The sequence below is a fragment of the Rosa chinensis genome, chromosome 7 (genome assembly GCF_002994745.2).
Source record: "Rosa chinensis cultivar Old Blush chromosome 7, RchiOBHm-V2, whole genome shotgun sequence".
Taxonomy (NCBI): domain Eukaryota; kingdom Viridiplantae; phylum Streptophyta; class Magnoliopsida; order Rosales; family Rosaceae; genus Rosa; species Rosa chinensis.
This window is the reverse complement of record NC_037094.1, coordinates 64,457,286-64,597,237: the sequence shown is the minus strand read 5'-3', so window position 1 is coordinate 64,597,237 and position 139,952 is coordinate 64,457,286. Positions and strand designations below refer to the sequence as shown.

General features: G+C 38.1%; 17 protein-coding genes and 3 long non-coding RNA genes across 26 annotated transcripts; 8 read left to right on the top strand and 12 right to left on the bottom strand.

Annotated features, from left to right (window-relative positions):
* Positions 1-6,954: 6,954 nt before the first annotated feature.
* LOC112178414 (MDIS1-interacting receptor like kinase 2) lies at positions 6,955-10,705 on the bottom strand. The gene is made up of 2 exons (XM_040511847.1): positions 7,536-10,705; positions 6,955-7,402 (listed from the first exon to the last, which is right to left on the bottom strand). The coding sequence occupies exons 1-2, from the start codon at positions 9,679-9,681 to the stop codon at positions 7,056-7,058; spliced, it is 2,493 nt and encodes an 830-aa protein (XP_040367781.1). The 5' UTR covers positions 9,682-10,705; the 3' UTR covers positions 6,955-7,055.
* Positions 10,706-12,725: 2,020 nt separating this feature from the next.
* On the top strand, positions 12,726-15,654 carry LOC121050762. The gene is made up of 2 exons (XM_040511848.1): positions 12,726-12,788; positions 13,075-15,654. The coding sequence occupies exon 2, from the start codon at positions 13,348-13,350 to the stop codon at positions 15,625-15,627; it is 2,280 nt and encodes a 759-aa protein (XP_040367782.1). The 5' UTR covers positions 12,726-12,788; positions 13,075-13,347; the 3' UTR covers positions 15,628-15,654.
* A 6,566-nt stretch (positions 15,655-22,220) lies between these two features.
* Positions 22,221-22,988, bottom strand: LOC121050694 (protein NSP-INTERACTING KINASE 3-like). Its single transcript, XM_040511562.1, has 2 exons — positions 22,713-22,988; positions 22,221-22,553 (listed from the first exon to the last, which is right to left on the bottom strand). Exons 1-2 carry the CDS (start codon positions 22,986-22,988, stop codon positions 22,221-22,223), a joined length of 609 nt encoding a protein of 202 aa, XP_040367496.1.
* Positions 22,989-25,531: 2,543 nt separating this feature from the next.
* Positions 25,532-29,094, bottom strand: LOC112177142 (MDIS1-interacting receptor like kinase 2). 2 transcript variants are annotated; one of them, XM_040511844.1, is made up of 3 exons: positions 28,547-29,090; positions 26,165-28,255; positions 25,532-26,035 (listed from the first exon to the last, which is right to left on the bottom strand). In XM_040511844.1, exons 1-3 carry the CDS (start codon positions 28,911-28,913, stop codon positions 25,689-25,691), a joined length of 2,805 nt encoding a protein of 934 aa, XP_040367778.1. In that variant the 5' UTR covers positions 28,914-29,090; the 3' UTR covers positions 25,532-25,688. The 2 variants fall into 2 exon arrangements, with proteins under 2 accessions (XP_040367778.1, XP_024171125.2); XM_024315357.2 differs by having other exon boundaries at positions 26,165-29,094.
* Positions 29,095-30,514: 1,420 nt separating this feature from the next.
* On the bottom strand, positions 30,515-34,082 carry LOC112179347 (serine/arginine-rich splicing factor SC35). Of its 3 annotated transcripts, XR_002927727.2 has the most exons (9): positions 33,906-34,082; positions 33,652-33,810; positions 33,498-33,564; positions 33,295-33,375; positions 32,000-32,197; positions 31,733-31,910; positions 31,466-31,631; positions 30,945-31,219; positions 30,515-30,855 (listed from the first exon to the last, which is right to left on the bottom strand). XR_002927727.2 is itself a non-coding variant. In XM_024317744.2 (7 exons), exons 1-7 carry the CDS (start codon positions 33,979-33,981, stop codon positions 31,626-31,628), a joined length of 765 nt encoding a protein of 254 aa, XP_024173512.1. In that variant the 5' UTR covers positions 33,982-34,082; the 3' UTR covers positions 31,322-31,625. The 3 variants fall into 3 exon arrangements, 2 of the variants coding, with proteins under 2 accessions (XP_024173512.1, XP_024173513.1); XM_024317744.2 differs by lacking the exons at positions 30,515-30,855; positions 30,945-31,219 and having other exon boundaries at positions 31,322-31,631; XM_024317745.2 differs by lacking the exons at positions 30,515-30,855; positions 30,945-31,219 and having other exon boundaries at positions 31,322-31,631; positions 33,295-33,369.
* A 1,348-nt stretch (positions 34,083-35,430) lies between these two features.
* LOC112175115 (sugar transport protein 5) lies at positions 35,431-40,205 on the top strand. 2 transcript variants are annotated; one of them, XM_024312781.2, is made up of 5 exons: positions 35,431-36,121; positions 37,415-37,631; positions 38,161-38,480; positions 38,809-39,441; positions 39,513-40,205. In XM_024312781.2, the coding sequence occupies exons 2-5, from the start codon at positions 37,493-37,495 to the stop codon at positions 39,927-39,929; spliced, it is 1,509 nt and encodes a 502-aa protein (XP_024168549.2). In that variant the 5' UTR covers positions 35,431-36,121; positions 37,415-37,492; the 3' UTR covers positions 39,930-40,205. The 2 variants fall into 2 exon arrangements, with proteins under 2 accessions (XP_024168549.2, XP_040366462.1); XM_040510528.1 differs by lacking the exon at positions 35,431-36,121 and adding an exon at positions 36,171-36,530.
* An 18,888-nt stretch (positions 40,206-59,093) lies between these two features.
* LOC112178803 (sugar transport protein 5) lies at positions 59,094-62,561 on the top strand. Its single transcript, XM_024317031.2, has 4 exons — positions 59,094-59,380; positions 60,518-60,837; positions 61,140-61,772; positions 61,856-62,561. The coding sequence occupies exons 1-4, from the start codon at positions 59,245-59,247 to the stop codon at positions 62,300-62,302; spliced, it is 1,536 nt and encodes a 511-aa protein (XP_024172799.1). The 5' UTR covers positions 59,094-59,244; the 3' UTR covers positions 62,303-62,561.
* Positions 62,562-72,900: 10,339 nt separating this feature from the next.
* LOC112179916 lies at positions 72,901-73,961 on the top strand. Its single transcript, XM_024318405.2, has 2 exons — positions 72,901-73,296; positions 73,444-73,961. The coding sequence occupies exons 1-2, from the start codon at positions 73,066-73,068 to the stop codon at positions 73,849-73,851; spliced, it is 639 nt and encodes a 212-aa protein (XP_024174173.1). The 5' UTR covers positions 72,901-73,065; the 3' UTR covers positions 73,852-73,961.
* Positions 73,962-75,359: 1,398 nt separating this feature from the next.
* On the bottom strand, positions 75,360-83,367 carry LOC112180992 (carbon catabolite repressor protein 4 homolog 1-like). The gene is made up of 11 exons (XM_024319597.2): positions 82,897-83,367; positions 80,954-81,656; positions 80,784-80,870; positions 79,102-79,185; positions 78,907-78,999; positions 78,643-78,723; positions 78,501-78,554; positions 78,325-78,413; positions 77,957-78,062; positions 77,617-77,758; positions 75,360-75,993 (listed from the first exon to the last, which is right to left on the bottom strand). Exons 1-11 carry the CDS (start codon positions 83,181-83,183, stop codon positions 75,815-75,817), a joined length of 1,905 nt encoding a protein of 634 aa, XP_024175365.2. The 5' UTR covers positions 83,184-83,367; the 3' UTR covers positions 75,360-75,814.
* Positions 83,368-86,736: 3,369 nt separating this feature from the next.
* LOC112179605 lies at positions 86,737-87,450 on the top strand. Its single transcript, XM_024318068.2, has 2 exons — positions 86,737-86,944; positions 87,028-87,450. Exons 1-2 carry the CDS (start codon positions 86,798-86,800, stop codon positions 87,223-87,225), a joined length of 345 nt encoding a protein of 114 aa, XP_024173836.1. The 5' UTR covers positions 86,737-86,797; the 3' UTR covers positions 87,226-87,450.
* A 901-nt stretch (positions 87,451-88,351) lies between these two features.
* On the bottom strand, positions 88,352-89,806 carry LOC112178410. Its single transcript, XM_024316560.1, has 3 exons — positions 89,693-89,806; positions 88,956-89,181; positions 88,352-88,866 (listed from the first exon to the last, which is right to left on the bottom strand). Exons 1-3 carry the CDS (start codon positions 89,804-89,806, stop codon positions 88,352-88,354), a joined length of 855 nt encoding a protein of 284 aa, XP_024172328.1.
* Positions 89,807-101,594: 11,788 nt separating this feature from the next.
* Positions 101,595-102,791, top strand: LOC112178408 (NAC domain-containing protein 71-like). Its single transcript, XM_024316558.1, has one exon. The coding sequence runs from the start codon at positions 101,595-101,597 to the stop codon at positions 102,789-102,791; it is 1,197 nt and encodes a 398-aa protein (XP_024172326.1).
* Positions 102,792-103,101: 310 nt separating this feature from the next.
* LOC112180435 (synaptonemal complex protein 1) lies at positions 103,102-110,105 on the bottom strand. The gene is made up of 19 exons (XM_024318994.2): positions 109,813-110,105; positions 109,669-109,718; positions 109,213-109,420; positions 109,007-109,132; positions 108,796-108,894; positions 107,306-107,982; positions 106,976-107,224; positions 106,771-106,899; positions 106,621-106,689; positions 106,427-106,537; positions 105,787-105,894; positions 105,592-105,702; positions 105,433-105,519; positions 104,927-105,010; positions 104,715-104,825; positions 104,408-104,488; positions 104,243-104,305; positions 103,758-103,860; positions 103,102-103,443 (listed from the first exon to the last, which is right to left on the bottom strand). Exons 1-18 carry the CDS (start codon positions 109,967-109,969, stop codon positions 103,759-103,761), a joined length of 2,622 nt encoding a protein of 873 aa, XP_024174762.1. The 5' UTR covers positions 109,970-110,105; the 3' UTR covers positions 103,102-103,443; position 103,758.
* Positions 110,106-111,114: 1,009 nt separating this feature from the next.
* Positions 111,115-115,647, top strand: LOC112179971 (probable mitochondrial adenine nucleotide transporter BTL3). 3 transcript variants are annotated; one of them, XM_040511759.1, is made up of 5 exons: positions 111,115-111,677; positions 112,022-112,325; positions 113,309-113,776; positions 114,807-114,877; positions 114,990-115,647. In XM_040511759.1, the coding sequence occupies exons 1-5, from the start codon at positions 111,265-111,267 to the stop codon at positions 115,036-115,038; spliced, it is 1,305 nt and encodes a 434-aa protein (XP_040367693.1). In that variant the 5' UTR covers positions 111,115-111,264; the 3' UTR covers positions 115,039-115,647. The 3 variants fall into 3 exon arrangements, with proteins under 3 accessions (XP_040367693.1, XP_040367692.1, XP_024174221.1); XM_040511758.1 differs by lacking the exons at positions 114,807-114,877; positions 114,990-115,647 and adding an exon at positions 114,177-114,404; XM_024318453.2 differs by lacking the exons at positions 114,807-114,877; positions 114,990-115,647 and adding an exon at positions 114,465-114,706 and having other exon boundaries at positions 111,116-111,677.
* A 529-nt stretch (positions 115,648-116,176) lies between these two features.
* On the top strand, positions 116,177-120,088 carry LOC112179261. Its single transcript, XM_024317628.2, is given in 9 exon segments — positions 116,177-116,610; positions 116,760-116,900; positions 117,015-117,242; positions 117,494-117,701; positions 117,852-117,988; positions 118,524-118,604; positions 119,351-119,417; positions 119,504-119,621; positions 119,624-120,088. Coding segments are annotated over 9 exon segments (1,437 nt in total). The 5' UTR covers positions 116,177-116,332; the 3' UTR covers positions 119,803-120,088.
* A 150-nt stretch (positions 120,089-120,238) lies between these two features.
* LOC112179262 (multifunctional methyltransferase subunit TRM112 homolog A) lies at positions 120,239-121,546 on the bottom strand. Its single transcript, XM_024317629.2, has 2 exons — positions 121,393-121,546; positions 120,239-120,813 (listed from the first exon to the last, which is right to left on the bottom strand). The coding sequence occupies exon 2, from the start codon at positions 120,739-120,741 to the stop codon at positions 120,373-120,375; it is 369 nt and encodes a 122-aa protein (XP_024173397.1). The 5' UTR covers positions 120,742-120,813; positions 121,393-121,546; the 3' UTR covers positions 120,239-120,372.
* Positions 121,547-122,576: 1,030 nt separating this feature from the next.
* On the bottom strand, positions 122,577-124,852 carry LOC112179688 (signal peptidase complex-like protein DTM1). Its single transcript, XM_024318147.2, has 2 exons — positions 124,338-124,852; positions 122,577-123,091 (listed from the first exon to the last, which is right to left on the bottom strand). The coding sequence occupies exons 1-2, from the start codon at positions 124,583-124,585 to the stop codon at positions 123,004-123,006; spliced, it is 336 nt and encodes a 111-aa protein (XP_024173915.1). The 5' UTR covers positions 124,586-124,852; the 3' UTR covers positions 122,577-123,003.
* Positions 124,853-128,805: 3,953 nt separating this feature from the next.
* On the bottom strand, positions 128,806-129,121 carry LOC121050550. Its single transcript, XR_005803335.1, has 2 exons — positions 128,937-129,121; positions 128,806-128,860 (listed from the first exon to the last, which is right to left on the bottom strand). It is a non-coding gene; the product is annotated as an uncharacterized LOC121050550 (long non-coding RNA).
* A 27-nt stretch (positions 129,122-129,148) lies between these two features.
* Positions 129,149-130,483, bottom strand: LOC112180423. The gene is made up of 3 exons (XR_002928287.2): positions 130,440-130,483; positions 130,243-130,334; positions 129,149-129,268 (listed from the first exon to the last, which is right to left on the bottom strand). It is a non-coding gene; the product is annotated as an uncharacterized LOC112180423 (long non-coding RNA).
* Positions 130,484-130,711: 228 nt separating this feature from the next.
* LOC112180424 lies at positions 130,712-132,869 on the bottom strand. The gene is made up of 3 exons (XR_002928288.2): positions 132,819-132,869; positions 132,599-132,686; positions 130,712-130,724 (listed from the first exon to the last, which is right to left on the bottom strand). It is a non-coding gene; the product is annotated as an uncharacterized LOC112180424 (long non-coding RNA).
* Between the last annotated feature and the right edge of the window lie 7,083 nt (positions 132,870-139,952).

The window sequence follows — 139,952 nt, the reverse complement described above, 5'->3', positions numbered from 1 at the left end:
ACCTTGATTTCTATCAAATCGTTAATAAGGAAAACAACTTGCACCTTGTCCCCTTAAAAACCGTTAACAAGGAAGCAACTCACACCTTGTTCCCTAAAAACACGTAATGTCATGAGTTATCAATAACCAATTCCCGTTACCCCATGAATTACCTATATGGCAGACAGATTAGAGCTCTAACTGAAACATAACCACTTGTCCGGCCAAAGACGTGATTACCTGATATTCTGCCTAAGGTTATAGACCTTCGTTCCTCAGGCCGCACAGTCCCTTGGAGCAAAACAATAAAGGAGTCACACTGGACCCAAAATGTTACACAAATTGCAACGCTTTTGAAAACAATCAAAATCAACATTTCCATAATCATTGTTTTCCGAAAAGCCATAACACAAAACAATAAAAAGCATCATTCCATGCATATTGTTTTCATACACAAATCTCAACGCTTTTCCCAAATCTCAACGCTTTTCAAAACAAATCGAAATCAATCATTTCCACAATCATTTGTTTTCCAAAAGCCACAACCCAAAACAATAAAAAGCATCATTCCATGCATATTGTTTTCATAAATCCACAAAACCCATAAATACATATATATTTCACGTAGATATATATATATATATATATATACGTAGTCATCCGCTCAGGAATGCTTACTAATACCAACTATAGTTTGCAGTTAAATCAATAACTCTCAAAACGATAAAGGTAATTCCGTTCATTAATGAACTTTGTGAGATTACTCACCTCGAAACTCCCGCTGCGTCTTCAATACAGAACAAAACAGCCTAACCACCAACTAACCGTCCAAGAATACTTCGTCAAGTATCTAAGGAAAGTACAGCTTTGATTCAGTCAATGAAACACAAGGAATAACATTCGAAACCCTAAATCGAACCAAAATTCCCAAAGTGACGCCAATTGAGGCGAAACCACATCCGAGACCTCCCAAGGTCTCTGGAACACTTCCACTATCGATGTGTCCAAACCACAAGTCGATCGGATGCTCAGATCCTCACGGATTGAATAAATCAACTGGTATGAAACCGTAAAAATCATAAGAAATCCATACGAACTCCAAAATTTGCATATTATATATCAAAACGCTCGTATCGACGAGTAGAAGATATATACTACTAGAAACAGTTTCTAACATGGCCGGAACGCTGCCACAGGCGGTGGCGCACCGCCGCCGGCCAAAACTCAATATTTCACAAAACTTCCAACATCAAAACTATTCAACTAAGCATGCTTGTGAATTTTCATAACTAGCTCGAAGTCAGAAAACAAGCATAAAGGATCGAAAACTACCTCACAACCCGTGGATTACTGTTCAATCCGAGTTGAACCAAGTTTCACGTGAATCGATCCAAACAACCACCACAGATCGATCAAGGAGGCTCCTCTGAACTCACCCAAGGAAACTTGAAGCCCCGCCGTCGTCGGAGATCGGAGAACCGATCGGGTCTGACTGCACCAAAGTTCGCTGCCTTGCTGCACCGTCGCCGTTGCGAATCGATGCTAGAGGACACCACAGAGAGGAGCGCACGGTGGAGACGATCTGATCTGGAGAGTTTCACTACCGAAGACCACCAAAGCTCGCTTGAAAAGCCGAGTCGGATCTCCGAGTTTGGGTCGAGTCAGACACGGGTGAGGAGAGAGAACAGAGAGTTTCTAAGTTTCCAGTTTTGGAAACTTCCGAAAATAAAAATGGAAATTTCCGAAAACAGAAACCCCTATATATAGAACTTTCCAAAATTTCAAATGCTTATAACTTTCTCATACAAACTCCGATTGATGCATTCCACATGTCCACGAACTCGTATCGACGCGCTCTACAACTTTCATGAAGGAAGTTTTCTGAGAATCCCAACAAATAAAAAGTCAACCTTTGTCAACCCCCCTAAAACCATATTCTTCAATTAATTATTTTCCGAAACACTTCCGCTCCATCCACGAGCCACGAAACCGTCCAATAACCACAATTTAGATTCTGGAAAATCCTCAGAAAATAAATATGAATTCCAGGGCATCACAAAAGAATATAGTCTAGGTTCATACTCTGTAGACATCAGACTATATTTAATAATCCATTTATGTCTTGTGACAGATTATGGTATATAATTTATAGGCTAAGAGACTTTTGAGAATGTAGTGGAAGTCACAATTTGTATACATCATGGGCCATTTAAGAATAATACTAAATGTTAATTGGCTTCAGCAACTTGATAACTTATAATTTCAAGAAAAATAAATGTATCCAACTTCTACCGTTAAGGCCATTGGTCAAAGTCTTTCAGTTATATCTCTTCTCAACATGCTCCAGCAATATATGAGCAATGAAGCATTCCATTTGTACAAAGGAAGAGATTTCTTATTTGTCACAGAACTGTGATCAAACTCTTTTATTGACAACCAATATGTTGCTCTAATGTCGTGATTAAAATATAAGTTTATGTTAGCACTACTGGACTCTTCTTCACTGCATTTGTACTTCATTTCAGGTGTGCTACTCATGGTGGGTTCTATCTAGTTTGATTATGATTGACAAAGTTCATTGGATCAATAAGGAAAAGCTTGCCGAATTCATTTTAGATTGTCAGGTTTTATGTAACCTATTTATACATTTGGAATATTCTTTAGGAGTTTCCAAAGTGAAATTCTGATTATGTGACTGAATTTATATGAGTTGTTGTGGTCAATTATTAAAAATTGTAGGACATTGAAAATGGAGGAAGACATGCCAGATGATGCCTGTGATGCTAACCATACATTGGTGTAGCAAGTATATAGTTGCTTTGGTTCTACCTTGTTTATTTTCAACATTTTGTTACTTAGCCTATAGAACCTTTCTGAATAATAACACTATAACAGTAGATGCCCAGTTGGAGCGTCTGCTTCTACATGAGAGGTCATATGCATGAAATGTTTACAGAAGAAGATTTAAATTGCACATGTACTTTTCCTTCTATAAGTATCTGTTGGCAAGATGAGATTGGATCTAAGCAAAAAAATAACTTCCCACATATATATATATATATATATATATAAGTTGTCAATGCCGTGTAGTATTTAACTATTTATCTTTGGTATTTGTTGTTTGTTTGCCGCAGTTTTCATCACAAAACTGAGGTTGGTGTTTTTTCATGCAGGGCTTTCCCTCCGTGAATATCCAGGGGTGAAACCCACATATCCAACTTATGCTTTGCCAGTTGATGTTGTAAATAGGATTATCTTAACAAGCATAAAGGAGTTAAGACTTAAAGCTGCTAGTGCATTGTTTTCACTTATTTGTGAGGTTTAGGCAGCGTTAATGCGCATCACATTTATGGACAAGTATAGGTTTATGGTTAGGGTTAATGTTGGGATGGAATGACTTTGTTGAATGTATCTGATCTTTACATAAATGAATTTGTTTTGAATGTGTTGTGGATTCCATATATGCAGAATGTAGGTCTTTTGAATGTCTCTTAGACCATTCTATTCCAGCTAAAAACTATTGTCTAATAATTAAACATCATAAAATGTCTAGCAAAAACTGTTGTGTGAGCTATCTAACTATAATACATTAAGGACTAAAAGAATGAGAAAGCCATTGTCGAGCAAAACAATAGACTACAGTTTTTCAAAGAAACCTATAGTATCAATAATGTATAGCCAATGGGATTTTCAGCTACATGTTGTCTGACCCAACCTTCAGACAACATCAAGCATATAAGCCGCTGATGTCTGACGCAGCCTTCAGACAACAGTAAGCATATAACCCACTATTGTTCTTTCTGGTATTTAGACAACAGTCATGTAAGCCACTGATGTTGTGTAAAATTTTCTCAGATGACAGTTACGTGCTATTATCTGATTAACCCATCAGATGGCATTGTCAGCAAAGGGCATTATCAGACGAGAGTGAAAAACTGTCGTTTGATTAATTTTTTGGCCTAGTGCCAGTATTCATGCATACAAGATGGCCTACAACAACATCCATATAATTAGAGTAATCAAAACATTACCTAATAAACTATGGGTTTTCGTGTAAGCATGTGACTACTAGTGTTAAGTTTGTGACAACTTCACCCAAAACTTTAGCCATGGGAGGTTTAAGGTGATCGTCCCACATATCTACAGACATGTTCCTTCCCTATTTGCAGTTGATATATAAGGGTAACCCAACTAGATTGCTAGGGTACTTCCCCAATTACTTCCCTTCAAGTGCTAACACGGTAAAGTTATACACATCACATTTCTTGGTCACTTTCATTGTGTAAGCTAGCTTTGCCGGAAAAGGGTAAACATAAGACCAAAGTACAAAAACATTTTCACACACAGAGAGAGATATGACATGTTCATGCACTATGTCTATGAAGAAATAGGAGAAAAGTTTATCAGAGAGATTGGTCACATGTATTCTAATTTAGAAGTGTAAGAGTTAAGTTCACCATTAGTGCCTCAACTCTTCTGCCCCAGTCAGTTTGATATCCAACAATTGAACACGATCAATGTGATACCTGATGTGAGGGTCCTTTTAGAATTAAGCATTGCTAGGCCAAAATCAACCCAATAATTTAATTAATGGAAGGACTTTGTGTGTGATTCAGATAATGAATAGAGGTTGACAGTGTGAAGCATGGTGTGAGAGAATTGGAGGGTTTTTGGATATGGGGTACCTGGAAACTAGGTTTAAAAAAGGTCTGGGAGAAAATGGCTAAGGGTTGGGTTTATGCAGGAAGGCTTGATTGCTTTAGGTGTTTCTCAGTCTTTCTAGGTTTTGCTCCCTGATCTTTTTACTGCAGGAGTTCCCTTTTATATGTTCCATTAGAGGAAGTTAGTTTTTGGGTAAAAGGAGATTACCTTCTTTTGGGTAAAAGGAGGTTCCTTCCTAAATTCAAGAAAGGAACAGCTTACTTGAATGACAATCACAATTATTGGCAGCGAGGCTTAGATGTTGAACGCTCCTTGCTACAGTGAAGTTCACTATAATGGATTAAGGCTGCGTATTACATTGGTGCAAGACACGCAAACAAATCAGAAGATTGAATAGGGATTTGGGGATGGTGTTTGGATAGAGAGAATCTTGTCTCCTTATGATAGTCAAATTTCCTTCTTAAACAAAATGGCAAGAAGAATCCCTAAATTGAAGGATATTATGCTTTGCTTGAGCGACTACGGTGAAGAAAAGTAGATTGCTTGTTTGGAACAAGGGTGAGAAAAGGAGGAAGAATAACTAGTAATAATAATTGTTTTGGGCTTTTTCTAAGATTGTCAAATTCTCTTGTTCACTTCCATTTTGAAAACTATTGGACTTGGATTTCAGGCCCAAAACCAAAACCACCAACAACTTTAAATCGAAGATGGGGATGATATGTTTCTGTTACCTTCCATATCGCACCCACTTCTATAAGCCCCAAGAGCATAATTGTGGCTTTGGTCCACATGCGTACCATGAAGGTTCAAGAATATATGTAATTTTTGTCTTTTCGAATGTGGTTTGTATGTATATTTCCTTATTGGGCTTAAAATGTGCGTACGACATGTCTTTTTTTTTTTTTAGCATCACCACCTAAATTCAAAAATTTGTATTAAAGTGATACTTCCATTAGTCCTCCGTTAGTTGGCGGTTAAGATGAAGCATGTATCATGCATGAACTTAATTTTCACGAGTAAGATTGTTTTCTTTGCATCAATTTGAAAAAAAAATAATAATAAAAAACAGAAGCCCTTCAAATATAAAACCCAAAATTTTTTTAGTCAAATTAAGAACCCAGATTTTTTTTACTTGGACAAAATGTCTAATAGAAGCCGAGTAGAAAACTGATTCTTGATGTCTAACAATAGAGAAGTTCATGTTCTTCACATATATTCAAATAGAACATCCTCTAAGAAAGATCTTTCGAGGTACTTTCATATCCTGCAAAAATGAAACCCATCTCAAGTTTCTTTTTCTTCTTCATACCCACATTGTTCCGATGTAAAAGTCTAAAATACTTGATGATTTTATCTTAGTTTTCTCATGTATGTACGGGTCCGAGCTCCGATTTTTCCATGCATGTACGGCTTGGTTTCTGAGATTTCATGGACCCAGATTCAGTTAGTTTGAATAGATCAGATCAGTGTTAGACATTTATGAAGAGCGTGGACGAGTACATGGGTGGGTTGGTGTCAACGAATCATATAATTGTTCTTGGCCTGGCATTAATTAGCTGCGTTTTGAACCATTCAATAGTAGAAAGGCTTGATCTTTCTCATCACAATAATTTGCGATCATGAAGTGATATGGAACATAACTCAAATTGCAAAATGTGGATTTTCTCAGTCAAGTTGGATGAAACTGATAAGCCGGCCAGCTAGCTCAGATCATGAACTAGTGGTAGAGGAGAAAGGTATCTCTGTGCAGTGAAACGATTTGGTTTTATAAGTCCCCTTCCCCTGACCAGGGATTGTGTGGTCACTTACCGTCTGATTTCAATCGGACGGTGGACATGTCTGATTTCAATCGGACGGTTGACAGCTAAGTGATGAGATCTGTGGTGAAAGCTGTCAACCGTCCGATTAAAATCGGAATCGGACGGTGAGTGACCACATAATCCCTGGTCAGCTGCTGACCAGAGGAACATTTTCGTTGGTTTATTTGTTTCAATGTTTTGGTTCTTGTCCTCTGCTTCTTCAGTTACTGCTTAAATTTGTAGGCAAGCCAATTTATTTCACCTTGTGATATTGTCTTTGTTGAAAAACCAAGATTAATAGACTTCCTACCAAATATCTTGCACTGAAAGGCCCTAGTGGCGTTTAATTATCTCATCATTTTGAAGGGGAGAAATCAAATAATGATAGTCCAAAACATATGGAGTCAACAATATAAGTCCAAGTGTACATATTAATAACAGCACCATTAACCAAAATTACATATCTACTAGATTTTGTTTGCATGTACAACAATATGCCAGTTGGTTCAATACAAGATTAATTGAGTCCAAACCAAGATAAATCTCACTTAATTGGTAGCTGCACATCTAGCCTATACAAAGAAGAACCAAGTTCAGATTCTGCTCACTAAATAATCAAACACAGATTGAGCCTTGTATTAGTCCAAGTCTGTCTGAGAGATCGATGTGCATTGTTATAACCTGAGAAACGTCAAACATGGTAGGCCTAAACTGTGGATTTGGATGTAAGCATGCGACTGCTAGCATTAAAACAGTAACAAGTTCTTCAAGAATTTTACCCGTGGGAGGTTCAAGCCGGTCATCCCACACATCTTCAGGCAAATTTCCTTCTCTGATTTCAGCTTGTGACAACAAAGACCTGATTAGATCACTCGGGTACTTCCCATTCATCACTTCGAGTGCCAATACTCCAAAGCTGTACACATCACATTTCTCAGTCACCTTCAATGTATAAGCATGCTCTGCCAAAAAGGGTAAACACTGCAAGTTATGAACTTATGATATACAGCTGAGAATGATTTAGACACATTGGGACATGTCATGTTACAAAATCATTGATAAATTCATATTTGACATTTGCGTGTGTTATGTTACCTGGTGCAACATATCCGAATGTGCCTACCACAGCAGTCCGGTTAGATGCACCGAGTTCTAGCAGCTTAGCAGTGCCAAAGTCCGAAATGCAAGCCTCATACTCGGCATCTAGCAAAATGTTCTTGCTGGTTATGTCTCGATGAACAATTGGTGGCGATACATCAGAGTGCATGTATGATAAGCCATGAGCCACACCTTTGATGATATTCACCCTCTTGCTCCAATCCAATTCCTTGGCTGCTTCTTCATTGCATAAGATTGAGAACAAGCTGCCCCTTTCAAGGTACTCATAAACCAAAAATGAGTGTCGTGAATGTGAACAGAAGCCATAAAGTTTCACTATGTTTCTGTGGCGTATCCCAGTCAATGCCATCACCTCGTTTAAGAACTCCTTTTCAAAGCTCCTCTCACCATCACAGTGAGTACTGTGGAGTTTCTTTACAGCCACCAAGTCATTAGATGGAAGCTTTGCCTTGTAAACGATTCCAGTGCCTCCCTTCCCAATGCAATAAGCATCCTCAAAATCCTCAGTTGCTTTTACAATTTCTTCATACAACAATTTTCCTTCAAAAATCGACATTGAACGAAGTTCAAATTCTTTAGGATGCATGTCCTCTTCATCTGATTTTTGACAGTTCTTTTTTCTTCTGTAAGTGATACAAATTCCACAGAAAACTAGTATAAGTACTCCTGCCACAGGTGGAACTACCAAGCACACGACTTTGTAACCAATGTTCGAGCTGTGCTTCTTTTTGGCAGGAGTCATAGTGCAGGGCTGTAGACCTGTAGCATTGCCACACAGACCTTGATTCCCTTGCAATGCTTCTATAGGAGCTTCTTGAAATGCTCTGTTTTCTGGAATCGGACCCCATAATCGATTGTATGATATGTCAACGAACTCCAAGCCACGAAGGTCAGCAAAAGTCTGGGGAACTACACCAGAGAGGTTATTGTGGCACAGATTCAGTGTCAACAAGCTTTCCAAATTACAAAACTCCGTTGGTATCTCTTGACTAAGAGAATTATGACTCAGATCTACCACAGACAGCTGCTTCAACTGACCCAACTTAATTGGGGTTCCTTGGCTCAACTTGTTGCTGCTCAAGTTCAGGTGGTGCATGTTCACTAGGTTCCCCAGACTACTAGGAATCGACTGGCTCAAGTTGTTTTTGGACAGGTCAAGAAACTCAAGGTCAGTCAGTGATCCAAGTTCTTGGGGTATGACACCAGAAAGTTGATTGTCATTCAGTATAAGCTTCACGAAAGAGGTCAACTCTCCTAGTACCATAGGGATTGTCCCTACTAAATGATTCCAAGAAAGATTAAGCAAATGTAGTTGAGTCAAATTACCAATCTCCGGTGGTATGGAACCTGTGATGTTGTTAGCTGCAATCTCAAGATTTTTTAGCCGCAGAGACTTGCCCCATTTCTCTGAAATTTCACCATAAAATTTATTGTCACTTAGATTTATGTAATCCAAGTTTGGATATTCACCAAAATCTTCGGATATATTTCCAGTGAATTGGTTCCCATCAAGACGGACTCTATACAAGGTAGTGCAGTTTCTCAAGCTTTCAGGCATTCGACCTACGAGACGATTTCCGTTAGCTGTAAAATTTGCAAGCACTCCACCTTTGCAGAGATTCTGTGGTAAATGACCAGTCAAATTGTTGCTGGCAACTCTCAGCACAGCCAAGTTCATAAGATCTCCTATCACTTGAGGAATGGAACCAGAGAGTTTGCTGTTGCGGATATATAGAACCTGTAACTTGCTCATGTTACCAATTGATATGGGAATAGGACCACTGAGTTGATTCTCACCGACATTTAGAACAAGAAGAGACTTCAAGCTTCCAATATTTTCCGGAATTGGGCCTGAAAGATTGTTCCGATACAGTTCCAGTAATGCAAGGTGTCTCAGATCACATATGGAATCCGGGAGACTGCCAGAAAAGTTGTTGGTGTGAAGGCTTAGATTGCTGAGAGATGCCAACTTTCCTATCTCCAGTGGAATGGAACCAACAAACATGTTCTCAAACATGTATAGTACTTTTAGCTTTCTTAAGTTCCCAAAAGTTTGTGGGATCTGACCTGTAAGTTTGTTGGTATTCAAGTAAAGCTCCACCAACTCTGAAAGATTGCCCATTTCTAAAGGAACTGAACTAGTAAGAATGTTCCTACCTATATTCAAGTAAGCAAGACTGCTAAGGTTTCCAAAAGAAGCAGGAACTGAACCATTTAATCTATTACCGGACAAATCAAGATACACTAGTTTAGAGAGTTGACTGATTTCAGGTGGAATGCATGGTACCAAAGATTGAGTTCATGCTGAGATCAAAGTGCTCAAGATTCGGGAAGGAGGAGAATGAAAATTCGTGAAGCGTACCTTGTAAACCCGACATGGTGAGGTTTATTGTGCTGACACTCTTGGCAGTGTTGCAAGAAATGGCAAACCAAGTGCAAGGACTTGTTTCATTTGGGAAGTGCTGAGCACTCCATGAAGTTAGGTGTGATTGAGTATCTTGAAGACTGGCTTTCCATCGGAGAAGAGCACCAACTTCATCAGTAGAAACAGTAGCTGAAGCAACACCTTTGGAAGACGAAACCAAAACAACAAACATGATGAGGAAAGACAGAGAGCCTAGTTTCTCAAAGATTGATCCTCCCATGGTGCTTGTAATGGTATGACACCTCACCAGAATTAGCTACATCTTCTGTTGAGTATGTTTCTCTAAGAATTTTATGAGGATTTGAGGAACCTGGAAAGTCTTCTCTGTAGTTTTATGAATTTCTTGTTACAAGCCCATTTTTGAGGATTATGGTAAAGTACACAAAATGATTTAGCAGCACAGGATCAGCACAATTGTCACATATTTAACCAAACTTTGCAAAGATTCAGCTGCAAGCGTTACATCAATGACAAGTTCAGGAGCACGTTATATTGAACAATTCATCAGCTTTGTGTCCTGACCAAGTTTATAATGCCTCTCTAATTCATTATGAACATTATGAACGTATGAAGGTGTGGAAGAGTCTATAGTTGGGAAATTGAAAACTTTAGGCAAAGTCTTCACCTTCTTATGACTTTTGAATGTAAACAATCATGTCCTTTTCTCATAATTATATCAAGGTACAATCTTTCTAGTTTCTAATGCTAGGCTGACTTCATTGAACGTTTTTTTTTAAGTTCAATTTTGGCGATTCTGCACTTGGCTGAGAAATTCTAGCAGAAAATGAGAAATTGTCATTTCTGGCCTTGAAGCAAATACTGATGTGTTGCGTTGTTGATTTTGTTATTTTTCAAAGTTAAGATGGAGTGGGCTGGACTGTACTATAGTATTGTGTTGTGTTCTGGCCTCATTTTTTAATTCTTTCCAATTCAATATAGAGTATCAGACTCCCCACTTCTCATATGGTTTTCCCCATTTTGGAGAAGTTGTAATTTGCTCAACTCACCAATCTGCCATGATATTCAGAGCACCAGAATTCATGAAGACCGGAATGAAAGACCCAACCTTTCAAACCAGAACCGGTAAGCTTTCTCTCCTTATACCCATTTTCAGATTCAATCATAATTTTTCGTGTAAATTTTTTACTTTCTAGTAGGTATTATTGGTAGAACTTTATAAAGATTGAGTCTTGGCAAGTTCTTACTTTCATTTTATGCTTTGTAATTGGAATTGTGATAGCACTACTTACCAGAATTGCATCTTTATATACTTGTAGAAGATGTTTATGATAAATATACAACAAAATGCAACTGGGTATTGAATACAAAGTTGAATTTTATATAATATAGATTTAAGTTGTGCAATTAATCATAAATTTGAGCTATGGAGGATTGGCATTTTTATATGTTAAAAGAGTAATGCTCATTGGAGTGTTCTAAACTATTCCCAAATTAACTAGATTAGGTCTAGAAACATCTTGTAATTGAGAAGTTGTAGAAAAATCTAGAAAGAAGTAGATATTTATGAGCTAAAGTCGGTGGAGTGGAGATAATCATGTGAATGTCGGTGAACTAGCAAAAATGTCGGCTAACCATCTCTATATATATGTGTCCTCTTGTAATTACATGAATTAATAATGAACCAAGTACTAGCTAAAGGCTTCTCTCCTCTGTTTTACAAACAACCTCCTCTGTTTTTAACTCCTCCCAAATTCTTGCTCCCAAAATTCAAGTCCTAAACACATTGTCCTAGCCCACTATTACTAAAGCTTCCGCACCAAATTCCAACAGTGGTATCACAGCCACAAATTCTAACATTATAATCTGGAAACTTCATACATGGTAGGCCTAAACTGTGTGTTTTCATGTAAGCATGCGATTGCTAGTGTTAAAATAGTGACAAGTTCATACAGATATCCCCCCACATTTTGGCTTCCCTGGTTGCAGGTGATAAGGGTAACTAGATTGCTAGGGTACTTCCCTTTAATGACTTCAAGTGCTAACACGCCGAAGTTATACACGTCACATTTCTCCGTCACTTTCATTTACCAGAAAAGGGTAAACTTAAGATCGAAGTATATAAAACATTTTTACACAGAGAGAGAGAGAGAGAGATATAACATGTTCATGCACTATTGTTTGTACCCATATTTGCATGGCCACTCGGACATAGCTAATGTGCATATAGTTATTGAGTGATTTCTAATTACAATGAGCCGCTCTACAAGTAATTTGGGCCGATAGATAGGGACGTTGGCCGATGAATAAGTGGACACTTTAGTTAGTCCAAGATGAGTCAGACGAAGCTAGGTTATTGGTTATCGGCCGGCTCGTAGTCATTGGTTTATTGTCTAAAAGTCCATTGGCCAATACTCTAATTGGTTTCCAATCTGGACTCAACTTAGAAAGATAATGGCTGATTGTCAGAGAGGCCGATAAGCGATAAAGACGAAATTCAATCAAGTAGTATTTCAATCGACTTGAAGTTGATGTCAGCCGATGAGGAGAGTTCAATCCAAGATAGCCGACTTCAAGATTAATTGCAGCCGTTGATGACGTCCATCAAAGCCAATCCGGATAGAGTCCAGCGTCAAGTCAGCCGACGATAAGTATTGAAGCCAAATCAAGATAGAGTCACTGAGCCAAGAGGAGGCCGAATTTCACTCAACTTCAAAGAGTCAAGAGATCAGTTCGAGTCACAAAGCAGCCGATATAAATAGAAGCATCGACAGAAGACAACACACACACAACTCCAGAAACTCAAGCCATCAAGCTTTTCTTATTTCGTTTTACCTTTTGCTTAGGTAGAATTTCCGTCTGTTACTTTAGTTTATTTGCTCTGCTAGTTACAATCTCAGTTACTTTATCTTTCTTGTAGCCTAGTATCGATTTTGAATTGTTCTCTTTGTTTTCTTTCAAACAACAGTTAATAATTTGCAGCCATTCTAGTTTTCAGTTTCGTTGCTATTATCTTTTATTTGCTCCTTATTGTCTTTATGCTTTACTTGTTTAATCTTGTTATTCATAGTAGCTATTAATCTTATATTTACTCATACTCTCACAACCACACCTAACTCACCCAACCTTCAGCCATCAAGTCCTTAATCTAGAGGCATCGAACCGCAGCCGAGAATAAGTTCCTTCCTCGGCTAACGATTGCTTGATAAGTCAGATCTACATCCACTACACCTACAGTTGCACACTTGGCCTTCTGGCCGTGTGCTGGCACGCTCCGCATCTATTCATCAAGAAGGACATTTGTTCCTTGATCCCTCGGCTGTATAGGCCGAGGTGATTTTCAGAGGCAACATCTTTTGGCACGCCCAGTGGGACCCAAGATTACTATTTTCTTAGTAAGGTTGAATGCAAGGGAAGGAGGTTAGTCAACAAAAACAAGACAACCCATACAGTGTAAACAGGGGAAAGAAGTGTCTTCGGTGTGGAGAGTCAGGACATAATTCAACTTTTTGTCCATCACGGCCGAAGCTCGATCTTACTCCAATCAGAATGTCACTTGAGTCAAGTGGGAATGGGACCTCAGACGCTTCGTCGGTAGAGCAATCAGCCGATGAACGTAGAGCTCAAGAAGCAGCAAAGACTGCAGCATCCGAACTAGCCGCAAGACAGGAGGCTACACAAGCAGAGGCAGCCGATGCCGCTGCAAGGCAAGAAGACATGAGACGAGCAACCGCTGACGCAGCCTTGGCCAGGCAATCTACTGAAAGTCCGTCTAGAGGCTTGCCACTTAATGCTTTTCAGAGTGCCTCGAATAGTGTAACCACTCCCGGTGCTATCATCCATGCAGCACGAGATGGTAGAGTTAGAGATACTGTGGAAGATGATTATTTAGGGCCGGCCGGAGTGTCAGCCGAGTATATGTACAAAGCATTGAATGAAGTTTTTAAATTGCAGACGAATGAACTCGCTACTCGAGGAGAAATCAACAATAGAACGTTGGTAGATCAGTTAGCTACTGTTTTGGGAGAGAATACTAACCGATCAATCGGAGGATTGCAAACATCTCTTGAGCAACTGAACCAAACAATGGCGGCTATGGTGAATGGTCAGAACACTTTGCAAACCTTGCTGATACAAAATCAACAAGGCCAACTCAACCAAGCACTTCAACCTCCATGGCAGCAAGCTCATGCTTATGTTCCACAGCCACTAGCTCAGTTTCCTATTGGTGGACAGCCGTTTCAAGCTCAACCCCAATTTGGAATGGCCAATAATTACGTGCAACAGCCGATAAATAACAACAACGGTTTAGGAGGACAAAATCCACCTAGGAATGGGTTAACAGTCGAAGAAATAAGGAGAATCTGTGAAGAAACTGTAGGGCCGGCTCCTAGAAGAACGGCCAGGCCAAGATACACCAAACCATATCCGGAAAGGGTTGAAAACAGAGACTATCCGAGGGGATTCAAATTTCCCGACTTTCTTTTATTCAGTGGAGATGATTACCAATCAACTATAGCACATATTTCCCGGTTCACCGCGCGATGTGCTGAGCATTCTAGAGATGACGATTTGAAGTTGAAGTGGTTTGAGAACTCACTGACCGGCCCTGCTCATGCTTGGTATGTCAACTTGGCTCCTAATTCTATTCAAAACTGGGCCGACATGGAAAGAGCTTTCCATGAGCAATTCTACAGAGCCGAACCAGAAGTCACAATCACTGATTTAGCAAAAATGTATCAAGCAGCACATGAGTCGGCCCAAGATTTCTTGGATAGATTTAAGGCTGCAAGAAACAAGTGCAGAGTTAACTTGGGGGAGCTAGAATTTGTCCGAATAGCTCAACAAGGTCTAAATTACGAGTTGCGCAAGAAATATGAGGGAGTTGATATTAGAGACATTTTTGAATTAACCACTAGCGTGGCTAGATATGAGGCAATCATTAGAGAAGAGACTCAAGCCAGATCAGCCTCAAAGGGAACTTATTATAAGAAGCCTACTGTTCATGCTGTGGAGGCCAATTTCCAAGGTTTGAAGGTCGAGGAAGAAGATTCGGCCGAGATCAATGCTGCCGAACTATTTGTAAACAAGCCAGTGGTTTGTAAAGCCCTTGCAAAGCCAACAAACCCAATCAAGGATAAACCTCAGCCGATAACATACCATACCAAAGATGGCACACCTTTAAGATTGACACCTACCCGCACTTACACTTTTGATATCACAAAGGCTGACATAATTTTTGATCAACTTCTTGCTGAGAAAGTAATTAAATTGCCAAACGGCCATGTTATACCTAAGGCCGATGAAACTAGAAATAAGTCTTATTGTAAATTTCACAATTCTTGGAAGCATTCTACTAACAATTGTGTGGTTTACCGTGATGCTTTGCAGGATCTCATCGAAAAAGGAAAGTTGAAGTTTCCAGAGACGAGCAAACCAGCTCAGCTTGTCGATACCGACCCTTTTCCAGTCAACATGGTATACGTCAACTTCCCAAGAGGCCACAGGAGGAATTGGCCAAATATGAACTTGTCTGATCCTAGGGCCCGAATGAGGTATATGTTTCGTGACCAGAGGAGGGAGCCAGTTTATAATAGTCAGGATGAGGATGCATACGATATGACAATGCCACCGGCTTTGAAGACCTCATCGTCATCTACTTCAAACCGCCGGCCAGTGCTGTGATTCTGTGCAGCCGTTGCAACTGTGAGGTAACCCTCAATAATCTTCTGCAAATCAAGAACCAAGAGTTAGCTACTGATCAACAGGTAAAGCCTGGGTTAAAAGCCTCAACTAATTGTGAAGAAAGTAAGAAGAAAGACTCAGGAGGGAAACATGTTGGCAATGAATTGGGGACTCCCACGGCCAATTTGGCCGAGGATGAAGTACTTAAGCTCTTTGGCCCTCACAGTCCCAAGGGATATTATCAGGGACAACAAACTTCCCAAAGTGTGTTTAAGAGAATAAAGGAATCTGAAAACGCCGAAAGAGGACGACTTTCGGTGAGGAGAAGGTTGACTTTTGAAGATGATGATCTTGAGGGAAATTTTGCTGATGGTTTCAATGGCCGACGACGATCAGGTTTTGACCAAGATGATCGATTTTATGACCAAGATTACTTTGCTAGAAATAGAGGCCGAAGACCTTATAGGACATATCGGCCACCAGTCACTCATGATAATAGGTGGTATGGCCGAGCGACCAGAGATCAGCCATTTTCCCCTTTGACAAAAACTCAAAAGAGGCGTATGCAAAGGGAAGTGGCTGCTGCAAGGCAGCAAGGGTCAGAAGGGCAGGAAGTCAGACGCTCTACTGAAGCAGATAACAAAGAAGCCCCTATAATAAGAGAGGACTTTCATAAGGATTCAGGAGAACCTATGGAACTTGAGACCATCGGTGACCATTTTGAAAATGTCCTTAGCTTCCCAAAGCTACCCCATCTGCGATTTACTGAAGGAGGGGTTAAGGTCTTCAAACATCTCAACCCTCCATTTAAGTTGGCTGAATTAGAAACAATGAGAAAGTTTCACCAGAAACATTCAGCCCTTGCAATTTATGGGCTTCCAAGGAGTCAAGACTATATTCTCAATACAATAGTAGCAAATTCTGATGCCGATCATGCTTTGATTCGGCAGGGTTTCCATAGCCGATTCATTACACCTGGTTTAAAAGCTTTGTATCAAGCACATCGCAAAGGAATCCAAAAGAAGGATATAGTCGCTCAAATTCCAGTTTCAGAAGCCGACCTTCATTTCCTTAGATGTTTTCATAGAAGCCACTCGGCTGAGGAAACTTATGGCATAACGCCAGAAGAGGTCCAGCTCGCAAGGGAACTTGATAATTATTTAGAAAAGAAAGACTTCGCAATTGAAGAGCAAGCGAAAGCCGATACCAAAGCTAAGGATATCGAACAACAGAAGGAAGTACAGAAGGCGGCTATGGATAAGACGCCAAATGGAAAAGTCCCTACCATAAGAGTACTGAGAGGACAGGATCCTCCATTCTCAAATTAAGATCTGGGGATGATGAAAAAATATCATAGGATGTATTCAGCATTGGCCACTTATGGCCTAACTGAGGAGGAAAGCGCGATGTTGAAAATGTTGGAAAAGGATCTGTCTTCAGAGTCATACCTCATCACTGAGGATTCTAGCATCGGCTTAAAAATCAGTTATCAGGCAATGATGGAGAATTGTAAGCTAGAAGCCAATACTGATAACTTACCTATTTCTGATGCTGACCTGACTTACCTCTGCACCTACCATAAACAACATCCAGCTGCTGAGATTTATGGATTCACATCGGCCGAGAGCAAATTACTAGATAATTTGTCCAAATACTTGCGGGCTCGTGCAATCGAGTGGCAAGCAGAGACAGAGAAGGCATCCACCAAGCTGACAACTGGGGCCATCGAAGAATTGAAGAAAGAACAAGCCAGTCTCAATCAGCAGTTGAAGGATGAAGAAATGGTAGAAAGTGTTGCCACGAACAATGGTAAGCAAGACGATTATGGAGACGAGGGTGATGAGGAAGTCGATTATGGGGAAGAAGAGGAACAAGGTGACTATGACAATGAGAATGGACTCGATTACGACATTGGGGATGACACAGCTTTTGACATAGAAACCTTATCTCCATTTTATAAGGGCGAGGCCGCCTTTGGAAAAGGAGAAGGTAACACAATGGACATCAACATGGTTTATGTCCTACCTTCAGAACTCAAAGCTCAACCAGGTCAGTCAAATGAACTGATCGGTGACTTTGTTGCCGATCGACAACCTCGATTTGAGATTGATGAAGTCGATGCCCAATTGAAGGATGAAGAAGGCCGTGTGGTACTCACAAAACCAACGGCCAAAATGGCTCAACATTTGAAGCCGTTATACATCACGGCTTACATAGAGGGATATCCAATAACGAAAGTTTTGGTGGACAATGGTGCAGCAGTTAATGTGTTACCTACAGCCTTCATGAAGAAATTACGCAGGACTGAATCCGATTTGCTCCCTTCAGACATTACAGTGAGCAACTTCTCTGGAGGTAAGAGTAGGCCAAGAGGTATCCTCCCCCTCAATGTCACAGTGGGGGAAAAGACAAACATGACGGCTTTCTTCGTGGTCGATTCATCTGCTCATTACAATGCATTGCTTGGCCGCGATTGGATTCACCAGAACATGGGTGTACCTTCTTCCCTGCATCAAGTTTTGATCTTCTGGCATGGCGACAAAATTGAGGTCATTCCAGCAGACAATAATCCATTTCAAGCATCCACCAATGTAGTAGAAGCAAGGTTTTATGAAGACGATATTGGTTATTTCACTTTCAGTGGAGGAGATAGCAAGGGCCGACCTACTCAAGTTACGGCCCAGAAAATTGTCAACCTAGGGAGTGAGGATGTTTTGCAAGATGCAGAGCGTCCAACCCTGGTTGACCTCTTCAAGGACAATATCAATGTCTAGAGACCCAAGGTCTCTAGAAAGAAAGGCCGCAGTCCGATCTATTTTAGGACGTTTGCTGGCCTATTGGGCCGACAGGACTACCAAGTCTAACTCGGCCATCAACTTAATGGAATATATTACAGAACAACAGGAAGAAGAACTGCGGTTGGAAGATATCGGCCCAGCCCAGGCCGAATTAGAAGATACTGAAGCCGAAACTCAAGATCCTGTAGACCAAATCAACTTGGGAGATGAAGATAACCCTCGGCTGATCTCTATCAGTAGACTTCTCGATCCAGAACTGCGAGCAGCGATGGAGGCTTTATTACGAGAATATAAGGATTGTTTTGCATGGGAGTACCATGAAATGCCCGGGCTCAATAGAAGCTTAGTAGAACATGTATTACCTCTTAGAGATGATTGTAAACCTTACAAACAAGCTCCTCGGCGATGTTCCGCCGAGGTGCAAATTGAAATGAAAGAGGAAATTGAACGATTATTACATGCTAAATTTATTAGACCTGCTAGATATGTGGAATGGGTTTCCAACGCTGTACCTGTAAGAAAGAAAAATGGCAAGATGAGAGTATGCGTTGACTTCAGAAACTTAAATTTAGCAACTCCAAAAGATGAGTATCCTATGCCAATGGCCGATCTCTTAATTGATGGAGCGGCCAAACATGAAATATTATCTTTCATGGATGGTCATGCCGGCTATAATCAAATATTTGTAGCCGAAGAAGATGTCCATAAAACCGCCTTCAGGTGCCCAGGCTTTGTTGGAACCTTTGAATGGGTAGTGATGCCTTTCGGCTTAAAGAATGCCGGAGCAACTTACCAGAGGGCCATGAATGCCATTTTTCACGATTTAATTGGCAAAACCGTAGAGGTGTACATAGATGACGTGGTTGTTAAATCAAAAACCCGATCAGGACATCTAGCCGATCTTGAGCAAACATTCAAACGTATGAGAAAACATAAACTTAAAATGAACCCCAAAAAGTGTGTTTTCGGAGTATCAGCGGGAAATTTTCTAGGTTTTCTCATTCACCAGCGGGGAATTGAGGTCGACAAGAATAAGGCTAAAGCCATTATCGATGCACCCGCTCCTTCTAACAAAAAACAACTACAATCATTCCTTGGTCAAGTTAATTTTCTCAGACGATTCATCTCTAACTTGGCCGGTAAACTTCGGCCTTTCTCTTCTCTACTTAAGTTGAAAATTGGAGATGAATACAAGTGGGAGCCAGAGCACCAACAAGCTTTTGACGAACTCAAGAAGTATTTAACACAACCCCCAGTGTTAGTACCTCCACAGAAAGGAAAGCCGCTGAAGCTCTACATAGCGGCCACAACTGAATCAATTGGGAGCATGTTGGCTCAAGACAATGATCAAGGAAAAGAGCAAGCCATCCATTATTTGAGCAGAATCCTCACACCCGTTGAGATAAGATATTCGCCAATTGAAAAACTATGCCTCGTGCTCTACTTTTCGGCGATTAAATTACGACATTATATGTTACCATCAGTTGTTCATATAATTTCACAAACGGATTTAATTAAATATATGTTGACTCGGCCGATCATCAAAGGCCGAATTGGAAAATGGACAATGGCGCTTTCTGAATTTACTTTCAAATACGTGGCCCAGAAGTCAGTCAAAGGCCAGGCATTGGCTCAATTTCTTGCCGACCACCCTTCTGTTGAAATTGAAGATATGGAGAACGTTGAAATAGATACTGCACAAGTCGGCTAGATGTATCATGAACCTTGGCTACTATATTTTGATGGCTCAAGCACCAGTGACTCAGCCGGGGCAGGAATAGTGATTGAATCTCCAACCGGCCAAAAGCATCAATATGCCTTCAAACTGGACTTTAACTGCACAAACAACCAGGCCGAATATGAAGCCTTAATAATTGGCCTGGAAGTATTAGAGGAACTTGGAGCAACAAGAATTAAGGTGTTTGGGGACTCACTATTAGTCATCAATCAAATGCTCCAGGTTTTTAGATGTTCCAATCTCTCGTTGGCCACTTATTATGCCGCCGCACAACAACTGCTTAGTTGTTTTCATGATGTGGAATTTCACCATCTTCCGCGAGAACTCAATCGTGAAGCGAATGAAATGGCTCAAATTGCTTCCGGCGTCAGCATTCCAGCAGGCCAAACTAACAAAATCATCATAATTGAGAGAAAATCGTTGCCATCTTTGGCTGAGAGAGGTATGCCGGCCGATGTCTTTGAGTTAGACGTGCCACTTGGTGATTGGAGATTTCACATAATCCAACACCTTTTGATGAAAACTGATGGCGGTGGGAGCCGAAAAATTAGAATGTTGTCTAGCAAGTTCACAATTAAAAATGGTGAACTGCTAAGGAAAAGTCCTGATGATGACCTTCTTCTTCGTTGCCTCGGCTCAGAAGAAGCCCAGCTAGTAATGGCTGAAGTTCATGAGGGTATTTGCGGAGCACACCAGGCTGGGATAAAAATGAGATGGTTAATTAGGAGACATGGCTACTACTGGCCAACTATTCTTAAAGACTGTATTGAGTATGCTCGAGGTTGTGCTCCTTGCCAACTTCACGGGTCCATTCAGAGAGTTCCTGCTTTCCCCATGAATCCAATAGTGAAGCCATGGCCTTTTCGGGGCTGGGCAATGGACATAATTGGCCAAATCTCTCCCCCATCTTCCAAACAGCACAGATGGATTCTGGTAGCCACAGATTACTTTACAAAATGGGTTGAAGCCGTTCCATTCACCTCCATAAGTAGTGCCGAAGTGATCAGATTCATTGAACAGCAAATCATTCATCGCTTCGGCATCCCAGAAACTATAACGACTGATCGAGGATCGGTGTTCATAGCAGAAGCCGTCATTGAACGAATGGCCGAGTATAAGATTACAATGCAGCAGTCAACACCCTATTATGCTCAGGCTAATGGACAGGCTGAGGCTACCAATAAGGTCCTCATCCAAATTGTGGAAAAGATGATTCAGGAAAATCCGCGTGATTGGCACAATCTTTTGTCAGAAACTTTATGGGCTTATCGGACTTCCAAACGCTCGGCCACAGGGACAACTCCTTTTGCTCTGACTTATGGACATGATGCAATGTTGCCAATGGAAATTACAGTCAGATCATTGAGAGTCGCAATGCAAAATAATCTAACGGCCGACGAATATAGTCAGGCAATGTTGCAAGAACTAGAGGATCTTGACCAGGCGCGGTTAGATGCATATGATCGGCTTCAAGCTCAAAAGAAGGTTGTCGCTCGTGCTTACAATAAAAAGACCAAATACAAGAGTTTTGGCGAAGGCGAGTTGGTTTGGAAAGCAGTGTTACCCATCGGCACAAAGGATCCCAGATTTGGAAAATGGTCACCAAATTGGGAGGGTCCGTTTATTATTGACAAAGTTCTTGGAAAAGGAGCATATCATTTGAGAGATAAAGATGGTGAACGACACGCAATGCCCATTAATGGCCAATACCTAAAGAAACATTATCCCACAATGTGGGAAGCGCGAGCTGCTGAATAATGGTGTAACCAAAAGATGGCCACTAGTTTATAATGTATATATGTTTAGGCCATCTTGATCCTGGCCGATGCAATTAAGCCGAAAAGATTATTTAAATCAGATTTCCAGTTTGTTTGCTTGACCATTATACTTCACTTGCATTTACTACTACAAGGTATTATCTATCCATGACCCAACGATGTTTATGATAATCTACCGGCAAGCAAATAATTAATTAAGTTTTTCATCGGCCCATAACTTTCAAATGTTTACAAAAACCGGCCAATGGCCGACAAAAGAGCCACATACATCAATCATCATTACTCGGCTAATAAAGCTTTAAGAGCTCCCAAGGTACAACTAGTATCCTGAAGGTCACTCTCAAGTTGCATACACCTAGGCTCGGAATTTTTCAATTCGGCCTCTATTTTTTTCAGTTGTCCTTGGCTTTGGAAACACTGCTTACTCCTTTGAAGGAGTTTTTCCCCCACTTCTTGTCTCTCTTGTTTCAAGGACGCCAATTGTCTTTCCAACTCATTTATCTTGCCTTCAAGAGACTCCACAACCCATTTTTGTTCCATACACCACCCAAACTCGGGAACCAAGGCTTTCTTCAGAACTCCAGAAACTCCAACTCCAGAAAAGCTTGATGGCTTGATTTTCAGAGGCAACAACTATGTCTATGAAGAATTAGGAGAATATTTCATCAGAGCATTGGTCACAGGTATTCTAATTTTAAAGTGTAATTGAGATGATAGCCTAACAACATAAGATGTCGGCCTGAGTAGTAAGAAATCAGTACTGTTGCATACATTACCTAGTGCTATGTATCCAACTGTGCCAGCAACGGCAGTCCGGTTAGATGAGTCATGCTCTAGAAGCTTAGCAGTGCCAAAGTCTGAGATGTGAACCTCATAGTCAGCGTCTAGCAAAATGTTCTTGCTGGATATGTCTCGATGAACGATTGGCGGGGACACATCATTCTGCATGTAGGATAAGGCTACACCTTTAATGATAGTCACCCTATTACTCCAATCCAATTTCTTAGCTTCTTCTTCATTGCACAAGACTGAAAACAAGCTACCCATTTCAAGGTACTCATAAACCAATACAGAGTTCCGGGTATGTGAACGGAAACCATAGAGCGTCACAATGTTTCGAGGCCGTATCTCCGTCCAGGCCCTTACCTCGCTTAAGAACTCTTTTTGAAAGCGGCCTTCCCCATCACATGCACTGTGGAGTTTCTTTACAGCTACCACTTCTTCTGATGGAAGCTTTGCTTAAGCTTTGTAAACGCTTCCAAACTGACGCAGTCGGATTGATAACTAGGTTTACCAGCAATAAACCTAAAACAAAGATTCTGGAGTCCACCAGAGATAAAAGAGAAAACTCTCAATTTTGATTGATAATATGATAAAAGATAGTTCTGCAGCCGTTTAAGGTTGCTTATATATGAGAAAAGAAACCCTAGGGCGACTAACAATGAAACCCTAAACCCCATGGATTAAAACAAAACAAATCCAAAATAAACTAGAAAACTTAAAATAAAAAGAATGTAAAACTAGCCTAAAAATATTAAATCACGAATCGGATAATTAAGACGATACATTTTGGCCTAGATCTGATAGGGCTCACTAAAATGAGTCTTGAAGATCTCATGCATCTCAAACGGACATTCTAGCCAAAAGTTAGTCAAATCTGATTCAAAATCAAAACCTGACTTTTCGCACGAGAAACCCGAAAAGTCCAAAACCAAATCTTCTTGAATATTCCAGCGGCTAGTAACCTGATTACGCGTGAGTTACCCAATTTCCAATCACTTTTCTTGATTCTATGCCGCTTCTTTACTTTTATGATTTTTCGGCAAAACTGGGTCCATTCTCGTCCTACATCACAAACCCTCCCTTCCCGATATAATAAGCAGCATCAAAATTCTTAGTTGCTTTTACAATTTCTTCAAACAATAATCTGCCGTCAAAAAGTGATACGGAACGCAATTCAAACTGTTGTAGGTACATGTGTTTTTGCCTTGTTTGTTGACATGTCTTTTTCCTTAGTAACATGAAATGGTACCAGTAATATTGTTGCCTCACCAAACTTTTCAAATTACTAAGCTCTGTTGGTATCTCTCGATCAAGACCATTGTGACTCAAATCTAGCACAGACAGCTGAGTTAAACTCCTGAATTGAAATGGAATTCTTTGGCTTAACTTCTTGTTGCTGGCATTGATATGGTGCAGCTTCAGAAAGTTACCTAGGCTACTTGGAATTGACTGGCTCAATTTGTTTGTGGACAGGTCAAGATACTCAAGTTCAGTCAGTGATCCAAGCTCTTGAGGTAAGCCACCAGAGAGTTGGTTGTCTTTCAGTATAAGCTTCCCTAACGAAGTGAGCCTTCCAAGTTCCACAGGGATGTTTCCCACCAAATGATTTGAAGAAAGATTAAGCAACTGCAGATGAGTCAAGTTTCCAATCTCAGGTGGAATGGTACCAGTAATATTGTTGCCTGCAATCTCAAGATTTGTTAGTTTCAGAGACCTACCCCATTTCGGTGAAAGTTCTCCGTAAAATTTATTGTCGCTTAGATTTATGTAATCCAAGTTTGGATATTCACCAAAATCTTCAGATATGTTTCCAGTGAGTTGGTTTCTATCAAGGTGGACTCTATATAAGGTTGTGCAGTTTTTCAGGCTTTTGGGAATTTTACCTGTCAGACGATTGCTATTTGCAGTGAAATGACGCCCACCTTGGCAGAGATTTGGACTTTTGGAGGCAATGACCAGTCAAATTGTTTCTGGAAACTCTTAGCACAACCAGATTCTTGAGATTCCCTATCACATGAGGAATGGAGCTGGAGACTTGGTTGTCCCGAATGTATAGAACCTCTAACTTGCTTAAATTACCAATTGACAACGGAAGAGGACCAGTGAGGCGATTTTCTATGAGACTAAGAACAAGAAGAGATTTAAGCTGACCTATTTCTTGAGGAATTGACCCATTCAACTGATTTTTATTGAGCTTTAGGGTATGAAGGTTTATCAGGAAACCAATTTCTTGTGGGATTCTCCCGGACAACTGATTATTGGAGAGATCAAGGTACATGAGTTTGGAGAGAGAACTGATTTGTGGGGGAATGACACCAAATAGCTTATTTATGCTGAGGTCAATGTGTTCTAGATTTGGCAAGGGCGAGAATGAAAATTCATGTAGTGTACCTTGTATACCAGAATCGGTAAGGTTTATTCTGCTGATACTTCCAGCAGCATTGCATGAAATACCGGTCCAAAAACACGGGATTGCATTTGCTTTTTGATCTCTGGAAGAATTAGTGGCAATGGGAAGGTAAGTCCATGAGGTCAGAATATGCGGTTGGGTTTGATTTTGAAAGCTGGCTTTCCATTTTAGAAGAGCATTGGTTTCTGCAGAAGCAGAAGCAAATTTTGGTGATGAAATCAAATGAACATACAGGGTAAGGCAAGCTACAGAGCATCCCTGAAAGGCACTAGTGGCGTTTATTTTTTACATTATTTTGAAGAGGACAAATCAAATAATGATACTCCAAAGCATTGGGAGTCAACAATATAAATCCAGTCTACATATTAATACTAGCACAGTCTACCAAAATTACATATCTAGAAACTTTACTACATTTGTGTTGCATGTACAACAATATGCCAGTTGGTTGAATACAAGATTAAGTCTATACCAAGATAAATCTCACTTAATTGGTAGCTGCACAACTAGCCTATACAAAGAAGAACCAAGTTCAGATTCTGCTCACTAAATAATCAAACACAGATTGAGCCTTGTATTAGTCCAACTCTGTCTGAGAGATCGATTTGCATTGTTATAAACTGAGAAACGTCATACATGGTAGGCCTGAACTGTGGATTTGGATGTAAGCATGCGACTGCTACCATTAAGACAGTAAGAAGTTCTTCCAGAATTTTACCCATGGGAGGTTCAAGGCGGTCGTCCCACACATCTTCTGGCAATTTTCCTTCCCTGATTGCAGCTTGTGACAACAAAGACCTGATTAGACCACTCGGGTACTTCCCGTTCATCACTTCAATTGCCAATACTCCGAAGCTGTACACATCACATTTCTCAGTCACCTTCAATGTATAAGCAAGCTCTGCCAAAAAGGGTAAACACTGGAAGTTATGAACTTATGATATACAGCGGACAATGATTTAGACACATTGGGACATATTATGTTATGAAATGATGGATTCATATTTGACATTTGGATGAATTATGTTACCTGGTGCTAAATATCCGAATGTGCCTGCGACAGCAGTCCAGTTAGTTGCACCGAGCTGTAGCAGCTTAGCACTTCCAAAGTCTGAAATGCAAGCCTCATACTCGGCATCTAGCAAAATGTTCTTGCTGGTTATGTCCCGATGAACAATTGGTGGCGATACATCAGAGTGCATGTATGATAAGCCATGAGCAACACCTTTGATGATATTCACCCTCTTGCTCCAATCCAATTCCTTGGCTGCTTCTTCATTGCACAAGATTGAGAACAAGCTACCCCTTTCTAGGTACTCATAAACCAAAAGTGAGTGTCGTGGATGTGAACAAGAGCCATAAAATTTCACAATGTTCCGGTGGCGTATCTCAGTCAATGCCATCACCTCGTTTAAGAACTCTTTTTCAAAGCACCTCTCACCATCACATTGAGTAGTATGGAGTTTCTTTACAGCAACCAAGTCATCAGATGGAAGCTTTGCCTTGTAAACGCTTCCAGTGCCTCCCTTCCCAATGCAATAAGCATCATCAAAATCCTCAGTTGCTTTTGCAATTTCTTCATACAACAATTTTCCTTCAAAAATCGACATTGAACGAAGTTCAAATTCTTTAGGGTGCAAGTCCTCTTCATCTGTTTTTTGACAATTCTTTTTTCTTCTGTAAGTGATATAAATTCCACAGAAAACAAGTATAAGTACTCCTACCACAGGTGGGATTACCAAGCACACGACTTTGTAACCAATGTTCGAGCTGTGCTTCTTTTTGCCAGGAGTCTTAGTGCAGGGCTGTAGACCTGTAGCATTGCCACACAGACTTGGATTCCCTTGCAATGCTTCTATAGGAGCTTCTTGAAATGCTTTGTTTTCTGGAATCGGACCCCATAATCGATTGTATGATATGTCAACAAACTCCAAGCCACGAAGGTCAGCAAAAGCCTGGGGAACAATACCAGAGAGGTTATTGTGGGACAGATTCAGTGTCAACAAGCTTTCCAAATTACAAAACTCCTTCGGTATCTCTTGACTAAGAAAGTTATGACTCAAATCTAGCACAGACAGCTGCTTCAACTGACCCAACTTGGTTGGGGTTCCATGGCTCAACTCGTTGTTGCTCAAGTTCAGGTGGTGCAGTTTCACTAGGTTCCCCAGACTACTAGGAATTGACTGGCTCAAGTTGTTTTTGGACAGGTCAAGAAACTCAAGGTCAGTCAGTGATCCAAGTTCTTGAGGTATAGTACCAGAAAGTTGATTGTCGTTCAGTATAAGCCTCTCCAAAAAGGTCAACTTTCCTAGTCCCAAAGGGATTTTCCCAACTAAATGATTTGAAGAAAGATTAAGCACATGTAGTTGAGTCAAATTACCAATCTCAGGTGGAATGGAACCTGTTATGTTGTTACCTGCAATCTCAAGATCTGTTAGCTGCAGAGACTTGCCCCATTTCTCCGAAATTTCACCATAAAAATTATTGTCACTTAGATTTATGTAATTCAAGTTTGGATATTCACCAAAATCTTCAGATATATTTCCAGTGAATTGGTTCCCATCAAGACGGACTCTATACAAGGTTGTGCAGTTTCTCAAGCTTTCAGGCATTCGACCTATGAGACGATTTCCATTAGCTGTAAACGATGCAAGCACTCCACATTTGCAGAGATTCTGTGGTAAATGACCAGTCAAATTGTTTCTAGCAACTCTTAGCACAGTCAAGTTCATAAGATCTCCTATCACTTGAGGAATGGAACCAGAGAGTTTGTTGTCGCGGATGTATAGAACCTTTAACCTGCTCAAGTTACCAATTGACATGGGAATAGGACCACTGAGTTGATTTTCACAGACATTTAGAACAAGAAGAGACTTCAAGCTTCCAATATTTTCCGGAATTGGGCCTGAAAGATTGTTCCGATGCAGTTTGAGTGCAGTAAGGTGTCTCAGGTCACATATGGAATCCGGGATACTTCCAGAAAAGTTGTTGGTGTGAAGGCTTAGATTGCTGAGAGATGCCAACTTCCCTATCTCCAAGGGAATGGAGCCAACAAATATGTTCTCAAACATGTATAGTACTTTTAGCTTTCTTAAGTTCCCGAAAGTTTGTGGGATCTGACCTGTAAGTTTGTTGGTATTCAAGTAAAGCTCCACCAACTCTGGAAAATTGCCCATTTCTAAAGGAACTGAACTAGTAAGAAAGTTCCTACCCAGATTCAAGTAAGCAAGACTGCTAAGGTTTCCGAAAGAAGCAGGAATTGAACCATTCAACATGTTATCAGATAAATCAAGATACACTAGTTTGGAGAGTTGATTGATTTCAGGTGGAATGGTACTAAAGATTGAGTTCATGCTGAGATCAAAGTGCTGAAGGTTCGGGAAGGAGGAAAATGAAAATTGGTGAAGCGTACCTTGTAAACCCGACTTAGTAAGGTTTATTGTGGTGACACTCTTGGCATTGTTGCAAGAAATGGCAAACCAAGTGCATGGACTTGTGTCATATGGGAAGTGCTGAGCACTCCATGAAGTTGGACTTGTTGCATTTGTTAAGTGCTGAGCACTCCATGAAGTTAGGAGTGATTGAGGGTCTTGAAGGCTGGTTTTCCATTGGAGAAGAGCATCAACTTCATCAGTAGAAACAGTAGCTGAAGCAACATATTTGGAAGACGAAACGAAAACAACAGACATGATGAGGAACGAAAGAAAGCCTAGTTTCTGAAAGATTGATGCTCCCATGGTGCTTGTAATGGTATAACACCTGACCAGAATTAGCAACATTCTTCCATTTTCTGTTAAGAGTATGTTTGTCTAAGAATTTTAAGAGGATTTGAGGAACCTGAAAAGTCTTCTGTTGTTGTTCTATGAATATCTTCTTACAAGTCCATGTTTGAGGGAGGTACCAGTCAGATTTCTTATCTCAAATATTTTTTCCCAATAGTTTTCTGCTCTACAAATAGAAAATCAAAACCTCTTTCTCGTGCAGAAAATCAAAGCATTTTATTTTCAGATCCTCTAGTAGAATCGTAATTACGCATAAAATAGAGACACCCATATATATATATATATATATATATATATATATATATATATATATATATATATATTCACGCAAGTATTGGATAAGCGGTCCACAAATGGCATGCTGCACGCGGGTAAAGATTTTACAAAATTATGGTTTCTCAAATACGGAGATTTGGATCGTCGCCTGGATTTTGATTTGGTATCAATTATCTAATTATTTGTTCTTGTTGGTTGGTTAGATGTCGATTACTCTTTGCTCCTTGCTTGGGTCTATGACATCACAGACCTGACTTATGCATTTTGGTGAACTTCGTCTTCTAAAAAAATAAAAAATTCGTCTTTTTTCTTATGTTTGAGCTCTTTATTTTCTAAAACTATATACTGAGAAAAAAAAAATCACCTTATATATAAGGATTAAATATAAAAAGGTGAAACACACACTTCTCATTTTATGATCCACTCTTTTTCTCTTTTAAAATGAATTTCACTCTCGAATGTTGTCTTTACAAAAAAAAAAAATTAATAATAATAAATTAATTAAGGTACTAAGAATGAAAATTTGAATCGTATAATAAAAAATTAGAAAGTGTAAACTTTACTCTCACAAGTTTTGTTGATCATAAGGGGAAAAGAGTGCCCTGACATTATTCTTTTAATAAAAAATATTCTTTTGTGAGATTGAAATAGGCAATCGAACTCTAACCTAATTGTCTTATTCTCTCTCAGCATCATAGCCAGGTCGCTTATCAAATCCAAATTTAGCTATGTGATCAAGAGTGTTAATAAAACTTCGGATGCCGATTTCCCCTAAACAGTGTGAACAAGAGAATAAGACATCCCATATGAGAAAGACCTTCTGGATGAAAGGTATTACAGTTAGCAAGTACACAATAATTTAGCAGCACAGGATCAGCAGAATTGTCACATATCTAACAAAATCTCACTGGGATTCAGCTGCAAGCGTTAGGTCAGTGACTACTTCAGCGGCACGTTTAGGTGAATAATTTATCAACTTTGTATCCTGACCAAGTCACTCTATCAATCAACCAAAGTTGATGATGATGACCAAGTCAATTCTATTTGACTCGGGGCATAAAATTCCAAGTGGAAAAGGCCGAGTAAGCCCTTCCAGAGGAGATGAATTTCTTTCAAACCAGACAATAAATGAGGCAACCCAGTGATTGATCTCCGAAAATCATGCACTCTCACATTTCATCAACTTCCTTTAATATCCAACAAGCTATATGGGCTATTACCAGCACTCATGCACGCAAGATGGGCTACAACATCCATATATCAAGAACCAAAAGAAGACCAATAAAGAGAAGAGAACTGGATTAAGGAAATGTACAGCTATATATTCAATAAATTATTATACATGGTTACCTTGCGGTATTAGAATAACTTTCACACAGCATAACACTTCATTTTGCAGCGTGCATTTGAAAAATTGTGCAGTATTTTTCTATGTATATAATCCTGCCCCATTCATGGCATGACTCGCAATTATAGACCAAACCTATAATTGCAGGGGCAGCCAGCCAGAGTTAGGCCCACTCCCCTAAAACCCACCCCTCTTTTCCAAAAATAAAACAAAAATGACATTTTCATATAAACTGCATCAGCTACATGCAATGGCACCTGAATTCCGACCAAGTTTAGGCAACCACAGCATCGAGAGTTCCTTTGCAGGATCAAACTTTTAAAATCAATAAAGCAAAAGAAGGGTGATCAGGGAAAAACCAAGAACCCATTGATATAAGCTGAAAATTGAGTTTTTACCCTTACCGAAAGAGTTTCATCAAAGCAAAACAGCTAAGACCAGACTGCAATCAGCATGAACATGAATTGACATCTACCATATCTGTGGCAAAATAGCACCACCAGCAATGTTCACTCCTCCCAAACATCACCAACCAGAGTTTCATCAAAGCAAAACAGGTAAGACCCGACTTCATTCAGCATCAACATGACACATTGACATCTACCATTTCCGTAGTTAAAATAGCACCAACAGCTAGCTAGTACAGCATCTCTTCAATCAGCAATGTTCACGAACATCACTAAATAAGGCCAGTATATGGACATCATGAGTATATGATAAAAGCACATAAAATCTCAATATTGGCACAAGCCACAAATTTAAAATAGGAGAAACCAAACCAAGCACACAAGCTAAAAAGTTACAATTTTAAATATTAATACGAAGACTCCCCAGTCATGAAAACTACAGCAAACACTTATAATGTACCAGCCGATAAAGCAGAATACAAAAGCTACCATCAAACTTAATGAGTTAAGAAACTCACTAGTCCAACAAAGAAATGTTTTAACCTTCAACAAAACTGCAGGGCAGTCAAATGCAAACATTCAACATGTTGATCGTACATGAAACTCAACTTTCCAAGGATGTAAACAGAAGGTCTCAAGACATGGATAGAACCCCAGGTCACATGATAAGCAAACCCATCATTCCTGCAGCACAAAAATTCCAAGTAAACAACTCATGCAGATACTGATTATTCAATAATAAGTTGCAAATTGACAAGGTTCATGTGCGTGGTTTATGAGCTCACATCAGCATCAGATTTACGAGGACTTAGAGAATCTTCACGCCGAGCCTGTGGTGAGACATCTTTGGGGGTAGGAGAGCGGTCATTACGATGGCGTGCATCAGGACTCTCACTCCTTGGAGGTGTCCTACGAGGAGAGAGGCTCCTTCGAGATTTAGAGCTAGGCCGAGCAGGTGAGACACTTGAAATAAAAATATTACAAATAACACATTAGTAAGGCACAATAGTTCGTAAAACAAGACTGCATTGGGGAGAGGCAGGATTCTGTACCTTCCATAGGACCGGCTCCGACTACGCCGCTCGTCATCATATTTGCTCCTTTTACGATTATCAGGACTTGCACTGCGGCTCCTGCTTCTGTAGCGATGCTCTCTTTCACTCCTATGGTGCCTGTCACGGTCATATCTGTCCCTACTTCGACTGCGACTTCTCCTCTTGTAATCCCTATCCTTATATTCATCTCGATACCTAAAAAGTAAAGAATCAGATGCTGTGCACTAGTTTCTACAAATAGACTATCGCAGATAATCAGCAATATTTGGACAATGCCATCTCACTACTACAGCCCTACAAGTTTTCACCAGGCACAGAAGATACTACAAAGACAGTAGCGATAGCAATGAAACTACATCTAATTCATATCATCTTAACAAGTAGATGGAAACCTGGGAACCATTGAGTATTATAAAAAAAATAATAATAATAATAATAATAAAAATAAAAAACTCAATACTGAAAAAACTCCAAGCGAAGACAGCTGTCCAGTTGAATAGTCGAAAGAAGGAAACCAAACACAGACATCATCGACATCATGCAGCATAAACATGAAAGTAGAACTCCTCATCCAGCCATTCAAAGAATGCAAAAATAAAAAATATGTTTGGGATCCAAGGAAGTAGGCATTCCAAATACTGGGGAAAAAAAAAATAATGAGACCAACTGAGCCCTGCTAAAGAGGCTTTTGATCCTCTTCCTTATGCTGGGGCACCATAACAACAAGACAACGGTAATTCATGCAACCAACACTAAGAAAAAGAAATGGGGACCCAAGATCTTGGTATAAGACCCTTGAAAAAACAAAATTACATAATCCTCCCAAACAAAAAGATAAGGATTAAATAAAAATAACAACAAAAAAACACGAATTTGATAATCTAAGCTGCTAGACCCTATGCTGTAGGTAAGCCACAACCATCAAACTGCTACATATGTACATCCACAACCATCAAGTAGTAAAAGAGTACTAATGCCCAAATGTACTATAACAAACAGTGGACTGGTCCACGATAAATTCTTCACTAACATATAACTTTATCAGGAGGTAACTCCAAGTAGAAGTGCAGTGATGCTAAAGAATCAGTAACTACAAATCAGATCAAAAGTCTGATACTTTCCTTTTTCTTTTTTCTTTTTTATTTATCAAATAAGCGCAGAAGATCAGCAATCCCAACCTACTACAGAAAACAGCAATGTGTTTCATTCTTTAGCATTCTTCAGCATGTTTACACAATGACAGACTACACCATTTTATGTCCACCCAAATTCAGCCCAAGAAAGAACCTCACCTTGGACGAGGGCTACGGCTTCTTGACCTGCTGCTTTTCAACTTGGAGGAAGATTCACTTATCTTTCCCTTGTGACTGGAGCTTGGAAACAGAACACAAACACTTCAAATTAATAAAAACAGCAACAATCCCAACCAAAATCCATAACCAAAATCGACACGAAACCCAGCACAAAATATCATAAGAGATATCGAAAAACTTACATCCTCTCAGCATTTGGACCATACTTAGCAAACTGAACCATAATCTCTCTCCCATCCACAACTCTCCCTGAAACCAAAAACACCTCAATTCATCAAAATCACAAAACCTTATCTTCTTCCACTCAAAACCTTTCGAGATCAGTAACCATCTCACCGTCGAGCTTATCCACGGCCTTGGCCGCCTCATCCTGATACTTATACCGCACAAAAGCGAAGCCGCGCGAATCGCCGGTCCTCCGGTCTCGGGGGATAAACACGTCGACGACCTTCCCGTACTTATCAAACAGCGGGAACAGATCGTCGGCGGTGGTTCCTGCAAAAGCCACATAGAAAGATCAGGTCATCGGACAAAAATTAGGGTTTTGACAAAAAGGAGTGGAATTTTAGGGATTAGGAGGGGGCAATTACGGAAAGTGATGTTGAGAACAAGGAGCGAGTAGGTGTCTCTGATGTCCGGCGGTCCAGATCGTCCGAAGTGCGACATGGCTGTGAGGGTCTGAGAGGGTTTGTGAGAATCTGCGGCGGAGGAAGCTTAGCGGGGCTAGGGTTTCGAATTTGAGGTGGGGATTAAGCGAAGTAGTAGTACAGTGGAGGCTGGAGGGCTTTAACATATTTGGCGCTATCTTGACGGATATGCCCCTGTGTGGTTTGTCTATTTACGGTGATGCTGCTTTGTTTTACTTTCCAGCCCCACCTGGTAAAGCGGTGTGGAAGTTTCGTCTGCTTTCCCGCCAATACGGAACTAGAAAAAGAAAATATTCGCGACAAATTTTATTCACACGTCTCTAAATAGTAAATAATTAAATATATATTCTTTTTTTCGTACATTGAATATCAGATTTTATAAGTATGTTAAATAGAGAGATTTGTATTAAAAATAATTAAAAAAAGTGTGAATATACTATGCTGTTTTAGAACTCCTCTACCTGAACGACATGAATGAATATGCAACTTTTTAACTTCTTCTCACACATTGATACACTTGAAAAATCCAAAATGGTGTAACGGCATGCGACAGATCAGGCTGAAATGCACAAATTACATATTCCATTTTCAAATTAACATTTCCCAGTATCACCGAATTGCAAGCTCTCTCGATAAACGACTTTAATTGCAACTTACAAGCCCTTACTAATAATTGTGAGAGCTGTCAACCGTCTGATCTCAATCGAACGGTGACTGACCAAATGATATTTGGTCAGTAGGTGACCATGTGAACGGGGCCGTATGCAATCAGTCATGATCACCTGGTCACCTACTGACCAAATAATACCTGGTCACCTACTGACCAAATATTATTTGGTCAGTCACCGTTCGATTGACATCGGACGGTTGACAGCTAAGTGATGAAATCTAAGATGAGAGCTGTCAACCGTCCGATGTCAATCGAACGGTGACTGACCAAATGATATTTGGTCAGTAGGTGACCAGGTGATCATGACTGTAATTGCATAACAACAGCAACCCCTTCCTCACTACTTTCACCATGTATATGTCTAAAAGTAGTAAACTTTACTGCTGATGTCCACACGTACTTTAGTAGTATAATCATATTTGTTTTGGAAATATCATATATAATTGCTCATAAAGTATTCGACAACAGTACAACACACACAAATAACCAATCGTGATTGGTAAAAAAAAATTTTTTTTTTTTTTTTTTGAAGATAGAAAGAAACTTTTATTCCTTAAATAAAAAATACAAGAATAAGACTGAGGTGTGAGCTCAGGAACTTCCAAGAACATAGGAAGGTGCGAGTTACTCATAGCCCTAGCATGATAATCGGTCAAAAGCTATATCGCTATCGATAATTGATATGAGACAAGGAGGTCCATCCTCTGACCATAAGATTCGCCCACTTTCCAGGCCTACATAATTAGCAATAGGGTGCAGCTTTATTCGATTCACACCGCGTATGACGGATGGAAGCGATATGAAAAAGAAGTATATACGCCACAATAACTTCCTTAGCCGCATAACATCTATCCTCCTCATTTACCAATTGCATTGCTTCAAGACAATCTGTCTCAACCTTCATTCTGACCAACCTCCTCTCCGCCCAAGCTCCAACCCCATTTTACTAGCCAAGAGCTCCGTCACCACCGATGAAAGTTGTTGCTGAAAGCGCTACCCTAATGCGGCTTTCATTACTCCAAAATCATCCAGAATAATGGCCCCAGCTTCCTAACACCAATACGAACACACGCAGCCCCATCACTTTTGAGCTTAAACTTCCCTGAATTAGGGGGAAACCATCTCTTCACAGTAGCTCTTCCACAATGCCTATTCCCAGCAACCCCACTTCCAGCTGTCCTCACCAAGCCTCATTGACTCCTTTTAAATAGTTCACCCAATTCTCAAAGATAACACAAGGTTGCACTTACAGTTCCCTTATGATAACAATTATTTCGTTCATGCCAATCCATCCATAATGGAATAGCTAAGAGCTCAAGCTCTTCCTCACATAAAGATTTCATAGCATGCTCAAGAAATTGAATAGAAGTTGGAAACTAACAGGATGAATTTAGAGAGAAAGCCTGCCCTTTCCAACACAGCAACACACCGACCACAACTCCAAGTTGCGTGTATAGGCGACTACATCCCTTGTTGACAGCAGAAGCAGGTACAATTGGGTGATACACTTCCATTGCAAATTCTCCATGCACCGGATTAACCCCATTCTAGAATGTTCACAAAAAATGAAGTATTTGTGGGGGGCACTTTAAGCTTCCATAGACGCTTCCAATAATTCCAAGAAGCTTGAACAAGATTAATTAATTAGCAGCTGCATCCCTAGCTTCTTGTCGAGCCAACCAATACCCACTCTGACCGCATATCTACCATAGGTATGTCAAATACACACATCCGGCCTTAGTGACAATAAACACAGTAGAAATTTTAAGGATCGCTTCTCGCTTCTCCTCAGTGAACATTTGCTCCATGGCCAACAAAGAAAAGTCCTGGCCACCTGCATCGATCAGTGATCAAATGAGATACTCTTTAAGTCCCACGGAATACCAACTCTCCGATTGGTAATCACTCCTTAAGGAATAGTTACTATCATTCTTTAGGAATGATTCCTTCATTAAATCGCTTGCAGGGTAAAAGTACAATTTTTCTAAAATTTTGAAGCTAGAAAATACAAAATTGATAATGCATGACTACTGTTTAGGCTGTTCTATTTAGGTTTTTTTCTCTCTTTTTTCCCTTAGGCATAAGGCGTGAGGTAAACTCGAAAGCTCTAAATTTGAAGCTTAGGCATTTGTAACAGTAGAATATGTGAGGTTTGAAGGCAATCAAATGAAAGACTTCACTTACAATTCGATGAGTATGAAAGGAGTGGCTTGGGGGAAAGCTTTGCTATTACCAGAAAAAGCTAGGGTTCCATTACATTTTCATAGGAATTCATTTCTGATCCAAACAATAGGACAAATTAAGATACAAGGGCATCATTATATAAGTGGGGAAATTTAAAACCAGAAACTTCTTACTGCTATTGGTATCCACTTGGTTTAGATTTTGCTTTATTGAGAATATGTGTATCTAAGAATTAGACCTCTGCATTATGCATAAATGCAGATGGATCTTTTTTTTTGCCCCACGTGCTTGCCACGTCATCATTATTTACGGAGCCGTCACAAAAAAAATACAGAAGTACATCGTAGATATCAAAATATGACTTCACGAATCTTGTAGGTAAGTCTAGATATCAAATTAGCCTCAACACTAAAGTTGAGGGGCTGATGGTGAATTTAACCCTTATTAGGTATATATATGTACATGCAGTCATGCACACATGTTAACTGTTATAGGAAGGTTTCCTTTTTTGGTATGCTTACACACACTAAATTGCAAGATGTGCAACGCTATTAACTCGTCTCCTTCATTGACCTCAACTTGACTACGCCAAATTCAGGTTCGTACGTAGACTTTTGGGTTCGGAGAAAAACTAGAAGAAAAAAGACCAGGAGATCAAGAGAACAGAGCGCTCGAAATGCCGGTGGAAGGCATTGCCGTTGACATCAAGCCAGTCACCGGCATCAACAATGGAAAGATAACGCTGTCAGTGGTGATTACCTGCATTGTGGCTGCGTCTTGCGGCCTCATATATGGCTACGACATCGGAATTTCAGGTGCGTTTCTGTTTTAAATGATTTAATCAGTGGGGTGGTTTTCTTTAATTCCAATGTTCGAATTGAATTAGCTGGGAGATGTCGTACGTAACTACTTGTAAAGTAGTAACGAACACCAAAATCCTAAAACTAACAATTAAACAAGAAAGGGGAAGAGGTGGTTCCATACTTCCATTTTTTACAGAAGCCAATAAATATTTCATAAATCATTGTCAAAGTTAAGCTGAAAGATCAAACTTTACCTATTAAGAAAAGAAGATGAGCATTGTCAGCTGTGGGTATCATATACTGCTCTAGCAGTCTAGTCTAATAGTCTAATGCATTATCTTTTGGTCAGCGCGCGGTCAGTTGTACGTTAAAAATTTGGAGATTTTCCTACTTATCGAGTATATATGACCTAATGTAATGATTTCTATCATTGAACTTTTACCAACAAAGAGATGCTACATTAGAAAATAAAAACCAAGAAAATAAATGACGTTGCTATTGATAGCTATGAGACTAACCATGATAATTGCAATCTTCACAGGAGGTGTGACCACAATGGTACCATTCCTTAGCAAATTCTTTCCGTCAGTGCTGAAGAAGGCATCAGAGACCAAACCAAACATATACTGCGTGTTTGATAGTCAGCTTTTGACATCATTCACATCCTCTCTCTACATAGCCGGTTTGGCCACATCGCTTGTGGCAAGCCGTCTCACCAAGATTCTAGGCCGAAGGAACATCATGCTCTTAGGTGGTTCTACCTTCCTTGTTGGGTCTGCTTTAAATGGTGGAGCTGTTAATGTTGCAATGCTCATCTTGGGTCGTATCATGCTAGGGTTTGGAGTTGGTTTCACGAACCAAGTAAGTCTAGCTACAAACCTAGCTACAGACTCTGTCATTATAAGGATATGCATGAACATAATCTACCGTACTCAATTAAACTCTCTGGCTCTCTGCACCATAACTTTTCATGGGTTACACCCAAACTATTTTCCCGCTAATCCATATTCTCACTCGCCCTCCATTTTTGCCCTTGAAAGTTGTATTACATGTTGTACATAAAATTTTAGATAACAATTAGATAGTAATTAAAATTAATGTAGATCAATAGAGATATTCTAATTGTATAATACAGATCAAACGAAGGTTGCTTTCTCCATTTAATTACTAATAATGCTACAATGTCCAGTCTGCTCCCATCTACCTCTCCGAAGTCGCACCACCAAAATGGCGCGGAGCCTTCAGCACCGGCTTCCAGTTCTTCATCGGAATCGGCGTCCTGGCCTCCAGCTGCATAAACTTCGCCGCCGCCAAGCACGAACACGGCTGGCGTTTCTCCCTCGGCCTCGCCGTAGTCCCCGCTGCCATAATGACCCTTGGCGCCATCTTCATTTCGGATTCCCCCTCGAGCCTAGTCGAACGCAACAAGCTCGAGCAAGCGAAGAAAGCCCTAATAAACATCCGAGGCAAAGACACAGACATCGAACCAGAGCTGGCGCTTCTCATTAAAAATAGTGAAATTGCCAAAGCTATCAACGAAGAGCCTTTTGTGACTATATTTCAGAGGCAGTACAGGCCTCAACTTGTGATCGGAATGATTGCCATTCCGTTTTTTCATCAAATGTCTGGGATCAACGCCGTTGCGTTTTACGCACCGGTGCTGTTTCAGTCTGTAGGGTTGGGAAACGATTCTGCTCTGATTGCGGCGATCATACTCGGAATGGTTAATATCCTTTCAATTCTTGTGTCTACTTATGCGGTTGATCGGTGTGGGAGGAGATTTTTGTTGATGGAAGCTGGTATCCAAATGATCATTACTGAGGTACGTAGGCAAATGTAATTTTCATTTCTAATTTTGAACCAGAATGTATAAATTGGTCTTTTCGTGTATAGGTTGCGGTGGCTATTGTTCTAGCACTAACAACAGGTACTGACGGCACCAAGCGTATCTCAAAGGGCTATGCCATACTAGTCCTGGTGTTGATGTGTTTCTATGCTGCTGCTTTTGCTTGGTCATGGGGTCCTTTGAACTGGCTCATACCAATTGAGATATTCCCCATGAAGATTCGACCCACAGGCCAGAGCATCGGGATTGCTGTGAACTTTGCAGCTACATTTTTGGTGTCCCAAACCTTCTTGTCAACGTTGTGCCATTTCAAATATGGCACATTCCTGTTCTATGGAGGTTGGATATTCATCATGACCATTTTTGTTGTACTATTCTTGCCGGAGACTAAAGGGATACCACTGGAGTCGATGCATACAGTGTGGGAGAAGCACTGGTATTGGCGTCGGTTTGTTCTGGGTTAACCCGTGGGCGCTATCAATCATGAATATTAGTACTGCGTTCTAGATCCGAACAGATGTGATAATGTACTTTTCTTAAGTTCCACTTCATTTGTCACATCATTTGCTTACTGAAATTGGTGACTCTAGAATTGTGGCAACATAGCCATTTTCAAGTAGATGTACATTGATGTCGCAGTTTTATAACAACTATTAACGTGGATGTATGACGTATATTCCAAATAACAGATTTTTGGTGGGATATATAACATAAATCAACGAAAGCAGCCATAGTAAAAGCCACATGCCAATTGGAGTTGACGATGTTTAAGGGAGTGTAAAAATGTCATGCATAAATAATAAATTGACATAATAAAGTGATATATTTATAATGGATGTGAGTAATTAAAGTGTGGAATGACTCTAAGTTTGAGTACTATTTACATGTTTGATTGTGATATTATTAAGCGGTACATATGTTCCAAGCTTACCGTCAATCCACTCAGATATTAATAACACTTCAAGTAGGACATCTATGTAAAGTATCGACTTATATGTACATTTGAGTCATGCACTCATGCATAAAGTCATAAAGATATATAAAGTGAAGCTGCATTATGGGATTCATGTGGGACTCATGTGGCTGGCCCCGAAATCTTGTCATAGTGACCAATGAAAATGTATGATGTACATTATGAGATTTTGTTTTCTATGAATAGTAGTGATTCTCTATGACCATCATATATATTAATCTTTTTTTTGTCTCACTGTTAGTCCAAGCTAAAGACTCCAATTGCATCATTTAAACCCTTGTTGCCACAAAACCTGTACAAGATGCCTCTATCTATACGATTTCTATTACGTTTTGCTAAGACAATGCGAGAAGAAAAACCATTGATGGTGACCATTGATTTTGGTGTCTTTGGATATGAACAAGACACTTATCTTAACAAAGATGACATCATTGAATTTTGTTCGATGGAACCACTCTCTACTGTTTGCATGACAATTTACATGAGGTTAGGCTAGAACCACGATTTTTAAGTATCTACTTCATTCGAAATTGTTAGTATTATCTATTAAGATGTTAATTGTTGGCTTTGTTTTGCTTAAGACATCTATATATGGTCATCATTAAAGAAAGATCATAAGGATAACTTGTATGGATTTGCAGATCCATCTTCCTTCTCTCATGATTTTGGTAAACGAGATGAAAGATCGTTTGCATTGTTAGTAAGATTAGAGAGCTTTAAGGAACAACAATTGATTTTTGCTCCTTACAATTTTGGGTAAGTTAATCTAAAATGTCCATGTTTAATTTCATTTATTGTTGTGTGTGACAATAAAGAGCTGTAGAATTAATTTGTTTCATGTAGGTTTCATTGAGTTATCGCTGTAATTGACGCAGTGAGATTGATAACTAGGTTTACTAGCAATAAACCTAACAAAAGGGTTCTGGAGTCCACCAGAGAGAAAAGAGAAAATTCTCTATTTTATTGATTAAAAGTTGAAAGATAGGTTTGCAGCCGTTTAAGGTTGCTTATATATGAGAAAAGAAACCCTAGGGCGACTAACAATGAAACCCTAAAGCCCACGGATTGAAACAAAACAAATCCAAAATAAACTAGAAAACCTAAAATAAAAAGAATGTAAAACTAGCCTAAAAATATTAAATCACAAATAGGATAATTAAGACGATACATTTTGGCCTAAATCTGATAGGGCTCACTAAAGTGAGTCTTGAAGATCTCGTCGTTCCCATTCTGGAAATGTATCATGCGTCTCAAACAGACATTCTAGCCAAAAGTTAGTCAAATCTGATTTAAAATCAAAACCTGACTTTTCACACGAGAAACCTCAAAAGTCCAAAACCAAATTTTCTTGGATATTGCAGCGGCTAGTAACCTCATTATGCGTGAATTACCTATTTTCCAATCACTCTTCTTAATTCCACGCCACTTCTTTATTTTTCTAATTTTCCGGCTAAACCAGGCTCATTCTCGTCCTACATCATTCTCCTCCACTATGAAAGAACTCGCCCTCGAGTTCCTCTTGAATAAAGGACAAGAATAGGTAGACAAAAGACTCGAGAAAAAATTAGACAATTGAACCTGGGGATTATTGGCCGGATCTTCTGCATATTTTGATGGCACAATCATGAACCCAACACCATAAATAAGTCTGTCATATGCATTTTGGCTTTCATAGGCAACCTCAGTAGATTTTTCTTGGCTCTCAAGGTTGCATTCTTGAATGACATCGGGTTCTGAATGATTTATTTCAGGATCCAAGACTTCATCAATACAAATAACCATGTCTTCATGAGCAATTTCAGCTTTAACATCTTCTTGATCATCATGGATGATTTCTTGTGGAGCTTCTTCCGTTAGAAAATTTTCTGGCTTTTCTTCAGATAAACTAATAATCTCAACGGACAAAGAAAACTCTTTGGACTTTAACTTCTTCTCAAAAATCGCAGGAGGGTAATTCTTGATCAAAAAATCTCTAGGCAGAAATTTTTCGCTAAGAAGACCTTTCATCTTCCGCCATGTCCGAACACGCTCTTTTCCTTGCCTCTGACGAGACCTCTGTAACTTATCCCACCAATAAGCAGCATCTTTCTTCAGCTTCTGAGAAACCATCTTAGCCTGCTTGTATTCTGGAACCTCCATGATCTCAAAGAATCTGTCCACCTGAAGCTGCCAATCCAAATAATCTTCTACACCCAAGTTGCCTGAAAAGAAAGGAATCTCAGCCTTGACTTTGTAATCCTGGTCAGCTTGTCCTTGGTGTTCATGTTGCACAATTTCTTCTTCAGACTCAGATTCTGAAGTATTAACAACAACTTCACCACGTGGAGCCCTAACTCGCTGGCCTCCTTCCCCGCCTCTATTCCGATTATTGTTGTTGTTGTTGTTGTTGTTACTCTCACCCAACAATCCACGAATTTCTCCAATCTGATTATTCATGGAATTGATGGCAGCGGTAAACGCTGTTGTAAGAGCTTCAATATCTGATTTCGTAACTTCACCCATTGCTACTAAGGAAAATAAAAGAGACAGGGAAGACCTGCTCTGATACCACCTGACGCAGTCGGATTGATAACTAGGTTTACCAGCAATAAACCTAACAAAAGGGTTCTGGAGTCCACCAAAGAGAAAAGAGAAAATTTTCTATTTTATTGATTAAAAGTTGAAAGATAGGTTTGCAGCCTTTTAAGGTTGCTTATATATGGGAAAAGAAACCCTAGGGCGACTAACAATGAAACCCTAGAGCCCACAGATTAAAACAAAACAAATCCAAAATAAACTAGAAAACCTAAAATAAAAAGAATGTAAAACTAGCCTTAAAATATTAAATTACGAATCGGATAATTAAGACGATACATTTTGGCCTAAATCTGATAGGGCTCACTAAAGTGAGTCTTGAAGAGCTCGTCGTTCCCATTCTGGAAAGGTATCATGCGTCTCAAACGGACATTCTGGCCAAAAGTTAGTCAAATCTGATTCAAAATCAAAACCTGACTTTTCACACGAGAAACCTCAAAAGTCCAAAACCAAATTTTCTTGGATATTGTAGCGGCTAGTAACCTCATTATGCGTGAATTACCTATTTTCCAATCACTCTTCTTAATTCCACGCTGCTTCTTTATTTTTCTAATTTTCCGGCTAAACCAGGCCCATTCTCATCCTACATCAGTAATTAATCCTTATAATGATCGATATTGTGTATTACTTGGACTCTCTTAATCCTGTTGACATGGACCATGGATTAAAGGGTGTTATAGACGTGTACGTAATTCTCTTACTTTATTATTTGAGATTTCATTTGGTTTTGACACAATATTCTTAGTGTATGATGTGTTCATATACACGTGTGTAGCGCTCTAATAGGGTGTTTAATGCCCAAAAAGGAAGGAACCGAAAAAAATGCTATTTGGAAAATCATACAAGTAATCTGTTCAAATTATGACCTCCATATTGACTGTTGTAGTTTCAGTTCAGTTTTTAAGCTGAAGTCCCTTAGACTAATACACCGCTCTGTTTCTCTATCTCTCTTTTTCCAAGCGTTTGTTTCTTTCAGTTTCAGATGTGTTGTTGCAGCACCTGACTGTTGAATCTATTATTGTTATTGTTAGCAAATGCAAATGTGAGATTGATAATAAATGCCAAAATATGCATGGATCATGTTATATAATTGATTTATATAGTTTGTTGCTTATATGTGGAATGATCAATTGACAGGAGATGTTCCATTAATGATGTTTGGAAAGTGTTTATACAAGTACACACACCTTACAAGAGAATCTTCTTCCTGAATTGCTATTTATCTTACTTGTTTGTGATTAGGAATATGCCCCCTATTATGATGATTTGTCACACCCCGTTGATTGTGCTATAAAGCAGCCAAATCCAATGGCTGATCATCACCATCTCTCTGCATGTCTATCTTTAACTCATTATCAGGAGAGAGAGAAAATAATGATCTACCTTCTTTTTGGTATTCCATCTATTTGTCTATCTCTATCTCATCTCTATCTCATATAATGATATGCTTAGACCAACTCCAACAGGTTCCTCATATTTTGAATTTTCTCTACTTTAGGAAAAAATGAGCCTCTTTTGCTCCAACAGATTCCCTATAACTATCTCTATTTTAGGGAAAGTGAGGAAAGAGAAAACAAAATTCCCTATATTTACAGCAATCTCTAAAATTTTAAGGAAGAATATAGAGATTTTAGAGATTGCTGTAAAATAGGGAATTTGTTGGAGTTTGAGGAGAAAAATATGCTAAAGTTTTGACTTGTGCTTCCCTATTATATAGAAATTATAGGGAAGCTGTTGGAGTTGCTCTTACTTATTACAATTTACTAAACTAAACTTTGTAGTATCCTACTCAAACTGGAAAAGTGGAATGTGGATATTATGTAATGAGATTCATGAAAGCAATCATTGAAGATCCAACCATATTAACAAGAAGCAAGGTTAGCTCTTAAATGATCAGACTAGCTAGCATAATTACTATTGCAATTAAAAATTATTTCTATGTTGGTTTTGGTAAAAATAACAAGACTATTGTACATGCTTGCTGGTATTACTTGTGGAAATAAGAATAAAAGAAAATTTATTGCTATATATTGATTGTTGTTGTAGTTCAACAACAAAAGTTACAATTAAGAAGAGATAGATGATGTTCCAGTAGAGTGGACTGACCTTGTTGAAACACTACTCCAAGATGATATAGAATAGTTTGTTTAGTATATTTTGCAAAGTATTTATTAAGCTGAGTTTTTGTGCATGCCTATGTAAGTTTTAGATCAGCTAGCTTTTTGTAAGCACTAGAAGTACATGTAATTTGTTCTCACCGTGACTCGCGGTTAGTGTGTATTTTGGATGGCACGAGGCTTTGGGATAATTTGTACACATTGCTTGGAATCTCCATGACAAAAATAGTGCTTCCTAATAGTTAATAGATGTCACACCCCAAACTCGGGGTATGACTTAAGGGGTTCTCAAGCAAGAGATATTTAGAATAAGACCAAAACACAAAATTTAAAGTGTAACCTTAAGGCAGGTACAGTTCAACTTAGGGGATTTACTAAAAATTCATTGTGTGCAGAAATGACTTGAAATTTTCTAGAATGAAAGCTGATATAACAAGATACAACATACTAAAATTTGTAGCTAATTGGATTCGGGAAGTAAGGGAAAAGATGGATGCAAATAGACTGAACTGTCAGGTTTTGGGAAAATATAGTAGCAGCAAAGTCAACTTAGAAAATTCACCAAAATTTCATTGCAAGTCCAAATGACAAGAAATCAGTTTTGGAACGAGCAGTTGAATGATTCAGATAGAGGTTCAAATCTGGACCAAAAATCAGAGAATACATACAAAATGCTTAAACTTTTCAAATAGCAGACCAAACATGAAACTTTCCAAATCCTTTTATAACTAACATAAGAGAAATATGTCAAAAATTTAGGACATCTGGAGATCAGTAAGTAGGATAACACAGAGCTCGAAGTTAACAGATCAGTAGCTTTCTCAGAAATTAAGCGAAGCTGTTTTTAATCTCAATACGAAGTTTTAAATTTAAAAGTTGCTTTATTTTGGTAAAAATTACTTTGTGAGAAACCTTGAAGGGTATACTTTGATACAATTGAGTTTCATAAGAGAGAAAACCTTGTAGAGAACTCAAACAATGGAAGGGAAAAAACAAGCTGCAAAACTAACGAAATTTCTGAAAAGTACACTTGAACTTATAACTTGATAGGCACAACAAAAGACAAGCATACAAGCGTAATGTATAGCTACTGGACACCAAAGATACGTAGGATTACTACAAGGTTACAATGAACATTACAACCCGATTTGGTTGTTCACATCCCAGGTAAGTAGAACCTAAAGCTTCCTCAAGTACGTACCAATGATATTAATTCAAATGTACAGCAACCTAGCCTTCGGAAGAACTTCCCAAATTATAAACAAAGTTCACCCACAATCTCTCCAAGTCAAGAGGATTTTCCACGTAGCAATGCCACCAAAAATTAGCTTTAGACCAGAAACTATCTACAAATAGAGTGAGCCACCTGAAAAGGTTTTGAGGAAGACGGGGTGAGCATAAACGACGCCCAGTAGGGGTTGTTTTTAAAGAGAAATGAGATTTTATTTGTCTAAAGAATCTGTCTATACCATCATAAAACGGTTTCAATAAAAGCTCAGTTTGCATAAGGAAAAAGGGATCAACAAACTCACAAACCTTATACACATTAGCTGAAAACTATAAAACCTTGTCACAAGGTATGAAAGAGTTTTTTAGACAATAGAAGAAACAAACATTCATTGAGAAACATCTCTCTAACTTTCCAAATCAAAACAGAAGTCATTTTGTAAAATCAGCAATTGGAAGGGAGTGTAGCATACCTTATCATACATTATCATATACGGTCATAACTCATTGCATTTACGCCCTCACAAGGGGCTTCCCAGGGGAACTTGGGTCATTGTGCCCATAATAATTCAAAGCTCACGGGTCATTATGCCCGAGCATTCACAATCATCATCCAAGCTACATACTCACCACTTTCATAACTCAAACATGCAACTATACTTTAGATTTAGAAACATAACTTTACTAGCTTTTAAATTTTCAAACTCGAAGAAGCAAATAAGTTATTGCATGCAACCTTGGAGTGTGAAAACAAAGCATGCAAATAGAGCATGCATGCAGTTGCATCTGATTAACAAAGAAGCAAACTGGGCACTACAAGAATAAATCGCAAAATAAAGTACCTCTTTTTTTTTTCACTCAATATCGAAAAAGTAAAATTGTGCAATACCAAGTGATCAATGCATTCAAGCAATGAAACTACTGAGTTTAACAAAATCACCAAATGAAATTCCTTTAAGAGAAACAAAACCCCAATAGCTTGAAAACAATTTTTCCCCTACCTCAAGCTTATTAGGTGGCTTTTGCAGTATCATGGGCCTCAACAACTTGCTCCAATTGATCTCCCCCTTGCTTATCTTTCATGTTTGTTGTCAAAGACTTTATGCTATCAATTTCTTAACATTTTGACATATTCGAATTGGAAAAGAAGGTGTATAGATGAACTCGAAATGTGCTAATTGCTGATTTCTCAGCAACCACTACTCAAACTAACCTACAGACCTCAATACATATCCAATTGAGCTGATTTTGGATATGTTATAGACGAGACGGTGATTAACAACTTTGGTGAAGGAAGTTTTTCGATCTAAGGCTTGGATCTAGGTATATTAAGGCATGCAAAACGACTCACGAACATGAGTAAGAGAATACTGAAAAAGGAAGGAATGAGGCTTAAATATCGATCATCTCAGAAATCAGATGGAACTATCGGTGTATAAGTATTTTTCTGTAAGGTCAAGAATGGGCTGGGCTTAGTAACATTTGGATAACATTTCTAAACTTGAGAAAATCATTACTTAAGGAAAGCCCAAATATAGAGAAAAGTAAATAGTTTAAATTAAAAATTAAGATGACACTTCATAACTAATTTTAGCAAATAAAACTTGGCACAAACTAAAGTTCCTCAAATGTCAAAAACTACTTGTTGACGTAAAAAGAATTTTGGGGTATTACAATAGAGGACATTTATCTGCCCTTTTTTTTTAAATTGCATGCTATTTAGAGGCTAAATAAAGCCTATTTGGAGATCAAGCAATTGTGAGGCGAATCTGAATATTCATTGATTTACTATTTAATTATCAAGATATTTGATAATTAATGGTGATTTGCTTGGTTGTCAAGACTGTGCGAGGCGGGAAGATTATGCAAGCCATCAAGAGCGCGAACAGTTTGGGTAGGAATCAATCATCTTGATTGCAATCATCAAAGAAAGTATGATTATATATATACATATAGTTGCCCATGCAATTAAGGCCTATGGTGGTGCAATTAAGGAAGGTTTCTGTAATAACCCGAAAATTAGTGTCAACTATAGAACACTATATTATTAACTATATTTGAAAAATCTTTGTTATTGAGCTCAAGACTCTCATCTATGTTATTTTTGTGATGCATGTCATTTTAGTACTAATTATTGTAATTTTTTTTTACTAAAGTTCTTTACTTATTAATTGGGTAAATGTGCATATGGATGTGTATGTGAACATACATACATATATATATATATATGCATATATATATATATATATTTAGCAAGTGGATTTATGCTTTCTTTCTTTTTATTTTTTTTTAATTTTATCTTATCATTTTAATCATTTAACCTAAATAGTAATTAGTCACTCACCTTATAATAATTAGCCACTTACTTATTTTATGCTTAATTCTAGCCTATTTAAGCATATGATCTGATCATACTTCTTACAAGCTTGAAGATCAAATGCAAAATTGATCAAACACTCCCTTAGTTGTAGAGAAAACTCAAGATTCCCACACAAATCCTTTTTCTCTTTAGAAGCTCCCTTTGTTTTTCTTAAAGAAGTCCAAGCTTGAATTCAAGACCAAAATCTTCACCTCACCCCTGAGTTTCTTAAGTAAGTACATGAATACATTTTTATGTTCTTTTGTCTTTAAGATTTATCAAACTACATAATCAATGATAAGATGGAAAAGGATCTGCTTTACTGCAAACCAGTATTTTCGTATATAACAAAATCTGTTTTGTCAAAACTAATTACAGTATTAAATTCCTCATCAAAAGTTCTTCAATTTAGGCTTTTGAATCACTAAAAAAGGTTAAGAAATGAAGAAGTTATGGCTAATCAAAGTTTTCAACTTTTAAACTTACTGGAAATCTCATACAGCCATCACAACTTCAAAAATTCATATCTCCCTCATTTCATATCCATTTTCTACAAACTTTATATCAATTTGAAGCTTAGGACCTCTACTTCTGATCTGGAAAGTTTGAGAAATAATGGTAATTTTACACTGTACGTAATTACTTAGACATCAAAGGACAGTATCAAAAATATCGGTTTCTGCACTGTTAAGGTTCTTCACCATTTCTGGACTATATCACTCTGATTTGGACTACATGACTTATTCCTTTGGATTCCTTGTGAAAAACCCTTTGAAATGATGTACTCATTTGACTAATTCGGACTTGTGATGGACAACATAACACATCTTGAAGTTTGATGACTCTAATTGGAGAAACATAAACATGGTTGATGAACTTCAATGAATTTGGACATAAGGACTGAAATACTAACTATAATATAATTTTGTTAAATTGTTTATAGTTACTTATTTAATGCTTCTGCTTTATTATTACCTATTTTACTTGATTTCAATTATGTATAAGCTTCTTTTTAATTATGTTGTTTGCTAGTGAATTTACTTATTTGTGATATACAATTATGTTATACATGTTTTCATATGAGATTATTCCTAAGTATATGTATCTATATGTGTGTGTACATATACATATATTTCGATCTATAATTCATAAAGATTGTATGTTGTGATTTTGATTATGTCTGAAAAATATAATTATGAAGCCGGGTGATTACAACAACCCCGTGCTTAAGTGAATTACTGGTAAATGTGCTTCGTGGTTGTGCTTCGTGGTTATGCTTCGTGGTTGTGCTTCGTGGAAGCTGTGGGCTCTAGTCCCTTCAGATAGTGCACTATTATACTCTTAGGAAGGGTGGTACTTTGAGTATACATACTTTGGAGAGTGGCCTTGGTATGCTGCGGCTTACCCGTGCTTTGGGATTATGGCCCTAGCACGTGGATTTATGATTTGATACCAGTCAACCTGGTTTTCCCGTGCTTTGGTATTATGGACCCTAGCACGTGGATTTATGATTTGATACCAGTCAACCTGGTTTTCCCGTGTTTTGGTATTATGGACCCTAACACGTGGATCTGTGATTTGTTACCAGTTAATCTGAAAATTCACTAAAAAGAGAATTGTACTTACGTTATTTTGATCAAATATCTATCTATGATATATTTTGATTATGTGAAGGTGTTTGTGAAAAGAAAATCAAGCATGTGTTGCTTTAATGTTATTTCCCATATTAATGATGCAATATTTGTTGGTTGTGATCAATATTTTGATTATGTGAAGGTGTTTGTGAAAAGAAAATCAAGCATGTGTTGCTTTAATGTTATTTCACATATTAATGATGCAATATTTGTTGGTTGTGATCAATATTTTGAATATGTGAAGGTGTTAGTAAAAAGAGAATCAAGCATGTATTGCTTTAAGATTATTTCACATATTAATACTACAATATTTGTTGGTTTGATAAGAAGATGTGACTTTGTGATTTATTACCAAACCATTCACATGAATGAATATATTTGTATATATGTGTGTGTGTATTGTGTGTATATATATACATATTTAAGAATTCGTATGAACATATAAATGGTTCTTGGTACATTTTACTTGGTTGTTTAGTTTTGATTTCTTATAAGACACATTAATATAAGAATGTAAGTTGTGTTCTTACTGGGCTCGTGTTGCTCATGATGCTACACCTTCTTGTTTTCAGGTATTGAGTAGATGCTTGGGGAAACGGGATGAACCTATGTCACACCCCGAATTTTGAAATAAGGATTCAAATCCGGAACATGACTAATAACAATACAAATAACGTTCTGAATTTTTCTCTCAGAAACAACCACACCTTACACCTCTTAATATTACATAAACCAAATCCTCAAGCTACTTATTACAGCACACTCTCACCAAATCAAATTGTAAGCTCAAATGAGTATAATTCTCCTCACAAAAAAACAAATGCTGTAAATCTAACACTAATACTCTAAACCGCACGATCACTGCCCTGATTCTCCTGACCTGTGAGATTACCCGCTACACAATTTGAATAGTGTACCGGGATTGCAACAACACAAAACCCGGTAAGTTTTTTGCAAAGCTTGTGAGTAAACAAGAAAGAACTGTTGATTTATTTAATTACAATTATTATAACTCAAGTAAACAATCAACACACTCACAAGATAACTCCAAAAATCATATAAACATAAAAGTAGGTATTTTTCGATACTCTCTTTTAAAACTCAATCAGCAAATATTGCATCATTAATATGTGAAATAACATTAAAGCAATGCATGCTTGATTTTCTTTTTACCAACACCCTCACATATTCAAAATATATCATGGATAGATATTTGATCAATTTCACATATTTCAAATATATCATGGATAGATATTTGATCAATTTCACATAACACCTTCACATATTTCAAATATATCATGGATAGATATTTGATCAACATAACATAAGTCTTTTTAGTGAATTTTCAGATTAACTGGTATTAGATCATAAATCCACGTGTTAGGGTCCATAATACCAAAACACGGGAAAACCAGGTTGACTGGTATCAAATCATAAATCCACGTGCTAGGGCCATAATCCCAAAGCACGGGTAAGCCGCAGCATACCAGGGCCACCACCAAGGCATGTATACTCAAAGTAAGCACCCTTCCTAAGAGTATAATAGTGCACTATCTGAAGGGACTAGGGCCCACAGCTTAACAACCACGCAGCACCCCCACGAAGCATAACCACGAAGCACCACGAAGCACATTTACCAGTAATTCACTTAAGCACGGGGTTGTTGTAATCACCCGGCTTCATAATTATATTTTTCAGACATAATTAATTTCACAACATACAATCTTTATAAATTTTAGATTGTAAATATGCATATGTACACCCACATAAGAGACATATTATTTCAAGACAAATCTTTACTTCTTAAAATAATTTCCACATATTCACAATTTGGCATATGAAATAGCTTTCACACCACATGATCAACATTTCATTATTCAACAATTAAATGAGAGATTAATAGCTTGAATAATATCCAATCAATTCTCAATCATTTCATCATGCCAATCACACGCCAATCAACATATATATTTCACGTAAATATATATATATATATATATATATATATATATATATACGTAATCATCCGCTCAGGAATGACTACTAATACCAACTATAGTTCAAGTATAAAAACCGTGAAATTCATTTGTATAATAAAATCATTTTACTTACCTATGGACCGTAGTTGATCAAGTCCATATGATTTAAAACAAATATTTATTCCATAAATATTTTCACACAATTACCACAAAAATAAAGTAATTAAATTTATTCGGTTCGTAATATGAACCATGTGAGGTTTACTCACCTCTAATCCAGCTGCGTCTTCTAAAAAGTCGAATATATCAATATTCCGAACGCTCGTCAACTCAAACCGTCAAGTACCTAATCAAGTACGGTCTTTGCTTAGTAAACGAAACACGAAATAACCTTAAACGACGATCCAACGGTCGGATTCAAAAATAAAGGTGATCCAACGGTCGGATTCGAAAATAAAGACGATCCAACGGTCGGATCGAAATTATATGATGATCCAACGGTCGGATCCTCACGGATCGCCCTTAGGATCATCCTCCAAAATTATCACGAAGATCCAACGGTCGGATCTTCCTGAATCGTCCTTATAAACATCTCCACAAAATTTCATGAAAATCCGACGGTCGGATTCTCACGAATCGCCTTCCGAATCACTATTTCACAATTATACGAAGATCCAACGGTCGGATCTTCGCCCGTGACCACACAAAGTCATCGGGACAGTCATACGATCATCATATTAAAATTTGAAGTATAACCGATGGTCTGATCTTCACAGATCGTAAACCGAAGTTAAAACGTAAAAACGTTAAATAGTAACGTCAAAACGTAAATCCACTATTTATCAACTTTTTCTAAAATAATCATATAATATATCAAAACGCTCGTATGGATGCATAGATGAATAAACTGAAAACAGAACACAAAAATACGGCCGGACGCGCCGCCACGCGCCGCCACAAGCGGCGGTCAACGCCGGGCCAACCACCTCCGATGCAAAAGTCGTCAACTACAAACTTCTTCAAAATAAAAGGGTGATCAACTTTCATACCTGGAGCTAAGCGAGATTCGGTCTAGATCGCCCTAGATCAAGCTTTGAAGTTTGGATTAATCACGGCCGTCGATCACGTTTCCAGATTGAATCAGGGACGTCCAAACTTCAACTTGTGATCTTTCACTCCACACTCAAAATCGTCGAGCAAGGAGGATATGAGGATGATCAGGGGGAGGAGGACAACCCAAAACCGAGAGGATCGGCCCATGCAACGCCGGCACGACCAAGATCCGATCGGGTCGAAACGTAGGTTCGGAGGGGCTTCGATCCAGCTTTCGGAGCAGCGGCGGAGCAAAGCGACACCAGAGGGAGGCTGTACGTGCGGAGGCGAGTCCAGTGAGGGCCGGGTCCGGGGCCGGAGAAGGCCGGAGGGGGGAGAAATCCCCGGGTCGGGTCGGCGGGTCTGCCGGCCTGGGATGGGTCTCGAGCGAGAGAGAGAGAGAACGGGGGAGGGACTGAAGAGCAAAAACTAAATATTTTCGTCCTTAATGAAAAATCAGAATTTTTCCCCTATTTATAGAAAATTTCCAAATTTCAAATATTCATAACTTATTCATACGAACTCCGAATATTGCGTTCCACATATGCACGCGATCGTATCGACGAGCTCTACAACTTTCATGAAGGAAATTTTCTCAAATTCGGTACGTATAAAAAGTCACTTTTTGAGACCCCCCTAAATAACGTTCGATTTCGAAATAAAACCGTTCGAACTACTTCCACAACTTCTCCAAGCTTCGTACTCACTCCTAATACCGCGAAATCAATTATAAAAATCCACGGAATTTAATTTGGATTTTTCGGGGTATTACAACCTACTAGATAAAATAATATTTTTCTACTACTATTTCTAGTGAATACCTGTACTGATTCGAATTTTGCTTAACTTTGGTTTTGTAAATATATTACCGATATTTGTTTTCTAATAAAAGTACTATTCAAACATGTATATAATTTGTTTTACTTCCTGTTGATTTATTCAAGAAGAAAATTTTATTTGTTTTGACTCACGTCACAAATTCACGAGCCATATTTCAGTACAATATTGGCCTTGGATTTGGGGGCGTGATAGTTTCCCATGCAATTGAACATGGCAATGTGCTTCTCTTCCTATATTCAAGAGTACTCATGCAAGTAAGTCCTATGGTGGGCCCATGTCATGCAAGCAATCAAGTCTCCCATGCAAATAAGGATTCATGGACGTGGTACAATTCAAGAAGCATGTAATCATGCTTAATTGCAATAAACAAGGCTTTCTGATTGCATGCCACTATGCTACGGAGTCTTAACGGAGCTATATTAAGATGGGCATATCCAACAGATTCGCATCCAAACTATTAAGAGTTTTGATTTTAGTCAAAGGCCAATAACCGTGGCCTAAAATATAGTATTTCATTCCTATTTGGAAGGAGAATCAACAAGTAGCCTATATTAGGGCTGGCCTGAGTCGGTTCTACGGTTTTAAATCCAGAACCCGGAACCGGAACCGAGAAGAGATAATCGGTTCGGGTATGTTGATTTTTGTATCAAGAACCGAACCAACCATTCTCGGGTCGGTTCCTCGGTTTTTCAGTTCCAGACTCAGTTCGGTTTCACACTCGGTTTCTCGGTTTTTCGGTTCCAAGATCAGTTCGGTTCCACTATCAGTTCCTCGGTTTTTCCATATAGACAAACTGTTTTTCAGCCTTTTCTAGTCTCCAGCTTCTAGTTTTCCTGATTTCCATACATACATTCAAATGATTCAATATTGCAAATATCATTCACTCATAAAACTCAACATTATCTACAATCTACATATTCAACAATCAACATCAACATAACAAATTAGAAATTCAAAGTCTCCTACTGAAACAAACCTAAAATTGAAATAGTTCAACATCAACATCAACAATCAACATCAAACTGAGCAATTCAAAGTCTCAAACTACCGCGGGGTTGTTGCTTACAAGCACAATGTCATTGCAAGCGGATAGTTCGTCACTGGAAGCAGATGGGTTAGAGGAGCTAGCAGATGTTGCGGACATGGAAGTAGATTTCAAAGGCAGCAAGCTGTAAGCATATGTACAACCTCAATATTTCCTGGCCTAAAATGAAGACGACAAGCAATTCTGTTTAGCAATATTTCATAGCCTCAAAACAGATGCAAATATCTTTTTTTTCATTAACAGTTAACAAAGCACAAAACTGAGCAAAACAGAGCAACAGAGCACTAGTAGTAGTAGCAGTAGGTTCTTCTATCATCTATACCACAACAGAGCACTCAAAAGAAAACCCATTTACCAGTTCACCTCAAATGCATAGTAAATACAAAAATGCCCAGTTCGCAATTCTCAAACCATCAATGCCACACAGTCCAATCAATCCCACATAAAATGAATATCAAATTCTATACAATTTGAGAAGACCAGAAATGGATAGAGAGAAAACTACCTTTAAAAACAAACTATATAAGGTCTTGCAAAGAATACAAACTATATAAGCAACATATATAATTAAAAGGACATAGAATTAATAAAGATAAATAATCAAATACTGTGAACCTGATATGGATCTCACAGATATTTACTGATATGAATTTTAGGGCTTAGTGGTAGGGAGAATCATGAAAAGGTGCATATATGGACTTTGATTCCTCATGACTCCCTCATGATTTCTAGCTCGTGATGCATATCCCCCAAATGCATATCATATTACATCCCTACCCACCACAATTATTATATGATCTTTGTGAATTATCAAAGTACCAACCATGACCAAGTAATTGCCTAATCAAATCGAATAAATGGGTTGCCAAATTAACCACATAGGATTCCAAATTCAACCAAGTAAACAAAATCCAGTAAGCAAAAACCATCAAAAATTGAAACCTTGAAACAAACAAGAACAAAGTTTGAATTTTTATACCACAAATCTTGATGGGTGCTTCAAGCTCTAACAAATTGGGTTGTTGCAAGAAGATATCTTTAGAGGCAGAGCAGAGTTGTCGGATCTCGGACTCCGATAGCTGCACGCCTGCACCTGCTTTCTGGGTCAGCCTCGGACTTCAAGAAGACGGCTGAAGATGTCATCAATAACCGATTGGTCCATTAGTCAAACGCCTGAAGTCAACGACTATGGAAAATAATTGAAAGACTGAAACTTGAAGAGAGAAGAAGAAGAAGAAGATGAAGGAGAAGGATAAGAGAGGGAGTGAAAGAAAAGCATGAGACTGGGGTCCAGACTTACATTGATGGAGGTCGAAGACGGGGCTGCATCAACCAAATCGCAGATGGCTAACAGCCCAACACAAATCGAAGACGCAATGGTCTTACTCATCGGGGCTGCATCCGATCTTTGAGGGCGATCGTCTTGCTCGTCTGGGTTAGAGAATGGAGAGTTGGATACACAGAAAGTGAGGCAGTGAGTGATAGAGACTAGAGAGAACTAGAGAAATTTTAGGGTTTTGATCGAATGGATAGGAGTTAGTCAGATTAGATGTTGGCGCCGGATCAAATGAGAATGAGTCTATTTTACAGAAATGAGCTCGGCCCTAATATCCACTTATACACTGACATCTGTATTTCGGTTCCAAAGGGGTTTTAAAAATAAGAACCGGAACCAAACCGATAAGACTTCATCAGGAACCGAACCGAGAAAAATGTAAATACATATGCCCTAAAACAGAACCGAACCGAACCGGGTTTTTCGGTGCGGTTCGGTGCGGTTCCTTCGGTTTTACGATTCGCCAGGCCAGCCCTAGCCTATATATAGAGGCTAAAACGGAACAACAAAAAACACAACTCTTCAATCAACTAATCTCAACGATTATCAAAGTCTCTCCGGAGCAAACCTACGTGCAACCCAGCGAAGCTAAAGATACGCTTTAGCAAACCCGTGCTTTCTCCAAACTTCCCAGTGATTGCTCTGCTCAACCTACAATGTTGAGTATCGATTCGGTGACGCGAAGAGATCACAACCAAAACCCTTACCCGTAAGGCAAGAAGTCATTTTCCGGAAGGCAGAGAAAAGAACCTTGTGACGAGGTTGGTGCTCTCCTCGTTCACATCGTTTGATCAAGAAGTCAGGTCAAAGGATTCTCCGACGACTGCACCCCACGGTGCTGGCACGCCTGCACACACGCTTAAAAGAGACAGTTTGCACCCATACTGGTTTTGGAGCCAAACAATAGTTAAATAGGCTTACTTTAAATAAATGAGCATGGCATATCAAATGAATGATCCTATCCTATATATCACCTTGGTATGTTAATCATAACTTCTTGTCTATCTGTAGATTGTAGCAAAATAATATGTAATGGTCAATCATTTTGATCTAATAATGGAAATCTCTATAATGTTTATTAAAAGAAATCGATAAAAAAAAACCTCACCCATAATAAAAGCCCTAAACTGCCATACTAAAAAAAGAGTTATAAACTATATATCCTAGTGGAAGCCATCTCATTTCCCATATGGAAATTTTGAAATCCTTGTACACTACCTGGAAGTGAAGGGAAGGGAAGGGAAGGTGCACGTTTTGTTTTGTTTCATGCACGACTCACCTACTCCCTCAATTAGCTCCCTCTATTCTAGTACTGTTTAGTCTGTTTTAGGTCGACTGTTAGCTTAAACAATAAAAAAATTCCTGGATTTAATATATAAATTCGAATACATTAATTTTGTTTTTCGATAACGTAGCAGACAAACATAGAAGAAGTTAAAAAACACTCCGAAAATATCTCATAGAATGTAAAAGTCAACAATACGACCTCTACTTAATTTTCATTTTTTTGATTCCATAGCCTGCATAGAATTACAATCAATTGGCACAACATGGAGTATATATCTTTGTGTTATATAATAAGTTAAATTAGATCCATTGGAGCTTAAAGAAGTAGATTCCAATTGCTATCCATGTGCCAATTAATGAATATTAATGTATGAAGTAACAATTCAAAAAGAACAAATCAAAATTTGTGAAAGAATATGCCATTTTATGTGTTATATATTAAGTTAAATTAGATCCATTGGAGCTTAAAGAAGTAGATTCCAATTGCTATCCATGTGCCAATTAATGAATATTAATGTATGAAGTTACAATTCAAAAAGAACAAATCAAAATTTGTGAAAGAATATGGGCAAGTCATCGATCAATTATTATTGTTATATATTATTATTTTTCCTGGAAGCAAGTGATCGATTTATATACATGGATATTACCTTATCAATTTACCTATAACATGTTTCCTCTAGCAAAAAGATTTTGTACTGTTTAAAAGTTTAGCCGAACTCCATACTTTTTCATTTAAAACATCAGCTGAAAAGATTTCATTACAATTTTTCTAAACAAAAGGAGTAATTTTGGGGAGAGCTTTCCTATTACCAGAAAAAGCTAGAGTTCCATTACATTCTCATAGGAATTAATTTCTGACCTAGATAATAGGACAAAGATGCACTAGCATTAATATGTAAGTGGGGAAATTTTAAAGCAGAAACTTGTTAATAAAAGAAACGTAACGTCTACTGCTGTTGGTTATCCATTTGGTTCAGATATTGCTTATTGAGTGATGAGTATGTCTAACAATTAGACCCAAGCACTAAGCAAAAAACGCAAATGCATCTTTTCTAATTTGGTGTTTGATACTTTAATAAGAATTAGGTATATATATATATATATATATATATATATATATATATATATATATATATGTAGTTCTGTACACGCCCTGTTTACTGGTAGGTTTCTTTTGTGGGAAGCGTGTAATGGACAAATTCACCTACAAATTCACCTCAACTCGACTCCACCAAATTCAGTTGTAGTATGCCTTTGGGTTCAGAGAAAGACTGAGAGAGAGACCAGGAAATCGAGAGAACAGAGCGCGGGAAATGGCCGGGGGAGGTTTCGCCGTTGTCGGTCCGGTCACCGGCATCAACAACGGAAGGATAACGCTGTCAGTGGTGATCACCTGCATCGTCGCTGCGTCTTGCGGTCTCATATTTGGCTACGACATCGGAATTTCAGGTGCGTTTTTGTTTTAGATGATTTAATCAGCGAGGTTGGTTTCTATAATTCCAACGTTCGAATTGAATTAGCTGGGAGTTGTCGTACGTTACCGTCTGTATATAGTAGTACCAAACACCAGAATCCAAAAACTAAAAATTAAACAAGAAAAAGAAGGAGGAGGAGGCGGTGCCGCGGTGGTGGTGGTGGTTCCATACTTCCGGTTAGCGATCGATGGATTTCTATCTCCAGAATATATTTCATTGATTATTGTAACTGTTTAGCTGAAATATTAAACTTTGCCTTTTTTCTTTTTCTTTTTTTTTGAGAGAAAAACTTTGCCTTTTGAGGAAATGAAGATGAGCACTGTTAGCTGGGTATCAAAATTCAGTTTCCTGCTCAGGCTGTCTACTAGTCTAGTCTAATGGTCTAATGCAATATCTTTTGGTAGTGCATGGCCAGTTGTTAGTTTGTGATTGGGACAAGTTTACGTTATTTGTATTTTATATGGCCTTCAGACAAAAAGAAAAAGTGTTATATATGGCCACCCGGGTCTTTAGTCTTTGGCAGATGGGGGTTTGGTTAGATTTGATTGATTTTCCAACACCCTATTCCTATTATCATCATAAAAAATGCAAAATCAAGTGCCAAAAGACATGTCCACAAAATGACAAGCTGAACTATAGGGCTGTACATTGGACTGTTAGGTTGTCATATGATTTTTCACGAATCATCCAAAAAAACCATCACTCATTGCTATCTTAAGTAAGAAAAATGGAAAAATGACAGTGGTGTAACACTTGTTTAATTATATTTTATACTTGCATAACAAACAGAAATTGATACGAGAATGCTGTTTTTATTATTTAAAAAAAAATTATATTTAGAAAAATAATATGTACACATTTCATTAGATAAGGTATATCAATCAACTGATCAATAATCATCGTGAAGAGCTCTATTTATCAAGCATATTCTCTAGCCTATTGTCCTAGCATTGGCGATATTGTTCTTATAATTTACATTTCAATTTACTCTAAATTTTATTTCTTTATTATAAATCAAAAGCTGCTATATTTAGTAAATATATAAACTCAGAAAATAGATGGCGCTACTATTGATAGCGAGATTAACCATGATCATCTACAATCTTCACAGGAGGTGTGACCACAATGCCACCATTCCTTCGAAAATTCTTTCCATCCATACTGAGGAAGGAATCAGAGACCAAACCAAACATTTACTGCGTGTATGATAGTCAGCTTTTAACATTATTCACTTCCTCACTCTACTTAGCCGGTTTGGCTGCATCGCTTGTAGCGAGCCGTCTCACTAAGATTCTAGGCCGGAGGAACATCATGCTCTTGGGTGGTTCTACTTTCCTCGTTGGGGCTGCTTTAAACGGTGGAGCTGTTAATATTGCCATGCTGATCTTGGGTCGTATCTTGCTCGGGTTTGGAGTTGGTTTCACTAACCAAGTAAGTCTAGCTACAAACCTGCAATCTCTGTCATTATAAAGGATATCAAATGCATGTACCTGCCTTGGTTAATTATTCGCTGCACCCTAACTTTTCGTTGGATACACCCGAACTATTTTCCGGCCATCCGCATTCTCAGCACCCCCCATTATTGCACTTGAAAATAGTTTTACATGTTGCAGTTAAAATTCTAGATAACAATTACAGTAATATTTCGATCAATAGAGATTCAAATTGTATAACACAGATAAAAAAACTAGTTGCTTTCTCCATTTAGTTACTATTAATGCTACGGTGTACAGTCTGCTCCCATCTACCTCTCCGAAGTCGCGCCACCAAAATGGCGCGGAGCCTTCAATACTGGCTTCCAGTTCTTCATCGGAATCGGCGTCCTGGCCGCCAACTGCATAAACTACGCCACCTCCAAGCACGAACACGGCTGGCGTTTCTCCCTTGGCCTCGCCATTGTCCCGGCTGCCATAATGACCTTTGGTGCCGTCTTCATTTCGGACTCCCCCTCGAGCCTAGTCGAACGCAACAAGCTCGAGCAAGCCAAGAAAGCTCTAATCCACATACGAGGCAAAGACACAGACATCGAACCAGAGCTGGCGCTTCTCATTAAAAATAGTGAAATTGCCAAAGCTATCAATGAGGAGCCATTTATGATTATATTTCAGAGGCAGTACAGGCCTCAACTTGTGATTGGAATGATTGCCATTCCGTTTTTTCAGCAGGTGACTGGGATCAACATCATTGCTTTTTACGCGCCTGTGCTGTTTCAATCAGTCGGTTTTGGAAACGATTCCGCTCTAATTGCAGCCATCATACTCGGAATGGTTAATCTTGTTTCGATTCTTGTGTCTTCTTATGCGGTTGATCGGTATGGGAGGAGGATTTTGTTTCTGCAAGGTGGTATCCAAATGTTCATTACTCAGGTACGTAGGCATATGTAATTTTCATTTCTAATATTTTTAGCCATTTTGAACCAGAATGTATAAATTGGTCTTTTTGTGCATAGGTTGGGGTGGCTATTGTTCTAGCACTTACAACAGGTACTGACGGCACCAAGCATATTACAAAGGGCTATGCCATACTAGTCCTAGTGTTGATGTGTTTCTATGCTGCCGGTTTTGGTTGGTCATGGGGTCCTTTGAGTTGGCTCGTACCAAGTGAGATATACCCCCTGAAGATTCGACCCATAGGCCAGAGCATGGGGGTTGGTATGAACTTTGCAACCACATTTGTGTTGTCCCAAACCTTCTTGTCAATGTTGTGCCATTTCAAATATGGGACATTCCTGTTCTATGGAGGTTGGATATTCGCCATGACCATTTTTGTTGCACTGTTCTTGCCGGAGACTAAAGGGATACCACTGGACTTGGTGCATACAGTGTGGGAGAAGCACTGGTATTGGCGTCGGTTTGTTCAGAGTAAACCCGAGGACACTATTAATCATGACGCTTAGTACTGCTTTCTAGATCCAAAATGATGCGGTAATGTACGTTTCATTAGTTCCACTGCATCTGTGACCTCATTTGGTGACTCTAGAAGTACGGCAACCTAGCTATCAGATTTACATTCTCAAGTAGTTGTACATTGATGTCGCAATTATATTACTACAATTATAAGCGTCCATGTGTGATGTATTTTCCAAGCTAGGTCACTATTGAACAAGGTTTTCGTGGATTATTCATCGAGTTTGCAATTACATTTTAAAACTGAAAGCAAACTTTCACTCATTAGATAACATTAGAGTTACATCATCTTTGGTTGCTAAAGCATGCCAACTCGAAAAAATAGCTTGCGTACACAATTTTCTGTGAAATTTATCCAAAGCATACGGAATATTTTTGTTCTTTGGTTTGTTTACTATAGCATGCAGAAATTAAGCAAGAATGACAAGAAAACAATCATGCGTCATCTATATGGGCTTTGCTCAAGGCGACCTTGTGTGCAATTCAACATGTGACGCAAAGCCGAAAGCAAGATCCGATTGCAAGAGATGACTATTGAAGTTGTGTTGTCGGAGTTACCAGAGACGACTATCGGAGTTGCATTGTCGGAGATGCGCAAAGTATAAATAAACGACAACAGAGCAATCACAAAGTGCAAAATATAAGCTTTTTTGTTGTTGAGTGGAAAAAAGTCAATATTTATTGACGATAGGAACAAAAACCATACCCACCTATCATGGGCGTGATAGAAAGATACATTACTTGAGTAATCCTACTATTAAAAGCGCAGGACCCATGCGTACAATTTGGTTGGAACTAGTTTGTTTTTGTCTGTTGGTTTTTTCTTTGGGTTTTTTTTGGGTCTTTTCCTTGTATGTAGTTTTTGTTTGAATAAAAATCTTTCCATCACCAAAAAAAAAAAAAAAAAAAAAAAAATTGGTTGGAACTCTTTAATTTGAAAAGAATGCCTTATAGAAAGAGCAGAAAACCATGGAAAACAAATCAAGTTTTGATGAGTGGTTAAGTAGGGTGGTTGGAGGAGGGAATTGAACAAGAGAGGTTTCTCCATGGATCGGTGATAGATCTTCGCAGCAATCCACTGCCTGCTGCCGATGGTCCCGAAAAGAACATAAATCCCCTATCGTCTCGTCGCCTCTTTCTTCTCTTGGCGTTGGCCCTACTTGAGAAGGACTGAAAACCAGACAAACCCGGCCCCAAAAAACTTCAGTTCTGGCTCATTCCAATCTTGACTTCTGGAAAGCTGGGTCTGAGACTGACCCAAAAACTTGAGCCCGGTTCGGGTTCTGAAAATTATGGACAATGCCCGACCCTAGTATATGCAGATCCTAAATGCCCAACCCTAATATACACTATCCATTCTCATATTCATGAATAACCAAAACAACAACTAATTGGCACCGTTAGTTACTCTAATAGTAAAGCTCTAGCTCCGCCTGACCAATACCAGACACTACTCTGAAAATTAGAAAAGCACCTTTGAGATCGATGCTCGTTTAATCCGTAAACAAAGGGACCTTGGCATTGCCACCAAACTACCTACAGAGGATTATTTCATAGTCCCAATTAGCGATGAGATGCCAACAAGCAATTAAAAAAATTCGTTCAATTTATCGGCACCACAACATTGAAAGTAAAACTGTAGTCGACTAGTCGCAACTCAAAAAGCTCGACGAGTGACATCCCAAGTTAGGGCTCTGGTTTAGATCAAGGAAGAGAATTGGGCGTGGCATGCTAAAAACAATGACATCATGTTAAAGAGACTCCACTGAGTGAAAGAGTTTGGTTCTCATGAAGAAACAGCGTTACTAATCTACTTACACAATTTTAATTTTTTATACCCACCCTACCTATCTTATGATACCGGTGAAATTTAAACATATAAGCTCTAATTTATTACTTGTACTAAATAAACAACAAACCACAGCGCATCGGGGCTTATATAGTTCATCAAACGGTTAAAGATTTCAAAAAAAAAAAAAAAATTATCTCCAAGGAGCAAGTCTTATCAGCCATATTTATAGCAGCAATAAATATTGAAGCTTCTTCTCTGCTTTATTAAAGAAAGAAGAAACCTGAAGTCACTCCTAAAGATAGTAAGACGTCAATGAAAGGGCCTCGCTCAATCAAGTAAGAAGGATAAGAGTTTACTCTAAAAAGTAAAAATGAAAGATAAGAAGTTGAGTACAGAAAGAGTTAATGAATACAATGGCACCAGCAACCATCAGACTATCCACTGAACTTTCTCAGGTTACTGATGATCGATCGAAGTCTGCTCAGAAATGTGGGGCCTTTATTTAATAGAGTAGAAATGAAATTTCATACCAACTTTATAAGGGTTATTATCACAAATAGTACCTGAACTATACCTCAATATTATTGATGGTACCTAAACTTCAATTTTGATCACAACCAGTACCCGAACTTTTCGATTTCATTTTAAATGGTACCTACAGCCACCTCCGATCACTATTCTGACTAAAAACGACATGGGAGGCGATCATAGTGATGATTTTTGATGATTTCGAGGGTTGCGATCATATATAGTGATGATTTTTTTGTAATAGACTTGCCTTGAACTTATTTTTTTATTTTTTGTTTTTTTTTAGATTTGGCTTTTTTGGCCGGAATAGTGATCGAAAGTGGCCTTAGGTACCATTTAAAATGAAATCGAAAAGTTCAGGTACTGGTTGTGATCAAAATTGAAGTTCAGGTACCATCGATAAAATAGAGGATAAATTCAAGTACCATTTGTGATAATAACCCACTTTATAACTAGGAAACCTCCATGTCACATATATATACAGAGTACGTATACCTGTACACACATATATATTTCTATATGTATAATACTTACGGCTGAGATCGACTTAAACATTAAAAAATTTGAGTCATAACATACATGTATACGAATAAAATTGCTTGTTATTTATGAGGCTTTATAGTTTATATAGTAATGGATAAAGTTTTCCCAGTATAACAATAAAGAGTAGAGCTATAAACCGGAATTAAGGATGAAGCGCTCTTTGATATCGTTAAGTTGGTAAGAAGATACGGGAAGGGTTGAGGATATATGTATGTTGCATATGTAGAAAATAAACTTGAGTACTTTGGAATATTCAAACATGATTGTTATGCTTTAGAAAGTGAGGGTCTATATTGACATTAAAACTTAGGCCAATATAAATGCAAGCCATGATTAAATTTGTAGATGATGAGTATTGGTAGTACGTGTGAGAATCAATATGATTGCTGTCAGAAACACTTGAATAGTACAACAAATCGGTCGATAAGACAACAAAAAGTCAAAAACATCAATCTCAGATTCTCTACAAACTAGCAAATGCAAAGGGCTCACATAAGATTAAAAGCAAAAGTGATACTAACCTTACATCACCAAAACTGAACACAGTTTATAGCCAAACCCACACGACCCAAAACCAAAAGCTCTTAAATAACATATGAACTTAAGTAGGACTATTGGCCACAAATTGAAGCAACATCGATTATGGTAGAACCCACATTATCTAACAAAGAAGAAATTGCAAAACAAGAGGCGGACTAGTGAAAGACTTGGTATTCAACTGTTCACAAATTGTGGATAGTAGGGAATGAAATGAACTAATGAACTCCATCTAAATCCACAAAATTGGGGATATGACGTAGATGGCTAAAAGCACCGGAGAATCTCACAGAAATCCTTTGCATTAGTGATAACAAAGAATTTTAAGTACGATTTTGAGTGAAGGATTAGACCAATGAATGAGCTAGAAAAAAGGAGATGGGATAATGAGATCTGAGCATGACACAGATTAATTCCCTATAATGGACCATGGTGAGTAACAACTAACAAAGACGACTAAACAGGAAAGAGAAAAGAAAAAGAAAGGAAAATGGGAGAGGAGAATGAGAGACCTTTCTTCTACCTTCTACCACCTTATTTGAGGTGGCCGGTGACTAGGGTTTTTTACTTATTTAATTTGATTATTTAAACCAAATCTCTTTCGTTTCAGCCAAAAAAAAAAAAAAACAAAACAAAAAAACAAACAAATTTCTCATTGTAATGAACGTGGTGATTCTTTTGGTATTAGTCCTAATTAAGCCCTTGAAATTGTATTAAGATTTAAGGCCGGGATCACTTTGTATGTGCAGATTATGTAATAATTATAAGACCAGGTTTAGTTTCTGATTTGAGGACTTCATTTTATACTCCTCCCTCTAAACCAGAAAAGGATACACATACACACGTCTATACATACCTTCTCTTAACTTATTCTCATCACATCATTATTTCATTATTGTAGCTCAAATATCTTTGCCGCATATTATCAAGGAATTCAAAAAATAGACAAATACTATTTTCAATTTATGAACAGATATTTGACTAAATACTATATATGATGATCGGGAATTTCAATTAAATAGATATTTTTCAAAGAACAACCCGTGAATAATGATTTTCAGAAGCTATTTTTTTCGTCACAACACCACATCAAAAGGCCGGGTTAATATAAAAAAGAGATGTACAACTTATGAAGCGAATTACGAAGGCTGCTAGAATGCACAAATCTGGATTTCAGCTTTTTCAGTGAATAGTTCTCGTCAAATATCAACCTAGCGTCCTATATTCTTACGTGAACCATCATTTGGTAAGCAACTCTTGATACTTCTTCGTATATATTACAGTTTTTGAAATAGAACTCTCATAGACTAGCAAGCTAGATAGTACCCTCTTCCATTTCCTGCTTATAAATGCAAGCACACATATACAGCTTTCGGTTGAAAACCTTATGATGCCCGCGAGCACTATATAGTCCTGTGCATGCACTCAACGGCTAACAGATTCTTCTTTAATTAATTCTATCTAAAAACGACTGAAAGTGATCAATTTCACAGGCTGCTTTCTAGGCCATATATGTTGTCATCCCCTACCTCCTCCATTTCATATCGAAACCTTTTATTAATAAAAATATTAATTATAAATATCAAGGGTTAAGATCGTCTTATAAGTGTTGGATCATTTACACCGTCGGTGCATAGAATAATTTCCATAATCGGGACATTGACGTGCATCACAATCATAAAGAACATGCATGCCCTTCTCAACAGTGTTATATATCGATCATGCACCTTCCATATATTAATTCTACTTGGCCCCCAAATCACTAGTATTAAATTAGGCAAACACTACTTGCACAAATCTTAACTTATTTCCAAAACAGTGTTGGTAGCTAGGCATGAGGGTAAAGGTTATCAACTCCGAGAGCTTAGCCCGAATTAGTCTTCGTCATTTCAAAATCAGATGGCAATAGGTAGAAAACCTAATTATCATATATTTTCATTTAAAGCTTAGAATTTCCAATATATTTGAAGTTCAATGTTTGCATCGAAACTAAAGACTAGTTAACGTAGATTTTGGTGCATGCATTATTTCGTAATTAGGTAGTGCAGGTTGTTAAACATTGTAGTCAAGTATTAATGGAGCAAAATGGCCATTTTACGATTCAGAAGCTTTGTTTACATTAACCAGATAACATATGTATTGTCGGTCCAAAGCTCTTTGCTGCAGTTTAGTTGGATTGTCCTGCTAGTACGTACAGAAGAAATAAGTGCAGTTGATCGAATTGTGGATGAACAATTTTAAGAGATTTATGGACGTATAAGGTGGTAGCTGCTGACAGATCATAGTTATATAGAGGAAGTGATTGAAACCTTCATGAATAAATTTAGAGAGAGAGAGAGAGGGCAGACAGGGCTTGATCAGAAAAACAAGAACATAAATGAAGGGAAGAAGAGGTGGGTTGGGAGCATTTAACAGAAGGAAAGGGGTTGCTGGTGAGAGTGACGATGAAAGATGTTGAAGAAAGTGAGGGGGTTGTGTTTGATCGATCTTCAATGGTCATCCTTGATTTCTGCATTTAAGTGAATTCAAGATGAGTTAATGAAGGCAGGTGGATTCATACTTGAAAAACCCCCCACTCTTCTTCAAAGCCTTTAATACAATTTAATTGGGCCCCCTTTTAAGTTTCTCTTTTCTGTTTTATTTCTGCTTTTTTGGTGGCTTACTTTCCTAAATAGCCCTTTTGTTGGGAAACCCAAATTTTCGTTTACCTTGAGATTATTTGGACTTGTGTTTATGTTTAAAATTATATATATATATATATATATTATTAACATTGAAGATAGAAGAACAATAATGCTCTCCATCTCCCCTTTATTTCAAAAGAAGGAAAGAAAAAGAAACACATAAGAGGGGGGACGTCAAGCCTTATCCCACAAAAGCAAACGGAAAACGAAACTAAACCCAACTAACGAAAACAAAATTGGGAAGACCCAAATAATCTCTATAACATAACGATGAAACAAAATTTGGAGGGAAATTCCACCAAACCAAGTGTGCCGAAGAAAGGCCAAAATTTGCAAAAGCATCTGCAACCTGGTTTTCTTCCCGAAAAATGTGTGAGGAGTGGAAATGCATTTGAGAGATCTGGTGCAAACAATTACCCCATTCAACTCGCAATTGCCAAGGCACTAGTTGAGGAGATTTGAGTAAATTAAGAATCAAAGAAGAATCTACTTCTAATAAAGGGGAGATCTCTCCCTCTTCTATCTTCAATCATAATCAAAAAATAATAATAATAATAATTTTAAACATAAACACAAGTCCAAATAATCTCAAGGTAAACGAAAACTGGGTTTCCTAACAAAAGGGCAATTTAGGAAAGTAAGCCACCAAAAAAGCAGAAATAAAACAGAAAAGAATCAAAGATGTTTTGTTTAAAATTATATTGTCCGTGAGGTGTAATTAGAGGTTTGCGATTATATTTTAGGATTGGAACATGGAGAAACTTCCACAGATTAATTTTGAGGACAGTTTGGAATGAAGGTTTCTACTTAACCTAGCTAGTAAGCTGTTTGATAACCATGTACAGAACTCATTAAGTGAAATTAGGGAATGTCTCGTCTTCTCGCAATAGCTTTGAGTCTAATGTAAAGTATAAAAGTATTGTTGGTATACATGAAAAAAGAACTGCTTTAATAATAAGTAGGTTAAAAAACTTGTACAAGAAGTTATTATATTTGAAAATGCCCAATAGTCTTGGAGCCTCTAGCCTATTGCCACAAAAAGCTATTGGTTTTATTTCAAAACTTATCGAACACTCACACTCTTTCGTACTTACATTGTTATAGACATAATTACCAAATGCTAATCTATTTTACTTACTTCACAGCAAAACCTAGGTTTCTTTAAACTCACCGGAAAACCAAACTTAACCTAAAACAGGATAGTTTTCCACATATACACAAAACTTCTTCCAAAAGAATCAACAGAGGATCAAATAAAATTTGGTTTTCAATTTGGTAGCTACCTTACAAAATTGTCCTTAGTTTCAAGAACCCATTTTTCTTGTGTCCTAACTCTTTTTGACTAGTGGCAATAAACAGGCCTGGTATTTATGTCATTAGCAGTGTAGTCTATTTAGGGTCCCTCCCCAATTTATATAGGGTTGGTGAAATTTTGGTTAACTACACCTCTTCAAGTCTATACCATCCTTCACGCCCATGCTAGATCTTTTCCCCAAACAAAGGAACTTCACCCCCTATAAACTTACAAATTTTTTATCTGATGCTTGCAGTCCAATTGTGAGCCAAACTGGTACTGCTTTCTCAATATCACATGATTCACATTCACGGATGAACTTCAAGAAGCAAAGAGAAAAAGCAAAAAACACAGACAGCAATTGAATAAGGCCATGATCGAGCTAACTCAAACTTAAATGTATCATTTTTTATTTTCATTTTTTTATCTTCAAAAATATTTAAGGACAGAACTAGGGCACAGAACTATTAGGTACTTGTTCTCTTAAATTGGGATTCAACTGTCTACCCCCAGAGAAGTTGAACCAATAAAACCTCCTCTTTAATAAGGTAGAGGTACTACCACACTATAATTAAGGACTGGTGAAATCAATGAATCTTCCATGCATGAGTTAATATATGACTTATTAATATAAGTTGGTGAAATGTTTAATGGATATTGATTATAATGAACGATCTGTTGAGAATATATATATACATCTTAAATGAGAAAAATGGAACCTTGCTTATAAGTTTTTAAGCGTTTGGGCTACTCCATTCATTGCCAATTGGTTTTAGATATGAACCCCAGATTACTTTATCATGGTATCAGAGCGGGTTATCTCACGTGTGTATGCCTCTTGGCCACACGGGCTTCACGTCACTCAAAGTTGTCTACGTGTATGGCTTGAAAATTTGTCACACGTGCGGGGGCGTGTTGAGAATATATACATCCCAACCCCAAATTATTTTATCACGATCAACTGTCCTTTAATTCATAATGAATTTTACGTTCATCACACAACAATTACTTTATCACGATGGCGGTGGGTTCCCAGAGTGGGGCAGACCCCTCGCCTTCGGGTTTGAGGGTAGGACAAATTCTCTACATCGTCTACCTCCGAGGAGCTAATATCGCCTAATCCCTTATCCCAACCCCAAATTAATTTATCACGATCAACTGTCCTTTAATTCATAATGAATTTTACATTTATCACACAACAATTACTTTATCACGATGGCGGTGGGTTCCCAGAGTGGGGCAGACCCCTCGCCTTCGGTTTTGAGGGTGGGACAAGTTCTCTACATCGTCTGCCTCCGAGAACCTAATATCGCCTAATCCCTTATTCTTAAAAAAAAAAAAAAAAAAAACTTTATCACGATCAACTGTCCTTTAATTTAATTCATAATCTGGAATATCATCATGAATTTTATGTTAATCACACAACAATAGTACTTACTTTGATGGTTTATAGTTTATACTATAACAAATAGTAATAGGTTCCTCTATGGATTTAAATATGAAGATTTTGGGTTGATCTAAATGTTTATCACACAACAATAGTACTTACTTTGATGGTTTATAGTTTATACTATAACAAATAATAATAGGTTCCTCTATGGAGTTAAAGATGAAGATTTTGGGTTGATATAAATCTCTCTAATACATTTCCAATCGATTTAGAGAATTCTGAAACCCTAGTTGCAATTAATTTTAGCCACAGTTTTCTGCAAGTATCTAAATCTCTCTAGTGCATTTCAATGTAGAATTCGTCACATCACATTACAAGTCTAAACAGTGTCGTTTTAGACATAAATCTAACGTACATAAATACCAAAGATTTAGTATAAGAATTAACAGATGCATTTGATTACCTGTTGGTCCGAAATAAAAGAGGACTTGATCATGGGAGCAAACGGATAATTATGGGGCTTCAGTTGCAGGATATGCTTCAATGTCAAGAAAAACTAAATAATAATTAAAAAAGGACAGATATGGTTGAATTAATAGCCGATGGTGTTGAGAGCCTTAAAAGCAAAGTTAATTAGTTGCAGAGCTTAAATATTCATGGCTCATGGAATATGGTTATTGATGGTTGCTGATAGAGGGTGTTGGGAGCTTTAAAAGTTTTGTTGTTCTTTGAGTAAACCCAATTGTGGGAAGTGGGAGTTATTGTCTATGTATATATTTAAGATGATCCATTTAGACATTCAATTCAAGACCTTCCTTCTTCAACTGTATACAGACTCGAATCATTTATTGCCTCCTTATTTCACACACCCTCTTCAATTCAACACCTCCTTCCCCATCTCACCGCCTATCATAATAATAAGTACCGATATCACTTGGCACTTGGTGTACGTTCTTCGGCTTGATCTAACTATTGGCTATTCGGCTTTGCTTTTTTGGTGACTCCATAAAAGTACTCAACTCACTAAATTTGCTCATTCAATGATGCACCAGTACCCGTATGTATCGTGCTTGGTAAACAATTGAATCCGAAACCATTGCTAATCGATTATTTTTTATGTTGATCTTGTGCTCACCTTCAAAGTCACTTGGCTTTAGGTTGAGTACATTTCGAACTTATATAAATGCAGAAATCTAAAATGACGTAAAGTTATCGTGTATATCTGACTTGTGAAAGTGATTGAGGTCGATCGAGGGTGAACTCATATATGCGAATAAACGAAACACTACTAAATCACTTCGTAAATGAAATCATTGTGGGGTTTTAACGGATATGCATTTCGGATTTAGGGTTTATGCAGAAAATGACTCAAATTCATGAGTTCATCAAAAAGAGTTCTATTAAAATGAAATAGTTATTAACATAAGCACGAGAAAGATCGGTACCTGAAAGAGAAGCAGAAAGTCTGGAGTCAAATAAATTGGGTGAGGTTGTAATAGTAATGACTCACTTAATTTCTAGGACACGTACAGTCCATGGAGCCCAGTCCAAATTCACTGCTGAGATTGTATAGTTGGCTGAGTTGGGTGGCATCAGGATCAGGGGGGTTGGATATTAGATCAAGAAGTTGGTTACGATTTCACATCTTATTCTTTAATATTAGCAGAGCTGCTTAATTAATTGGCTTCGATCATACTTTGAACGGAGAGAGAAAAGAGAGAAGAGAGCTAGCTAGCCAACTTGGCATGCACGTCATGCATATATAGGTAGGCCAGGTTTGTTTTAGTTGTACCTTCAAATAAAGTTTGCCTCTATTAGATTCTCCCTTCAGTTATGACCAAATTCAATATTTATCACTCTAGAGCCTATATAACCACCCGTTTGAAAGTTATAGAACTCTAACTCTGTGTGAAAGAGCAAGACTATAGTTATCTCTGAGTTTTATTGAAGCTAGCTCCTCTGATTTCTCCTCTCTCTATCCATCTATGGTGTCTTTTCAAGCTCAACCCCTTTCACCAAACCAGAAGAAATCAATCCTAGACACAGAGATTTCATCCAAGAAGAGAAAGTGGGATGACCCTTTTCCCTTTGTGGAACAACTACTCGAAAAGCGTCCGAAACCAGCTGATCAAATCAGACCAAAGTCCTTTTTTGATGTTGAGCTCCACCTCGAGACTCCATTGCCTTTGGAGTGGCAACGATGCCTTGATATTCAGGTATGTACATATATCATTAATCTTATATACCGTTTTCTTTTGATCTTCTATTTTCGACTGTAAACGACCGAACCAATATGATCTTCTGTAATTGTACGCAATCTCCTAGTTTTTATCTAACTTTCGTCCATCTTTCGGCATCAACAGTCGGGCCAGATACACTTTTACAACACAAGGACACAGATGAAGACTTCAAGGGATCCAAGGAGGAGTACTCCTGAGCCACCAACAACTAATCACATGAGCTTAGACCTTGAGCTCAACCTGAGATGCGACTCCAAACCTCATTCAGACATATCAGCAAACAGCTTCGGGGAACTTTTCAAGAACAACTCATCAAGGTTGGGACTTGATCAACTTGATCATGACCAAGAGATGTTGGCAACTGTGTGCATGAGGTGTCACATGTTGGTCATGCTTTGCAAGTCTTCACCTGCATGCCCAAATTGCAAGTATATGCACACAACTGATCAGAGCCCCTCAACCCTATTCAAGCCAATGAGTCAAGGTCATGTAGCTTCATCATGTGCTAGTAAGATCAAAGCCTGGTATTAGTGAATTGAGGAAAATTAAGAAGCCAGGCTGATCGATCACCCTCTAGTAACACAAATTATGTAACTGTTAATTATGTATCTTAATTTTAAGCTAAAAGGGTCTTCTGCCGAGGAGGCTTTGGCTTTGTTCTAAGATAAAAGAGACAGGGACTGAGGGACTAACCTTAAGTAGATAGGGCAGCGATCACGGCACTCCAAATCGGTTTTTTATATTACTTAAGCACATAATGAAGTCTTATGTGACTGTAAGAAGCTAAAATTGGAGTGCTGTTGATCCCTACCATATGCATAATGTAAATACGGATGTGTATTATCCACTTGGATTTGTTTAAAGTTCGGGTGTCAGTAATCAGGAATTGGCTCTATAATCTCCCTCACTGGATCCGCCATATGCTAATTATAATAAATTTTTTATCTTCATTAATTTTTCATAATTAGTGTTATATTTCTACATTTATAGCTGATGAGTTTCAGCACACCTGCTCCAAAGCAAAGGCCATGTCTAGGGGAGGTCCACAGACATTACAGTCATAGGTATTCATCATCACATATTCACATTTATTATGGTTTGATGTCAAAACTGAAGATTTTTTTCCCCTTTTCATTTCTGGGGTTAGAAATTAGGATGATGGTTCGTAATGGGTCGATCGATGTCAGCAAAGTACTCGCATCTCTTATTCTATTCTTTTTGCTTGTCATTGAGGGGTAAGTCTCATTCTCAGGGTCTCCCTATATGTTTGGTCACCCTTACCAAGTTACCTTTCACTTTTGGATGAGTTATAAACCTGCAACTAAGGTTAAAATAGAATTACTCTGTGCTTACTCTCTTCGACATTATAAGCCAGACAATAAAGCATCACACTAGGGAAGGGCCGCTTTGAGAAGTACTTGGATCATCTGCTCTAATATCTTGCTTGAGTGTTTCTGATTGATATCCATGCCGTTTGAAAAATAATCATTCAACAATTTCTTACCTATTAATTTTCTATCAGGAAATCAAATTATTTATCGTATTTTTTCTTCAAGCGGAGATAAAATGCTCCAAAAGCTGTGACTAATCTAATTGCTCGTATCCGTAGAGTTTCAATACTCCTGAGTACTTTAGATCACCTCCAAAGAGGTTGACATGAGCAGCTTGTTCTATTTCCGCCAACGGAGAACAAAATTTCTGCATCCACCACTCAATCTAATTCTAATTCTGGCCTATTTTTCAAGAGTGTACTCTGCTCCTATTATCTTGACACTACTTAAAAACGGTTCACGTACTGCATCTCACCAGAGATACTAGAATCATAAGAAGATAATGCGTTGAATCACAAGCATTATATGGAATCAAGTGGCAGCAGTTATCAATATACACCCTTGAAAGAATCATAGAAAGCCACAAAAATCACATATGAGAACAGAACATCTTCTAGATGTTTTCCATGTGGTGAGTATCACAATCACAATGGGACTATAATGTGTAAATGCTCAACACCACTGATACACAAAATAAAGAAGAGAAGATATTCCTACTATAGGTTTTATTTAAGTCAATTATGCTTGTAATCAGCATATTTTGGAAAAACAATACAGGTTACATGATGCTTGTATAGGACAGAGTTTCAATGCTAATCTTCTGTGTACTATAATAGAAAGAATGTTTCAATGCTAATCTTCTGTGTATCTACCTCTAGATGTAAAGCTCACATAATAACCTGATGCTAATATGCTGTGTATTTTGATGTAACCTATATTGGCCCATTCTTGCTTTGCTGCAATGGGTTTTGAACAGAATATGAAATGTATCCTACAAAAAGTATCTGAACTCTATCTCGTTCATCTTCCAGCCTTCTTCCAAACTGTGCTAGAAGTTGAATAAAACGAATATATTCTACTCTTTACTTGCTGGCTCAAAGTCTCAGATCTCTCCATCCATATTGCATGTTTCCTGTAAAAGAGTATTACTGTGCAGTTGTTGCTTATGGCCACAAGTCAGCAGGAATTACTTGTGAACCCTGTTGCTGGGGAGAGGTTGAATTGAGGATAAACCGTGCAATGAGGGCAATATGATCTGATGACCAAAAAAGAGATGGAATACCAACACCCAGATTGTCACGGTCAAGTAGCTCCAACACACCATCAAGCGTCAAACTATCCTCTGTCAGCATTAAAAATACAGTCGATGAAAGATTAATAAATAAAATTCAATACTGGAACAAGCTGGTCAGTAATACTAATTTTCAAAAATCCCAAAGAGCAATACTGAACAAACAGTCCCTACATTACAAGTAAATACACTATAATCTTAAAGTCCAAAATGCATTCTAACCAAACATCACAAGTCCTGGATGTTAAAAAGGGAAGATTGGCTACACGGTGCACATAGATATAAGAACTTTCACAACATATCAAAGGCGTTCAATTCGATATAGTTTTCACAATAAATGTCAAACTAAAAGGAATGATGTGAAAACAAAAACAAGAAAAGAACACCGACGAGCTTAAAGACCAATGCCCTACATAAGCCAACCTTGATCCTTCCAGGCTTGCAGATTGCAAGAAAAAATAACAAATTTATAGTTGAAATCGTATTGCATAACCAATCAAGCCAAAACGGAGAAAAGAAATATGATTCTAGTTTCCACACTGTCAACAAACATAGAGAATTCAATGTTTCAGACCTCAAGAGCAAATACTTTGCTAAGCACAATGAGACAAGGAACATGCAAATTACTTCATACATAGCAAACAACCAAGTCGAGACAAGGCACTATTAATGTTTTCATATGATCCAGAACAATATAACAACTACTTTCATGCATTGGTCGGGACCTAAACACTGGTAAGTAATCAACATATACAGGGATCCATGTCAAAAGAAAAAAAAAATCTAGTCAGTCTTTTCCCTGTAAATTTTCTGAATCAATGTAAAAGAAACTAAAGCATGGTTACAAACAAATATTTCAGTGAGTACTGAAGACACACCTACTTACAGATCCATAGCTTTTTTTTTTCCTCCTTTACACGAAACAAAGCCTTCTTTTTAATAAATATAAAAGAATAAAAACAGCGAACAAGGTGCCACTGGAAGATGCACAATGAGCCTTGAAATGCTACACCTTTTCAGTTTTTATAGGATGCTGGTCTTCTGGATCAAGAAACAGCAGACACCACCAAAGAAACTAACTAGACCATTAAAACATAGTAGTATCCAGTCCAGCATGGTTCTGTATACTCCCTAAATTCTGAAGGAGATGCCCTTAGTCAAGCTTAACCGTCCACCAATTGCAGAAATGCTCTTGGTTATCCCATGTTACTAGGACTGGGAGTGGGAACAGCCTAGCTTTTACATTGCAAAGAAAGAACTTATCCACGAGCAAGCTTTCATTTACTCTCAAGTTCCCATGGCTACTAATTACTGTAAGCCACAGTACACCATCTATGTATAAAGGCTTCCTGTGACCGGCTATTTCTGCAGTGGGAAGAAAGGTCGCTGAACTAGAATTAGCTTATACTTGATTCCCACTTCCAAGCCATGCCACTTTAACCATATGTAGTGCCATCTCTGACAATAAGGTTATTCAATTACCACACCATTAATGGAGAGGAGAAGAGTCAATATCAAATTAAAGTTATCTGGAAAGATAACTCGCGCCTAGATTTAAAAACACCTGGCTCTCTACTGACGGACATTCAACTAAGGTTAGGAACCCCACCCCATTTATTGGTTAGGAAGGTCACATTCTCATTATATAAGTCAGAAAAGTTCGTTTCAAAATACCTGTGTAGAATAGGTAATCTAGGGTTCCTGTGAAACTTGGTGTGAAGTGGGTGAACAAAGGCTCCCTGCTTTCAGAATTGAACTTCCGACGTTGTTCCTCCTCGATACCATCCGAGTTATAAAAAGATGCATATGCACTTTTCTGAAAAGTACATTTTCAGCATTAGAATTATAACCACAAGTTCCTATGCTTGACACAAATATAAAAAATGCTTACAGAAAAGTGCTTTATATGTGTGGGCTGGGAATATGTCTATGTTCCAAGCAGAAATAAAGATGCTAACAGTTCAAGCAAATCTTATGTAAAACAAAACTGAGATACGGATAATAATGACCATACCAGTGGAAGTGAATGGTGAAGCTTTAGATGCTGACATATGCCAAATGGATCAGTATCGTTGGGAAGATTGTCGACTCTGCCAGCAGTTATGAACTTATGAGGCTCACTGCAATGTTAATAAGAAAGTCAATCATAAATTTGTTCTCAATACAAATAAAAGAAAAAAGTTCCCAAGGTTTTAAACTATATCACAGAAAAGATGAGGTCAGCTTGTTGGGCGGAAATGGATAGAATCACAAGAGTCATCATAGGGGCCAAACGCAAGAACAAAAACAATTCTACAAGGACCATAATTTTTTTTTTGTGTTCCAAATTTTATTATATACCAAATCGTCCAGTAAGCCAGTTAGTAAGAGCAGAAGACTAACCTCAGAGGAAGAGAGTTGAAATCTCCACAAACCAACAGAGGAATTTTCATCTTGGCAATTTTGTCCAGTCCAGTAATCAGGTCCACAACCTAGTATCAGAAATAAAGCCGATTAATCAATACTGTATTTAAACTTAAAATTCATAGAAGGCAGAGCTATTGAGTTTTAAACTGCACCTGGAACAATTTTACATCTGGGAACTGTGGATTTGCAGATATGTGCGTATTTGCCTATAGTTAAGAAGCACAACTGTGTCAGAACTCAGAACACAAGGATTAATGATATAAAACATATCTTTAATTCAAATACACATAGTACCACACAAATTCTAGGTTGAATTCCATCGCAAGTGCCCTCACTTTCCAGTTTTTCTAATATAACAACAAGTGCAACATTGTCCTGCAAAATCACATATTACAACGAGTGCAACATTGTCAGAACTCACATAAACAAGATTTTCCTCATTTTCCATTATTTCTAAATGCAACATTGGCCTACAAAATCACATATAACTAGTTGATAGAGCAAATAGATAATGCAGAAACATATCCACAAAACATAAGACTACAATGAAATATATACCTTCTGCAGCCTTATACAAGCTCTATTTCTCTGTTGAGGTTCCAATGGCTGCAATGCTTCTATCACTCTCATAACAGAGCTATCAAACGCATGCTACAAAAGTAAATCAGAATTATCAACCATGGCATGTAAAATATTATCAATTTCCACACTTTCTCCTTTTTTCCTCGTTAGTAAAATCAAGAGCTTCCTCACCTCATATTTTACGATTTCTTTGAATACATCTCGGCGGTAAAATGTAGCACAACCATCCATGCAAGACCCGTCTCTTACAAAAAACTGAAAATCATCCATTCAATTTAGTATCTTGATATGGTGTCATCAAGTTCAAAAGCTCACCGAGTGGATTTCCTTTTATTAGACCAACATCTAGCAACACATATGTCACTAAATTTTTTTAAAAAATTATTCGGACGCAGTTGTTTGGTAATTCATTGTATTAATTTGATAAGAACAAATCTTGCAGAATGCACAGTAGGTTGGGACAGGGGCAGTATTAGCTTGATTGAGAAGCCAAATGCACAAACTCTGTATTCAGAAACATTATTTTCATAATTTGTAAAGCACAAGATAATATGAAAGTCAAGAGTATCAGGCTTAAGGATTCAAGAAGCACTCTTCTAAAAAATATATATATATATATATATATATATATAAACAAAATAAAATAAAATAAAAAGGATTCAAGGAGCACAAGAAAAATGGTATACTTATATGCACATGTTTTCGGTGACATCAGTAACCAGCAAAATAAGAGACCTCCAGGGGCTTAACTGAGCTCCTGATATAGTCAGAAACAAGTAGAAATTTAACACAATCTACGAAAATGTGTTTTTTGTTGTATAAATAATGCACTTGAACTGACTGGACTGTTAATACCTACCCTAGCACCAATTACTGAACAGTTCTTTATTCGGGTCAGCCTAGGTTAGGTTGGGGTAAATTATGCTAAAGAAAACATTTTGCATTATTCTCACATAGCCACTTTTGCAGCAGGACATTATCACCTACAAGGTTGCGCTTTGTTTGGAGTTCAAATGAACGACAGGTTTGGAGATGGATGCGATTCCAACACTCCATTTAAGAAATATGGAACTTAAAACATGTTTCAAGATTGAGACAGGAAACCCTGATAAAATAACATATAGAGGAAAGGAATTCAAAACAGGAGACAGAATAAGGAAGATATGATGTTAGCTTGGTATACATTGTTGGCTCTTTCCCAAACAACTTAATCTTGAGGCCCAATGGTTGCTTAACATAATATCAAAGCTGTGGTTAAAGAGTTTTCTCTCTGAACAATTTTCTGCAACAGAGGGTGCATAATGAGACAGCACTTGATAAAGGTTGCTAGTTCAGAATACAAATGTTGGTTCATTCCCAAATTTCTTAAGATTTTGGGACCTAATAGTTGTTTAACAATATTGGGGGATGAGACATAATTAAGTTACAAAATGATATAGAGAAGCCGGCATGTAAAACATACTATTTGTGTCTAACTGACGATGCAGTTAACCAAACAAAACTTATATCTCAGTTACGCATACAAGATTCTCTAGGTTCAAGATTCAAATAAATCGATTTTTGTCTAGAATTCATATATTACTATAGTATTCGATATGACCGGTGCACATGAATGTTTATATTCCAAGACAGGCTAAGGCCTTGGAACGGCAACCCAAAACCAGTTTTATCTATAAAGTATAAACATAACAGTTAAAGTTCAATAGGTTATCACACTTTGCTCTAAAGTTGACAACTTAATAATCTGCAATACCATACAAATCTAAGAGGACATAATATGCTTGGAAAAGGGATATTATTCTTGGAAGAAAAAAAAATCCTGGAAGTGCACTAAATGGTTCAGATTATCTTACTGATCCTCTTCTCTTCTTGTATATAACAGAATATCCACATTTTGCCAACTCAGGTTCGAAGAAATACTCAAGATGATTACTTTGTACCTGCAGAAAAAATGTATCACCTCTAGGGCCAACCATTTATAAAAGATTCAGAAAATATATGCAACTTAAAAGGGAATATTGACCTCTTGAAGACAGAGGATGTCTGCATCATATTCAATGATCTCGTTTAGTAAATTCTGCTGACGATATTCCCAAGACCTAGCCCATTCTGGGCAGTAAGAGTACCTATACGGATCAGTATAAAGATTACCAAGGACATTATATGATAGCACACTAAATTTTACACCACTGCAAGTGTGCGCTTTGAGATCAGAGTCCCCAAGCTTCCGCCGACACTCAAGCATGGAGCGAGGTTTCTGATGAGGCGGATAAAGAACAGGAACTGTCATGATGATGTCACTCAGGCACAAATCCAGACCAGTTGAACAATCAACAGCCTTAGATTCCAGCATCAACCTGCAGTTAAGGTCATTCACTGTGGGTACATAACACCTTGAAGAGCACACCTCAACCCATTGTTTTCCATCTCGTTCCAGCTTTGGAATTTCATTGAGTGGATCATCTTCAAAGTCAAGCCAGCTATACATCTCTTCTTCTGCTTGTTGATTATCAGAAGAAGTCTCACCAACAGCTTTAGCACAACGATGGCACATCCTGTGTTTCCCCCATGCCTCAGAATAACAAGTGGGAGAGCAATGATAACTTCCCTTGAATGGTAACTTCAATTTGACACAATCATTACACTGGAAAGTGGCCACCTCATCAGGGTGGACAGAGCACTTGATCTTGTCTCTGGGGATAGAAGGGCTAATATACTCCCGATACCTGTGTATGCATGAATGTAAGACTTCAAATTATTGTTTTTCTCTAAAATATTGTAATTGTGACTTTAAATCAAATTGATTTTCACTTGGGGATTTCAATAATGGAAAACATCAATTGACTTTTACTTGGAGATTTCACTAAAAAGGACTTCAAATCAAAATTATATGAATACAACAAAGGTTACTGCAAAAACATTAAACCTTTTTATTTGTATGAGGAAGCAAATAACAGAAAACAAAAAGAACCTAGTCTCTACTAATACCGCTATACAGTTATAGTCCCGCTAATTATGTATATAGAAAATTATATAATGCTTCTGTTCCCTGTCATTTTATGTCCCTCTCTGTTTATTATTATTTTATTATTATTGTAAAATGGTCTTTTTAAATATTTTTAGTATTACAGAAAAACTTTATTTTATACAGCCACATCTACAAATATATGTGTGTGTGTGTGTACATATATATATATATATATATATATATATATATATGTGGAAGCATATACAATTCAACAATTGAATCCAAAGCACACAAGAAGTCTTCAGAAGAAACTAAAATACTTGGAAAACTAATCAAATTAAACATTGGACTATAATATTATATCAAAACAGAAATTATTTAGGCACTTATAATAAATAAATGAAACAGAGCTGGTATTGTTTAAGAGTCAATATCCACTCCCACTGGGACAGATGAAGCCACATTTCTCGGCTATACATTCTTTCATGTAGGACAGGGAACAAAAAGAAAAGACTGTTAAAAAGGAGACTAACCAGAAGAGAATGGGACAATCAAGAAAAAATTTCATTCATAGGGAAATTTACTAAACACAAAAGTACTTTTTCCTCTGTTTTTTCTAGTAAACCAAACAGACCTTCAATTAAAGAAAGCATACAGAAAGCCACGCATTAGGAGCTGAAGAAACACAAAAAGATCACAAATTCACATTCTCCTAACATTTGGGACTGAATTTGACTCTACAGGAAGAACTATTTTCCTCTGTTACTTTGATTATATAAACCAAACAAGACCTTCATGCATGGATCAATACTCAGATAAAGAAACACCAAAAAGATCATAAATTTACTTTCTTTAACATCAAATGGAAACGATTTCACTTCTTACAAACAATTCTCCTCTGTTTTTCCCAGCCATACATTGATCAATACCCAGATAAAGAAACACCATAAAGATGATAAATTCACATTCTTTAACATAAAAAAGAATGAAAGACTGACCATTTGAAACTGAACTCGTGCTCGGGGGGAGCTTCACCGTCCTTCTTGGGCACACGAGCTGTGGGGTCGATTCTGCAGCCGAAGACTGGTGTAATTGACTGTGTGGTGCCCATCCTCACGCTGAGACTGAATCTCGCTAAGCTCAAAGAAGATGAAGAAGAAGAACCCACTTCAGGTCTTGTTGAAGAAGAAGAAGAACCCACTTCAGGTCTTGGAGAAGAAGAGGAACCCGCATCAGGTCTTCGAGAAGAAGAAGAACCCACATTGGGATTTGGAGGAGGATCCATGTCAGGTTCTTGAACAGAGCAAATGGCTTTTCACTTTCTTGGAAATGGGAATTTTGGTGAAGAAGGAAAGAAAAGAGAGAAATGGGTTTTGGGGAGAAATGGGAGAGAAGAGAATGAAATGAAGGGTGCTTTGGTTTTGGGGGGTTTTGTCAGAGAGAGAGAGAGAGAGAGGGTTTTGCGAGAGAAGCTGGAAAGGTTATGAGTGTGTTAGGAGAGTGTGCCTTCCTTCTTCCCTCTATATATTGTCTTATTATGAGCGCTTTCTTTGTCTGCACGAATGTGTACGGCCGAGTTCACCAAAATAAAAATTTATTTTCAATGATTTTTTTTTTTTATATCTAATTTTCTCGTATATGATTGGCTGGTTTTTGTTCTTTTATTTCATTTTATTATGAGAAATATTATCTGCATTTATGCCCCTCCTCTTCATTTCTAGATATCATCGCATTTTGGATAGATTTTACGACGAGCGACACCTAAATGTTACCAGGGCCTAGATTCAAATATTAAATCACATTGACGGAACACATTATGTTTTTACGATATGTTTACTTATTTAGCGGTCCAGTATTGAGTATAGTCATAAATATTACATATATCTTTATAAGGTAATAACTTAATACGCGTTCTTCGTTGCAGTTATCTCAAATGATTTCTAATCATAAATTTTTAATATTTAGGTACTGCGGGAATTAATGAAAGAAAATAAATGCTGTATTCGTTGTAGTTACTAACTTATGACCAAATTATTGATTCCTAGAACTATTCCGATAATCCATCCATGATTACTTTGACACATCGTATTTTTTGTTGTAATTTCTCTTCTTTCATGTATCATCTTGTTTTGAGTCTCTACATTATCTTTAGCTTGCTCATTTACTAGTTTTCATTAGAATGCCAAATCCTCTATTCATTCCATCGTTGCCTACTAGGCTAGTTAGTAGAATTCGGCATGGGAGTTAAAAGTTTAAAAAATCTTCATGAATAATTTGGTAAGTTTTAGTGAAAAATAATTTGAAAAATTAGGCCATAAAATACGGAAACGGCAAATTATAAAATTAGATACGTTTGTATTCAAACCGAAATGTAATAAATAATATGGATGGATATTTGTCATTTCTATTACTTTTATATATTTATATGGCTTTTAAAACATAAATTTTGAAGAAAAATCAAGGTGAATCATCGCTTTTCTCAAATATTACCATTTGGATATACAAAACTTCAACACATCTAAGTTTTTTTTTTTTTTTTTTTTTTTGAAATAGGACGTCAAGCCTTTCATATATGTGAATATAAGTGATTATACAACATGACCTACCCCCGAGAGAGCCACGTTAATATCAAGCCATGCATGTTACCCTAAAGCAACCAAATGAAATCACTATGGTACATAATAGGACCAAGAACCAAACCTAGACAATGTTAGGGCAAGAAAAGAAAAAATAAAAAACCCTAACTTATTTGACGAAACCCAAGACCACCCTACGCAGAGGGGGCATCCCCAGGATCCACAATTACCAAACTCATAGGAGTAGCCTCCCCCACGACGGTCACCTCCACCACAGTAGCCTGCTCAGATTCAGCAGTCCTCATTGGAGAGATCACCTCCACAGCAACCTTCCAGTCAGACCCAAAGCCCAAAAACCCATAACCTAGATCCGAGCCAAAACCGACTTGACTCAAACCTGCCTTATCATCGTTTTCGCGTACCCTACCGCCGTTGACCACCACTGTAGCCACTGCGTGAAAGAAATGCAATGGCTTCTCCACGGAAGATGCCTCCACCATAACCTCCGGAGGGAGACCCAACCGCCAGATCAGAATATGACTGTGTTGTGCAGGAGCCAAGAATTCCCAGACAGACGAACCACTGCCAGGTGACGCAGCCCAGTCTGCAAATGACCCTGGAACTGTACTAGAGACGCCACCAAAAGCGGCGCTGACCAAGAGAGGGAGGCCGAAGACCCCCAATGCTAGGAGGAGCCCACGCGCAAAGCCTTGGCTCCCACCCACATATGAACCCGAGTAGGAGGCAGAAGCTTCATCTCGGATCACAAAAACCCAGCCGCCGCGAAGAAACCCTAAGGAGAGCTACGGGGAGATAACATATCTATAAATGTGGCTAATTACACAAAACAACACATCTAAGTTATTTAATAAATAAATAGTGTAAATAGTACTAGTAATTATATGATTTTTAACTATAAAAGTTTAAAATTTAAAAATTAATCTTAAACTTGACTTTTTTAATTAAAAATAAAATATTTTGTTTTATTTTTTTTAATGGTTGGCTTTTTTCAATTGAAAATTTTTGGAATAATATGTATTCGGAAATAATTTAGCTAACTTAAAAAAAAAGGCTAATTTTTCTAATTTTTAGGAATAATTCAGAAAACAAGTGTTTTTTTTTTTTTAAAGAATTCATTAATTCGCGAATTATTCGCAAATTAACTAATATGGAAACAAACCTTTGAAAACCTTACATACGATCAAATAACTACTCACATTGTTGCTTTACAAACCTAGACAGTTTATTTCATATAAAATTATTTCAAAATTTGGAAGTCTTGGACGTCAATTGATAACTATTTTTCACCCAAGGGTTTGAAGGCTTTACCTCTGGAGAAACCCTAAAGCCGACCTTCATTCAACTGCGAAATCCTTTCTCGTCCGGCGACACCCAAACGTCCGAGATGGCCTCCGGCCTCGCAAAAGTTTAGCAGGTTAATGTTGGATAGGTGATTGAAGATATTGTTCGGGGGAGCAGATTCTAGTGGAAGTCTATTAGGCTCGGTACCTTGTTGTACAGGTTCGGAGGGCCTCATCGACGACATAGGGAGGTGCTGAATCGACAATGGCATGGGTTCGTGGGGTGCTGAAACGGGTGGAGTGGTTTCGTGGTGGAGTGGTCCTGACAGCATCGAGGCGACAGGGTTGGACAGAGTTGCATTAGAGAAGTTGTGAGGCTTATGGGTGGCGGCGACAATATCTAGGCTGGGTCAAGACTGCTTTGCCGCCTTGGGTTCGGTCCACTTCTCTTTGGGCTTGGTTATTTGGGTTGGGGTGTTTTTGCCTTGGGCTGTTAGTATGTATTTAGTTAGTCTATTTACAATAATTCATTTTCTTTAGGATTCTCAGAACTTTTTTACTAGTGCAATTGAAACGCTTCTAGAATAGTACCAAATGAGGAATTATGCTATCTTCTACCGTTCTACGTATTTGATGTCTATTGAGTGAGTCTATTTCTATGTACCCCTATTTTCTTATCTATCTACAAATGATAGCGGAAGGCTATATAACAGTCTGTTCTGTTTTATGATGAATATATTTCCGCCCAATTTAGGTTTTTGATTAAAAAAAAAAATTGGAAGTCTTGAGAAATAGAAAAATAGATTCTTTGATTTATTTGGGTAAATAAATTGTTAGAGATTGATATGGGTTAAGTCAATCGGCCGGATTCATTTCTGTCCAATCGTGACCCGCCACGTGTAAAGTACGGGTGGCATCCCCGGCCTAGATATATAGAGATATTTCCCAAAAATTCGATTCGAAATCCAAACGCAGAATCACTCTCACAGTGAAGAAGAAGAAGAAGAAGACTAGAGAGAGAAATGGAGGCCGAAACCCAAACCCTAACCGAAGCCGAAGCTCTGCAATCGAGAAACGCAATTCGCTCGATCAAAGTCGCTCTTCTTCTCTCTCGGCTCAAACCTTCGTCCGTCGATCGCCGCCTCACCGACCACCGCGGCGCCGCTACAGTACGTTACTCGCTCACTCGCTTTCTCCGGTTTCCGATTTGTTTCTGTAATTGATGATCGGAGTTGATGATTTTGTGATTCAGGAGAAGGAGGAGGCGCTGAGGAGAGAGATCGGAGATCTGAAAATGGAGGTTGTGAGGGAGCGTCTGAGGAACAAGAGGATCAGGCTATGTGGATTGATGGAGCTCTTTCTTGAGGTCGCGGTGCTCTTCGTTCTCTGCGGTCTCTTGTTCGCGATCGCAGTCGGAGGAGATGGAGGTTCGTCGGAATTACGTTACTGAAGAATTCAGATTTTACTCTGTGGTAATTAGTAGCTGTTGAGATTTACTATAGGAAGAGAGATTGATTTACTACCGGGATGTGGTGGTTAAGAGAATAGGTTGCTTGATTTGATTTCTTGTTAAGTACAGTAAGGTGAAGTATTGCTATGGATGTAGTTGTGCTCGAGGTAAATGTAAAGATTGGTTTTGATTAGCTAGCTTGTGATCAAAAACTGGTTTCGTCAAGCTTGATTTATCATATTGAAATATGAGTAAGGTAAATTAAGTAGGTAACTACAATTTTCTTTCCGTTTCATATCGCTCGAAGATTTCTGTGCTTTGGTATTGAGACTAAAGTGCATTCCACTCTCAATCTTGAATACATCACAAGGAGTTTTAAAACTTTAATGTCATTGTATTACAAAGCTCATATAGACAAGAGTTCAGAAGGGTTGATCCGAAAATGAAACCTCCAAATCTGTAAAAATGCCCTAAATCCTGTACGTGATCAAATCACATGCTGGCTTGCTGAGCTAAGCAGTTAATAGAAGTAAGCGGGATGTATTGTAGTTGGATTTTAGTGGATTTTTTTTAAGTGATAGATTTCAATAGATTTTATAAGTTTATTGATTTGTAAAGACTTTTCAATAGATTTGTAAAATTTTTCAGGATTTTATATAAATAGATTCGTATAGACAAAGATTTGTATAAACTTTTTGCTAGAATTTATGGATTTTGATGGAGTGTTTTTGTTGGCCTAAGACCAAAAGAGTGAGGAAAAAAAAAAAACAGAAAGGAAATCGAGACGAGATGGAGAGTGAAAGCAAAGAGTGTGTACCCAGCATCAAATTCTTGGGTATGGTTTATCGAATTTTCTAATGGTTTATCAAAAACTTCATTTTTCTTCATCTTCTTTTGAGTAGACCATCATGTATTCCCTATATTTTAATTCTGCTAGTCAATACGAACAAATTCGAAGAACCAAGAATGGTTTATATTATGCCTGCATTATGTTGAAAAATACCAAAACATAAAAGAAAAAAAAATTGTACTAATACCATTGTAAAACAGTCGTATACACTAGAAAACAAAAAAAACAAAAAAACAAAAACAAAACAAAACTTGGAAATCCTGCATCTTCAAACAATCATGATTGTTCTGCTGCATTGTTGCCTTCAACAACGGGTGGAGGATTGGGTTCAGGATCAGGTGCAGGTCTTGCATCTCTCCACATATGATTAGCCATCTCCATTCTCCAATCATTAGCTTCCTCTCTTTGTTGGTCTTGGGTTTGGAATTCATCTTCCGGATCTTCTTCATGTTCAGAATCTTCTTCATCCTCCGGTTCAACAGGAAATAAATCAGAACGACATTCCTTACGAAGAAAGTTGTGAAGTCCTGCACAAGCCAACATTAGCTCCGCTTGTGTCTTAAATGGGAATAGAGGTGCAGTCTTGAATATTGTGAAACGGGATTCAAGTACTCCAAATATTCTCTCAACTACGTTTCTCAAGGAAGCATGACGAAGATTGAATAAATCACGCGCATTTTCAGGGTGGCAACCCTGACCACTGAACTCTTTGAGATGATAGCGGACGCCTCTAATAGGTGCTAAGAAACCACTTCTATTTGCAAATCCAGCATCCACCAATAAAAATTTACCTAGTTAGACATGAGGTTAGAATTAGGAGACTACGTTGAATTAAAAGAAAACTTATGAGCTAATAAAATTTAGGAATAGGGTATAGTACCTGGAGGTAACTTAAGCCAATTTCTCCTTGTCAATGCATCATTTAGTACTCTTGAATCATGAGCTGAACCTTCCCACCCACTGAGCACATAAATGAATTCCAAGTCAAAGTTAGTAGCAGCCAATACATTTTGTGATGTTTTTCCATATCGGTTTGGGTATGCGCTTATCTCAGGTCCTTTCACCATTGCTGGAATATGTGTCCCATCAATCGCTCCCATACAATCCTAAAATTGAAAAAAAAAAAAAGTAATTAGCTTACACAAATGATTTTGTACTAAAATTAATAAAACTTGCATTATTTACCTTAAAGTAAGGATAAAACCTTGTACTTTCTCTTATTTTAGCTTGCACAGACACAGGTTTGACCATTAGCTCTGGAGCTAAAGTATTCAATGCTTTAAGAACTTTATTGAAGCTTCTGCTATAAGTGTAATGAGAGCGACGAAATGTTAAGATAGCATGCGAATATAGATTATTTTGCTCGATAGTGAGTAGAAAAATTGCAAGCATTTCTTCGATGCAAATATGTCTTGTGTCTCGAAGAAGTGTTTTCTGTTTGATAATACTGCATAGTTTTCGAAACACATCAGAAAACATTCTGTACACATGTCTAAACATTCTAGGGTCTTCATCTAAAATCTTGTTTATATATATGTATCCATATGTAGTAATTGGTCTTCGAGTTAGTGGACGTTCAATACGTCTATGATTTTGGATGGACATAAACTCATGTACCAGATGGATAATTGCTTGTATTGCCATCAAGATACCCTTTATAGCTTCAAAAAATTCTTCATCATCCATATCATCTTCATTCATGACATCCATATCTTCATTTGTATCTGCCATTATGCAAATACCTAGAAGTATCTAAAAATAAACTGCAGCATATTAATAGATATAACTCATAATAGCATATCATATTTGGCTATATTTACTTGTGGCTTATAGTTTTCAGCGTTCAAAATACAAATCCAAGAAGTTCATTTACATACCTTATAGTTAGATTGTGGCTTTTAGTAGCTAACTGATGTCCAAGTTGACTCCTTAATCTGCATTGACAGCCTACAAGCATAAAGATATGATTATGCATTTGTAACCAATTTCCCATCTCTTTTGTAACATATCATATTAACAAAACAAATCATATACATATCATAACTCATAATAACTTTAAACAAAAACAAACCACATTATTCAAATCAATTTTCATTCCATAAGAAAGATAACAAAACAAATATCAATTCTGGAAAATAATTCAAACAAGTCATCTTATTATGCAATTAGTTTTCCATTAGACCACATTCAGGTCATCGATAATTCTAGAAACCAAACATAAAGCAAAAGCAACGATATGATCTAAGTAACAAGATTTATTGCATTGTCTTGAATCCAATCCACTTAAATCGCTCTTCCGGGGTCATTTCCAGAAAAACATCCTTCAATGCTTTAGTATTGAGCAACTCAAGAGCCAAGTAACGTGCTTCATCATTCAAGCCTGGAGTGTCCTTAATAGCATTCCAGCATTCTATATCCCTTGATTCTCTTTTCTCCATTAGGCTATACATTTTGTTGAAATTGGTGGCAATGGAACCAATGCTTTTCCTAACATCAGCTTTAGAAATATCATCAGTCAAGCTATTATTTTTCTCAAACTCATTCCTGTTGCGTTTTCCAGTTGCACTACTTCTAGTATTCTTTTCCACATTGTTATTAGGAACTTCCACATTGTTATTAGCATTCTGTATCCCTTGATTCTCTTTTCTCCATTAGGCTATACATTTTGTTGAAATTGGTGGCAATGGAACCAATGCTTTTCCTAACATCAGCTTCAGAAATATCATCAGTCAAGCTATTATTTTTCTCAAACTCATTCCTGTTGCGTTTTCCAGTTGCACTTACTACTTCTAGTATTTTTTTCCACATTGTTATTAGGAACTCCCACATTCGTGCCCTCAAAAGGTAAGGATGATGGCGGTGGTGAATAACCTTGGAATGATGATTCATCCCCTGCTGGTATGAATGCATCAGCATTTTTGTTATAGACCAAGTCATTCTAAGAACCACTTTCACTTTCCTCAACCATGTATGTGGTTGCATCAGTATCATCGCCCAGGCTAATTGAAAACTTTCCTGTTGCAATTCCGTTTCCCACTGCAATTTTCAAATCCTTATAGTCTATGAAAGTCTGGTTGCGAAGACTTCTATGTTTTGGGTGTGCCTAGCATAAGTACATAATTAATCAGTAAAATACACATAGTATTGCAAATAATATATACAAAAATTAACGTATAATTTCTCACCTTGAAGTAATCTTCCCATACTTCATCACTAACAGTGATTCTCTTCATGATGGGGTCCCACCCAAAGCCGGAGCTATAACGCATAAGCTTAGAATACATAGAGTATTGTTTCTTAAACGATTTCACCCGGTGGGTGTAATGTTTATAAGTCTTTTCACACCCTAGTTTTTTATTAAAAGATGGAAGTATTTTGCTCTTAACTGTTTTTTTTGTCTATCAAACCACTTTGAGGATCGCGCCAACCACGTTTGGCAGCATCAACTAAGACTTGCAGTAACTCATTGCTCTCTTCATTACTCCATTTGTCATAATTTCCCACATCCTTTCCCTCTTCTTTTGCTCCTTTGCCCTTTACTTGTTGCGGAGGTCCCATTGATAATGCTATCAAAAATCATACGTGCTTTTAATGAATGCATTTATACATCTATTTCTATGTTCAATTTTTATGTTCTGGTGTGAGACTTTATGTTTGGATTAATGATGCAGGTTCACTACACTAAGGAACAAGATAGTTTTGCAATCTAATATGAATGTGGCAAAAACCAAAGCAGCAACTATCAAGAAGCAATGCAGCAATTATCAAGTAAAAATGTGATGTCTCCAAATAAAAAAAGACTACTGCATCTTTGTATATTGCATAAGGAAATCATCGAACAATATATGAAGGCCAAATTAAAGGGACTATTACATCTTTGAATGCATACATAATAAACACTGCAGATTCATTGATTATGTACCTGTAAGTTCTTTTCATGACTTTATTATCTAGAGCAAAGAAAATAAGCAAACAAAGTTAAGAGTACCCAAGGTACGTTTTGGGTGATATATATATATATATATGCACTGTCTGCGGCATTACCACAAATTAAGCAAAATGCTGCTTTGTAGTTTTGTAGCCTAATGGTAAGTATGTATATATGCTATATGTACTGCAGTAATCTAATGTTCTCTCCCACTATCTTGTTTGATGATGCTCAGCTTATGGCTTCTGTTGATCAATCAATAGCTAGTGAGCTACAAGAACAAGATTCAGATTATTCACTTGTGCCGCAACAGCAATTGGAACCTGACAATAGGTGTCAAGAGGAGGACCAAGTCCATCAACATCTTCCCAGTTGACATACTCTTCACTTTCCTCATTCGCCAGTGCCTAAATGGTACCGATGACATGACCTATCTTATGGATTCCACGAAGGTGAGTGGAAATCATCTTCTTCCATGTCCTATAATTCCCAGGTCCATTCAGTTTTGCTCCTCCGAATGAACCTGATGAAGAATCTGGGTTTTGAACTGAGACTTCAGCTTTTTGAATACCGGAATTGTTGGTATTCCCTCCTTCTAGAAGTGAAGCATCAGGGCCAGCCATTGGAATACCGACGAAAAAACAATATGCAGCGGAATTGAGACAGAAGGTATGTTTGACAAGTCGAGAGGGATTAATTGACTAGTCAAGAAGTAGCAGTACTTCCTAAGTAAAGAGAAAAGAAATCTTATCCTTGGGTGTTGCCTATCGCGCAACCTTTTGGTAACTCCTTTTAATACGACCAGATAAGGAGGGTTAAGATTTTGGTGGAGCAATGCTCACTTTTCAACCTTTCGGTTACCTTTCTCTTATTCGATCCTTGGCCTAGACATCGCATTAATTGGATGGACCTTGTGGTGTTGGGCGAGTAAGTTCGACGTTACAAGGATAAAATTCACCTTCTAAAAGATAGAGAACAATCCTAACCTCCGAATTAGAGGAAGGAACAATCTTACCCCAGAGTGTGAGGAAAGAAGAATGAAGGAAAAACAAAGAGACAAAGTCCTCTCGGATCTTAGCTCTGATACCAAGTCAAAATATGAAATGGAAAGGAAGAGATATTTGTGAGTGATGAATTTTCTCATCTTGATTCAATGGTGTAAATGTGGTTATATATACAAGCCCTACACTACAACATTACACATCTTGATCTCCAAGTAAACTTGTTCTCCAAGTGTACTTGTCCTCCAAGTTTCCTTCTTCTACAAGATTATATGCAAGCAAACTTGTTTTACACAACATGACTCACAAGTCTATCGTTTAAAACTTTAATGTCATTGTACTACAAAGCTCATATAGACAAGAGTTCAGAAGGGTTGATCCGAAAATGGAACCTCCAAATCTGTAAAAATGCCCTAAATCCTGTACGCGATCAAATCACATGCCGGCTTGCTGAGCTAAGCGGTTCATAGAAGTAAGTAACAAAGCTAGAGATTTCTTTCTGGACCTGAAACAAGAGTAAGAAGCTGCTGTAAGGCTTTGATTCAGCGTCATGGAGTGTGTACATGTATTGCAGACTTCTTAAAACTGTATGGAGCAGATGCAGAAACATGAACAATCATATCACCTCTATCTAGTTCTACCCAATTCAAGATCATTTCTTGCAACTAAAGTAATCCATTGATTGGTTGAAGTACCTTAATCGAATGCATAGGGGTTCATTTACATATGGATTCAGATACCTTTCTGAAAACAAGTCACATATGTTTGAAGGATCACTTTGCCAATTTTGTAAATCATAAATTCATAATCAAAAGGGATGCTGCAGTGATTTAATTTAAGCCATGCTACATGTACAAGCATGGTTCACAACTTTTCCAATGTGCAATACATTAATAAATCTAAATGTTACCGGTGTCTAGATTCAAATATTAAATTGCATTGACGTAACACATTATGTTTTTACGATATGTTTACTTATTTAGCGGTCCAGTATTGAGTATAGTCATAAATATTACATATATCTTTATAAGGTAATAACTTAATACGCGTTCTTCGCTGTAGTTATCTCAAATGACTTCTAATCATAAATTTTTAATATTTGGGTACTATAGGAATTTCGGAAGAAAATAAATGTTGTATTCGTTGTAGTTACTAATTTATGATCAAATTATTGATTCATAGAACTATTCCGATAATCCATCAATGATTACTTTGCCACGTCGTGTTTTTTGTTGTAATTTCTCTTCTCTCAGGTATCATCTTGTTTTGAGTCTCTACATTATCTTTAGCTTGCTCATTTACTAGTTTTCATCAGAACGCCAAATCCTCTATTCATTCCATCGTTGCCTACTAGGCTAGTTAGTAAAATTCGGCATGGGAGTTAAAAGTTAAAAAAATGTTCATGAATAATTTGTTAAGTTTTAGTGAAAAATAATTTGAAAAATTAGGCCATAAAATACTGAAACGGCAAATTATAAAATTAGATACGTACATATTTAAACCGAAATGTAATAAAAATTACGGATGGATATTTGTCATTTCTATTACTTTTATATAGTTATATGACTTTTAAAACATATATTTTGAAGAAAAATCAAGGTGAATCGTAGCTTTTCTCAAATATTACCATTTGGATATACAAAACTTCAACACATCTAAGTTATTTAATAAATAAATAGTGTAAATAGTACTAGTAATTATATGATTTTTAACTATAAAAGTTTAAAATTCAAAAATTAATCTTAAACTTGACTTTTTTAATTAAAAAATAAAATATTTTGTTTTATTTTTTTTAATGGTTGGCTTTTTTCAATTGAAAATTTTTGGAATAATATGTATTCGTAAATAATTTAGCCAACTTAAAATGAAGATGAAGACTTCAAAAAGACTAGTGGGGTAGCGTATCCAGGTGAGAGAAGGATTTGGTGTTTTATTCTGAATGGAGTATAAGGGCAAAATAGGAAGTACAACATATAAAGCTATCCTAATCTGCTTGGGAGTTGCCTAGTCTCTATATATAGTTCCTTCTCATCTCAACGATCAACTCTCTCTCTCTCTGCAAGTTTCCTACCCTACATCAATTCAATTAAAATGGCTTCTTCTTCTTCTTCAATTTCTTGTTTCATGAGCCTAGAAGACCTTGATGTGGGTGTTGTGAAAACATTCCACCCCACTGATTCTGATTTAGTGGGAAGCTATCTCTACAACAGAATCAAATCCCCAACCCCAATTGGAAAACAAACATTCCCTGAGATTGAAATATATGGCACCACACGTTTACCACCATGTGATATATGGAGAATTTATGAGCCTTCCAAATTTCCACATCAAGATTATATCCATTTCTTCTACCGGGTCAAGAAGTTGGGTTCCTGCTGTTCTCACAGAATTGGCTGCGATGGGGGCACATGGAGCGAGACCGAAGCTGCTCAACCTATCTATGTCAGTGGAATTGAAGAGCCTTATGGGAAACTAAGGAAGTTTCGATACGAGAACAACAAAGACAAAGCATTTGAGCATCATGCTGCTTGGTAGATGGATGATGATACGCTCAAAGCAAGCGCATAATTTAACCTTGAAAATGTCATCGTTAGTATATGGTAAATAGGGATCATTCTAACCGGGGATTGAGGGTACACCTGTAATTGTAAAAATAAATAAAGAATTAATACAAAGTATAAAATATTATTCACAAAAATAAAACAAACAAAAGGGGGTTTTAGAATTATTAAATTAAAAATTAAATAAATAAAATAAAGAAAATGTAAAAACATATGTACACGGGTGGAACGCAAGGAATAAAGATCAAAACCACAATCATATGCAAGAAATCTAATCACAATTCCTATAGTTAATTTTCTATGTCATGAGAAAGAAGCTGACCATGTGAAACGTTAGAAAGCAAATGATTTCCCATTTTTTACTTTCCTTGAATAATTAATCTAAGTGAAAGCACCTAAATCAATCCTATTGAACATGCAATCATAGTCTAGAAAGCTAGCTAATCAAGAACACATTCAACGCATGAAGAACAAAGAAAGGATGTCAACCAAAGTGCACTACCTAGTTATGAATAAGTTCACGTATTTGCAATCCTCCTGAATTGATTTCGACTTTTGTCCAAAGCCTTCACTACTTAAATTAGCTCCAATTACATACATATATCCTAAGTTGGCCACCAAAGAACACATACATATAAAAGTCTTCTGTAATCCAAAATCAATCAAGCAATCTCACATAAGCAACATATAAATCAACGTATAAAAATTACAATTTTATTTCAAAACATATAAATAGGCTTTAAACTTTTCCCCTTAACGTCATGTTAACTATAATTCATAAGTCTACGAATCAAATAAAGGAAAACAAAAGAAAGTATAAAATACACTGTGAAAGATGGATGACATGGCCTTGGGATGAAGAACTCGAAAATCCTTGAAAGAAAGCAATCTTCTAGGGACGACACAAGGGTGGATGGCGGATAGGATCTTGTTGTATTGCATGACTTCTTCTCCTCCTTGGTTGAGACGCAGAGCTTTTGAAGACTAGAGAATGGAGAGAATTTTTCTAATGTTTATTTACTAAGGGAGAGAGGTGTGTTGTGGTGTGGTGGTGTGGTTTGGTGGTGTCATCCAACCAATCAAAAGCCTTCAAAATAAATCCCAAATATATTATTCTGAATATCCATGAATTAATTCTGATTTTCTTCTTTATTTTCGGCGAAAATTCCTTTAGGAATTGTAGGAACGAATCTGGACTTGTTTTTGAATCTTTTCTTCCTTAAATCTCTCCATGGACTACCTTTAACGTCATCCCTTGATTTTCTCTTGATTTTCATGACAAAATGCAGATTTTATTCCTTATTTTCATCCAAAATATATTGAGGGGCTTTAGGAACGAATCTGGACTTGTGTTGAGCTTTTTCTTGTTGCATAATCCCTTGAAACTCTCCCTATAATATTTCCAATGTTTTTTTTCCTTGATTTCTTCTTGATTTTTCACGTTATCTTCATGATTTCCCATGGCAAAATCAGATTTAATTCCCAAAAATATCTCTATTACGTCCAACAACCCAAATTAATTGGGCTTTTCACCTTTTTGCCGAAATCCATAATTAATCTAGAAGATTCTTGGGCCTTGTTGCGTCATCTTCAAGCCTTGATGATCTCTGACACCATTTCCATCATTATTTCGATCAAGTTTCTTGGTTGGCTTCGAAATCTTGCTTGGTACACTTTCCTCTTTTGAACCGGGTTTCCTGGTTGGAACAGGAAAGCTTCATTTCTTCATTTCTGCTCATTTGTGTAGCCCTTTGCCTCTTATCTTTACTCCTCTTAACGTTTGCTAGCTCCTCTTTCCTTTCGTGAGTTCATTTCCACTTTTGAGCTCCGGGCTCCTGAAAATAGAAACTATTACTAAAAATAGAAACTTTCCTAAAACGAAAAATAGAACCTTTCCAAAAATGGAAAAATAGAAACTTTCTAAAAACGAGAAATGGAAACTTTCCTAAACTAAAATGGAAACTTGCTAAAAACGGGAAAAAGAAACTTTCTTAAACTAAAGAGATTCATTTAAGGAAATAACTAAGTAAATATGAGGAAATAACCGTTAAAACGTCGCATTAAAATGCTCCTATCAGATGAGTTCACCATCAACCAAGCACCAAATCTGGCTTTGTGCCGACTCAAAGTCAATGATAAAGGAGGAGGAAGAAAAAAGAGGAAGAAGAGTTCTGATGAGACTAATGAGGATCAGAATGTGAGAAGCAAAAAGTGCTAGACATTAGAAAACCTTACATACGATCAAATAACTACTCACATTGTGGCTTTACAAACCTAGACAGTTTATTTCATATAAAATTATTTCAAAATTTGGAAATCTTGGACGTCAAATGATAACTATTTTTCACCCAAGGGTCTGAAGGCTTTGCCTCTGGAGAAACCCTAAAGCCGACCTTCATTCAACTGCGAAATCCTTTCTCATCCGGTGACACCCAGATGTCCGGGATGGCCTTCGGCCTCGCGGACGTTTAGCAGGTTAATGTTGGATAGGTGATTGATTATATTGTCCGGGGGAGCAGATTCTAGTGGAAGTCTATTAGGCTCGGTACCTTGTTGTACAGGTTTGGAGGGCCTCGTCGACTGCGTAGGGAGGTGCTGAATCAACAATGGCATGGGTTCGTGGGGTGCTGAAACGGGTGGAGTGGTCCAGATAGCATCGAGGCGACAGGGTCGGACGGAGTTGCATTAGAGAAGTTGTGCGGCTTCTGGGTTGCGGCGACGATATCTAGGCTGGGTCAAGACTACTTTGCTGCCTTGGGTTTGGTCCACTTCTCTTTGGGCTTAGTTATTTGGGTTGGGTTATTTTTGCCCTAGGCCGTTAGTATGTATTTAGTTAGTCTGTTTACAATAATTCATTTTCTTTAGGATTCTAAGAACTTTTTTGCTAGTGTATATAGTTATTCTATTTAGTAAGGTAAAGTATTGCTATGGATGTAGTTGTGCTCGAGGTAAATGTAAAGATTGGTTTTGATTAGCTTGTGATCAAAAATTGGTTTCGTCAAGCTTGATTTACCATATTGAAATATGAGTAAGGTAAGTAGGTAACTACAATTTTCTTTCCATTTCATATCGCTCGAAGATTTCTGTGCTTTGGTATTGAGACTAAAGTACATTCCACTCTCAATCTTGAATACATCACAAGGAGTTTAAAACTTTAACGTCATTGTATTACAAAGTTCATATAGAAAAGAGTTCAGAAGGGTTGATCCGAAAATGGAACCTCCAAATCTGTAAAAATGCCCTAAATCCTGTACGCGATCAAATCACACGTTGGCTTGCTGAGCTAAGCAGTTCATAGAAGTAAGTAACAAAGCTAGAGATTTCTTTCTGGACCTGAAACAAGAGTAAGAAGCTGCTGTAAGGCTTTGATTCAGCGTCGTGGAGTGTGTACATGTATTGCAGACTTCTTAAAACTGTATGGAGCAGATGCAGAAACATGAACAATCATATCACCTCTATCTAGTTCTACCCAATTCAAGATCATTTCTTGCAACTAAAGTAATCCATTGATTGGTTGAAGTACCTTAATCGAATGCATAGGGGTTCATTTACATATGGATTCAGATACCTTTCTGAAAACAAGTCACATATTTTTGAAGGATCACTTTGCCAATTTTGTAAATCATAAATTCATAATCAAAAGAAAGGAATGCTGCAGTGATTTAATTTAAGCCATGCTACATGTACAAGCATGGTTCACAGCTTTTCCAATGTGCAATACATTAATAAATCTAACACTTCCAATATATACCGTAATTATGAGGTAGCCAAATGAATATGCACAAAAATGAAAAGAAGCAGAATATTTGGAATTGAGTTTTTTAAAAGTATTGAGGACTCTTACATCACTATCATTGGTTATATCCACCAATCCACTCAACACTCTTTCAGTCTTTCCAAGACTATTTGAGAAAGTAGGTGTTAAGCGTTTGTTACCTTACCTACATTAATCCAGGTGCATATATACCTCAAACATGACTATGCTTCTTCTTTTCCTTTTAATTGTTCTTCCCTCAGTAGTTTCAACTTCATCTTCATATAATTACCTGCAATGCCATGAAGTAAATCTCAGCTGGTACAGGGGATAAACCATGAGTTAATTAGATCATATTTGGAAGCAACAATAAACTCTACTAATTAATACCGTTGAGACTACCATGAAACTTAATATTAATACTACTTTCTCACTGCTGAAATTGCATTTAGAAGTTACAGAAAAGCAAATGTAGCATCATTCATGGATATCCTATCAGTAAAGCTCTACAACAGAAGACTTCTGTGATGCTTCAGAACATTCATCACACGTGGTGTTTTCGCATTCTCTGTAGCTCACTTCAACAACCTTCACACTAGTGTTTCTGTCACTCCAAGTAAAGACGAATCCTATAAACTAAACTGATAAAATGAAAATGAATGAACGAAAAAGGATCTTTCAATATGGTGCCACCATCTGATCATTCTCTAGTCTGAGAGTCTTACCAGAGAGAGTTGACCTCTTTTTATACACACAGGGTGTCTTGTCGACAAAATTGAGTCTTAATGATACAGAAGGAACTCACTAGATTGATAGTATTTCAGATTCTTTCACCGTTATTCACTAAGAGGGAAAGAGCATTATCTAATTTTTATGAAATTTCACACTTCAACAGCAGTTCCCCAACACTATGCTTTTCCAGTTCCCACCTGCAATATGATACTACTTTAACTACAGTCATCACTGCTACATTTGAAACCAGTTTTATGCTTCCAATCCATTTCATATACAAACAAGCTATCTTTTTTTTTGTTGCTTGGGCAAGTTGGGTTCAACAATTCTAATCTTCAACTCACAGTCCTCAGTCCTAGGTGAAATATGGGTCGCCAAAAAAAGTATATGAAGCGACAATAGAAAGGTGCAAGTTCAATATAATGTCCCAAACAGTGGAATCAGCTAATACCAACTTTTCTAGAAAGAGAATGAGCAAATATTATTTGAGTTTAAAAGTATTTTTGGTCCTAGAGAACAGATGAGCTCCTCACAGTCTCAGCAGAACCGAAGGTGTGATGCAGCAGCTATTGTTCTTAACATCTTTTCTGGAGTCCTCCTTAAATCCCTAAATCCAGAATTGCCTACAGTCCTAAACCAATTTACCCAATAATCGCAATTTCCTTGTAATTATGTGAATCATATAAAAAATTACATGCTTTGCCTTACAAGAAATCACAACTGCCATCAATCATAATGTGCAAGGATCAAATTTCAAAATGAGAATATATTATACAATCAACTGGTCCAATTTTCCAGTGCTCGATTGCTTCTTAAGAAGCCCTAACCCCCAATCTCAAGCTTGTTTCAACTAAATTTCAAAACTTTAAGCTATACATTAAATGTGGGCATCTGGGTATGTATATAAAAATCTCAAAATGAAGCCATATACAACTCTGAGTCCATTGATCCCCATAAGACCCCAAAATTCAAACAATTCTCTAAGCTCAAATTGCACTAGGAACCCTAGGAAACCTCATCATCATATTAAACTTCAATAACCCATACCTCGTCAGCTTCGCCGTCAGCAACTTACGCCAGCGTGCATTGTTCGCCGTCACCGTCCAGAGAGATTGAAACAGAATGAAAGGATTTAGGGCCTTTCCTTATCTTTTCAACAAAAAATAATAATAATAATAATAATAATAATAATAATAATAATAATAATAATAATACTTTCGATCAAAAAATAAAAATAAAAGAAATAAAGATAATACTTTCGATCAAAAAATAAAAATAGAAGTTTGAAAGAAATTTCAAATTTTGCCTTTCCTTAACTACTAAGGAGTAAGGAGTATTCGCCGACGTCATCACCCCCAACGGTCATAAAATCTACTTTCCCTAATGTTTTAGGATAGTTCCCTAATCGCCTATATAAACCTTCTCACAGACCATTCTCATTTTCAGACATCAAACTCTCCCTCTACACGTTAGAAAGTTTCTCCCTGTTCTGTTTTTCATCTTATTCGCTTTGATCAAATTCATTTGCTTTGATCAATTAGTAATGGCTCTCGTAGATCAATTCATGACTCTGGATCAACTTGATGTGGGTGTGGTGAAGACGTTTCACCCTACTGAAGCTGAGTTGGTGGGTTTCTTTCTATACAACAAGATTTCCATGGCCTCAAACCCAGGCAATCATATTCAGACCTTCCCTGAAATTTGTATATACGGCGAGACAGGCTTACCACCTTGGGAGATATGGAGGGTATATCAGCAATTCAAGTTTCCCCACCAAGATTTTCTCTACTTCTTCTCCTGGGCCAAGAAAGTGAGCCCCAACAAATCTCGCAACTCTCGCACGGTTGGCTCTGATGGAGGAACGTGGAGTGAGACGGAAGCCGGTAGGCCTGTGTATATCAGTGGAAGTGAAGAGGCATTTGGGAAAGTCAGGAAGTTTCGGTATGAAAAGAACAAGGACAAAACGTTTGTGCATCACGGTGCTTGGTTGATGGAGGAGTACACCATCAACCAAGCACCAGATCTGGCTTTGTGCCGACTCAAAGTCAATGATAAAGGAGGAGGAAGAAAAAAGAGGAAGAAGAGTTCTGATGAGACTAATGAGGATCAGAATGTGAGAAGCAAAAAGTGTTTGAAAAACCGAAAAGTTGAACCGAGAAGAGATCAAACTAGTTTCTTGGATCCTGAGGAGCAACAAGAAGGCAGTGCTTCCTTTGCTACTACTACTTCACAGCTAATTCTCTCTCCCTATCATCATGAAGATGATCAAGCGGTTCAGGTGGTTCCGGAGAACAATTACGATTATGACGAGCTGCAGCAGATCCTCTTTAGTGATGATGATTGTATGGATGAGAATCTAATGTTCTCTCCCACTATCTTGTTTGATGATGCTCAGCTTATGGCTTCTGTTGATCGATCAATATCCAGTGAGCAACAACAACAAGAAGATTCGGATTATTCACTTGCGCCGCAACAGCAATTGGAACCTGACAATAGGTGTCAAGAGGAGGACCAAATACAACAACAAGATCAGCCCTCTTCCTCTCATTCTCATGAGCAGCAGCAGCTCATCGGTGATGACGATCTGATGATTTATGGCCAACATGACTATAATATTCCACTCGATAACGACTTCTTATGGTCAGATGAATTTAATGGACTCTTGACTCATGAAGATCAGCTGGGAGCTGTGCCATGGCGGGATAGTGATGATCAGTTTCAGTATGCTGACATCTTGTAGTTTCGTTTTTATTCCTAAATGTAGTTATTTTGATTCTGAAGCCAATTAATTGATTGGTGGATACAATACTTATACTGTAAATCAATTCTTCATCTATCAATGAAATCAAATTTCTAGTTTACTGTGTACATGTACTGCAGCTTTCTAATATTTTCAAAATTTTACAGAAACATGAAAACAGAATCATACTCAAATTTGAGTCTATACTGACTGAAAGAAATATCTTTTGGCCAATTCAAACCCCATATCTTGCAACTATATAAACTCTGATGTCTTCTTATATCTCCCTCCTCTTCATTTCATAACCCTTGGAACAAAGAAAAAAAAAAAGAGAAGCATATCTGCAAAGTAGCAATCAAATTTTCATTTAAGGTTTTGACCTTTTTTTCACTATCTATTTGCAGTGATCACATAGATCAAGTGCGTACCACTTTCAGTAATGAGTAGATCCCCATATGTACAAAGAGTGTGATGTTAACTAATTACAAAATCCCATATTGACAAAGAGTTCAGAACTGATGATCCAAATCAGTAAAAATTGCCCTAGTTCTATGTCCACTTATACGCAAGACCAAATCCTGTACACAATCAGATCACATGCCCGCTAGTGTGTGAGGCATTTAAGAGGTACCATAGCGGTTTCTTTCCTGACCTGAAACAAAAGTAGGAAAAGCTGCATTAAGGCTTCGATTCGGTATAGTTTAGTGTGTAGTGTATACATGCACTCTAAATTTTCTCAAAGGTTTTCAAAGCATTTCAGAAACATGAAAGATTATATCAAACCTAAATGGAGTCTAAACTGAGAAAGAAAGACCTAGTTGACCAATTCAAGATCATATCTTGCATCTAAAGGAATTCAGATATATAAAAATTGAAAATAAGAAGGGAGATCTTAATGCAGATTTAGTTTGAGTTGAACAAATAAAGTAAAATCATGTATACTATCATTGGTTGAAATTAAAATACCTTAATCAAATGCATATGGATCATCAGCATATGGATTCAGAGACCCTTCTGAAAACAGGTCACCGATGTTTGAAGGACGTGGTTGACCCTCTCCCTTAGATCCCTACATAACAAAAACAACATATTGCAAAATCAATATTTGCAGAATCAAAATGAGTATATAACTCAAGCAATGCATCCAGCTTTTCCAGTAAGTCAATACAGTAATCTTTGGATTTAACAATATGTGTTCCAAAAAACCAACTTATCCTATACGTTCCAGCTATATGGTATTGATTTTCATTATCTGAGGAAACAAAATGCAGGATCTTTGTACTTGTAATTCTAAATGCTTGCGGATTCTTATAGCAATATTAACTCTATCCACTCACATATATTTTGTCCAAGACTAGTACAACCTAAGCTTCTAAGCAATCTGAGACATGAGAAAGTAGATGAATCACAAGATATTCCAAAACTGAAATAAAGTAATGGGTTTAGCTTACCTTGACTACACTCCTGGGGCTTTTGACTTTAGGTGTACTTGTCCTCTTATGTTTTCTTGGATCCTGATGTCATACAGAAAATAAAATTCAGTATTGAGAAATGTATGTCTAAAGGTGAAAATGGAGATTGAGCATATCGCTTCACAGAAGTCACCAGGTTCATACCTCAAACATGACTGTGCTTCTTGATTTCCTTTTAATAGTTCTTCCATTACCGGTTTCAACTTCATATTCGTCCCGAATTACCTGCAATGCATGAAGTAAGTCTCAGGTAGTTGATGGGATAAAGAAAAAGTTAATCTCAGGTTGTTGAAGGGATAAGGCAAGAATTAATTGAATCTTAATAAGCAACATTAAACCCTTATTAATACTATTGCCACTAACAAAAAGATTCATATTAATAATCTGTTTTCAACTACGGAAGTTGCTCTAAACCTAAAGTTGCATTATTTATGAATATGGAGATTTCTACCTTTTTATGGTGCTTCGAAATATTCATTGCACTTGGTGAATTCATATTCTCTGAAGCTTTCTTCAACAGTGTTGACACCGGTGTTTGTGTTGCTCCCACTACAGGTGAATCCTACACACCAAATAGAATGAAATATCATAGTGAGTCATATTGTCATGTGAAAAGGATCAAACATGAAAGAAATTAAAATTATTTTCAGAATATCGTCCCACCTTCTCATCATGCTCCGGTCTTCTTAGAGAGCGCTGACCTCTCCTTCTCACAACAGGGTTTCTCTTTGACGAAATAGAGTATTCCTGAGACAGAATGAACTCATCATATTGATAGAAATGCCAGACTATTATCAGATTATGAAATTTTATGCTTCAACCAAGATCCCAAAGAGGAAATCTATGAAAAATACACACTCTCGATCCCACTGCATAAATCCATGCCATTTTGCATTGCCCTTCGAAACCTTAGCACAATGCATTCTTGAATAAAGGATCACTCTATTCAATCATGCATTTTTTAATAAAAAGAAAATAAATTCGTGTATCTCACTATTCTTATATGAGTAGTTGAATACAGACTTCAAAATTTAAATAGTAAGGTTTATCTGGCATAGATTAATATCACTGCATCCAGATGTTAATACAAATTCAAAAACTTTTGTGCAGGTGTGTGTGTGTGTCAGAGAGAGAGAGAGAGAGAGAGAGGCATTGGTTTTAAAGCCAACCTTTTTCGAATTCACTTCTTGCTCCTCCTCTGGCTTATCGCTCATAACTTTCCACTGCAATTGCAGTAATGCCCTCTGCTTCTCCTCCTGTGATAACAAGAATATGTAAAAAATGTACAAAAAAATTCAATTCAGAAAGAACATAGGGAAGATAAGTACTTTGGACTTTTGAAGATCCAAGTCCTCCTGAAGCTTCTTAATCTCATCTTCATGCTGAAGCCTCAAAGCTCTCAGTTGGGCTTCATGTTCATTCCTCATTGATGTTAATTTCTAAGACAAAAGTAATCTGATTTAGTAACTTAGGCATATTTGACCCAACTTAGTTCAAGCTTGAAGCTACATGAAGTTACAAACCTCTCTCAACTCATTTTCAGCTTGAAGTTGGATCTGCTTTAGCTGTTCACTGTGTTTATCTTTTAATTTTTGTTCCTTTTTATCATGTTCCTGCTGAAGACTACTGACCTGCAAATATGAAGGTCAATAATATTCTACTCCAATTTGGCAAGCTAGCTAGTGTAGTTGAGAACACAGTCAGAAGCATGTAATAGAAATGCCTCAGAAAAGCAGCCACTTCCCAGATCAAAACTGAGCTACTTAGAACAGCGCCAAGGTAAAAATTTGGATTCATTCTTTGAAAAGAGTTGCACAGTCAATAAAAAATTGCAGGTAGGCTATTTAGCAGAATTTTACTGGTGCAAACAGACTTGAATACCAAACAAATTTTTTTTTTCTTGTCAAATTATTATTTACAAATACTACAGACTAATAGTGAATGCTGAGGAATGAAAAATCTGTTCAATGCAATACATGATGAGAGGTGTTTAACATATGGAATATAATTACTCCTCTACTGAATGTAAATGTTTGATAATGTTAGAGAATGTGTAGGAAGAAAACAAAAATATAATTTTTGTAATATCAAACAAATGTAATTTGTGCAAAAAGTGATCATCAGTTTTATATTTAATAGCATGCACCACTTTCCCATACATACCAGTGCAGCATGTTCCTCCTGAACACGCATCAAGTGCTGCCTAGATTCTTCTTTGCATTCTTCAAGTTTTTTCTCACATTCTATCTCTCTGTCTCGAACAAGATTTTCTGCCTGAAGATTCAATTAAACGAAGATCAATTCAAGAACACGATTTAGCTGTAACATATTCCAGGAGATGGTAAAAATGAGCAAACCTTTTGCTTTTCCATGTTAACTATCTCCAGCTTCTCCACCTCATACTTCTTCCGGATGTCATTAATTGCCTAAGTAAATTTGTCTTAATGTCAATTCAAAAGTAGTTAAACTGTATGGTGTGCAGATGCTTAGATCATAAGAGGTCACACCTGATCATTCCTCTGTGATATGTCTTTCAAGTGCCTTGACAGTTCTAGTTGTTTACTCTCAAGCATGAGGTCATATTGCTTCTTATCTTCCACAAGTCTAGTTTCAGCAGCAGTCAGGGATGCACAATTCTGCAACAAAGTACAGAACTGTAAGTACATAAGATATGGTTTTACAAACATCTCACATTTATATTGAATTACAAACCTCTGTGATCTGTTCTTCCAGATTCATCTCTCGTTCCTTATATTGCACAATAAGTTGCTCCTTTTCCTCTAGTGTGCTATGAAGCTGGCTGACTTGTTTATCCATCAAATCTGCATGCTGCTCATGTGTTTCACCTTCCTTCAGGAAACCATCTATTTGTTCCGCTTTCTTCTGTATCTCTGCTTGTAATTTCTCTGTATTATCTTTATTCTCAGTTTCTAGTGCTGAGATTTTCAGCAACAGATTTTGCTGCAAGATAGTACAAAAACAAGTTTAATATGACAAAAGCACATCTCATAATATAAAATGTATGTGTCGGAAGTCGCATACCATTTTATTCTCAGATGACCTTGAGCTTTCTGACAGGGAATCAATTTGCAGTTCTAATTCAGACACCAATTTCTCTGCTTCAATCTTCTTTGAGACCAGAGCTTCAGTTTCAAACTCCAACTTCTGTATCCTCTCTCTGGCTGTGCAGCTTTCCTCCAAAAGTTGTGCCATAATAGACTCCTGAATTTTCTGAAGTTCCATGACCTTATTGTTCAACTCCTGATTTACCAATTGTATAGCATCTTTTTCTGATGTTAAGTTCAGGAACCTGTCGTGCAGTTGATCATACTGTCTCTGAGCAAGCTTAGCAGAAAGATCTCTCTCCTGATTGACTAACTGGAAGCACGCCTCATAGAGAGAGTTTAGCTTATCGAACTTTTTTAGAAAGTTTAAACTCTGTTTATCCAATTCAGCCAAATGTGCAGCCAACACATGAACAAAACCTTCAAGGTTCTTTATCTCAAGGACAGACATATCTAATCTCTTAACAAGGTCATAGTTGCTTAGATGGAGATCATGCTTTTCTGCTTCCAACTTCTCCTGAGCAGTTATCAAACGTCTGATTTCATCCTCTTTTAACTTCAACTCAAGATGCACCTCACCCAATTTAGTGTTCAAACTCTCTGTAGCCAACCTATTAGTTGCTACAGTTTCTTCAAAGTTCTTAATCATAGAATCTGCAAGGAAAAGACATATGACTGCCGTTATAATGAAAGTCCAAGAAAACTTGAATAAACAATTTACTAAAAGTGCAATTGTTTTCTCATTGACTGCAAAATGGATGTAAGCCTTCTTTTTACTTTTCTGTTGTATGGAAAGATGCATGCACTTAGTTAGAGAGTACTTTTTCGACTATTAAAGATTCAAAATTTTCTAACAGAAAAAGTCTTGGTTCAGGTGCAAAATAATTTTATCTATGCATGTCCACAAAGTTTTAAGAAAGCTGACTATTGCAGAGTTATATTAAGCATACACCTTAATATGTTTCAGATGTCAGAATACTGATAGAATGGGCTAAGTTGAATCTATGTTCATTATTTCCTTTACCTTTAGGAGTCAGAATGTTGGAGTTACAATGGTGATGCCAACATACATAAGAATATATTTGAACATCACTTGAAGGGTAAGAAACCTTATTCCAAGTAACTTGGGTGATCTGGTTCCCTAAATGGAAAGGCCTAGTTTAATACATGCGCAATGTGCCACATTTATACCATCTTCATTTTGGAGGTAAGAAATGAGTTTATACAATACAGAGCATCTGATGCATGAGCTTTAATCATCTTCCAAACAACTCACCATAGAAAAAAATTGGGGCTTAGTCAAGTTCCCTGGTTATGTAATCTATAATTACAGATATGCCAGCTTATAATTTCTAAACAATTGGGGCTTAGTCAAGTTCCCTGGCATATATAGATTAACTCCAGATATGCCAGCTTATAATTTCTAAACAAATTGCAAGCTAGAGTCAGAATGCATAACATGTTTACCTTTTTCCTCTATAAGATTTGCAGTTCTGCACTGTTCATTTCTGTAAAGTTTGTCTGCCTCCCCTTTCTCGAGTCTGCGTTCCTCCAGCTCCTTTTCACCTAAAATCACAGAATGGTAAATGCACCTTTGTCCACTTATACATTACATCTTCAAACATTCTAGATTTTGAATATCCTCTCAGAAAAAGCAAATGAAAGGCAAATAACTTACGATTCCTTATAGTTTCCTCTGCTGACTCTAGCTTTATAGACAGATCATTCATTTGTTGGCTCAAACCATCAAGAGCTACTGCACTCGCAGAGAGTTTGCCTTCAAAGGACTCTTTATCTTTCTCAGCTGTAGAGCAAGTTAAATATCAATACCATTGTGATCCGAAGCAAAATGTGAAAGGCCAAACAGCACAGAATAGTACTCACCATCCTGGACTTGACCAGCTAAGAGCTGTAAAGTTTCTGTGAGTTGATCACACAATGTTTTAGTTGAAGAAAACTTAGACTCTAATCCCTTCCACAGCTTCTCATCTTCCTTCTGCTTCACCTTAAACTTAGCATTTTCATTGAAAGCGTTCTGCAACTTTTCCTCTAATGCACGGATGTGCTCCATTGATTTTTTCAGCTTAGTGTTCTGCATTTATTTTTAAATTACTTGTTCAAATACCATTGAATTTCAAGAAAGAGATACAAACATCTACATTGTAATGAAATTGAACCGAACCCTAACAAATTGAGGCACAGATTAAAACACAAATCCAAACTCACATTTGCACAAGCTAGCGCGTGCAAATCACACTCACTCACTCACTCACATTTGCACAAGAAGAGACGGAGAAATATAGATACAGATACAGATACAGAGAGAGAGAGAGAGTGTACCGCCATTTCCAGATCTGTTTTCACAGAAGCTTGCTCTTTAACTAATTTCTCTGCAAACGAAGAAAAGAACAAGAAATCGTCACAAAAATTCGAAATCACCGATGAAATCAACTAGGAAACCAAGAAATTCCTATCAATACGAACCTGCGGTGAGCTTCAAGTTAGCGAAGCTTCCCGACGAGGCCGACTCCGGCGGACGCGAAGAGTAGGCGAAGGTCTTCGGAGGTCCTCCTGAGACCGATTTCGAGAGGGACTTGAACTGATCCAAGCTCCTCATGCTCGGAAACCCTAGCTTCTGCATCTTTGGAACTCGGATTGAAACCCTAGAAATTTGTACGAACAATCGCTCTGTTTCTCTCTCTCTCTGGTGCTCTGAGACTTTTGAGAGCGCTATAGTGAAATGAACTTGGCGCCAAATGACGAGGTCAGGTATTTATAAAGTTTTGCTTTCATATTAACCGCCCCTCTTAATTAAGCTAATAAGCTTCCTTCTTTCTCTTTCTATTATCGCTTTCTGTAATTTTTTTTTTCTGGCAATTTTCATACATGGTAAATTTCGTAAATTGTATTTTTTTTCAGGAATTTGGATAAAAATTAAAACTTACTTTAGTTGATCCCACTCATAACACCAACATGTCAATCGGATAACCTCCCCAAAAATAATAAAATTATTTATTAACTAAATATTTTGGTGTCTCCTGCACGTCATTCATTCGGCAATTGTCTAAAGCAAGTTCTAAGTTGAAGTAGGAATGTGGGGAATTCTTGTGAAATTAAGGCAGTACAAGCATTCTTATTATGTTCATTGTGTAATATAGTTCAGTGACAAAATCATATTTTATAAACTTATTCTCTTACTAATTCAAATAGTGTAATTTATTTGTCGAATTTAAAATAGCGATGATTGTGGCTTTTCAATTTCTTTGTTCATTGATCAATAGCTAGTGTAAAATCACCAATAAAGTTACTGAAATCACTAGTTCTCATTGAATTTTGATTTAACACATTGAATGTAAACTCTAGAAAGAATACTTAAATGATTATTAGCCCGCTTAAAGTAGGATGTTCACATATTTTTTAAATTTTTTTCATAAAAAAAAAAAGTAATTATAATCTAACTTTAATCTGTCAAATCTGATAGTCAAAATATAATATAGAGAATTGATCCAAATTTTATTTGAAAAACAATCACATTTGAACTGACTTTGAACATATAAGATCGAAAAAGAAAATACATTTGACGATTTTCAAGCAAAAGTGCAAACCCATATTTCCACTTTTTTTTCTCTTAATTTTCCTATGCGTGAAGGAAAAAATAATCAAAAGAAATTCTCAAAAATTCACCATTCTGGCTTACTTCACCGTAAAACTGATAGAGTAAAAAACACACCGCACAAGCAACTCGCTTCAGATAATAGATGACAGAAATAGAAGAGAGAGAGAGAGAGGAGTATAATAAGAGGGAATTGTATTGTACTATGTATGTGCGGCGATGGAAGCAAAGCTGCCGCCATTTTCACCTACCCTCAATAATCCCAATCCTCACCACAATCCCATCACCACACTCTGAAACCTAGTCAATCCCATTTCTCTAAAATGCCCCCCTCGGAGCTCTCTTGCTCTGCAAACCCCAACCTCCACGACTCAAACTCCGGCCTATTCGTCACCGGCGGTTTGTTCCTGGAGCCCACCGTCCCCAATTCGCTGCTCAATTCCGTCTCGTTCAGAAAGACCTCAAACGCCGTCGTTTCCGGGTCGGGTTATGCGTGCCGGTTGCGGCTGGCGGGTGGCGGTGGCGGTGGATTTTTGTCGGTGAGTTTGAGCAGCGATGGGGTTGTTCGGGAGTCGAAAGGGGGGTGTTTGGTGCAGAACGGCGAGGAGGGCTCGGAGGAAGCAGCGGTGGTGGTGGTTCAAGAAGAGAAGAGAGAGAAGGTTGGGATTAGGAGAGGAAGGGCCATGAACACCACCAAGCATTTGTGGGCTGGTGCCATAGCCGCCATGGTTTCCAGGTCTCTACTTTCAGTTTTCATAGAAGTCGTTACTGAATAGTCTATAGTAATTTTGCAATAAACAAATTATAGTTGATCGGAATTCGTATTTAGTTTGCTATGTAATGCACACAATTGCAGCTGATAGTGTAGGGGAGAATGCTTTCGAATTTCGATAAATCGGTTTTAGTGGAGTGTACATATTGACATTGGTTAACTCGAGTATATGTAGATTCGAATGGGAAGGTTATGTTTGATTTACGATATGCTTTTAGAGATTTTAGAGTAGAGTGTTGCTTATTTGTTGCTACATTTAGGAATTCATATGTGGCTATGGCTGATTGAATGTTGTTGTATGATATCAGAACGTTTGTTGCGCCGCTTGAGAGACTAAAGCTGGAGTATATAGTTCGTGGTGAACGGAGGCATTTGTTTGAGCTTGTTAAGAGCATAGCGGTTTCTCAGGGCGTGAGGGGGTTTTGGAAGGGGAACTTAGTCAATATTCTTCGCACAGCTCCATTTAAAGCAATCAATTTTTATGCATATGATACTTACAGAAAACAATTGCTTAGATTTTCTGGAAATAAGGAGACTACAAATTTTGAGAGATTCGTTGCTGGTGCTGCAGCTGGAATTACTGCTACCATACTCTGCTTACCTCTTGACACGGTAAGTGATTGTTTTGGATTTCTCCATTTGGTCAATTACTAGATGAACTTAGGCTTGTTATTCCAGGTAGGAATAGAAATACACGCATCGGTTTAATCCCCAAATGCAGGGATCTGAATATGGGGCGACACAACTAAATGATATAGTCTTCCTCTTTTCCCATCTCTACCATGGGCCGGTTGGAAGTAATGTATGCATGTAATAGGAAATGTTTGACTAGAGTATGCCTTTTTACTTGGTCTACTTTGTCTCAAATATAGGTAGATTATAAGACCGTTCAAGTAGCTAATGAACTAGTAGAGTGTTGGTCTTCTCCTCTTTCTGGATGCGCTTTCTCAGCGTACATGCTACATAGTTTCATACCTATTAGATACATTTTCATTATGCAACTTTTATATATAGATAAATTGTGCTGTATACCTTATATTCAGGCTTGAAAGATAATGGATCATAGAAAGTATTTAATTGTCAAATACCCTAAAGCAAATACATCAGAAATCCAGGGTTCAGTTGCTCTATGGAGCCCTTCCCTGCTGAAGGTTATATTGCATGCCCAACAATCCAACATGGACAACTTAAGCCGGTCTGGAACTTCAGTGGTTACGTACAATTTTTTTTGGCTTTGGAAATTGGGGTATTGCATAAATAAAGGGTTTAGTTAATATTATTAACCAAGTCTTCTGCTTGTTTCTTACTTCTTCTTCTTCTTCTTTTTTCCTTTGTGTTTTAAAACACAATTACAGAATACCTTTCTAATTGAATACATACTAAATATGAACTACCTGCGAGCTATACACTTACTGTTTTTAATTGGAATTGACTATGCATTTTTGACACTAATCCTCACTTTGAGCAAATCTATTCCCTTAAATAACACTTAATGAGAGAAAAATGAAAAAAAAAGTTTATAATATATTGGTTTACGCTCAAATAGAGACCCTGAAAACACTTACAAATGCTAATTTAGATGTTGTATGTTTCAGATTCGAACTAAGCTAGTGGCTCCGGGTGGGGAATCCTTGGGCGGCGTCATTGGTGCTTTCCGCCACATGGTCCAGACTGAAGGGTTCTTTTCCCTTTATAAGGGCCTAGTACCATCCATAGCAAGCATGGCACCTTCAGGTGCAGTTTTCTATGGTGTCTATGACATATTAAAATCAGCTTACTTGCATTCACCGAATGGAAGGAAAAGAATTCAGAAAATGAACCAGCACGGTGAGCGCCTGAATGCTTTTGATCAACTGGAGTTGGGACCGGTTAGGACATTACTCTATGGAGCTATTGCTGGTGCCTGTGCAGAAGCTGCCACTTATCCATTTGAAGTTGTGAGGAGACAGCTTCAATTGCAATCCCAGGCTACTAAAATGAGCGCCTTGGCGACTTGTATTAAGATAGTTGAACGAGGAGGGGTCCCGGCACTCTATGCAGGACTTGTTCCCAGCTTGTTACAGGTACGTTGTTAAAAGAATTCTTGTTTATTAAGCTTATTTTATGTTTTAAGGTAGTTAATATGGTCAATTAGGTGCTTTTGCACTTGTAAAAATGGTCATAGGTTCTGTGTATGAATGGGTGAAGTGTAGCCAATTCCATATTGCTTTTGAAATTTATTGTGTTCAACGACTAGGAAATCTTTTTGCCTAGATATTTTGATTCCTAGGTTAGTGGTTCTACATACATCTCTTTCTCTAGGTATAATTAGCATTCTCATATTCTGATCTTTACTCCTATGGAAATTGGAAAGTAGGGCGTACACATCACTTTCCCCTTATAGTAAGTTTTTCTTTCAATCAGCAAATTCCCTTACTAACTGATACTTCAAACTCTGTCCTTCTTCCTTTGGTCGTTTTCCAGATGTGGCCTGAAGTCATTGTTGGATGGATTGCCCCCAAAACTGAGTTGTTCTTTTTTTTCTTTTCCAAACTTTGTTCCTGTATCAGCCTCCAGAAGAAATCAATTTCCAATTATCGAGTCATACTAGGGATTTGGTGCTTATTTTAATCACACTTTATCCAAATATTTTTTCCATAAGGTTTTTGACTGTGCAGTTATCCCACTTATGTTGCATTTCCGTCCAAACTATAACTTTTAAGCATATGGTGTTATGTTCCTTTTCTTATCTTTTGTGTTTTGCATACTCAGGTACTTCCTTCGGCTGCAATAAGTTACTTTGTCTATGAGTTCATGAAAATTGTTCTCAAGGTAGAATGAATTAAGTAGAACCTTTGGAGGAATATGATTGGAGTTTTTACAGTGAATCTGAGAGGAGCACCGGCTATATATTCAGATTGGTAGGATTTTAGTCATACTTTAGCTGTTACCATTAATGTTCTTGAAAGACTCTTGTAATAGGCAAAAGAAGGAATACTACACAGGTTTCTGCACATCTTTATCTTCTCTCAGTTGATGCTCTGCATTTGCAAATCAACCCTTTGTTCACTGCCGATTTTGAATTCATTCTCAAGAAACTTTACATTCGGTCAGGAAATAGCATTGCTTGGTGCTGCTCTAGACATGTTTACCATCACATTCTCACTTTGGGAACCAGAGTTCAGGTGAGCATGCTTGTTGATGCAATTCCATACATACCACATTTGATTTTGGCCTTGAAGCACATGCCTGAAAACTGGAGGTGATTTGCTGTTTGCCGCCCTCATTTACGTGCAGCATCCATTCAATGGTCGTTGCTTTTTCCCCTAGTTCTGCAGTATTATGACAACATCAATCCTAGTACACTGTGGTTAGCACTGAGGAATTGCAACACTATGGCTTTGACTACCATACAGTGCTACAGCATACTGCTATTGTTGCGTAGAACTAGCTTTTACGTGCAGCATAGTGCTACACTCATCACATGGTAATGCTGCTGGAATGTCTTATGGAATCCATGTTTATTTTTATCCGAAAGGTGGAATGCATGTTTTTGTTGTGGGATGATTTTTGCCCATACTCATTTTGCACATGGAGATTGATTTCTGCCCACACTTCTGTGCCGTATTGATTAATAATCAATAACGTTATCTGTCCATGTCCTCTGCACTAAATAGGCAATTTTGAAATGTCTGGTTAGGCGTTCATTGTTGTATAGCTTCTAACAGTACATGGTGAAAGACAGCAACGTGAAGCTACCAACTAACAACCACTATTGAGAATTGGATATGATAATGGAGATTGATTTGTCACCATCTATAATGGTGGTGGTGCTTTAACTAAAGAGTATGCTGTGGCAGAATGGTCGTGGTTTAACTTTTCTCCTTGTAAACATCACTCATATCCAGAAGACGATTGTTTGGATTAGATTAGGGTTAAGTGACTCATTCATGTTTGGGTGGGTAGTTGATTTTGTACTCAACTGTCTTTATATTTAGATCAAAGAGCGGAGAATATTGAGCCAAATAAATTCACCATAATTGTCTTATTATTTTTCACATTTTAAATCTAAATCCAACGACAAGTCAGCACGACTAAGTATATAATCAACTGACCACTTGAGCATGACTAATTATTACTATGAGTAATTAAGAATCGTTTTCTTTGGTCATAGTTGTTTTTAATTCTGTAAAATAAGGGGTGTACTCCATAATATATTAATCGATCATTCGATCGATACATTAAGTAGATCAATTTGACACAGAGTACTTCATGTATTCATGATCTCGCTAGACCAAAAGTCTATGACTGTAGAGAGATGTTCTACTCCTGTAAGGACAAGGAGTTCGTACACCTTTGACGTACCGGTACATTGAGATGTGCTAAAACATTTTTGTACTAATACATCAATGTAGCGAATACATGTCCTAAAAAAAGTACAAATTGTGAAATAAAGTGATAAAAGGCCAAACAGAAAAAACCGTCGCACACGTGTGCGTCCCTCGCTGGCGCTTTTCGACATTCGCAAAGCTCCACTCCCACCTTTCCCTCTCGACTCCCCCACACGCCGTACCTCTCAATCTCCTTTGAATCCCTCTTTCGTCTCCATTCCCGCAAAAACCTAATCCACTCGCCCTCCCATGTCGCCGGACGGCGACGTCTGCACCTGCTCCGCCGGCGATCACGCCGAAGATCCTGTGTGCGCGCATTGCAGGAAATCCGATCCCTCTCCGTCGTCGTTTTGCTATTCCTCTTCGCTCAAATACGTTCCTGTGCCGTTGAGCGATTCCGAGAAGCTACGGCGGGTCGTGACTGCTTCGATTAAGGGCTTCACCATCGGCGCCGGCCTCAAAGGCGGCCTCGCCGTCTTCTCCATCCTAGCTAGAATCAGAAAGAGAAAGCTCTTAGCCTCTCTCAGGTAAAAAGTTAATATTTCAGTAATTCAAACCTAGTTATGTCATAATTGAAGTGATTAATGTGCTAATTATATCGAATATTTTAACAGTTCAAACTTGTTAATGTGTTTATTGGTTATAATTTTCAAGTGTTTGATGTGTATCTGTTCAGGACTGAGGGTGCGATTACGAATAATGAAGCAATTGTTACTGCTTTGAAGGAGACCTTGAGATATGGTCTGTTTCTTGGGACTTTTGCAGGCACATTTGTTTCAGTGGATGAGATTATTGCTTCTTTGGGAGGCCACCGCAGGCATGTTCCTTGTTCTTTTTATATTCAGCTTCGCATAGTCTGTTTGATTGAGAGATTTGAGATAGCTGTTTGCTCTGGTTTAATTGATTATGTTCCGGTGTTACTCTAGTTCAGGACAGCTAAGTGGAGGGCTTTGTTAGCAGGGCTTATAGCAGGACCGTCTATGCTTCTTACCGGGCATAACACGCAGCATACGAGCTTGGCCGTATACATACTTATGCGTGCTGCCGTGTTGGCCACGCGTTGTGGGATTAAAAGCAAACGGTTTGGTCGTGTTTGTAGACCTCTAACTTGGAAGCACGGTGACATTTTCCTTATGTGTCTCTCCTCTTCGCAAATTCTGTAAGTATACTTTGTTGTAAGAAATGTTCATATTTAGTACTGGTGTAGCCAGTGTATGCAGTGGGTGTTTTATTTTTTTCGTTGTCATATTTTAAATTGTCTTGGGGCAATAATGGACAGGCACTGCCAAGCATTATGTATGTGGGAATAACTTATGGTATCTTGACCTTTGAAGTTTTTATGAATTCATCTTGTTGATAGTGAAAGCAGATTACTAAGTCACGATATTGGATAAAAATTCATTTCTTCAGGTCTGCTTACATATTGAAGCAGGAGAGTTTGCCTCTATCATATAAATCCTTTCTCAACAAACATGGGGGAAAGGATATCACAATTTTGCAAGGTGTTAAAGAGATTGCAAGTGGCTTACCGTTTACTAATTTGGAAGCAATAGAAAGATACTACAAATCTGTGGGAACAAATATTAAACTAGATCCAGCCATGAAAGTTCCCTGCACGGTATGCTTTCTTTAAGCCTCATACTGGTTGTTTCTTACCATCTGATTTAATTTGCATTAGTAGTATTTCTATACTTCTGATATTTTGGTGTTTTTAACGGTGTCCTCATAATAGTGTTATTTATGCCATCATGGATTGTAATTTATGCAGATTGTACACGGAGGTCAGTCATGTAGCGGGCATATTATCTCTTTCCTAATTCAAGCCTACAAAAGAGCATTACCGGTTTATCTTCCAGTATATCTGATTCCAGCGCTTATAGTTCATCGGCAAGACCTCTTGAAAAGGTGATTTACATGATTTCTTTTCTTGATTATATATTTTCCTATAAAGGGTGCCTTATGAAAATGTGGTCAAGTGAGCATCTTCTAGTTGAAATTCTCAGGAAAATAAATGAATTGAACTTAGAGACACATTGAGATCTTAAAAATGGTGGTTTTAGGTGTCACCCACAAGTCAATTCATTGGAAAGTCTTAGGTACCTTTAAGCACTGGATGCATTACTAATTCAGGAGCATTCCAATATAGTATTTCATGCTTCATTGTCCAGCAATAGGAATGCTTCTTAGACGAACTCTCCCAACTTTTTTGTTTCTTGTTTCTTCTGTGGTATCGTGTTAGAGCTTACTATAAGCTGATTACTTAGAGTATATCACCGTCACCCATTCTTTGTAATCATATTGTTTTGACGTGGACCTAAAGTCTTGTCGTTTTTAAGCTCCTAGCAAATTTGATTTCTCTGTATGAACTATGCAAGCTTGGTCTTTGTCTCTTTTGCTCCTTAATATTGCCATTTTAATATTTTGATTTAACTGTATGCAGGCATTACACTATACTACTAAAGGGTCTTCTTGGCACTGCAAGATCAAGCTTGTTTCTTTCCGTATATTGCACATCTGCCTGGTCAGCAGCTTCTTTTATTTTATATCTAACTCTGATGGTGTCATTTATGCTTTATGCGAACCTGCTACTAGAATATTGTTTTCACATTATTGTGTAGATTAGGTGAAAACAACCCTTAGAACTGCCCTAATTATATCCTGAAAACTCAGGTCTTTTGGTATGAACAACTGATAAATAGAACACTATTTCATCACCTTAGAATAGGAATTTCCATGTCCATGGTTTGCTTCCATGTGGTCTGGTGTTCGAACCGCCTTATAGTAGCCACCTAGTTATCTGCTAGAGTTTCCTGTCTCGTAGAGATTGCAGGGGTTCTGCAGGAGGCCCCAGCTTTGAGCGTATAAAAATAAAATAAAATAAAAACAAATAAAAAATCTTGGGGTTAAATGAAATTGGAACACCTTGCAAAAATTTTTAGGAGTTTTTATATAGGATTTTAACACACTCCATGTAGACAGCCAATCTGAATAATTCTTGAGGAAATGAAGGCTAGATAGAACATTTTGGACCTTGAAGAACTTACAGAAGAGTGATGAGCTCTATTTGTGCTTTTTGCCTTTTCATTTCTGGTATTGCTACCTGGAGTCTTGGACAATCAACTGTGACAATTTAGGGAATCTGAATTCGAGGTTTAATATAGGGATATATTGCTATCCTTGTGATATTTTACAACAGGAAATAGATCTTGGCACTACTAAAATTTTCAAGTAAACTGACCTTGCATCCTTATTGTTATTTTTCCTAAGGATGTGGACATGCTTGCTTTTTAGGATTTTCAAGATGTGTAATGTACCAATGGTAGCAATGGGGACGGTATGAACTCTCTCCAACTCTTTAACTTGTAACAGAATGAATTTTGTTCTTTGTTTACAATGTCTCAAATGAGTTTTGTTGGACAGTTCCCGACTGGCCTGGCCTTGGGTATTGAGAAGAAAAGCAGGCGTATTGAGATATCACTCTACTGTCTCGCTCGAGCGATTGAGAGCTTTTTCACCTGCATGGCTGATACTGGATACTTGCCACAAACAAAAAATTGAAGAGAGCTGACGTGGTGATCTTTAGCTTATCAACCGCCATCATAATGCATTGCTACGCAGAGGAGAGGGAAGTGTTCAGATCCAAGTACTTGAATGTTCTTGACTGGGTTTTTGGCGTCCCACCTCCTCCTTGTGAAACCCCCCGCTGCAAAAAGAGTTAAGAAGTAGCACTTCGAGTCTCAACAGGCTCGCTCGTAACGGTTCCAATATTTAGATTTGGGCGCTCTAGTCAAAAGGTTCATTGGCACCCACCATTTTTTGCTCTCGAGAGAAATCATAGGTCTCCTGTTTTACTTCCTTTGAAATTTAATTTGGAGGAAGTCGTATAATTGTGTACCATATTTATCCTATTCTTACTTCAGACGACCATTCGTAAGAGCTTCAATATGTACCGTGGATGTGGAATAATAGTTCAAACCATTAATGTTATAGCAAGTAATTCACAAATTTTGACATTCTGGGTCATCAATTACAAATTCACCAAGTTACCAATTACTGCATCAACTCATGTTCAGAATACACAGACGTTATGCTGCAGGGTTCAGTGTTTCAATCCAACCCTGATATTACTTTTGAGTTTGACAAACCATGGCAAAGTGTCATCGAAAAGGAAAATAGATCAAACAAAAAATAAACCATTCCAGTTTGTAATTGCCAAAAGCTACAGAACAGTGCCTAATTTTCATTAAGTACAAGATAAGCAAATGACAGTCCAGTGACTGTGAATCATTTCAGACCTCGTCCTCATGAAGTAACATGTTTGGTATCCCCTTTGAAACAGGAAACCGGCGACCAGTTTCAGGGCAAACAAGAGCACCCTCCTCAAGAACAAGCTCCAAAAGGGCATGATGGAACTTTTGCAGGAAATCCCTAGAATCGAGCTTAGAAGGCTCAACCTCCTCAGGGAGCTCGGCATAGCCCATTGTACGAGAAGCCTCTACAAGGGCCTTCCACTCGATCTTAGGAAACATGTTCTTCAGGAAACGAACGTTCAAGTCCACCTGCTTCACCACTACCTTCTCTGCTTCAATTCGCAGAGGAAAGCCGTTAGTCACGCCTTTAATGTTGGAAGACAGCATGTTGTGACTAAGCAGCCTCATCTCTCTTTCTCTCTAGTCTACAGAGGGCAGTAGCCAGCAGTACAGAGTGTTGCTTCCCTTCTGTTTAAGAACCTGAGGTCACACAAGTTTTTTTCGTAACAATTAGACCTTGCTAAGAACCTGAGGCATCATATTGCCTGGATTCTGCGAAAACTTCAATTCAAACAGGCCTCTCATATATTCCGCTACCGAAAACTAGTTGTACCGAATAATCCTAATCAAAATGCAAATACTGATTGCAAAACTACTAGCATCTACCAAATCATTCATGTCTTAAAATTATACCAAGGATCAAAAACATCGTATAAACTATCCGATATAGGTAAACAAATGTCTTAGGTATAAGAAAACAAAAAGACATCTTTCTTTAATCTACAGAAGCTTTCTATGTTCTTCAATGTACAGTAAACATGCTTAAACTGATTGAATACTCCCAGAGCTACATGTAACCTAAAAATTGAATTAAAACAAAAGTTTGCAAAGATTTGGAATTTAAGTGCATAACGATCCATCCAAACACAAGAACTCATGAGAGCTCAATTCGATTCTCCTAGAAGCAGTATTTGCCATCGTTTGAATTGGGGAATCCCTGAACTTGGATTCTTTAGATTTTGTAAGAAGAAAGGGGAAGCGAGAGAGTAAGATAGGTACCTGCGATTCTCGAGAGAGGGGGACTGCAATTGTTGCCGGCCGATGGAGGGAGAGAGAGAGAGAGAGTTACAGCAAAGCACGTGTTGTGATATTGAGGGACTGTACGAGTCGGAGGAAGACGAAAGGGGTTAGGGTTTGATTGCATTTTAAAATTACCGGAATGCCCACCGTTAGCCGTAAAATGACTAGGGGAGCTTATTTTCTATATATTTTCTTTCGTTTTTTTTCTTTTTTGGGTAAAGTTAAGAAGTAAAAATGGTTGCAACCATTTAAGATGGACTTCGTGGTTGTCGAGTAATTATTCCATGGTCATGCACTGTCATGTTACAGTCACGTTCGGGAGTCCGGGACAATAGAATTAATACATCTCTGCAAGAAGTATTTTTTTTTTAAAGTATATTGACAAACCAATGACTACAATTGGTGGTCCAAAACCATACAATAACTTTTTCATGCTACCGATTACTTTAATGCAATGTTCTAAAAAAGGGCCGCCTAGGCGCTAGGCGGCAAGGTACCGTTCGGATTTTGGCCTAGGCGTTTCCTTTAAGCGGGGGGCTACTAGACGTCCGCCTAGGTGGGGACTTAGGAGGGCTAGGCAGAGCCTAGGCGGTACTAAAAAGCCCTAAACCCTACTTTATTCTATATTTTGACTATTTTTATATTTATAATTAATTTTTAGACTTTAAATATTTTTATTTATATTATTAGATGTCATAAAAATAATTAAAAAATTAAAAAAATAAAAACCGTCTAGTCCCCACCTAAACCCCTAAGCCCTAGTCTCCGAATCACTGCCCGACTAATGCCTAGCGTTTTTTAGAACCTTACTTTAACGTTCTACCATTGCAACCACCTAATATGTGTAGATTTTTAATTCAAAAGCTCACTCGGTTATAAAATAATATTTTCTATTACTATTTTTATAATATGAAATCTTTCTCCTCCAACAAAAATACATCGACGCAAGCACACCATAAATTCCACTCAACCAAAAGATGACAGGGAGAAAATCATTGCGTTTCCTAGACCTGACTTGTCTTGTTCTAGGCTTTTAACTCATGCTTAGCCTTTGTTGGGCCCGACTCAAGGCAATGGAAATAAGAAGAAATTTTGCCATGACCTCTAAGGCTCTAATCCTCTACCTCTACCTCTACCATGAATCAAAGATCTTTCATTCCATCTTCAAAAAATCAATTGATAACAAATATATAAAATCAACAAAAAATAATATCTTGGAGAAGACAACGCACTGTCATTGCGCAGTTGTGCCTATTATTACTGACCGACTGTCCGCCAATCGATCACACCTTCCTTTCTCCCCGATTTTCACTCTACTGCTCTACTCACTGATACACATGCAATTCATTCACCCAGTTGTTACAAAAAGAATTTTGAAACTAATCCAATAATCTTCAGAAACTTTCTCCTTTACACGGGTGTGGTATACTTCATGATTTCTACGTTTGATCTGTGTTCCCGTTTTTGTCACCTGATCCAACGGTACAAAAGTTCCCAAAACATATACCACACACTAGTGTGGTGAAACTTCTCAAATAACTTACAAATTGAGAAACTAGAAATCAAGTGCCCCAAAACCATTAATCTTCACTAACTTGATACAAACCTCCACCATTTGTACAGAGCAAACCCATAAATTGTGGCATAAGCAGCCAATCTCATAGGATACCTTTTGAATCTGCAAAACGAGAGACGTTTCTCACAAGTCAGAAGACTAAGAAATCATTTGTGCAAATCGGATTGAAAAGAACAGAAAAAAAAAAAAAAAGTTCGGTGAAACTCTCCTACACAATCCATTTAGACATATACACACATTAAACTGTTAACGTGCTACTACAAGCTAGTCTAGTTAAAAGGAAACTGGACACAATTTTTGTTACTCCTTTTTAACTTATTCATTGATGAAGAACGATTTCAATCAAAAAGAAGAAAAAAGAAAAAGGAATCGTAAATAATGTCAATGGCAAAATCAAACCAAGATAAGGATACATTGGAATATAATGCAATTGCAAACCGGTTGGCAACACTGTTAACTTGTCAATAAACATGTTATGGCATAACTTGAGGCCTAGCTATAAGTAAGCTGACTGGTGGGCAACACCATTCATATAATTAGTTCCTATTACGTTCTCTTTAGACATATATTTACCAAATTTGGCTAATTACAATTTGCAACCTTAACTTGGTGTATGTCACTCTATTGGTAACAAGAAGTAAAATATTACCAATTTCAACTGCTCCAAGTAACAAGAAGTAAAAATTCATCTAAAATTAGAGTACTTCGGGAAATTACTTTTTGAAGAAAAACTAAGTGACAGTTATCTACATACTAAATTGAGTTGCACAAACTGATATGTTAGCAAAAAAATGGTCTAAATTTTCACAATTAGGCGAAATTGTTAAAATGATACTTTGGTAATGTAATTAATTAAGATTCCTTCGATCCTCAGCAACAAAGTGCAATGTGAATACAAGTATGCAACTACAGTCCTATAAGTAAGTTCCTTTACTTTCACTATATATATATTTTAAAACCAAATTATGCATATGGCTTTATATGTATTTTTTCTTCCTGTATAGTAAAATCATACATACAACATATGAACATAATACATAAAACCTAGCTAGCAGAGCCAAGTTAAGCTCAACTGATCAATTGCCCCTAACATCAGGCTATTACGAGTGACCCTAACCCAAAAATATTGCATCATCGATCAACAATTTAATTTGCTAGTATCATCAATCAAAACAATTAGTTGAGAGGACAACTAATAAGTATTTCCGGTAGTCAGTGAGCCGTGACTTGTTGGTTGGCTAGTTCAACTAAGATCACGGATTCAAAGAATAGGGTGGGGAGTTACATTGTCGTCTATAATATAAAGAAATATAAAAAAAAATATTTCCAGTAACTACGTATTACTAACCTTGCTAATCCAGATCTTTCAGCAGTTGCAATCGCAGAGGCCCTTTCCTCAACCGTAACCGGAGAACTCCACCGGGAAAAATCCCGGTCAAAGTAGTCCCAATCAGGTAAAAGCACACCTCCGATTCCGATCACACCAACCAGGTAAGTCACCATGATCTTCTTCAAAGACTGAGTGCAAATCCCAACAACCACGAGAACTAGCGCTAACCAAACCAGAGAGGACCTGAACACGGCGTGGTTGGCCATGGGAAAGCTGTACTAGTTCAGAGGGTTAGGTGAAAACGACAAGCTAATGGAAAAGCTAAAGAAGAAGATGGGCGATGACGGCGATTGTGGTGCTGTTACTGATGTGGGTATGGAGGAAGAGATGTGCATGATTGGATGCTGGTGGTGGTGCCGGCCATGCCGACATGAGAGTTGCACAACTTGATTCAAAGTTAAGGATGGATCAAGCCGAGTGGTTAGAAAATGCTTTCAATGCGAACCCAACTGTCTTTATAAATGCATTTTATGTTGGTTACACCAAAGCTTTGCTTTAAATGGCTGAGTTGCCGTCTTTGCATGGGGAAGGGACGCCAGGAAATGCCCCCCATTTTAAGAAGTTTTCATGGGCCTGTGAGATCCCCAGATCAAGCCCATAATTACCTAAAAGAGATTTTTTTTTGTTAATCATTATTACTTGGTTACATACTATATGCTACTTGACTCTAACTGTTTTCTAATAGAGGAGAAATTCATAGAATTTGGACTGAACCAAAGATCTTATTGAACTTTACACAATTACTTTCATAGAATTTGGACAGCCAAAGATCTTCGCGAACTGTATTCGAATACTTCGAAGGAATGTAATTTGGTTCTGTAGTCATGAACTTATGTAGGGGTGGAGTCGGTTTTGGTGCTTTGTTATTTTTGGTCATAATCGATCATCCAATTTTGGTTTACGAAAGTGTGAATTACCACCAAGCTCGAACACTTCAGATTAATAAGTGTGGTTTAATTAACACGACGATGAAGTGCAGTTTAGGTAATGGTTGACTCAAAGAACACATGCAGGAAAAGATGATCAAAGATGATAAGAAAGCTGTAGATCAATGAATGTTGGTTCTCAAATATGAGACAATGATTTTGAACTATCTTTTTCATTGTTATTCAAATTTGTTTCGCAATTTTAATTTTGATGAAATTGGCATGGTGTCGTGGTATATAGGAGTTGAAGGTCCGATGAAGCTAACATTGATGATTGATGCAAGTAGGTAGGTGATGGTATGGGGAAGAAATTGAGGTGCATGCGATGGGATTGAGTAAGCAGTTTGGTGCGGTTTCTTTAAAACGATACTGATCCGACAACGAAGCTGCGCGTTCAATGTACTTTTGGTTACTAATGTTGTTTTAGTTTGGTTTAGGGTTTAGGGTTTAGGTCTCTCAACCGAAATCGAAAATTACCGAAAAAATTAGTTTAGTTTTGGTAAATATCGAATTTACCGATTATCTAAATATTAGAATTATATACTACAGTTTTCAATACATATACATGTATATTAAGAAATAAACATAAAAACTTTTATAATAGTATGAACATTACTACATTAATAGTACATGTATTTCAAGTAACCTAGTCAAAAATGGTTAAATAACCTAGTATTACTGCAAATTGCTAAAACTTGATGTCATATATACAAAAGAAAGCTATAATTAGTAGATGAATACAAAGTTTATGACTATAAAATTCAAATGTTCATTCTAATTTATATTATAAAAAAGTAGTTGTTTTAAAGTTGGTAATACCGAAAACCGAAATACCGAATTTGGTAGATATAATGAAAAACCGAAAATTTTGGTTGGTAATTGGTAGCTCAGTTTTGAAACCGAAAGCTTTGGTTTTGAAGTTGGTAATACCTATAACTGATTCGAACCAACCGAGTGACAGCCCTAAATGAAACCCTATCAAGTTGAACTGGCAAATTATTGTTTGGATAAGAAATTTACAAATGGGCCATTTTATTTCTTTATGAGAGGAAAGCGACAATTTTTTAATATTCAAACTTAGGGTTAAAATGAGCAGATGCAAACTCTATGTAAAACGAAAGGAACAAAAGCATTACTATTTTTTTTTTCTTTTTTAGTAGAAATAACAAAGTTTTTCCACACAACTCATTTCATGATGCCAGTAAAATTTAAAACCGTGACTTCCACGGAGTCAATTATTCCAAATAACCAAGACACAGCTCACTCACCAAGAAAAGTGTTACTAGATGCACATGCACATCTAAATATAAACTTAAGAACTTGATATGATGCGGATATGTATTGTAAATTACACTGCAGAAATCAGTCGTGCAGTGAGAAATGTAGTTGCAATTGGTAGTATGGGATGTCATGCAATTACAATGTAGCCAATGACTATAGAAGTCAAGTTGATGTCGACAGTGGGAAATCCTCCCGCCTAAAGTAGATTGAGGCCTCAGAATATGGCCATATTGGCAGATGATATATCACGAACAAAATCCATAGAATTGGGTCCTAAATACATGACCAAAATAGATTGGGAGGCCAGATCCATTCATGAACCAAAATAGAAGCCGAAAACCATTTCGAACCCAAACTAAAACTCAGGAGTTATTAACATTAATTGTTCAACCCTTTCTCTATGAAAATTTTAGTCATTTTATTTTGAAATTCACAAATTTGTTTTTGTTTGTTCGTTAACTTGTAACAAGATTATATGAATAACGTTTTTCAGTTTTCCTCTTCTATTGATTATGCCACGTTTCTATTATAAGGCCAATACAAGTATACAACAAGTGGTCGAGTTGGTAAGAGGTTCCAGGTGTGGAACCCTCACACCCGGGTTCGAATCCCGCCGACGCTTATTGGAGTTAAATCCCAATATATTCTTGGTGGCCAGGGGGGAGGAAGCGTTCTGACAAGATTCGACAAGATCCCCGAGCACGGATTAGTCTCTGGGCCTAAGAAGCTTTTGAGGACACCGTGTAATTGTATACAACCTGTCATGAGAAAGGCCTTAGAGAAGACCCGAAGGCTACCCTCTTGTAGCACCGTCGACCTGCTGCTAGCACCCCTACAAGCTGTCGTCTATGTACCTTCCCCTACATCCATGGCCTCTATAAATGATGTTACAGCAAGCTTTGCTGCATCCCTGGCTTTGGTTGGAAACAATGGAGTGCTTGATATCACTTGGCTTGGTGGAGGAAAAACCAAGCTTGCTTCTCAATCATTCTTATTTGGAAAAGTTTAATCACACAAACCTGTGGATATCAGGGACATGCGACGCCATTTTTGGCAGATTTGGATGCTAGAGAAAGGATTCAAGATTCAGGAAAAACCGAGGTTTTCTTATATTTTCATTTAATGATGGTGGTGACAAGAGAAAGGTGCTCTGCTGAGGGGCTTGGAATTCTAGTCGCATTCCTACGTTTACTAACACATAAAACAATCAGAATGATTCCGGGTAAAAGAATTCATGTGTTTACTAATACATGAAGGAATCAGAATGGATGTAGGTCCCACCTCCTTATCAGGAATTGATTCCTGAATACTTAGGAATTCGATTACGAAGGGGGGAGATGGGTTTAGGAATCATTCCTCTGGAATCAATACCGATTCATTTCTTCTCCCATTCCACTTGTCTCCGATTCATGATTATTTTCCATTCCAGTAAGTAAACGTGCCATCATTTGACAGGATCAACTGATCAAGTTTGATGCCATCTGCTATTAGGTCAAAATCACAAATATCCTACCCAGGGGCGGATCCACTTGACAGGCAGTCCAGCCCAAAATCCTTATAATATTTTATTTACTATTAGTGCTGGTTTGGTTCAGTTGGCAGGGTGCCTTGTTGTTTTGCTTCTTTCCTCAGTAAAGAATGAAGTTCGAATCCCACTGAATGCAAATCTTGTCTCTCTTTCAATTTTCTCCTCTGTTTTTTTTTTTACCCTTTAGTTACAACATTTCTACAAGTATATCTTTAAATTTTCTACCCCTTAAAGGCAAATCTAATCTTGCATTTGCCTGTTATTTTTTTTTTTCTTTTTGTCATTTTGTCATTTTCTTCTTCCTTCTTTCTTTAGTTATAACACTAGAATGGGTGCCCGTGCATTGCTGCGGGTGTTGAAACAAAATTTGCAAGTTTGGATGGCCAGAGATTTATGTTTTCAACTAACATTATCATTAATATGAATGTTTTGATAATGTGCAAATATACAATACAACTGTGGTTGACACAGCTTGTCAAAAATATATTGTTCTACTTATAGGCTAACCTAGCGGGAGGTTTTTCAAAATGGTGCTTCCTCCAGTTACATTTATACCAAAAGTGACAGCAGTTGTTGAAGAGTTGTTAGCCTAGCCAAAAAGGTGGTAAGTAGTTGTGGAGGTTGTTCAAAAAGGTGTTTCCTCCATCTGTATTTACATGAAAAGCGACATGACACTTCAATCTATTTTTTCTTTGTTCAGAGTGTCTGGTGTTGAGGCTGCTGATTCAGTGCCTGTCTCTGTATCACTGTGAAAGTAAGAAGTTATAAAAGGTGTGAAAGAATTTATGAGTGGAAAAATGGAGTTGAAATGTATGTAGTTACCAGCGGGGTTTTTTCTCTGGATTGGTAGCAAACAATTGTTTCTTGCTTCTATCAACCGATCTTTTTTTTTTCATACAGTGGATGAGCTGGTGTGCTGGTACCTGGTTGATGATCTGTGTTTGGAAAGATTTGTCTCAGTGATTTGAATTTGGAAAACATGGATATGCCCCTGTGTTTGTAATATTTCTGGTGGCAATGTTTCTTGTGGTGCATAGGGGCACTTGTTCAAGTGTTCTTTGCAAGTTATTCCGAATAACTGTTCAGCTTGTTTTCCTCTAAGTTTTACTGTGGCTTCACTGTTTGGATATTCAATGGTGACATGAAGCCTGTAACTGTAAAAATAAAAACAGTCATTGTGACATTCAAAATTTGTGAAGAAGTTTATATTTAGAACTTAAAAGAGTTAGTAGACAAAGGATAAAGTGAAATTTGAGATAATTAATGTGAAAGTAAAGACGGAGTCATGTTTATAGCAATGTGTTTTATTGAATAATATATGAAAAATATTGTGAAGCAAACAAAGTATAGATCATACTTTCATGTCTAGTGAACACCTATACTATTAAACTGGAAGATTAGGGAAGCAAACTCGATACACAAACAAAAAGGTGATCCAAAGATATAACATCACTTTATCAAAAAAGAAGAAGAAAGAAATAACATCACAACCGTCCATAGTTTTAAAGTAAGTGATCATACGAAAGCAAACATACTATTATTTGGTAAACCCATGTAACTGGTAACATTTGTATTTCTAGTGAAGCGACAATAGGACATCTCACAACTCATTCAAAGGTGACAAAGAAATAAGGTGGATCAAGAGGACTTTCGATCCCTTAAAACCAAAATAAAGTTGAGACAGTTATCAGTTTTTAATGTACATAAACTCCGAGTCACAGCTACCGATGGCATCCTCTCACTTGAGAAAGAAAATCTGAAAAAAATAACCAAGCATTCCCCTGGGTGCCCATAAAAGTCGGGTCAAATAAAAACACTTAGAACACAATGTCTTTGAGACCCAACTATCACGTTTGAAAATGACCATGACACAAACAATGAAACCAAACTTTGACTGACAAAGAGTTAAAAAGACAAAACCTTTAGCAAAGAGTTTGCATCACAAAAAGTAACAGTAAAAAGGCAATATAATCTTTCAGCAGAGTAGTTGTCAATTCATAGTCACTGTACAGATTTTAAACAAACACAACCGATGTTCATTATTTTGGCTACAAATGCATATTCAAATCTAAATACTATAAACAACAATGAAAAATTGAAGAGGAAAGAAAGAAAATAATGAACAGACCATATCACTGGCAGACCACTTCATATTTTTGCTTCCCTCGCAAATGACTTCATCTTTTTGGTTGTCATTCATCTCCTGCTCAAAACAATTGCCTACATATCCGGAAGAAGAACTAATCAACATAGATTATCAAAAGGAAAACAGACATATAAGAACAGATGGAACATTACTTTTTTTATTTATGTCCTATTCATTACCTATTTCATCTCTTTTCCCAGTTTCCTTCTTGCTGTACCCAAATTTTCTTGCAAAACAGTAAAAGGATTAGACATCTCAGATGAACCAATCTTCCAACAATCAAATCATATTGATTATCTTATCAAACTTTCTTCACATGTCTTTAAAATTCATTTGCAGATAGTGAACAAACTCATTCAATAATAATTAGCACCACTCTTTAAATTTTATTAGCAACATCATTTGAACATTCGTACCTGAATTCAAAATACTTGTAAACTTTGATAGCTTGCTGTTCCCGATATCTGGAAAACAAAAGAAGACCACTCATTACAACTACTAATACTTTCTTTATCTAAACAGGAAAAACAGGTTGAAAAAGTCAGAGTTTCTACTCTCACATTATCCACTTGTATTTTTTACAGCTTCACATGCTTTTGGTATTCTAGTTTTCAGTTGGAAGAAATGTGTCCATATTGCACAAAAGAGGCTCTAGTTAGAACATGCCCGCTCACCTGCGGGACGAAAATAAAGGGACAAAACGGGACAAAATCATCCCAGCCGTTGGATCTTAATTCAGTTGATCAAACGGATAAAACGGCAAATCATTAAAACAAATTTTTTTTTTAACCTATTATCCAATCCCGTTTAGTCTCATGGTCAGTTACTTGGTCAGTGACATGGTCAGTTACATGGTCAGTTACGTGACCAGTTACTTGGTCAGTGACATGGGCAGTTACTTGGTCAGTGACATGGTCAGTTACATGGTCAGTTACGTGACCAGTTACTTGGTCAGTGACATGGGCAGTTACTTGGTCAGTGACATGATCAGTGACATGGGCAGGTGACCAGTTACTTGGTCAGTGACATGGGCAGTTACTTGGTCAGTGACATGGGCAGTTACTTGGTCAGTGACATGGTCAGTTACATGGTCAGTTACGTGACTAGTTACATGGCCAGTTACAGTTACTTGGTCAGTGACATGGTCAGTTACGTGACCAGTTACAGTTACTTGGTCAGTGACATGTAACAGACATCCCAATTCACAATCACAAGTTATAATCATAATGCAAAAAAATATACACAAGTTCTGGGCAGTGGATGAATGAAAAAACATTCATTGAATGACAACCCAACTGATGCATATTACAATCCATTACATATAAAAAAAACTTGTGATTATGCTGAAACAAAACAGAAGAAAGATCAACTTCATCCTTTACATGCTAAGTGGTGCTGGATTTTGGTTCATTCCAGAATACAAAAAATAATAGAAATCAATCTTGAATTTGTAATAGTTCGCACCCTTGATTCAAACCCAAATTCCAATGAATTTTACTATTAATAAATGTTTAATTATTCATGAGTCTCAAACGAGACCAACCCCAGTGATTGAATGAGCCAGATAGAATAGAGAGAGAGAGAGAGAGAGAGAGAGGAGAGAGGGGGAGAGAGAGAGAGAGCAGCGAATGACGATGGGTAACGGATTGGGTGGAGTCCATGAAGGTTTGTACAGTTTCTTTCACCCCTCGGATCTGGTTCATTTAAATCTAATGGCCATAGACCATCTGTCCCTTTTTGTCCCTGAAAAGTAGTCCCGCAGGTGAGCGGGCCCTCTAGTTAGAAATGCTATATGCTATTCTCTATAAATAGTTCATTGCAGTACTAACTTTGCTATTTGTTATCAACACAAACAAAGAATACAACACAAATTACACTGCTTAAATACCACTGTTCTCTTCATTGTCTTTGATTTCATTTTCATTATTAACTTCTCTATCCATGTGCCTAATCACCTGCCTCAAGTATTATGAACCAATATGACCTTGATTCAAATAACATAGCTCATCGAATGATAGCCTATCTACATTAATCAGCAAGGACTGACAAACTCTAGAATTCATTTAAACTGAAAATACAAAAGCAAATCAGCACAGAAAGTTAACATGTTGGCAGAAAGTTACATGGTTTTCCATGATAATTAAGCAAAGCTGGATAATACATGCTACCCCAAATATTTAGATATGAATTAATAGTGATTCTTTTGATCTTATCTTTATTAGGCTAAAAAGAAAAAACGGAATTTAGATGGGTAATAGCATCTAACATGTTGATGCAAATATAGATCATTTTCAAAGATAAAACTACCAAAACTAACTTCAATAGAAAGTTCATTTACCTAATTGTGTTTGGTTTCTGACGAATAAGCAGACAAATAAAAAACAATGGTAATTCCAGATCTTCCTTCTTACTATACCCAAATTTTCCTGCAAAACAGTGAAAGGATTAGGCATCTCAGATTAACTCTCAACCTTTATTTACACATTCCATATCATACTTTGGTCAAGTAATCCATTGTACTATCAAAAATTGCTTAACATGTATTCTCTTCCATTTACCTTGATTTACAGATTCAAGCTTCTCCTTTTCTTCACACCTTGCAGACCGATTTCTTACAACAAATAAATCAATTGCAGCAACAATTATAGTAGCATGTGAAACCTGCATACAAAACCTTTGTTATTCTTGATATAAGTCATAAAAAATAATGGTATTTACTGCATCATAAGGTTTTCTCTCTTAAGTTCAACCATTTTTCATCAAGAATAACATTAGACAGCCATGGTATTTGTACACAAATTGCATACTTCTGTTATACATCTTTTCTGCCAACTGTCTTCTACAACTAATCCATATACTCTAGTCCATAATCTCTTTCAGATTGGTAAGAAATTAAGAAAAAGAAAATAAAATCCATATTTTTAGGAGAAATTTCTATACACAGAGACTACCAAACTCTATATACCAACATTATTAAACGAACGCAGTTGCCAAACAATTCTTGACATAAATAGTGTGCAAATTGAGCTAAACATCAGTGCAAATTGCTCTAAAGTTCGGGAAAATGAAGGCAACCAAAAAATGAGTCTGGTTATATTTCTGTTTTATTCAAATAGATTTCTAAACTTTTGAAAGAGGTAACTAACATTGCTCTAAAGTTCCGAAAAATGAAGGCAACCAAAACAATAACTGCCCATCATCTTTGAAAATAAAAATACAAACATGCAGGTATGCTTTCATACACAGTCGAGAATTATCCTATAAGAAACTAAAATGTCATTTTATCTTCAATGTAAGAACAATTCATGGTATCACTACTGCTCATGAATTATAGTAAAAATAAAGGATGCAAAACAGAAACAGTAAGACACCCAGAATTACAGTAAAACTAAATGATGCAAAACAGAGACACTAAGAGACCCAGAATATTCACAAAAACCAAAGCAAACAAAATAAGCAATCTATGTCTCCATGCATGAACAATACTCTGGAATTGGATGTTTCAGGCCACACCTTAAACACCAGAAACAGTAGCTCTCCTGCCTGTCTCAACACACCTCCACCTAAAGGTTGAGCCAATAACCCATAAACCTCTACATCACCAAAACCCCAAATCAAAATTCTTTCAACTCATCACGAAAACCCACTCACAATCACAATAGACAAAATTGAGAGAGGAGAATTAAGGAACCTTGAATGTAGAAGCAATCCATGTCTCCATGCATGAAACAATAACTCTGGAATTGGATGTTTCACGCCACACCTCAAACACGGAAAAACCCAAAATGGTGATGTATGATGATAGAAACACTGAGAAACCAACAAAATAGTAAACCAAACAAATTCGAACCCATTGTAGAATACCTGGTGTTTGAGCCCAAAAGTAATTTTGGCAAGATCCGTTAGTGGATTTAGCATAGCTGGCCGATACCTGCTACCCAAAAATAAGCATGCTTGGGTTTGGGTTACAGCTTCGCCCATTCCGTAATCCATAAAGAAAACGAAACCTTATTGGAGTCAAGTAGCAGAGATTGAATAGGAAACTTCAATCAATAATCCTTCTATGGCAAGGAACAGTCGAAACCATAATTATAAATACTAGGTTTCAAGGACAAAAGAATGAGCTATCTCGAATCAATCAATCCCAGCGATTACAAAGCCTCCCCGAAGCAAACCTTCAATCTCGTTGAAACTCGGTGACCGCACGCCAGTCCTAGTCTCCCTGCGAGCCGACTGTCAGCATCACCAGATCAACCCGGCGACCGTGCTTCCAGTCCTAGTCTCCCCGCGAGCCGACTGCCAGTGCTACTACCACCGATACAACCAGCGAAGCAAGGGTAACGCCCTCGCAACCAAGCGAAGCTAAAGTCACGCTTTAGCAAGACCCGTGCTTTCTCCAAAACTTCCCAGTGATTGCTCTGCTCAGCCTACAACGTTGAGTATCGATTCGGTGACGCGAAGAGATCACATCCAAAGTCCTTATCCGTAAGGCAAGAAGTCCTTTCTCTGAAGGCTAGAGAAGAACCCTGTGACGAGGTTGGTGCTCTCCTCGTCCACAATGCTTGAAGAAGAAGTCAGGTCAAGGGACTCCCCCAACGACTGCACCCCACGGTGCTGGCACGCCTGCGCACACACGCTCAAAAGAGACAGTTTGCAAGCCAACTGGTTTTGGAGCCAAACATTTTGGCACGCCCAGTGGGACCTATAATAGTGTCTATTCGTGAACGTAGCCATTGGGAAGTTGAGCGAAAACCCCTACCAAAAGGTTTACTCCAACTGCTTAAGACACAAGACCTCCAGTTACAGACCGCACTCTCGCGAGGACTGTCGTGGTCTTTCTGAAGAACAAGTGACCGAACGATTTTCGCATCCTGCTCAATCATCCGACATGTCTGCTGAACGAGAAGAGAATCACCCGGCCACTACCGAGGGCCAGAGTGTCACTGCTAATCAGGCCAGCGAGCCTGTTATCACTACCGCTGTTCCCAATACAGTGGAAAGTGGAGGAAGAGAGGCTTTCGTCGTGAAGCCTATTCCAGAAGGAGCGACCTCAGAGGTAAGGTTTGCAATCATCATGGAGAACATTGAAAATCACCACAAGAAGATAGCCGCTGATTTTGAAAGGGAAAACGCGAAGACAGACCGGCTCATGCACGAGTTAGACCAACGCATTACCCGACATGCAACAGATACCTAGCAACAAATCGCACAATCAGAAAGTACAGTAAGGGCTCATGTCACAGGTGTCGCTAGTGAGCAGAATCAGTGCCAAAAAGAGATCATGGAGGCCATCACGAACCAGACCAAGCAGACTGCGTCAGATATGACAGGCCTTTGCAAGGATGGCGCTAGCCTTGCAACTGAGGTGGCCATGCAGAGAGCCGAGTTGAACCAGGCCAGAGAAGTGTTGAACAAGGATTTAGGGGACCCTAATGCTATCCTCGGTTCAATTGACCAGCCATTCGGCTCTAGTAAGTACGTGCCGCCTAATTAGCGAGAGAAGGCTAGCAGCAGCACCGCTACACCGACCGCAACCGTTGGCTCTACACCACAGAAAGGCAAAGAGCAAGCTCTGGTTATCGGTGGCAGCAAAGAGAAAGTCACCTCGGTTGACGGACTGACCACCAGGCAGAAGCATCAGACATCGAGGGTTGGTGGAACCGCATCTGGTTCTACCACCTTTGTTCAATATGATAGCGACGGGGCAGAAAACGTTTATCAGGAACTACCAGGAAGCTATTATGGTATTGACCAGGCAGGTAACCCGATTAAGATAACAGCCTTGACAAAAGAGATGCCCATACCAGCAGTAACTCTTCAGCCACCAGCTACAACCCTCGTGGTACATGTAGGAGAAGGAGCAGGGGTTCTGAACCAAGCACTACCCTTACAGGCTGCTCGCCATACTGTGGCAACACCCCCTCATCCACCTCCGGGTCCGGAGTATGTGAGACATGAAGAGGTAGAGGAGATGATCAGGCTAGCTAATCCTCGGACCCAAGTGGATGGGGTCTATGAGGGACCTTTCCCGCCGCATGTGATGCTAGCGCCCTTTCCCAGTGGTTATAAAAATATCATATTTTCTACTTTTTCAGGAGAAGATACAGAGAATGCGGCTACCCATCTGCCCAGGTTTAGGGTACAATGCGGCCAGTACCAGAATGATGATGTCCTCAAATGCAGAATCTTTGGCACCTCTCTCTCGGGAGCTGCCTTTGGTGGTTTTCCAAACTTCAGCCAGGAACTGTAGCAGATTAGCCCGCGATGGAAAAGCTATTCCGAGAAACCTTTGGGGCCATTGAGCCTGAGGTTGACTTGGCTTCTCTCACTCAGATGGCCCATAGCCTACGGAGTCTGCTGTGGCCTACCTTCAGCGCTTCCAAATTCAGAAAGCCAAGCTGAATGTCATCTTGCCCGAGAAGGAGTTAGTCAAACTAGCAGTCAAGGGTTTGGAACCTCGCCAGTGGAAGAAGCAACATGGCAACATGATCCAGTCAATGGGAGAGCTCATCACAGAGGTAGGCAGCTTTGAACATTTCCTCAGAGAAACAGATGCAAGGAAGAATGCATCCAAAGGGACATATATGCCAGGAAAACATCGCACCGTAGCGGCCCTGAGCTACCAGCCGGCTACCTATGACCCTTACTACCATCATCACATTGAAGAGGTGGTTCAGGATGACGATGAGGAAGAGGAGAATGATATTATTGCTTACGAGCTAACCGGGAGGAAGAATCCAGCCCTGAAGCAATTGAAGATAGCCAAGGAACCGGTCAAGCTCAAATCGATGGCCTTCACCAAACCTGAGTTTGCGACATATACTTATGATGCCAATAAGGCACACGAGATTCTGGATGAGATGATCGCCGCGAAGATGGTGAAGACCGACTTTGGGCCTTTTCCTTGGCCAGACCAGTTGAAAGGGAAGAAGTACTGCAAATTCCACAACCTGTGGAACCACAATATCGTGGACTGTGTGAAGCTCAAAGACCAAATTCAGGTATGGCTTAATAATGGCAGTTTGCAGGTGGAAGCCCCAGTAACAGCGGCAGCGCTCGTAGACTTGAACCCTTTTCCCGACACTGGGATCAACATGGTCGATGTGAACTGGGCCAAGCAGAGCCAGAGGAAACCAACCTTGGATTTGAGTACCAAGGGGCGAGAAGGAAAATCTGCCGAGGATGAAACTCTTGCAAAGCAGAAGGCTAAAGCAGTTGGAAAAGCCTCACCCGTGGTCCTATGCTCGCAATGCAAAGAAGAGTGTGGCATCCAAGTATCGCATGAAGAGGTCGAGCAAACTTTCCATTTTGGCTCTCTCCCGCTTATTAAGTAGGCCTCGCCATCGCGGAACTATCAGCCTTCTAGCCCGAGAGGAAAAGAGAAAATGGAGTAGCCACCATCCCCAAAAGACTCCAATCTATTCAAGAAACTGAAAGCGGCCGTGGTCGATCACAAACAAGAGGAGAAGGCCACGAACGAACGAAATAATATTCTAACCAAGCCCTACATCCCACCTGCTCCAGCTGCCACTAGGGAAAAAGGGAAGGCAGTGGAAATAAGCTCTTCCAGGAAGAGGAAACTGCAACGCAGGTTCGGGGAAGCCAAGCCCACTCTAGAGGCTCTAGATCAGGGCCTGATCAAGCCTTCGTAGTTGGTCAAATCACCGGAGCAGTATCAGAAGGAAATGGAGGCACTCGCTGCTAAGCCATTAGTGGCTCCCCGCAGCCTTCAGAAACAAGCAACAGGGCCAGATACGCCCAATGTTTTTTGCAGGATCACTGAAGAAAGAATACCTCCGCCAGCTCGAAACGAAAGGTCACAGACAAGGCAACCTCATGTCAGGCGCAGGTTATTTCGCGAAGAACCGGAAGCTAAACCTTCGATTTTCGAGAGACTGGGGGGCAAGGAAAAGACTACCGATACTTTACAGGAGACTAAAAAGAGTCCAAAGTGTAGTGGTCGCTTCCCCCAAGGTAAGCGCAGAAGGAAAACCGAAGCCAGACTCGCCCAAGCAGACATCTGTGGTACAGGAACGCGAGCAGTGTGAGGTCAAAGGCCTTACAGAGGAGTCGTTGGTAGATTGTTTGGCTAAGCAGTTCAACACTGACGTCCCTGTCAAAGAGCCCAAGCTTAATCTGGATGACGACATGGAGGAGACCGATATGGCTGATACATCTTGCAACATGGTGTATGTATTTCCCGCGGGTATGCACTGCCGGTCGCCGCTCAGGAGTGCGTCGAAACTGAGGAAAATAGTGTGCAGCCATTGCAGATCACATCGGCAGTCACGACACCTGTGGAAGAAGCGGTCTTGCTTGAAATTGAGGATGCTCACAGCAAAGAATTCTTCATGAGCTTCACCAAGCCAACACCTGCTATGGTCCAGCACATGAGACCTCTATATATCACAGCAGAAGTGAGCGGCACCAAATTTAGCAAGATCATGGTTGATACGGGCGCTGCCGTGAATGTCGTCACTACCAGGACCACGCACTTGCTCGGAATCAAGAAGGAAAAGATCCAGTCTGCGTCCCTCATGCTCAAAAACTTCGTGGGGACAGTAACAAAGACCCTAGGACTTCTTTTCTTGCGCATCAAGGTTGGCCCGGCTGAGGGAGTTTATGCTTTCTTTGTGACAGATTGTTATGCGGCCTACAGTGCTATTCTGGGCCGAGACTGGATCCATAGGAGTTATTGTGTTCCATCGACTCTTCATCAGGAGCTCGTTATATGGAACAGGAAGACAGATAAAGCAGAGGTGATTAAAGCGGATCCTCGTCCATTCCCCGTTTCCGCGAATTATGTAGATGCCAGGTACTATTTGGAGCCTATCACTCCATTGCAGGTCGGTGGCATCGATGACAAAGGCCGCCCCACAGGGGTGATGGCCTCTGAATTGGCACAGTGGGGGCTCACGCTCTCAAAAGAAGGCTTGGAAAGGACTGGCCACGCTGTGCCCAAGCCCTTAAACGATTAATGGATTACAACCTTCCAAAGGGAGGGATAGAGGCCTTCCACTCGTTGTACGAAAGATTATCATCATACTTAGTGGAAAAAGAGGCCTATGATCGGATTGCGACCTTAGAGGTCGTGGATGAGACACTCTTTGACCAGGAACAAAATGATGAGGTCGATATTCAACTCGCTCCAGCAGCGATGGACGATACACCACCTAAAGTCAGAGATCCTACCGAGAAGGTCAATCTCGGAACAGCTGATGAACCTATGGAGGTAGCTGTCAGCGCTTATTTGGAGCCTAACGAGAAACAGAGGCTCGTTGACTTATTGTTAGAATTCAAAGATTGCTTCGCGGAGAAGTATGAAGACATGCCCGGCCTGTCACCGGACTTGGTTTGTCATCAACTACCAACACTCCCTGACAAGAGGCCTGTGAAACAAGAGCCGCGAAGAATGAATTCAGAAACCCAAGTCCTCGTCAAGGAGGAAGTCGAAAAAATGCATAAGTCAGGCATTATCAGGGTAGCCAAGTACAATCAATGGCTGTCTAATATAGTGCCTGTTCGCAAAAAGAATGGCAAAATGTGGGTCTGCGTAGACTACAGAGACCTTAATGTCGCTACACCTAAAGACGTCTACCCCATGTCGGTCGCAGATATGTTAGTAGACGCCATAGCAGGACATGAATTATTATCCTTCATGGACGGCACTGCAGGGTATCACCAGATTCCAG

Excerpts from the sequence above, each read along its gene's own strand:
- LOC112178414 (XM_040511847.1), bottom strand. The coding sequence starts at position 9,681 with ATGGGCAATCTTTCAGAGTTGGTGGAGCTTTACTTGAATACCAACAAA. Across the intron at positions 7,403-7,535 it reads ATTCGGATATGTTGCACCAG|AGCATGCTTATACATTGAAG; the intron begins GTAACATAACAC and ends CCTTTTTGGCAG.
- LOC121050762 (XM_040511848.1), top strand. The coding sequence starts at position 13,348 with ATGCAAGGGAAGGAGGTTAGTCAACAAAAACAAGACAACCCATACAGT.
- LOC121050694 (XM_040511562.1), bottom strand. The coding sequence starts at position 22,988 with ATGGGTAGCTTGTTTTCAGTCTTGTGCAATGAAGAAGAAGCTAAGAAA. Across the intron at positions 22,554-22,712 it reads GATACATAGCACTAGGTAAT|CCATCAAGCTTTTCTGGAGT; the intron begins GTATGCAACAGT and ends CTGAAAATCAAG.
- LOC112177142 (XM_024315357.2), bottom strand. The coding sequence starts at position 28,913 with ATGTTGCTAATTCTGGTCAGGTGTTATACCATTACAAGCACCATGGGA. Across the intron at positions 26,036-26,164 it reads ATTCGGATATTTAGCACCAG|AGCTTGCTTATACATTGAAG; the intron begins GTAACATAATTC and ends CCTTTTTGGCAG.
- LOC112179347 (XM_024317744.2), bottom strand. The coding sequence starts at position 33,981 with ATGTCGCACTTCGGACGATCTGGACCGCCGGACATCAGAGACACCTAC. Across the intron at positions 33,376-33,497 it reads GGTCCAAATGCTGAGAGGAT|CTCCAGTCACAAGGGAAAGA; the intron begins GTAAGTTTTTCG and ends TCTGTTTCCAAG. Across the intron at positions 32,198-33,294 it reads AGCCGTAGCCCTCGTCCAAG|GTATCGAGATGAATATAAGG; the intron begins GTGAGGTTCTTT and ends TTTACTTTTTAG.
- LOC112175115 (XM_024312781.2), top strand. The coding sequence starts at position 37,493 with ATGCCGGTGGAAGGCATTGCCGTTGACATCAAGCCAGTCACCGGCATC. Across the intron at positions 37,632-38,160 it reads CTACGACATCGGAATTTCAG|GAGGTGTGACCACAATGGTA; the intron begins GTGCGTTTCTGT and ends CAATCTTCACAG. Across the intron at positions 39,442-39,512 it reads TCCAAATGATCATTACTGAG|GTTGCGGTGGCTATTGTTCT; the intron begins GTACGTAGGCAA and ends TTTCGTGTATAG.
- LOC112178803 (XM_024317031.2), top strand. The coding sequence starts at position 59,245 with ATGGCCGGGGGAGGTTTCGCCGTTGTCGGTCCGGTCACCGGCATCAAC. Across the intron at positions 59,381-60,517 it reads CTACGACATCGGAATTTCAG|GAGGTGTGACCACAATGCCA; the intron begins GTGCGTTTTTGT and ends CAATCTTCACAG. Across the intron at positions 60,838-61,139 it reads GAGTTGGTTTCACTAACCAA|TCTGCTCCCATCTACCTCTC; the intron begins GTAAGTCTAGCT and ends TACGGTGTACAG.
- LOC112179916 (XM_024318405.2), top strand. The coding sequence starts at position 73,066 with ATGGTGTCTTTTCAAGCTCAACCCCTTTCACCAAACCAGAAGAAATCA. Across the intron at positions 73,297-73,443 it reads AACGATGCCTTGATATTCAG|TCGGGCCAGATACACTTTTA; the intron begins GTATGTACATAT and ends CGGCATCAACAG.
- LOC112180992 (XM_024319597.2), bottom strand. The coding sequence starts at position 83,183 with ATGGATCCTCCTCCAAATCCCAATGTGGGTTCTTCTTCTTCTCGAAGA. Across the intron at positions 78,555-78,642 it reads TTCAACCTAGAATTTGTGTG|GCAAATACGCACATATCTGC; the intron begins GTACTATGTGTA and ends TCTTAACTATAG. Across the intron at positions 78,063-78,324 it reads TTCAACTCTCTTCCTCTGAG|TGAGCCTCATAAGTTCATAA; the intron begins GTTAGTCTTCTG and ends TTAACATTGCAG.
- LOC112179605 (XM_024318068.2), top strand. The coding sequence starts at position 86,798 with ATGGAGGCCGAAACCCAAACCCTAACCGAAGCCGAAGCTCTGCAATCG. Across the intron at positions 86,945-87,027 it reads ACCACCGCGGCGCCGCTACA|GAGAAGGAGGAGGCGCTGAG; the intron begins GTACGTTACTCG and ends TTTGTGATTCAG.
- LOC112178410 (XM_024316560.1), bottom strand. The coding sequence starts at position 89,806 with ATGGCAGATACAAATGAAGATATGGATGTCATGAATGAAGATGATATG. Across the intron at positions 89,182-89,692 it reads TACAAGCAATTATCCATCTG|GATTGTATGGGAGCGATTGA; the intron begins GTACATGAGTTT and ends TTTCAATTTTAG. Across the intron at positions 88,867-88,955 it reads TTGGCTTAAGTTACCTCCAG|GTAAATTTTTATTGGTGGAT; the intron begins GTACTATACCCT and ends ATGTCTAACTAG.
- LOC112178408 (XM_024316558.1), top strand. The coding sequence starts at position 101,595 with ATGGCTCTCGTAGATCAATTCATGACTCTGGATCAACTTGATGTGGGT.
- LOC112180435 (XM_024318994.2), bottom strand. The coding sequence starts at position 109,969 with ATGCAGAAGCTAGGGTTTCCGAGCATGAGGAGCTTGGATCAGTTCAAG. Across the intron at positions 109,421-109,668 it reads AAACAGATCTGGAAATGGCG|AACACTAAGCTGAAAAAATC; the intron begins GTACACTCTCTC and ends AAATAAATGCAG. Across the intron at positions 104,826-104,926 it reads GACCGGAGCATGATGAGAAG|GATTCACCTGTAGTGGGAGC; the intron begins GTGGGACGATAT and ends TTTGGTGTGTAG.
- LOC112179971 (XM_040511758.1), top strand. The coding sequence starts at position 111,265 with ATGCCCCCCTCGGAGCTCTCTTGCTCTGCAAACCCCAACCTCCACGAC. Across the intron at positions 111,678-112,021 it reads ATAGCCGCCATGGTTTCCAG|AACGTTTGTTGCGCCGCTTG; the intron begins GTCTCTACTTTC and ends GTATGATATCAG. Across the intron at positions 112,326-113,308 it reads TCTGCTTACCTCTTGACACG|ATTCGAACTAAGCTAGTGGC; the intron begins GTAAGTGATTGT and ends TGTATGTTTCAG.
- LOC112179262 (XM_024317629.2), bottom strand. The coding sequence starts at position 120,741 with ATGAGGCTGCTTAGTCACAACATGCTGTCTTCCAACATTAAAGGCGTG.
- LOC112179688 (XM_024318147.2), bottom strand. The coding sequence starts at position 124,585 with ATGGCCAACCACGCCGTGTTCAGGTCCTCTCTGGTTTGGTTAGCGCTA. Across the intron at positions 123,092-124,337 it reads GAAAGATCTGGATTAGCAAG|ATTCAAAAGGTATCCTATGA; the intron begins GTTAGTAATACG and ends CTCGTTTTGCAG.